Source organism: Petromyzon marinus, chromosome 28 (assembly GCF_048934315.1).
Source record: "Petromyzon marinus isolate PM22_M1 ecotype Great Lakes invasive population chromosome 28, UKy_Petmar_22M1.pri1.0, whole genome shotgun sequence".
Taxonomy (NCBI): domain Eukaryota; kingdom Metazoa; phylum Chordata; class Hyperoartia; order Petromyzontiformes; family Petromyzontidae; genus Petromyzon; species Petromyzon marinus.
In genome coordinates, this window is record NC_133694.1 from 10515723 (window position 1) to 10639557 (window position 123835).

At 41.9% G+C, this 123835-nt stretch overlaps 3 protein-coding genes across 3 annotated transcripts; all 3 read left to right on the forward strand.

The window, feature by feature from the left end:
- Positions 1-9695: 9695 nt before the first annotated feature.
- LOC142929270 (collagen and calcium-binding EGF domain-containing protein 1-like) lies at positions 9696-14946 on the forward strand. Its single transcript, XM_076070177.1, has 4 exons — positions 9696-10747; positions 13021-13143; positions 13799-13918; positions 14822-14946. Exons 1-4 carry the CDS (start codon positions 10720-10722, stop codon positions 14944-14946), a joined length of 396 nt encoding a protein of 131 aa, XP_075926292.1. The 5' UTR covers positions 9696-10719.
- Positions 14947-16759: 1813 nt separating this feature from the next.
- Positions 16760-75387, forward strand: LOC142929276 (uncharacterized). Its single transcript, XM_076070189.1, has 43 exons — positions 16760-17049; positions 20344-20457; positions 21408-21521; positions 21901-22026; positions 24316-24449; positions 26047-26211; positions 26889-27068; positions 27852-27988; positions 28432-28520; positions 28902-29117; positions 29461-29649; positions 31314-31430; positions 36925-37130; positions 40421-40487; positions 40692-40859; positions 41043-41159; positions 42294-42557; positions 43388-43534; positions 46015-46202; positions 47394-47574; positions 48084-48209; positions 49322-49447; positions 50291-50413; positions 50967-51215; positions 52798-52917; positions 55124-55249; positions 56379-56504; positions 57757-57900; positions 58439-58555; positions 59260-59350; positions 59818-60101; positions 61546-61677; positions 62434-62457; positions 64480-65628; positions 66364-66497; positions 67246-67413; positions 68024-68206; positions 68993-69129; positions 70093-70178; positions 71302-71520; positions 72172-72330; positions 73559-73675; positions 73977-75387. The coding sequence occupies exons 1-43, from the start codon at positions 16917-16919 to the stop codon at positions 74210-74212; spliced, it is 7428 nt and encodes a 2475-aa protein (XP_075926304.1). The 5' UTR covers positions 16760-16916; the 3' UTR covers positions 74213-75387.
- Positions 74931-109539, forward strand: LOC116947002 (uncharacterized). The gene is made up of 23 exons (XM_032962338.2): positions 74931-75002; positions 75997-76063; positions 77484-77657; positions 78563-78676; positions 79084-79347; positions 80060-80206; positions 80378-80565; positions 80976-81156; positions 82706-82831; positions 83681-83797; positions 83952-84042; positions 85193-85461; positions 86387-86503; positions 87032-87271; positions 89510-89692; positions 89969-90057; positions 91636-91694; positions 93601-93773; positions 95085-95253; positions 96134-96319; positions 100483-100523; positions 101719-101778; positions 106126-109539. The coding sequence occupies exons 1-22, from the start codon at positions 74931-74933 to the stop codon at positions 101754-101756; spliced, it is 3105 nt and encodes a 1034-aa protein (XP_032818229.2). The 3' UTR covers positions 101757-101778; positions 106126-109539.
- The last annotated feature ends 14296 nt before the right edge of the window (positions 109540-123835 follow it).

Sequence of the window (123835 nt, forward strand, 5' to 3'; positions counted from 1 at the left end):
ATACATTTGACGAAATCAATGTGCAATGTTAAAGAGATCCAGTAAGTATTGCACATATATTGCCATACAACAAAAGTATGAATAATGAGAGGCAAGTATGATACGGATCGTTGTTGTTGCTGTACCTTAGTTTGATAATCATCAGCCATCATCTATGCACTGCTGGATGAGGGCTGCCGTGCCGCCGTGTGTAGAGACAAACTGGCCATCATCGTCTTCAGGTGGCGGTGTTCTGGCCCAACCCTTTTAACTTCCACCACTCCGGAATTTCAAGTCAAAACCGACCAGGAAATGGACAGGTATACCACCCATATATAAGTCATGGTACCCTTCAAGGTGGAAGGTTGTCATCATGTTAATGCGGACGCCTACAGGAGGTTTCCTCTGGATACTGCTGCCGCAGCTGCTTTTGTCAACAAGTACGTTTGTTCATCTAAAGTGTATATTTTTGTTACCTTACCGTAACGTTCATGAACTGTTACTGCAAACCTATGCGCATGTACAATATGAGTATTTATTTATTTATTTTATTAAGCATTTGAAATAGCATCGACAAGACAACGTGGTATAACAGTTGTGCTTTTAGAGACGTTTAAATTCTACAGTACTTCAACGAGCATACAAAGCACAATTATTTATTTTATTAAACGTGCTTGTTATCATTGGCAAAACTTAAAAAATAATTCCATTTCACGGTACAGCATTGTTATACTTGAATAATGTTTCACGGTAGTTAAAAAATGTACTTTGTAAAAGAAAAGTCTTGTCTATCGTCTTTGAATTTCAAATCAAAACCGACCAGGAAATGGACAGGTATACCACCCATATATAAGTCATTGTTCCCTTCAAGGTGGAAGGTTGTCATCATGTGGTCACCCATTACTTTATTTTATCGTTAAAATGTTCTGGTACAGTAATTACTATGTATTTTTAGCTGTCCAATTCTGAAATCGCTAAAACGTGTTAAAACATGATTAACGCAATGTGTTTATCTCTATATTAAAATATTAGTTTATAATGTCCCGGTTGATACTTAAACTAATCGCTAGTCGATGTGTGGTTGCGATCGCTAGTTGATGTGTGGTTGCGATAATTATGCTGCCGCTCATGCTATTGGCACGTAAGAGCTTTACTTGTGGTGTAGAATGGCTATGTTGCATTGTGACGTGTTCTAACTTATGGCTCGTTCATTATACGATTTTTCCACCAACAATTATAAGTGACGTTTGCAAATCTCTGTCATTGGCTCAAAATTGTAAGGGGGTTACACAACTCTTAGATTTCCATGGCTCGCATTGAATTCAACAAATTGTGGAAAATACTGCGGTTAATGGAAAATAAACCATACTAGAGGTTTTTTTTTGGGTTAGATCGCGTAAATATATAAATGTGGCGTTAAAATCCGCCACCACCCGACACAGCCAGAATAATGCCAATTTTTAAACATAATTCATTTGTACATTAAGGCCACAATACATCACAATATTTGTTTACATTTATAAAAAATCATGTTAGTGGATCTGTATTTAACAAGTTGATACCGGTACAATGTGGATTGCTCTCCAACATACCGGTGTGCAGAAGTATTACTAATTTGGCAGCGATTGTACACACGGCACCTCTAGTTATTTATTTATTTGCCTGTGCCAAGTGGAAGAGGGAGTACGAAACACAATTATGAATCACAATATTGGGCGTGGAAGCATGTGCGTTAAATGCAAAACAAGATTCAATTACAATTGTGCTTCGTCTTTTGAATTGTCTTTCTAAAAATGGCATTTTCAATTCATTACAGTCAACAATAGATCCACCTACAGCATAGTGGAACTTCCCTTCTGCTATGTTCTCATTCATACTTCATGGTATCGGAAGCATGAATACGAACAAATCACGGTTGGCTACGTATGGTGTGAAAGAAGTTCAAAATATATTATTCCCAATGCCAGGAAATACTCAAGGGTTAAATGGAATGTTTATATAGTCTGTTTTCAAAGTTAATTGTAACTGGTGTCATGAGCGAAGTGGTCATTGTGCATTGTAATGTGGGCTCCCTTTGCCCACAAATAAAATAATGCATTAACTTCCTTAATACTGCCATTTATAATGTGTCATGGATTAAATAGATTTAGGGATAGAAATAGGCTTTTGATTTCATTAGCTATTAGCTTTCCACACCAACAGACATGGATATGTACGAAATCCATTAGCTTATACGTCTTATAAACTATTGTTACCCATCAGCATTTGTTTAAGCACCAAATATTACAATATCACAGAGATTAAAATGCGTGACTATCCACAGCTACTTGTCTGATCGGTTCCAACTGGTCTCCATGATACCTTTTGAAATCACCCTCATTACTATGGGAGATTCCATAAGCCTCTTTATACGTGCGCTATCCTTTCTGTTATCCCCGTATGTCAACAATCTACGTATTCTCAAACTTCACTCGAGCATGATTCTCTTTGCTGACGACTCGGCCTTGGTGGTCTCTGGGAAGTCGATGGATGATCTACAACTACAGCTACAACAGATCTTTGATAATCTATAACTCCAGTTTAATGTCTTAAAGTTATTCCTCGATGTCAAAAAGACCAAGGTTACTTTGTTCTCTGGCTACTCCAAGCCTAGTTTGCCCTCTCTGCGCATTTAGTTTTGTGGACTCACAGCCCATTGCAATAGGTCGATATCTACAAAAATCTAGGTGTTATCCTTTAAGGACATCATATGACCAATAAAGATAATAAAAAGTGGGTGCCTCTGCATAAATAACCATAATATACCAACTCAGCTCCATCTTGATATAGTCAAAGCCACCATGATCCCCCTCTTTTGACTATTGCAACATCGTCTACTTCCTAGACATCTGAATGCCCTCTCAAACAGCTTGTTACATTCTACCACATTGGGGCTTCTGCTTTTTCCTTGCAACCTCCAATTTATCCCCTCTCTCCCCCCTGGAAAACGAAGAGATCACCACCACGGACTGGGCTAACAGTAATTTGAAACAAATCCACCAACTTATCCAAAGGATCTCCTCATCAGCTTTTTTAACCTGGGTTTTTTGGCGACGTGACGATCTACGTCGCTGCCCCACCTTACAGGAATGCCGTCGCCTCTCAGCTTAGGCTGGGCTCTCTCTCCCCCCTCCTCTTCTACCATTGCAAATCACCGCTGGCTCAGAACGTTCAGGTCCCCCGCTAAACCGGCACCCAACCCATTCGCTGTTTGATTTCTGTGTGTTCTCGTGATGGTGGTTTTACTCGCTCCATCGTGTTGGCTTTGCCTCACACCTCATCTCCTCTTCAACCATTCATTTCCTCGAACCTTGTTTTTGGTTGCAATATGCCTGTTTATTCAGTTAGTATTGTTATTTTTGTTCATGCACTATTTTTTGCCTGCACCTTTGAGGCGTTCTGTTTCCTTGTCGCCTGTTCCTCTATGTGTATCACTTTTATGTTGTTGTTCTCGTTCTGTGTCGATGCACCAAATATCTCCCTTGCAAACTAGCTGGGTAACTGACAAAATAGGAATTTGCATGCAACAAATGTTTTGATATAAACCATGTTATATAATGATACGCATGCTTAACATCTTTTTCATCAACAGGTATGCAAAATGCAACCATCCAAACCACGGAAGAAAACAATTCTACTGCATATACAAACACATACTCACCATGGACAGAATTTAATTCCACACAGCTGCCAACAGAATCCTCAGCATTAACAATTGATCTAAATTCAACACAGCTGGCAACAGCATACTCAACATTGAGAGATGCCCTGAATTCCACAGAACTGCTTACAGCATCCTCACCAGGGACAGATGCCCTAAATTCCACAGAACTGCCAACAGCATCCTCACCATTAACAATTGACCTCAATTCCACACTGCAAGCAACAGCATCCTCACCATTGAGAGATGCCCTGAATTCCACAGAACTGCTTACAGCATCCTCACCAGGGACAGATGCCCTAAATTCCACAGAACTGCCAACAGCATCCTCACCATTAACAATTGACCTCAATTCCACACTGCTAGCAACAGCATCCTCACCATTGAAAGATGCCCTGAATTCCACAGAACTGCCAACAGCATCCTCACCATTAACAATTGACCTCAATTCCACACTGCAAGCAACAGCATCCTCACCATTGAGAGATGCCCTGAATTCCACAGAACTGCTTACAGCATCCTCACCAGGGACAGATGCCCTAAATTCCACAGAACTGCCAACAGCATCCTCACCATTAACAATTGACCTCAATTCCACACTGCTAGCAACAGCATCCTCACCATTGAAAGATGCCCTGAATTCCACAGAACTGCCAACAGCATCCTCACCATTAACAATTGACCTCAATTCCACACTGCAAGCAACAGCATCCTCACCATTGAGAGATGCCCTGAATTCCACAGAACTGCTTACAGCATCCTCACCAGGGACAGATGCCCTAAATTCCACAGAACTGCCAACAGCATCCTCACCATTAACAATTGACCTCAATTCCACACTGCTAGCAACAGCATCCTCACCATTGAAAGATGCCCTGAATTCCACAGAACTGCCAACAGCATCCTCACCAGTGATAGATGACCTAAATTCCACACAGCTGCCAAAAGCATCATCACCATTAACAATTGAACAAAATTCCACACAGCAGGTATCAGTATCCTCACCATTGACAGATGCCCTGAATTCCACAGAACTGCCAACAGCATCCTCACCACTGACAGATGCCCTAAATTTCACACAGCTGCCAACATCATCCACACCAATGACAGATCCCCTAAATGCCACAGAAGTGCCACCAACATCCTCACCATTCATGAGTTCCCTAAATTCCACGCAACTTCCAGCAGCATCCTCAACATTGACAGATGTTCTGAATTCCACAGAGCTGCCAACAGTATCCTCACCATTAACAATTAACCTCAATTCCACACTGCTAGCAATAGCATCCTCACCATTGACAGTTGCCCTAAACTTTACACAGATGCCACCAGCATCCTCACCAATGACAGATGCCATAAATTCCACACAGCTGCCACCAGCATCATCACCAATGCTGGATGCCCTAAATTCTACACAGCTGCCACCAGCATCATCACCATTGACTAGTGCCATACATTCCACACAGCTGCCACCAGCATCCTCACCTTTGGCTGGTACCCTAAATTCCACACAGCTGCCACCAGCATCCTCACCAATGACTGGTGACATGAATTCTACACAGCTGCCACCAGCATCCTCACCAATGACTGGTGCCCTAAATTCCACACAGCTGCCACCAGTATCCTCACCAATGACTGGTGCCATGAATTCCACACAACTGCCACCAGCGTCCTCACCAATGACAGCTACCCTAAATGCTACTCAGCTGCCACCAGCATCCTCACCAATGACAGATGCCCTAAATTCCACACAGCTGCCACCAGCATCATCACCATTGACTAGTGCCATAAATTCCACACAGCTGCCACCAGCATCCTCACCAATGACTGGTGACATGAATTCCACACAACTGCCACCAGCGTCCTCACCAATACAAGCTACCCTAAATGCTACTCAGCTGCCACCAGCATCCTCACCAATGACTGCTGACATGAATTCCACACAGCTTCCACCAGCATCCTCACCTTTGGCTGGTGCTCTAAATGCCACACAGCTGCCACCAGCATTGCCACCAATGATAGATGCCATAAATTCTACACAGCTGCTACCAGCATCATCACCATTGACTATTGCCATAAATTCCACAGAGCTGCCACCAGCATCCTCACCTTTGGCTGGTACCCCAAATGCCACACAGCTGCTACCAACATCCTCACCAATGACTGGTGACCTAAATGCCACACAGCTGCCACCTGCATCCTCGCCAATGACTGATGCCATAAATTCCACACAGCCGCCACCAGCATCCTCACCAATGACTGGTGCCCTCCATGCCACACAGCTGCCACGAGCATCCTCACCAATGACTGGTGACCTAAATGCCACACAGCTGCCACCAGCATCATCACCAATGACTGGTGCTCTAAATTCTACAGAGCTGCCACCAGCATCATCACCATTGACTAGTGCCATAAATTCCACACAGCTGCCACCAGCATCATCACCAATGCTGGATGCCCTAAATTCTACAGAGCTGCCACCAGCATCATCACCATTGACTAGTGCCATAAATTCCACACAGCTGCCACCAGCATCCTCACCTTTGGCTGGTACCCTAAATTCCACACAGCTGCCACCAGCATCCTCACCAATGACTGGTGACATGAATTCCACACAGCTGCCACCAGCATCCTCACCAATGACTGGTGCCCTAAATTCCACACAGCTGCCACCAGCATCCTCACCAATGACTGGTGACATAAATTCCACACAGCTGCCACCAGCATCCTCACCAATGACTGGTGCGATGAATTCCACACAAATGCCACCAGCATCCTCACCAATGACAGATGCCATAAATTCCACACAGCTGCCACCAGCATCATCACCAATGCTGGATGCCCTAAATTCTACACAGCTGCCACCAGCATCATCACCATTGACTAGTGCCATAAATTCCACACAGCTGCCACCAGCATCCTCACCTTTGGCTGGTACCCTAAATTCCACACAGCTGCCACCAACATCCTCACCAATGACTCGTGCGATGAATTCCACACAACTGCCACCAGCGTCCTCACCAATTACAGCTACCCTTAATGCTACTCAGCTGCCACCAGCATCCCCACCAATGACAGATGCCATGAATTCCACACAGCATCCACCAGCATCCTCACCTTTGGCTGGTGCTCTAAATGCCACACAGCTGCCACCAGCATCCTCACCAATGATACATGCCATAAATTCTACACAGCTGCTACCAGCATCATCACCATTGACTACTGCCATACATTCCACACAGCTGCCACCAGCATCCTCACCTTTGGCTGGTACCCTAAATTCCACACAGCTGCTACCAGCATCCTCACCAATGACTGGTGCCCTCAATGCCACACAACTGCCACCAGCATCCTCACCAATGACTGGTGACCTAAATGCCACACAGTTGCCACCAGCATCCTCACCAATGACTGGTGCCATGAATTCTACACAGCTGCCACGAGCATCCTCACCAATGACTGGTGCCATAAATTCCACACAGCTGCCACCAGCATCCTCACCAATGACTGGTGCCCTCAATGCCACACAGCTGCCACCAACATCCTCACCAATGAGTGGTGCCATCAATTCCACACAGCTGCCACCAGCATCCTCACCAATGACTGGTGCCGTAAATTCTACACAGCTGCCACCAGCATCCTCACCAATGACTGCTGCCCTTAATACCACACAGCTGCCACCAGCATCCTCACCAATGACTGGTCCCCTCAATGCCACACAGCTGCCACCAGCATCCTCACCTTTGGCTGGTACCCTAAATTCCACACAGCTGCTACCAGCATCCTCACCAATGACTGGTGCCATGAATTCTACACAGGTGCCACCAGCATCCTCACCAATGACTGGTGCCATAAATTCCACACAGCCGCCACCAGCATCCTCACCAATGACTGGTGCCCTCAATGCCACACAGCTGCCACCAGCATCCTCACCAATGAGTGGTGCCATCAATTCCACACAGCTGCCACCAGCATCCTCACCAGTAACTGATGCCCTCAATGCCACGCAGCTGCCACCAGCATCCTCACCAATGACTGGTGACCTAAATGCCACACAGCTGCCACCTGCATCCTCACCAATGACTGGTGCCATAAATTCCACACAGCTACCACCAGCATCCTCACCAATAACTGGTGCCCTAAATTCCACACAACTGCTACCAGGATCCTCACCAATGACTGGTGCCCTCAATGCCACACAGCTGCCACCAGCATCCTCACCAATGACTGCTGCCCTTAATACCACACAGCTGCCACCAGCATCCTCACCAATGACTGGTGCCCTCAATGCCACACAGCTGCCACCAGAATCCTCACCAATGACTGCTGCCCTTAATACCACACAGCTGCCACCAGCATCCTCACCAATGACTGGTGCCCTCAATGCCACACAGCTGCCACCAGAATCCTCACCAATGACTGGTGCCATAAATTCCACACAGCTGCCACTACCATCCTCACCAATGACTGGTGCCCTCAATGCCACACAGCTGCCACTACCATCCTCACCAATGACTGGTGCCCTCAATGCCACACAGCTGCTACCAGCATCTTCACCAATGACTGGTGCCATAAATTCCACACGGCTGCCACCAGCATCCTCACCAATGACTGGTGCCCTCAATGCTACGCAGCTGCCACCAGCATCCTCGCCAATGACTGGTGCCATAAATTCCACACAGCTGCTACCAGGATCCTCACCAATGACTGGTGCCATGAATTCCACAAAACTGCCACCAGCATCTTCACCAATGACTGGTGCCCTAACTTCCACACAGCTGCCACCAGCATCCTCACCATTGACAACACTTTCCACAATGACACCTTCCACAACAGTGACATCGGCGACAACAACAGTGACATCGGTGACAACAACAGTTGTAACTTCAGCTACGCCGTCTCCCAATAAAACTTCTCCAACAACCACGTCGTCAACTTCAGTGTATAATCTCGTCTCAGGAAACACAACGGGTAAGTTGATCCCCCCCCCATCACCAGATCAAATGTAACTTTTTTTTAAATTAATTAGAATTACTGCATTGCATCATCCCAACATATAATATATGTTGATACTTAAATACAGCACTCGCGCGCACTATTTTTTCATTCACATAATTACCGTTGTATTTTAATATGCTGAGCCACATTCAATTTTTAAAAGTTGAAATTCCTTTCTTTTAAAATATAAACTTTTTTCAGGAAGGCGTAATAATAACACTGTCATCCATGATGTAGTCTAGGCACCTGTATCTGACAAGTGTTTTTATGATGATAAAATAATGGTTATGGCAATGCAGTTAAACTGAATGTTGTGCCTTGTTTTGCATATTCTACCCCCTGTTACAGGTTCAACATCCCCACAGCATCAAACGAACACCACGACATTACCGTCGGCCACTAATCTTTCATTGTCCACAATGAGTACATTATCCGGTGCATGGTTTACAACGCTGTCGTCTACGGCCGTAATTTTAGTCCCCGGCTCGGTAAGAAACCTGACTTTCACGAATCGAGGAGTGACGAACACATCCCTGGAGGTCACCTGGTTGAGTGCTTTGGGAGCTGTGGAGAAATACACGGTGCTCATCGCTCCTATAGATTCTCCTTCCATTTCCATCAACTACAATGGCTCACTCACCGCCAAGTTTGCTGGCTTGAGGCCCAGAGTCCAGTACATCGTCACGGTGAAAACTATCGGCAAGGGAAATGTCTCCGATGAAGGAGTGTCCGTGACGCAAAGTACAGGTCGGTACCCGCATGATTGCGTGATTGTAGAAGATGAAACGTTTAATTCTGATGTACCGATGCCAACGCATGGCGAGTCAACATGAAACCTGATAGCGAAAAGCCCTTTAAAAAGAAAAGCCATACTATATGGCATGCTGTACAATTGTGACATACAGTACTGTATCACATGCAATACAACATTAATCCTCTTGCCTTGGATACTGCAATTCAATGGCATATTTGCTTAAGTGTGTGGTTTTACACATATTTAATGTTAAACTATTCATGGAATGTTAACCTATTCATGGTGAACTGAAAATCATTCTGGGACGCAATGTTTTTATTACATTATACCTATAAATACGAGTATAAACTGGTCAACCAGAGGTTGCCTTTTATAAAAAAAAATATTCCTGCGTGACAGCTAAAACAATGGGCACCTTTCTTAAAATCCACCCAGCCTTTTTGCACCCAGCCTTGTAAGATAGGTACTACAACTACAGATCGCGTGTGGCGGGGCAACGTGGGAGCACCGTACTCACCACCTCTCTCAACACGTCTGGGTCAACTTAAGAGAAGCGGACCAAAATACCTTCTTTTCATTATCTCCCTCTCATGGAGGGTCTCTCGCAAGTAGTGGCGTGAAGCAAAGAATGGCATAGCTGCTGCACAACCATTTGTTTATATTGTCCATCACATCCGTCCGTGTATCTGTCAATCCGACCAACTTTAGCCAACAATTCCACCATCTGATTCTGCTTCAGAAATGTTTTCTTGCTGTGGTTGTCCCACCTGATAACGATTGCTTGTGTTGCGATCGAAACGTCGTGATCTATTATTTTTCTACCTACGTGACTTTACCGAAAGAACCAAAGAGTATGGATTCCTGCAGTCACGAAAGCTTCGAATCAAAATTAGAATATAGTAAGAGCAATACGTATTATTGATTATGCACGTGGTACACATGTGACAGGTTGCTCCAATTGTGATCAGTTGACGTTTATTTCTTGTAGATAGTGTTCATACATTCTCTTCTTGCCTTCAATGGGCGACACTTTTCGATGACATCTGTTGTTTTGCGCAACTATAAAGTCTGTTATTAACTTTAAAAAAAATATCTCGCGTTTACACTGGGGCATACACAATGCAGAGCTAATGTTCGTCGATTGCCGTTAAGCCTGACGACATTGTTTCCCCTCTTAGACTCTGACGAGTGCAGCGACGGGACCAGCAAATGCGCTCAGGTGTGCAATGAGCTGAACCTCTTTGAGAACAGCCAGGGATACAACTGCAGCTGCTTCGGTGGCTTCAAGATGCAGCAAGATGGCATAAGTTGTCAGCGTGAGTGATATGCATACCACCATTGCAGGGGCCTGACTAGATAATTTGGTGATGCTGCTGCTGCATTATCAGCGGTGCACAAGCACACAAAACAGATCAAGATCTCCCGTATAGCCTTCACATACTGTTGGGGCAAGTGCTGTTAGCAAGCACCTATGAAGACCAGAATGGCACACGAGGGGGTGGGTGGCCAGCACAACGCTCGGCCGCCTTTGTCTCTCGCGTGGCAATATTTGTACACACCACACCAGGTACTAATTTTCGGCTGAATCGACCTAGGGAAGGCCCAGGACTGGTTCAGATAAGCGTCACTGATGTTGGCCGTGAGCGAGAATCGAACTGGGATCGCCAGGTTCGTAGCGCAGCATGCTAACCTCTACACTACCGCTCCCGACACACACACACACACAAACAACTCAACAAATATATGAATAACAGTAGCTACGCAATAAAAATACCCCTCTCAAGACAGTGAAATTCGCACGTAGTACTCCCCTCTTTCTGAATTCGTGAGACGTCATGTCCTTGGCACCTCAGAGGTGGCGAGTCTACACATGTCGACCACCAAAATCTTGTGTATTCCCACTGGCCTGCTTTTTGGCGAGTTTACACATGTGGACCACCAAAATCTTGTGTATTCCCACTGGCCTGGTTTTTTTTTTGCATACGAAAACTGTATAAGTTATACGTCCGGGAAATTACGCTTGTCTTATTACATATCCATGATATTGTTTAGTGTTGTGATGGCACTTCATGGGCACTCGGCGTTTGTTGTGTAAATGTTTGGAGTTACATTTTTAAGAGTTGTATTTTGTTTTATTCTAGTGTCGCCTTTGCAAAATGTTGTGCGGCATAAACACGGTTTTAAGTGATGTCTTGATGTTATCTGTTGGAACTGTTTTTGCCGTTAGTTTACTGCCTTTCCAAAGCCTGGTAATTGAAGATGCAATTTAAAGTCACATATAATCTTTGGGTCTTTCGGTAAAGTTACGTAGATAGGTTCAAAGAAAAGAACAAAAAATAACAAAAAACTACGACGACGAACGCTTGTGTTGCAATCTAAACGTCGTAGTTTTTTGTTATTTTATCTTATTTTCGTTGAACCTATCTACGTGACTTTACCGAAAGAACCAAAGAATATGAATTCCTGCAATCACGAAAGCTTTAAATCAAGATTTAAAGTTATAGACTTTATTTATTTAAGGGGCGCCACGGTGGTGAGCTCGTATCTTCCTCGCCTGGTATGCAGGAGGTTGAGGGCTCGATCCCGACCCATACACATGTACCGGTATATTTGGAGTTTCTATGTCTCTACCCGTTGTCGCGTAGAGTTTTTCTCCGGGTCATCTGATTTTTCCTTCCACATTTATAAGCATACGTTTAGACTTGCTGCCATAAATGTCCAAATGAGAAGTCACTTTGTTGAGCTATAATTTGTGGCCAAGTCGCTTTTGAACAATGAGTTAATGCCTCAGTGGGATTTACCTGGTAGGATAGGGATGGTTTAGTTTTATTCGTATGTGTTTGGGTGATTTGTTTACAAATTCTTGTACTTTGCACTCCGATCGAATTGTGTCTTGTTGTAATGTTCTTACCCGCCCATACCGGACATCGGTGAAAAAAGAGCTTTATAGCTCATCGGATTCATCCAGGATAAAAACATCTTTTGAAAAAATTCTGAAAACCATTGCATTCACCCATCGGTCGGTGCTGTGTTCTCGCAAAGTCGATGACAGTGTGATGTTGGTGTGAGAATTCAGTAGAATAATAATGTAAACACAATAATGTAAAAATAAAAATATGCATTGTTTTAAAATATTTTCTCGTAAAATTCAATAAAAATCCACGTCACAGGGCAATTAAATCCATCCACAGATGACCTATCACTCTGGAAATACACGACTGTACTTAATAATTATTCTGTACTTGATTTGATAAAATAATAGATTGCACATAGAGTATATGCATTGTAATTTAAACTAATTTAATGTTAACACAATTTTTACTTATTGTAGATAATCTTTAAATTCCATATTATACATGCAAATGTCCTTTATCCCATGATTTCATGAATTTGTGACTTATTGTGTTCAATGGGAGGTTGTGAAGACAGCCGTTTACTTGTATTGTAACTTCTGTAATTTAATCTTAATAAGAAACTCACATTCGTCAATAACATCCCTTAATATTGTCGTTGAATAAATTCGTTTAATTTCTAACCAGGTTCGTAAATGTAACATGTCGTTTTGTCCATGTATATTCCATTATCACAGCTATTGTCTCCTGTACCCTGGCCTGTACCAATGGAAAGTGCTTCATTGACCAGATAACGAAGAGGCCCACCTGCTCCTGCAACAAGGGCTTTGCCCTTGATCAGACCCAGCAGAACTGCCTAGGTAAGTTGACGATTGTCAACGCCAATCATATTCCGGTATGAACGTCACAGGATTCTTCTGGGGTGATGCAAATTATTCGTTACCCAATGGACTCTAAGACAGTCGCCCAGGTTCGATTCGATCTCCCGGCGCGAGAGTTGTTGCAACATTGGCGTGAATTGTGTAAAGTTAGTCCACCCAGCACACGTATACAAGTGGGTGACACCACAGTTAGTGAACCCGATCAGAGGAGACACGTGTGGTGGGGTATAGTGTAGGTATCCCACCACTTCCAAGACGTCTTGGCGACGAGTTGGACACGTGTACCTCCTCTGCAGAGCTCCCTCTCGCGGGAGCCATTCTGGCAGCAGTGGAGTGAGCGAGCAGTTCCACTGGTCTGCATCTTAACCACCCTTATGAACATCAAGTTATTTTTATTTGCTTAGAGCCATCTGTTAATGTCTGAAAGTGAAAAATAAGTTGATTGATTCAAATATATAGCAAAACCACCAAAGTACCATATTTCACTATTTATGTAAATCAAACGATGCACCTTAAAGATTGAGTATTGTAACAATGCATATACATTTTCAAAGCAATGTCTTAAATTAAATTTTTTCCAGTAAAATCACGCGTGGGTTGTTGTTTTTTTTAATCTTTCATGCACCGTATACAGATATCAATGAATGTGAGGCGAAGCCGTGTGACCAGGAATGCACGAATTTGGTTGGAACGTACCAGTGCTCCTGCTATTCTGGCTACAACGTGGATCCAGATGCCGCCTACAGATGCGCAGGTGTGTGGGGAATACGGAAATTTCGAAAATAGATTTCTATTGTGTGCTATACAGCGTCACAAAGTGTTCATATGAAAGTCATTGTTCTTTGTTGACCTATTTAGTACATCAAAGAAATATGCGGTTGTATCAGTGGTGTATTACTTTGAAATGCCATATGTGAGTTAATCTTACTCGTGTCATGCTTCGTTGTTTTTTTTTGGATTGCTTGCTAGATTTCCATCGTACATAGTTCTGGTCGTTTATTATTTTATTAATAATGATTCGTCGTGTTCATAATATTGCCCCAGCGTTTGTTCTATGTAAACCCTTCCCTCCCCGTGTAGCTTGCTTGCCTCTTTGGCCAGGTCACCATTGAAAAATAGCTTCTCAGCTTCATAGGCCTTACCGAAATAAACTGACTCATATATATGCACACGATGTGGCTCTGTGAATACTGAAAGTTGTGTCGGGAAACATAGTACTTCAGGTTAGCCAGAACTTACATTTAAGAAATCATTCAGCCCTGGTGGCTTTTCCTACAGGGGTTGAGGTTTAAATCTGTCGTCTGACTTGGTGAAGCGTAGGATACTGTGCGAAAGAAGAGAGAGAGCAGAGAGACAAACGCAAGAACAACACAGTGACAGGGAAAACAAAAGACATAGAGGGAATTTAGCCGACGATATAATCTATTATTTTGACGCGAAGCACGTAAGAATAGCGCAATTGAATGCAACGTAAAGCCAAAAAACACACCAGGGAGCGATGAAGTTTAAAATAACAATTACTGTATTACAAGGAATAAAAGTATACCTGAATGTAACGTAAACGTTTAAGACATTTAGAAGCACAACAAAATTGAAAATCACCCTCGTGCATCAATTACCTGTGTCTAACAAATTAAATGTTTTGTGTGTTTTGCAGATGTTAATGAATGCCTGAGCAACCCTTGTCAAAACAACGGAATCTGCCTAAACCGAAACAACAAATTCTTATGCCAGTGTAGCAGTGGCTTTACAGGCACCTTCTGCGAGATCGGTGAGCAATAGCTCACACTTTACATCAGTGTTGGCAAACACACCGAGCACTGCGATCCATTCTAATGTGGATCTCTAACAGGCAATGAGATCCACCACTGCCGAAAATTACCCGGATGCATTAACCCTGTTAATGTACTAATGCCACGGTGGCGAGATGTTAACTTCCTTGCATGGTATGGAGGATGTTGTGGGTTCAATCCCGACCCCGACCCTGACGCCTGCTGCATGTTTAGAGTTTGCATGTTCTCCCCGTGGTTTCGTGGATTTTTCTCCACATCCTCTGGTTTACCTCTGTTATTTACCATGAAAGATGATACATTGGTCAGATTTTTCACAAAGAAGTAAACCACTGCAGTCTGGGTATCTACAGCACACCATCACATCTACCCCTCTATTTAAGGAACGAAACAGGAGGATTTCTCCACAAATCTGGCTGTCGCCTGATGAAGCTAGTTGTAATTACTGGCCAAACGTCGTACTCGGATTGTAAATGTTGTAGCTTGGCTCTCCAACACACCGGTGTGCTGTGCTAGTAACGAATTGGCACGTTTTGTTTACGTGACAAACCTTACTAATTGGCCGTGTCGTGTTGTGGCGGGTTTAACGATACATTTATATTTACGTGATCTAACCCAAAAAAAAACTATATTATGGATACTATTGGTCGCGAAAGCCTACTACGTGTTAAACAAGTCATTGTACGCCTGCCACATTGTTCACATTTCCCAAGTGTGACAATGCACCTGCCAAATGCATCTCCGATTAGCACGGTGGGCTACATATGGCGCGAAATAAGTTCAACACGCATATATACACACACAATTGGGATTACGCATTTTTGCGAAGTGCAGCGCCTCCCTTCACGGTAGCCTTGCGCTATAATAATGGCGCTGTAACAGGATATATTGGATCTGTGTGCAGAATGAATGATAACATTTGTGTTAACGTGGTTTGGGCCACATAAGGAATACTGGATCGGGAATTGAGGTATTTTTCACCATCCGAAGCTCGATTATCCCATTACAGCACACACCAATATACCCACAATTGTATTTGTCTCGAAGCCTCTATTTTCTTACTCCATGTAATTTCACACACTTAACTTCTTATGCCCCCCCCCCCCGCAATCTGTACAGATGTGGACGAATGCAACTCAAGACCCTGCAGGCAGTGGGGGACCTGCGTCAACACTCACGGCTCGTTCTACTGCTCTTGCGTGTTGGGCTTTAATGGGCCCCTCTGCACAAACAGTAGGTCTCAGTCCACATAAGGCAAACACATTCATTGTATCTAGAGAAATAGATATTCCACGTGGGGATACTTAAAGTGAGAACCTTAGCTTCATGTGGACATACTGCACTGTCCCTTATACGTCAATTTGTGAAATAGTTGATTTGTAAATAGGGTTCACTTCTTATTTAGAGCCATTGCGATGCAATTTTATCCACTTCCAGAGGCCTTGGGTTTTTATTTAAACTGCCACTACCTTTGTCAATGCAATAGGTGTATTACACTAATTAGAACTACAGTACCAAATTGATATAATTCCTGTCGTGTGGGTAACTTTGCCTTTCCAAACCCATCTGTCCAGCCTGATAGCGTGGGATAATGATGCTAGTTGTAAAATTTTTGGATAAATTTCCGTTTTGTCATTTTGTAATATGCTGAATTATCAAATCATTCAAATTTGACGGCGCGGTTGGTGCAGTGTTTAGCGTGCATCACTATGAACGTGGCTACTTGAGTTCGATTCCTGATCACAGCTAACATTGATGGCGAGTGATGTCTGAATCACCCCCCCCCCCCCCCCGCTTCACTAACCCGCACTGAGAAGCATGGTGAAGTAAGGTCAAACAACCACCTAAACCTGAAGGAGCAGGAATGCCTTCATACAGAAGTTGATTGGCTAAGGACTAAAATATGACTGTGAATAATGTATCTCATGCATATCTTTCCCCTGTGGGTTTATATCATGCTGCATGCATTTCTTTTTCTCTTTAGATGTGAATGACTGTGCACCAAATCCCTGCATCCATGGCCGCTGTGTGGATCAAGTGAATGCCTTCTTTTGTAGTTGTGAAGAAGGATGGTCAGGTACCACCTGTGATACCAGTGAGTACTGCACCAATACCGCTTTACCATTTGTTTATGTGTAATGCGAGCATACGCTGATGGTCGCCGAACTATGGAACTATGGCTTCGCCGCTTCAGCCTCTAAGCCAATCGGGTGACGGGGAGTATCTGGGCTAGAGTTTAAGGGCGGAGCCCGAGGGTGCTAGTGGGGTACAATCCAGAAGGTTCGTGAGGGGGCATGGCTAGAGGCGGGGCTTGGTGACGTGGAAGGGGGTTATAAGGGGAAGCCAGAAGGGACTCGGGGTCAGTGTGGGAAGTCTGGAAGCGGGACCACGTCTCGCGCCTCCGGGACGCCATCACCCACGTGGTGGTCCGGAGACGGTCTCCCTGCGCGCCGTCTGCCAGCGGTGCGCGGGAGCGGGAGAGTGAGCGAGCGTGCGCGGAGGATACCAACTCACGCCGCGCAACGCGGAGCGACGGAGATAGCGTGGAAGAACGTGGAGCTGTCCAGCGGCGGGAAATAAATAAATAAGGCACAAATTTTTATGTAAAGCTTTCGTGACTGCAGGGATTCATCTCCAAAATCTTGAATAAACACAAGATCCAGTTCCGATTCAACACATTACATAAAATCCGTGATCTGGTTCCGTCTGTAAAAGATGTGATTCCGGACATACAGTACCCTGGCGTCTACAAACTAAGTTGCCTCTGTGGTAGTAGTTACATTGGAGAAACCAAACGACATGTCTCGGACCGCATTCGTGAACACAAAGCAGACCTAAAACACGGTAGGACCAACACCTCGGCCGTGGCAGATCACTGTTATAATTCAGTAGGCTCACATGACATTGACCTCTCCAAGACAGAGGTTATTTGCAAGCCATCTGGCTACCATGAGAGATTCGTTCATGAGGCTATCCACATATACAAACACAGAGACAATTTCAACCGAGAAGATGGATTCTGGCTTAGCAATCATTGGAAGGATTTGATAAACCATTTCTGGTCTTAATTGATTGATCACGCTTAAGGTGGCTTTCAGACCGCATCCATTATTTTTCGTCTCCCCCCTCCTCTTTTCCGAACATAGATGGACTCGTCCATCTGAACAAACTGTCAAATCGCTCTCTGTGGTGCTAACGTTAAAAAAATAAACCGTCACTTTTTTAAAATTTTCTTGCTGTGGTTTTCACACCTGATGATGATTGCTTGTGTTGCAGTCGACACGTCGTGAGAATTTCATTGTTTTATATTTTTATTATTTTATTGTTTCCCTTATACGTGACTTTACCGAAAGAACCAAGAATAAATAAGACAGTCAATTGTCGTTGAAGTGTTGTATTACATATGTAAAAAACTGAGGGGGGCGAGATTCAAATCTTTTCACAAACAACCAAACACACATTTGCCTCGAGCAATTTTGCCAGAACTTGAATGGGACATTTGCCAACACATGAATGGCACCTTATGATAGTGTGATTATGCTACATAGCTTTTATACAGAGTTCTCAGTAGCTCATTCAAGACTAGCAATGTGATTTAAAAAAAAAATGAATACAAAAATATACAACTATTTCAGAGCAAAGCTCGAATAGTATTAGTTACCGCATAACCTTGTCTCTCGTCAAGACCACGGAATAAGTAAAGTTTCATTTAGACAAATAGTATGTTCAAATCACTTGCATATTTAAAAAATATCAAGACAAGTTTTGGGAGGTCTAGTTTTTCCACCAAATATATTATTACCATAGGTGCATTTGATTAAAAAAGCTGCCAATTATAGTTTTTGAACACATAGCCAAAACAAATCCAATTTTGAAACTACATGTTTCACATCAGGATAGCGTCAACTCTAGATTTGGTATTTCACTTTCTTCCATGCACTCGATAAAATAATAATACCTTTAAAAAATGCATGTGAACTTAAGAATAACGCCAAATAGACAATGTGCTAATAGAAAATACAAGATATGAACTACCGCCGTATGTGAGAATTCCCAGGAACTGGACAACCTGATGCCTAAATGAAGGCCAAACATACTCAACTTCTCAGCGTCTCAACTTCACTTCGTGCGAAGTTGAGACGCTGGTACATTATGGCCGAATTGCGCAATGGTAATGTTGCTCGGCTAATGCCCATAGTAAGGTCGTGGGTTTCGAACCCAGCCTGGCGGTCAACTCAGTCTATCATCCCTCCGGAGTGGGACAACCAATGGAAAATCCCATATATATCACGAGGAATGTTCCTGGAGGCAGCATCCTCGCAGTGTTACGCCCTCTGCTGTGCACGGCGAAAGCGCCGCAAATAGCATGCTCCCGAATTTGATTCTGAGCCAAATTTGTCTGCTGTGCACAAGTGTGGCCTTTTAGAAAGGTATGTCAGCGCAGCAACAAGGAGGGTATGCAAGTCGTTTCATCGTTTATTTTTGGGCTAGGCCACGGAATTATCTGGCCAAATTTGAATAAAATATTTGATGACACTGTTTTGGCATTGGAGCACAGGCACAAATAACAAAACACCCAGCACATTTGTCATATCATATAAATAGAGGTGTTACTTGTAGGTCTGCCATTTGTATGCTTTAAAAAGGGCATTCGCCAAAACATTTCCTGTCATATGTTTTCTTGTGAGGCATTGTTTTTGATGAATTTGTTGAGTTCGTTTGGCCGAATGTGTGCCTTTAAGGCCCTACAACTACCCGATATAGCCAAACAAATAAAATTGTCACGCAGTGGCGCACCGACCTATTACAATGGGGGAATTCAAAATACGACTGTGGGCCCCCCTCCTTTATCCCGACTAATTTTTAACTGAAATAGCCGTGGATGTTTTTAACCCGTATACAATAATTTGTATGCTATATCTTTTAATTGTGTTACTTGTTTATTTGTTGATTCCTGCCCCCCCTTGTGGCTGACTGGGCCCTTACGCGTCGCATAACGCTGCCGCATAGCCCACAGTTGTGCCCCTGCGTACCCAGCTCTTCACTGTGCCAATTATGCTTACATTTGGCCAGATAATTCCGCGGCATAACCCACAGAAATAAATTACGAATCATGATATTTGGCGGCGAAAACATACCCGTTACGTGTACGAGTTCATTGCCGGATCGGAAAGAGAGCCGATGTCAGACGGACTAACTTGCCTCAGGCACGTGAATTAGAATTATCATCACTGGCTAAGAAGAGACAAGTGTGAGCACAATACTTGTTCGAAAGGACTTTGTTTTTACTCTGATAGATGACGTAAACCTATTTTGAAATTTCAAAGTGTGTGTGTTTTTGGCGAAAATAAGAGTTATTTTCTGACGTGTTTGTCTGTTTCCCATTTAGACATTGACGACTGCGTAGGCAACCTCTGTCGAAACGGAGCGACGTGCGTTGATCTCGTCAAGGCATTCAACTGCTCTTGTGCGGCGGGATTCACGGGGCAGTACTGCCAAAATAGTGAGCCGCAAGTGTCACACACCACGCTCTTAAAATAAGAAATTACGTCTTGGGCAGTGTAATTCAGGAAAACGATTCAGTCTGCCAAATGAGAATGTAACCGTTTGTGGGATGGAGTCATTCTTGCTGATTCACGCTTAAGTCAGATACGAGTAGCCAATGTCGTTTCACTATTTTTGTTGTTGCATGAATTGGAAAACTCAATTTTCACAGGGTGTGTGTGCAAAAACCCCTGCATGTTGATGCAAATGAATTTCCTCATGAGTGGTAAAAATAATAATGGTATTGATCAAGGCCGTAGCCATGGAGTCAACATTGGGGGGGACCAAAACTTCCAGGGGGTCTGGGGGTCCCAACCCAGAAAAATATCTAAAGTTGAAAATTAATTTCCTGCTATTTCCTGCCTAAAATATAAAACAAAATTCACTAACACGTGGGATGGACTTTTAATTATTTTTTACAATAATGTCTAATAGTGTATTGTATTACATTGTTCTGTTTTTACTTTTTTACCATGTATTGTTTCATTGTATGTAATGTTTGAGATTAGGGATTAATAAAGTGCAACCATAACCACAATCATATAAACAGAAATCTATGCATTGATTTATATGAAGACAAGTCCAGATATTGTGGCCAAGGTTTAGCAAATTATTTTTTTTATTTACATAGCATAGCAGTTATTATTACTTTTTTCATATTTTTATAGCAATATATTGGGAGGGACATTTTGAGCATATTTTAATATTGGGGGGGATGTGTCCCCCCCAATATATATTATAATAACGGCCTTGGTATTGATAAGTGAAGCGTAAGAAGCCAGTATAACCGGGTCTGCTGCCAGCATTGTAGATACAAGGTTAATAAGCAGCCTTTTATACGATCTCTAATCTCTGCACTATCCTACGAGTAACATTTCAATGGCGTTGCCCTGTGATTTCCTCACATAGATATCGACGATTGTATTGGAAACCAATGCACCAACCAGGCCATTTGCATTGATGGCATCAACAGGTACTCGTGCATCTGCCCAGACGGATGGAGTGGTGAATATTGCGCCGTTGGTGAGAAACTTTAAATTGCTCCAACAGATCATTGTTGAGATTACTAATCTCTATTAATATATTCTGCTGTATCTAAAAAATGTTTCGCATTTATAAGAGATGTGTAAATAATTAAGTGAATAAAAATAAATATTAACTGTAAAAAACGAGTGTTCTTCATATACAATATATCTAACAATATACAATGTATGAATATTTGGTACTTTCTTAAAATATCCTATTAAATTTTATTTTTCACTGTGTAAAAAAAACATTGTTAGACTTTTTTGCACGCATATATACATGAGTATTTTCTTGAAAGCAGCCAGTACTGGATATATGTACTTGTGAAAATTATACTGACAATGTATACTGTACTGTGTGTGTTTTGTGAATTCAGATATTGATGAGTGTTCTACAGGGCGCTCTTCCTGCCATACAACGCTAGGAGTGTGTAGCAACAGCCCGGGATCGTACAGCTGTGCTTGCATAGCCGGCTATGAAGGGAATGGTATTGAATGCTTTGGTAAGCTGCCGATGGTCTGTCGAGTTTTATTAAATATACTGCAAAGTATTATTAAATGTAAGCACACCGCCCATGTACCACGACTGGCTGTACATGGGTCTGTGTGCAAAGATAGTCAAAATAGATCCACGTTGCTATTAAAAACACACAAAATGAATGGGCCACCTATGCACAAGGTAGAATATGCTGGCATACATGCCTATTAAATAGCACTTAGATGGCCAGTCAATTACGTTTATTAATTGACAGAAAATTGCAATCGACTGCAGAATACTTTTGTCCATATATCTGATCAGCTCAAACCCTCCCACAAATCACGTGACTTCTGTTTGGCAGTATTGGGGCCCTTGCGTAGTCTTTTCCTCCCTATCCTTATCTTTTCTGAGCCTTTTGCTTCCCTTTTTCATTTTTTTCTATCCCTTTCCTCTTATTTCCCATCATCTCTCCTTCTATTCCCTTTACCATTCTTCTTGACTCTAAACCCCGTTCCCCAGGGTGTGCCACAGGTTAAAAAGTTAACCTTTGTAATACAGTAAATTACTTGGGTCCCTTTAGAAATGGTGACCACCACCGAAATCCCCTCCCAAATGCTGGAAACCCCCCATAAGACACTCCAGTGTGACCTGGACTCCAGCTGAGAGGAATTGCCACAATCGCCAGTGAACTATATTACATACTAACTGTACTACCCCGCTACACCCGGGACTTGGATTCTTGTCTTGGATTAATACACGGCCTACGTGGAGGGTTTGGGGGGGATGCGTGACGTCAGTAGGCACACTGTGTAACGCTTCCGCATGCGGGTGGCATCACAGATGTGACATCACTGCTCACTTGCCGTGCAAAATATATCCATTATTGCACCCCCCCCCCCCCCCCCCGCCAAAAGACAAAAGTCAATTTTTATACTATTTGCATTGTGTACAGTCTGGAAGCTACCCACATTCCAAATTTCAAGTTTGTTGCATGTTGGGAAGTATGCTAAACATTTCTAACAGACACACATATTCACAAATTTCCCTATAATATATAGATATAGGCATTCCCCATGTGTTTCAATGATGATTCCACTAGACTGACCAGGCCACATAGAGCCTTCCTTCTTGCCTGTATACAATGCTGGGCTCCAGGTAGTCTGACACCACAGTGATTAACAATTCATATCTCATCATTAATTGTATTCAAATCTAACAATGGATTTACAATACCAGACTAGGAGTCATGAGAATCGCCCAACTGTAATGATCAGTATCATAAATAATTTGTTTTAATTTCACTTTTATGTAAAGCACGGCTTCCATAAGAGTATAGTGATTATTTAATTGACTTTGTCATATATTTTGACAATGCAATCGCATCGTAAGAAAAATTTGAGGAATCTTGCTTGACACATGATAAAATGCAATGCGCCAATGCTTGCCACCAATTAATTGCAAAAGTGTGAACGCAGCAAGGCAAATACAACACAATGGTTTAAAATGCATACCTGTCAACCCATACAGTTTACCCATACGGCGTACAGCCATTTCAATACGGGCAACATTTTATCTATTTGTTTGTGTTTCTCCTTTGTAAAATGACTTTGTAGGATGCACGTTGAGATTTATAAGGGCATGGGGTGATCAATAAGGTCGGAATTGATCTGTAACAAGTTAAGCACTGATTAGGGGTTGACATGTATGACAATGCTTAATAAGGAATTATAGAACATCTGTACATACTCTTTGGTTCTATTCGGTAAAGTCACGTAGGTAAAAAATTTAAACAACAAAAATCACGACGTTTCGGCCACAACACAAGCGGCTTTCATCAGGTGAAGGGACCAACCTGTCCAGCGGACAGCGTTGGAGTGAAGAAAGCCAAGATGCTGGTCGCCTCCCTTTAAGCTGTGAGGGGGCAAACAGCAAACGCCCTGACAAAGGAAATTAGAATGAAACGCACCACTGACAAAGCTTGGAATTAGCACAAGATGATAATACACCACCCTGGGAGTTTGGAATACCACTACTAGAATAAATATAAAGGGAGGCGACCAGCATCTTGGCTTTCTTCACTCCAACGCTGTCCGCTGGACAGGTTGGTCCCTTCACCTGATGAAGGCCGCTTGTGTTGTGGCCGAAACGTCGTGATTTCTGTTGTTTTAATTTTTTACCTACGTGACTTTACCGAATAGAACCAAAGAGTATGGATCCTTGCAGTCACGAAAGCTTCAAATCTAAACATCTGTACAATTCCATGTTTGTAAAAACGAGTGCTTACTAAGTGTATTCATGTGCATTTGTTTAACAGAGAAGAGACTATTTAGTTATGGGGACAGTGCGCAGGACCAACAGTTATATATCAGAGCCACGGATGCTGTTTCTCCTTTCTTCACACCACCCTATGGATTTCCCCTGGGCTCCAGATTCTACCAACAGTTGTATGTAAGTATGAAAATACAGTACTCTGTTGGCATTAACGATGTTACATAGGCATTATTATTAAGTGTTACCCAAGGGAAGGGGTGGTGCAGTGGTTCCCGCATTGTTCAATGAACCCGGTCACCGAAGGATGATTCCTGGCCGCAACTCACATCAGTGGCGAGCAATATCTCACGTGGTCATGGGTGTCCCCTTCTCCAACCTGCACTGACCAGCGTGGTGAGATATGGTAAAACAACCCCCATAACTGAAACAATATGGAAAGGCCACCATCCAGCGTTGGGTTAGCAAAGGGCTGTAAATTATAAATAGTTTGATGGTTGCTTACATATTATTAAGCAGTATACCTATGCAGGGGAGTTGCATAACTTTGCTTATTAATAAGTAATATCAGTTAACACGGTTGTCCAAAATACACACGTGAAAGCTATTTAATTTTAACATGCAGATATTGTGCTGCTTTTACTTATTTTGTTTATAAACTAATTGACTTACAAATGCCTTCATAATACACCCATTACTGTGCCGAATTGTTTTAAAATTCAACACCTGTCTATTATATTTTATTGCGATGTGTATGCCAATGATGAAATGTGCATTCTGAGTATTTTTTTTTCAATACCTTAAACATTAACAAATGCAATCCGAGTCTAACATTCCTGACACAATGTTTAGTTGCACTCTATGGGTGGCATATGCAAGTGCTAGCATCCGTACGGAAGTTATGCTTGGATCCAGGTGTTTTATATAGAAGACAGTAAATATATTTTGATTTAAAGCTTTCGTGACTACAGGGATTCATATTCTTGGTTCCTTCGATAAAGTCACGTAGAAGGGAAACAATAAAATAATAAAAATATAAAACAATAAAATTCTCACGACGTTTCGACTCCAACACAAGCAATGATCATCAGGTGTGAAAAGCACAGCAAGAAAATTTGAAAAAAGTGGCGGTTATTTTTAACGTTAGCACCACGGAGTGCGATTTGACAGTTTGTTCAGATGGACGAGTCCATCTATTTTTTTATTTAAAGCTTTCGTGACTGTAGTGATTCATATTCTTGGTTCTTTCGGTAAAGTCACGTTGAAGGGGAACAATAAAATAATAAAATATATATAAAACAATAAAAGTATCACGACGTTTCGACTGTAACACAAAGAGTCATCATCAGGTGTGAAAACCAACGGCAGGAAACATTTGAAAGAATATGAGTCCATCTATGTTCAACAATCAATTAAGACCCGGGTCTTAATTTATTGTTCACGCTTACGGTGGCTTTCAGACCGCATACATTATTTTTTCGTCCCCTCCTCTTTTCCGAACATAGATGGACTCGTCCATCTGAACAAACTGTCAAATCGCACTCCGTGGTGCTAACATTAAAAATAACCGCCACTTTTTAAAAAAATTCTTGCTGTGGTTTTCACACCTGATGATGATTGCTTGTGTTGCAGTCGAAACGTCGTGAGAATTTTATTGTTTTATATTTTTATTATTTTATTATTTCCCTTCTACGTGATTTTACCGAAAGAACCAAGAATACAGTAAATATAATCGGACGTCTCAACGATGTTTTTATGCCTGCTTTCAAAAATCCAGTTTACAGACAATGGAGTGATCGTTTTCAAAGAAAATGAAGGTGGATCAAAATATGCCTATCCGAACCCACCGTCCAATTGGTACGATTACTGGTATTACGAACCCATGGTTGCCGTGTTCTGGGACGATGCTGATTTTTCATACGGCGGGAAACTCTACTACAAGGTATACAAAACACATTATGTATCGATCAACATCTCGTGCCTACGTAAATGTCTCAATCGCCCTTCATGGTCCACCGTTTATAAATGTGCATACATAACAGTGGAATGTCAAATGTAATCACAAGTATGGATACGCCTTACTGAAGTTTTATTTAGACCATGGCGTTGGTGAAACTTGCAGGAGTGCTCGCTCAGAAGGCCATGAAATCCGACTGCGGTCAGTGGGCCTCCTAAAATTGGTACCATTTTTTTGTAAAGTCGAAGACAAAACTGGATTAACTAAACCTGTTCACAATGTTACATTTTGACTTAAAACTTTCGTGACTGCAGGAATTCATATTCTTGGTTATTTCAGTAAAGTCACGTAGATAAATAGTTGTAATTTTAATACATATTTATTTTATATTCTACATACGTGACTTTACCAAAAGAACTAGGAAAATGTTGACAATATTACTTAATACTGATGCACTATTTGCATGTCGTTCCGATTAAATTATGTCCTATTTGGTAATCTTGGATTTGTGCTGTCTATTTTTCTCCTCTATAGCACTAAGTTAACTGTATTTGTTTGAAAATCCAGCAATTATACATGAACCAATGCGTGTCGTTTTCTCAAAATGATGTAGCAATGAATCATTGCGGAAAAAAAATAAACCAAATGACTGCATTTTTCAGGAGTATGATTTTAGGAACAACGTCCCACAATCAGCTTTGGAGTTCAAGCAAAAGGTGCAGGAGCAGATCCGAGCCAACTTCAGCTTTGTTGATGAAATACTGAACTATGATCCAACCTGGATACTGAAGATCACTTGGGAAGACGTCCCGGCCATGCCTGCCAGAAGCAACATGGGATATGTAAGCCCTTCCTTTGGTTACACATCGATATACATTTGCACATTTACATTCCATCACTTCATGTGCAGATGCTAGACAGATATGTTGCATCGTAAGTTCATGAGGGGTGGCGCAGCTTGAAGAGGGCTTCATCCAGCAGTGGATTGAACATTCTGGATGAGATCCTCCCAGCTCCGTGCAGCCTCATGGGGGTTATTTGCTTCACTCCACCAGTCATTGCAGGCTGGAAAAGGTGGGGAGATAGATGTGGGAGCATAGAAGTGCAGTACAACAATTAATTTTGCTTCACTGCCCTTGACAGCCCATCACATATCCCCACAGCCTATACTAACCTGTTAACAGACTCATACCTATTATAGACTCATACCTGCTTAGCTTTTGATATCTAATGAGATTGGGTGCATTATGGGGTGACCTGGTAATCTGGGTTCACATTTAGGTTCATGATCATGAAAACATATTTATTCAAAACATCGTTCACATACTTTAGAAATATACTAAATATATGTGTATACATCTTATCATACGGAGGATAACATTTAATTGTGTGGATTGTATTTTGCAAACCATTTTAAATTACAACATCTACTTGTGTCACTGAAGTAAAACACGTGACATGCTAGCAAGTGGGCCCTAATTTCACTTAACATTTTTATTTTGCGCCGAATGGCTCACAGGGCTATACCAAAATAAATGAAAACTGAACTGAGTCAAGTGATTGCGATGACGAGCATTGATTTATTTTTCTATAATCGCTGGGTATGTTTTTTCTTTCTGTTTCAGACAAACACATTCCAGGCTGTGCTGAGCACAGATGGCGTCTTCTCATTCTGCCTGATCATATTTAAGGATGGAGGCATGCACTGGAGGACGGAAGTTAGGGATGCCAACGCAAACAACGCCCTGATCGGATACTACCAGTGGGTGTAGTGGCAGTGTTTGAAATGACTGTTGAAGTAACATGCGGAGTATTTTACCCCCAAATCTGTTGCTGATATTCTCAGTAGCTCCATGCTTTGGCTCTGTTCTCCTTGCCTATGATATAATCACACAGGTCCCCACCAGGCTACAGCTGAGGGAGCAAGTTTATTAGTCTTTATGAAAGGAAAACATATCCATGTCTCCAATTCTTTGCACTGCTTGAGAATGCCTTTCTTGGAGGCTGGTCAGTCAAGTCGTGAGCATGTAAATGTAGCGGTTATATTTAGTTTTTTTTAGAATATATCTCTATGTCTATGTATTATTATACAAATGTATGGTCCTATATTTGTAACTGTGCATTCCTCTGCATACACCATACGTCATGCCTCAAGTGGAAGAGGAACTGAAGTCTTCTCTACCTCTCCCCTATCTTCTCTTCCAGAGATTATCCATTTAAATTTTACAGCCCCACAATATCACGAAACGTTGTGGATCGCTATCGTCCCGACGTGTTTGTTGGAGAAAACACAAGTAAACGACGTTCATTTTCTTGTTGAAACATACTGATTGAAGTGTTTTTTTACGACATGGTGGGGGAAATATTTTTAAATGCACTTTAATGTGTATAAGTTTAACCGTTAAGCATAATCTTGTATAGTTTTTTTTCTATATGGATTTAGAAAATACAACCGAAAGAATAGAAAAGGTAGATATGAAGGCCTAAAGGACAAATATATAAATTATACGTAAAATTTTAGTTTTAAGTGTATGATAATTTTTTTTTAAAGACAGTAAAACATTGCTGCATTTTGGATATGTGAAAAGGTCATATTTGTGAACGTCTATAAAAATTACGGTTTTATGTGATGGTCTCATTATGCAATGTCGTAATGTGTTTTGAATTACTTTCAGGCTTAAAGGGAAGATTGGCATACAAACTGGATTCAAACTCAGCGACCACCAAGAACCCAAAGCGCCAGTGCCTGACCTGGTATCAAAGCGAGCAAATGACATACTTCAGTCCCTTCACTACCTGTCCCTGCTCTCTCTGGCAAGGGATATTTGACAGCAGATACACATACGGATACAACATAGCTTATTATGGATATCAGCTTTCGTATGTCCCAGGTGAGTCGGACTTATCGCGTTCATTTTTTCACAAGCTACAATGCTGATTTGCGATGCAACAAATATTGACAATAATCTATGGAACACGAATGCTTTCACACGTAATAAATGGATAAGAATTGATCGCAATTCGTATGTGTTGTGTGTGATTACTTCGTGGAAACACTGCAGCCACTATGGAATTTCCAAGCATCACAACAGCAACAACATAACATAAATGTACAAATGCAACTCTGACCCCCCCCAAAAAACCTAAAATAAATAAATATTCGTGGAGGAGGTTGATTTGTTACATCGGTAGTTGGAATGTTTTATGCTTATCAAAGGTATTTGTAATTTACAGGCACGTCCTGGAGTCTACAGAGCGTGCAGAAGGATATTTACGGGACAGGAGTCAGGTGCTATTACAGCTGGTGGGGAGCGTTGCTGTATGGGAGGTACGAGAAATATCTGCCAACTCCGTGGTTTCAGTACCAATGGTGGTGGTGGTCATACTACTCTGGGTTTTCGGCCGAACGTAACACCTACACTGGTAAGTTATTGCACGCGAATATGCATACTGTTTATTGGTAAGGAGGTGAGCGTCCAAGAAGAGTTTGGCAAGCCTCATATGAGGATAAACCTTGTTTGACAACACTCGCCCAACTACCGTAATCACCATCGGCTTGGACCTGTGGCTTGGACAGAGCAGTAGCCATAGAGCAGGCCCACAGGTCAAGGTGCAGCCTTAAAATTACTTTTGGCCAGAGAGAGAGGAAGACTTAACAGAGAATAGCTTGACGACATAAGAGATTGTCGACATCAGAGATTGGTGCAGAAAAATATGTGGTTACTACTTGAGCACATTGGCACAAGACAGAGGAAAGTGGAAACAAATGACGAAATGTGCAGTGGACACCTACGGGGCTATCTGCACATGGATCGTGATGATGATGATTATTATTTTAATTTACAGATTCTGCTTTTTATTTGTCTGACCTGTTATTACCATTGGACAATTCAAACAGAAACCAGCGACACGCATCTGATCACCTGTTAATTGTTCCTAGATTTTGCACACAATTTGAAGGAAAAACATTAAATGCAGCTGCCCAAATTTATGGGACAACCTAAGTTACTAGCCTTTTGCCCGTCCAAGGACGGGTGTATTGCAGTAAATCTGAAACTTGCATGCGAAAATCAGACCGCAACGTGATATTCATTGCAACCATTCGCGTGCAATTTGTAAGGGCGCGGTGACATAGACATTTCATTTTAAGGTTATAATCCCTTGTTTATCATGACGTCCTTTTTACTTCGATGTCTCAACAGCGTTACGGAGATCGTGTGACGTGAGGGTTCTGCCTTTGTAGTGAGGGTTGTAAGTTGACGCCGAAGAGGGGGGAGGAGGTGCCTCGGTCCCCCATGTGGAGGGACGTCAGCCGCTAAATATTATGAATGGGGGGGGGGTGTTTATTTGGAGGACGTCACCTGTTAATGATTATTAACGAGGGGGGATGTTCGATATGGAGTTACGTCACGAGCGTTAGGGACAGACATTCCTGGGTGATTATAGTAGGTATGTCTCTTAGCATCCCCATTTTGTCATCTCTGTCTTCATTTAAAACTGACTTCATTAAAATCACAAACGTTTAAGTGTGAATGTAATTTTACTGAAATAATTGCGATTATCATTAAGTTTTTTTCGTGTCATTCTGTAATTGTGGAATGCTTTGATGTTGTCTGCCGGCTGAGTCGCCCTTGAAAAAAGATAGCTTATTAGTTCAATGGCCTTCAGAACTCATTTAGGAAGTAAATGTATAATTCTGACTTTCTCATGCCACGGTTTGGGTAATCTACACCAAGTGCCTTATTGCTGATCTACACACGTGCCTGTCTAATAAAGTTAATCAAGAGTAAAAAAAAAGTTAGATTCTTATATTGTAGATCTGCATATGCTCACTCTCTTTATGGTTCATTTAGCCTGTAATTGTTGTATACTTATATACTGTATATCAATTATAAGTTTATACTATAATACTCCTATAAAACAAAGCTCTGTGGTAATTATGTTTACGAGCTTTGACAGTCTTAAACTACCTCGTTTTAATTTTAGCACCATCACAACTGGAGTGCACTTCCTGAAGGATGAACCGTGTATTTTTTAAATCAACAATAATCATTAAAAGGTTACTTGTGACTGTCTTCTTGTATCAGAAAAAGAAGTGGATCCCTTCAGATACTGCTGCCAGTCCGGGGACAATAGGCTGTGCAGCTTGTACCACCAGAGGCGTCCTATTAACCAATGCACTTACTATAGGCCTCCTTTCTTCGGTGAGCCTATTTTATAACTTCACATTCAAGTTTTATGATCAATTATCCGGCGCGCGATTATCCGGCTTCCAACATTTTCCGGGGGTCCCAGGCCGATCTGCCAAAACCGACAACACCGCTCCAAATGCTGTAACTGTACCAGTACGGCAATCGGCACCACGTGCTTGATTTAAGTGTTATATATTCTATACGGTACGTTATTCACTACATACAACTTAAATAATGAAAATACTGTATTCTATGCATCACCCCATGCAGAGTCTTCGAGATTGGAGTGGTAAGTACGGTACAGTAAATACGTTACATTTTTAAAGTATGATATTTTTTGCCTCTTTGCATGTTTATTTATGCCAATTTCATATCCTAAACAAATGTCAACACAAACAGCATACACAACACCTCCAAAGCCGCCGGATAATCCATAATCTCCTGTGTTTCATAATGGTAGAGCTCCACCATTGAATGGTTGAATCTATTGTTGTCCGATGTGACAGTTGTATTTTTTGCATTTTTATATCTCATGTAGATGATGAATTGATATTCTTAGCTCTTTCGGTAAAGTCACGTCGAAGGGAAACAATAAAATAATAAAATACATATAAAACAATAAAAATCCTCACGACGTTTCGACCATAAAACAAACGGTCGTCATCAAGTGTGTCGGTTTGCTTTAACGTACTTATTTTTAAACGGTGTATTTATTTATTTTAAAACAACGACAGTGCCACACGCAGCGATTTGTCAGTTTATTTAGAAGGACTAGTCCATCTATGTTCTGAAAAGAGGAGGGGGGAGACGAAAAAAATTAATGTATGCTGTTTGAAAGCCACCGTAAGCGTGAACAATCAATTAAGACCTGAAATGGTTTATCAAATCCTTCCAATGATTGCTAAGCCAGAATCCATCTTCTCGGTTGAAATTGTCTCTGTGCTTGTATATGTGGATAGCGTCATGAACGAATCTCTCATGGTAGCCAGATGGCTTACAAAGAACCTCTGTCTTGGAAAAGTCAATGTCATGTGAGCCTACTGAATTATTACAATGATCTGCCACGGCCGAGGTGTTGGTCCTACCATGTTTAAGGTCTGCTTTGTGTTCACGAATGCGGTCCGAGACATGGCGTTTGGTCTCTCCAATGTAACTACTACCACATAGGCAACTTAGTTTGTAGACACCAGGGTACTGTATGTCCGGAATCACATCTTTTACAGACGGAACCAGATCACGGATTTTATGTAATGTGTTGAAACGGACCTGGATCTTGTGTTTATTCTAGATTTTGGAGATCTTTTTTGTGATCCCCGCAATGTAGGGTAAAGTGATGGTTTTGAAAGGCTCCTCAAGAGGGTCCTTCTTCATGGTTTGAGTGATAGCTTTGCAGATTGTATAGTCGGAGTAACCATTAGCCTTAAGAGCTTGGTGTACGTGCTTGAGTTCACTGCCTATGTGTTCCTGGTCAGATATGCATTGGGCTCTATGGTACAGAGTCTTGATGAGAGAATTCTTCTGTGATGGATGGTGGTGGGAATCCGGTTTCAGAGAAGTATCCGTATGGGTAGCTTTCCTGTAGACAGAGTGGCTCATTGAACCATCAGGTCTCTTTTTTATTAGGACATCCAAAAAAGGTAGCTTGCCATCTTTTTCGACTTCCATGGTAAATCTGATAGCTGGGTGTATGGAATTGATGTGGTCGAAGAATTGGTCTAGAGCAAGCCGGCCATGTGGCCAGATGACAAAAGTGTCATCCACGTACCCCTTCCATAAGGTTGGGCGCAGAGTGGCAGTCTGGATGGCGTCAGTCTCAAATTTCTCAATGAAAATGTTAGCTAGAACCGGAGAAAGGGGGGAGCCCATTGGGGTGCCCTCAGTTTGTTTGTAGAAAGTTCCATTCCAAGTGAAGTATGTATTGTTCTTCTTTGGTTCTTTCGGTAAAGTCACGTAGAATGAGAATAAAATAATAAATTGATAAAATAAAATAACACAATAAAATTCTGACGACGTTTCGGCCACAACACAAGCGACCTTCATCAGGTGAAGGGACGAGACTGTCTGGAGGACAGCGCTGGAGCGAAAAAGCCACGCTCAGATCGCAACCTTTAAGCTGTGTGAGATGAAACAAAGCGCCTTGACAAAGGAATTAGCATAGAATTTAGCATTGAAATAGCTGAGTGATTAGCTTGTGACTGATCACAGAAATGGCTATGTTAAAGTTAAAGCATAGACATCCACAGAGGCACCCCTTGACAAAGGAATTAGCATAGAATTTAGCATTGAAATAGCTGAGTGATTAGCTTGTGACTGGTCACAGAAATAGCTATGTTAAAGTCAGAGCATACACATTCACAGAGGCACATAGTACAAATCAAACAGGAGAATTTAGCATTGAAATAACTAGGAGAATTTAGCATTGAAATAACTCGGAACAGAGGAGGGGGAGAGAGACAGCTGCGAGGCGCTGTTATACTCCATGTTGTAAACCATACCATTAACGGTGGTGTGAGAGGTATTAAGAGTCAATGCCAGCGAAAGAGCTGCGGTCTGAAGGTCATCGTAAAATACAATTAATTAAGAACGGAAATGGTTTAAAACATCTTTCCAATGGTTACTAAGCCAGAATCCATCTTCTCGGTTGAAATTGTCTCTGTGCTTGTATATGTGAATGGCCTCATGAACGAATCTCTCATGGTAGCCGGTTGGTTTGCAAAGAACCTCCGTCTTGGAGAAATCAATGTCATGTGAGCCCACTGAATTATAACAGTGATCTGCCACGGCAGAGGAGTTCGTTCTACCGTGTTTCAAGTCTGCTTTATGTTCGCGGATGCAGTCCGAGATATGTCGTTTGAACGAACTCCTCTGCTGTGGCAGATCACTGTTATAATTCAGTGGGCTCACGTGCCATTGATTTCTCCAAGACGGAGGTTCTTTGCAAACCAACCGGCTACCATGAGAGATTCGTTCATGAGGCCATTCACATATACAAGCACAGAGACAATTTCAACCGAGAAGATGGATTCTGGCTTAGTAACCATTGGAAAGATGTTTTAAACCATTTCCGTTCTTAATTAATTGTATTTTACGATGACCTTCACACCGCAGCTCTTTCGCTGGCATTGACTCTTAATACCTCTCACACCATGGTTAATGGTATGGTTTACAACATGGAGTATAACAGCGCCTCGCAGCTGTCTCTGTCCCCCTCCTCTGTTCCAAGTTATTTCAATGCTAAATTCTCCTAGTTATTTCAATGCTAAATTCTCCTGTTTGATTTGTACTATGTGCCTCTGTGAATGTGTATGCTCTCACTTTAACATAGCTATTTCTGTGACCAGTCACAAGCTAATCACTCAGCTATTTCAATGCTAAATTCTATGCTAATTCCTTTGTCAAGGGGTGCCTCTGTGGATGTCTATGCTTTAACTTTAACATAGCCATTTCTGTGACCAGTCACAAGCTAATCACTCAGCTATTTCAATGCTAAATTCTATGCTAATTCCTTTGTCAAGGCGCTTTGTTTCATCTCACACAGCTTAAAGGTCGCGATCTGAGCGTGGCTTTTTCACTCCAGCGCTGTCCTCCAGACAGCCTCGTCCCTTCACCTGATGAAGGCCGCTTGTGTTGTGGCCGAAACGTCGTGATAATTTTATTGTGTTATTTTATTTTATCAATTTATTATTTTATTCTCATTCTACGTGACTTTACCGAAAGAACCAAAGAAGAACAATACATACTTCACTTGGAATGGAACTTTCTACAAACAAACAGAGGGCACCCCAATGGGCTCCCCCCTATCTCCGGTTATAGCTAACATTTTCATGGAGGAATTTGAGACTGACGCCATCCAGACTGCCACTCTGCGCCAAACCTTATGGAAGAGGTACATGGATGACACTTTTGTCATCTGGCCACATGGCCGGCCTGCTCTAGACCAATTCTTCGACCACATCAATTCCATACACCCAGCCATCAGATTTACCATGGAAGTCGAAAAAGATGGCAAGCTACCTTTTTTGGATGTCCTAATAAAAAAGAGACCTGATGGTTCAATGAGCCACTCTGTCTACAGGAAAGCTACCCATACGGATGCTTCTCTGAAACCGGATTCCCACCACCATCCATCACAGAAGAATTCTCTCATCAAGACTCTGTACCATAGAGCCCAATGCATATCCGACCAGGAACACATAGGCAGTGAACTCAAGCAAGTACACCAAGCTCTTAAGGCTAATGGTTACTCCGACTATACAATCCACAAAGCTAACACTCAAACCATGAAGAAGGACCCTCTTGAGGAGCCTTTCAAAACCATCACTTTACCCTACATTGCGGGGATCACAAAAAAGATCTCCAAAATCTTGAATAAACACAAGATCCAGGTCCATTTCAACACATTACATAAAATCCGTGATCTGGTTCCGTCTGTAAAAGATGTGATTCTGGACATACAGTACCCTGGTGTCTACAAACTAAGTTGCCTCTGTGGTAGTAGTTACATTGGAGAAACCAAACGCCATGTCTCGGAACGCATTCGTGAACACAAAGCAGACCTTAAACACGGTAGGACCAACACCTCGGCCATGGCAGATCATTGTTATAATTCAGTAGGTTCACATGACATTGACTTTTCCAAGACAGAGGTTATTTGTAAGCCATCTGGCTACCATGAGAGATTCGTTCATGAGGCTATCCACATATACAAGCACAGAGACAATTTCAACCGAGAAGATGGATTCTGGCTTAGCAATCATTGGAAGGATTTGATAAACCATTTCAGGTCTTAATTGATTGTTCACGCTTACGGTGGCTTTCAGACAGCATACATTAAAATGTTTCGTCTCCCCCCTCCTCTTTCCAGAACATAGATGGACTAGTCCTTCTAAATAAACTGCCAAATCGCTGCGCATGGCGCTGACGTTTTTTTAATAAATAAATAAAACACCGTTTTAAAATAAATACATTAATGCAAACCGACACACCTGATGCTCGGAACGTCGTGAGAATATGTATTGTTTTATATATATTATTATTTTATTGTTTCCCTTCAACGTGACTTTACCGAAAGAGCTAAGAATATGAATTACTGCAGTCACGAAAGCTTTAAATCAAAATGATCAATTGAGTTGGTTCCGAATTGGATCCGAATCAAACGTTAAATTAATCGCAGATTATTCCACTGGATATAACTGCAGGACATAGCAGCATCTCCCCACTACTTGTGAAACTACTGGAGATATTACCCACCTGTGAAATACATTGCCTTCTGGATAGCCTCGTGCTATAATAAATGGGCGAAGATAAAAGGAGTTGTGACTTAGTTGACTTAACGTTGTGCTTTTTTCTTCTTGGTATTTTAGCATTACTCTTTGGCGAACCTCACATCACGAACCTTGACGGTTACTCACAAAAATAATAATTGGGGATGGTGAAATGTTTGGCGCACTGGGACTCTGAACTTCACCATTTGACATTGTGAACTTGGTTACCCTTTTCATTGCAGCGTTTCTCATTGGCGACCCTCATGTCACGACCCTGGACAATGCCGCATACACCTTCAATGGCCTGGGAGAGTACACGGTCTTAGAAGCATTTGGAGAGAATATCACTTTCACCATGCAGGCCCGGACAGCAATTGCAGGTGTCATTGGAGTCTCCAAAGCCACTTCCTTTGTTGCCATCGTAGCCCAAGAAAATGGAGCCGCAAAGGTATGTGGCAGTGACGCGATATAGTATGTTATATATACTTAACTTTACACGTAGATTTTTTTTTACTCATCCATTGCATAAATAATAGCAACACAAACATTCCGAATCACCTGCCTAACAAGAGACTAATCCTGAATTAATATACATGTGTTTTAGGGATGACATTCTGATAAAAAAACATTTAAAGGTCAATCCTATTTATTTATTAATTATTTCAGATTCATAGATCATTTCCATTTTGTACAAATGTAAAATGTCTCTGTGCGAACAATAGTAAAGTGCTCCGATTATCAGGGTTGGCTTTGTGCGGTGCCAAAGAGGTTCAACATAGATACAATAGTTTAACACGTAGGCTTTCGCGACCAATATTATTCATAATAAAGGTTTTTGGGTTAGATCGCGTTATTTATAAATGTGTCGTAATCCTCCACCACCCGACACGGCCAATCAGCAAAAAAAGGTGTCACGTTGACAAAAGACAAATAATTCACTACTTTAGCCCACCGGTGTGTTGAAGAGTGAATCCACAGCATTTACAGTTTGAGTACGACGTTTTGCTAGTAAATACATCCAGCATCATCGGGCAATTCGCCAGAATGGTAAAGCCCTCGCTTGCTCCCGGTTTTATATAGAGCAGCAGGGTGACGTCATCATTCAACTCATATCAGGTGCAGTGATTAGAGGCGGAGGGGGGGGTATTGTAATCATATAATCGATTAGTAATAATCAATGTTCATGATTAGTAATGAGTTGTAGATTAGTAATTAGTTGTAATGTGTGTTAGTGATTATATGCTATGTTAGTATTCCGTTAATTAGTATGTGTTTCCCCTATAAGGAATTGTAATGTGCATTCATATTCTTAGCTCCCTCGGCAAAGCCACGCCGAAGGGAAACAACAAAACAACAAACATATATATTCTATTATTCTATTGCTTCCCCCCAACGCGACTCCACCGAAAGAGCCAAGAACATGAATCACTGCAGTCACGAAAGCCCCAAATCAAAGTGCAATGTGTATTATTTAATAATACGCTTCCAGGCCGCACTAAGCCTGTAGCTGTCAGAGCGATTAAAGTCATTCTTATTCCTCTCAATTTCAATGGATTCTCTAATTAGTCTTTGCCAGTAATAATTAGTTTTACACAACACTGCAACATTGTCAAAATCAATTGAGTGTCCTTGTTAACAAGCATGTTCTGCCACTGCCGACAGTTGTGTTTGAGATAATTTAATATTTCTCTGATGTTCTTTTAGTCTTACGCTGATGTTACGTCCCGTCTGTCCAATATAGCATCTGCCACATAAACAATTAATCCGATATACACCTTCTGTTGATAATTTAGGTAATAAAAGAACATCAGAGAAATATTAAATTATCTCAAACACAACTGTCGGCAGTGGCAGAACATGCTTGTCAACAAGGACACTCAATTGATTTTGACAATGTTTCAGTGTTGTGTAAAACTAATTATTACTGGCAAAGACTAATTAGAGAATCCATTGAAATTGAGAGGAATAAGAATAACTTTAATCGCTCTGACAGCTACAGGCTTAGTGCGGCCTGGAAGCGTATTATTAAATAATACACATTGCACTTTGATTTGGTGCTTTCGTGACTGCAGTGATTCATGTTCTTGGCTCTTTCGGTGGAGTCGCGTTGGGGGGAAGCAATAGAATAATAGAATATATATGTTTGTTGTTTTGTTGTTTCCCTTCGGCGTGGCTTTGCCGAGGGAGCTGAGAATATGAATGCACATTACAATTCCTTATAGGGGAAACACATACTAATTAACGGATTACTAACATAGCATATAATCACTAACACACATTACAACTAATTACTAATCTACAACTCATTACTAATCATAAACATTGCCTGATTACTAATCGATTATATGATTACAATACCCCCCCCTCCGCCTCTAATCACTGCACCTGATATGAGTTGAATGATGACGTCACCCTACTGCTCTATATAAAACCGGGAGCAAGTGAGGGCTTTACCATTCTGGTGAATTGCCTGATGATGCTGGATGTATTTACCAGCGAAACGTCGTACTCAAACTGTAACTGTTGTGGATTCACTCTTCAACACACCGGTGGGCTAAAGTAGTGAATTATTTGTCTTTTGTCAACGTGACACCTTTTTTTGCTGATTGGCCGTCTCGGGTGGTGGAGGGTTACGACACATTTATAAATAACGCGATCTAACCCAAAAACCTTTATTATGAATAGATACAATAGTGATGTCACCTGACACTATGTAAAACTACTTTTGCCTCGGAAAAAGCGTGAAAGGGACGTCACTTACATTGTTCGGATAAATCCGAGACTCAATACAAACTCAATAAGCAATATAATGAAACGCTGTACCTAGGCCAGATTTTCACAATCCGAACTTGGGAACATCCCTTAGGGGCCGTCCATAAATGACGTCATCCACCTGGGGGGGGGTTAGACATTTGTGACGATGTGTGACGATGGGGGGGGGGGGGTTGAGTAATGGGACGTCAAATCAAAATGCGCAACTTTAAATAAATATAGACAACACGTTCTACTTATTTAAATAGACTTTTTAATAAATGTTTTCTCCTACAACATCAGAGTGCAGCGCAAAATTAAATACGCACTACAATGACAATAATTTAAAGCGATTTGAAGCATGTTTTATATATTTTTTGGGGGGGGGGGGGGCAGAGCTTTGTGATGCCGTGTGACGACGGGGGGGAGGGGGTAAAAAATCGTCCAAAATCGCGTGACGTCATTTATGGACGGCCCCTAATGTGTGTTTTACACGCCCTGCCAGGATGGAGTGAGCTCTTTCTTTGGGTTAAGGCTGTCTGTAACATTGGGTTATGGGCCCTGCAAGCCTGTATTTAAAAATAAATAAGGCAGAGGTGAAGCACTGCAATTGCTTGTTCACTCCATTGTTGGCAGAATGCTGTCAATTACAGAAAGCTCTACAGAGCTCCTCTATAGGGCATTTTCTGGCCTACTCTTCCACGCTGGCCAGACCTTTCGGTGGGGGATACCCACACTTTTCCCCAGCACACATGAGTATTGACAATATGGGACTACCGTTTTAACCAGTATAACTCAGTGATGTGCCAGTGTGTTGCAAATCTTAATTAGTGTAAAGGTATCATACATTAAAAAAAAACATGTTAATGGTTATTTTAAGCTTAGTATATATATATTTTAATCAATCATTATTGAAGACTGTGATAGAGTACTTTCAGATCGTGTAATGTAATGTTTTCTTAAACTTGTTTTGTGTATAATTTACAGGTTGAATGGATTCTCAAAAACAATATCACAATAATCCTAGTAGATGGTGACGTTGCAAATATCACAGGTAAATCTCCCTTTTATCTTTGCACACGTTAAACATATTGCAATGGGAACCTAAATAAATATCAACCTGTTTATTAAGCTTACCGTGAATACTATCTTATGCTATTTTCTGCATAAGTGCACAACCACCTTTCCCAAATTTTTATAACAGATTTATGCCCAAAAGTCATTGCCCGTGCATTCTCTTCTCGGCCGTCTTTTGCAGATTCACGCGTTTACTTCAATAAAACCTCCGTTTGGCGATCGGAAAATTCCTCCATCACTGCCTCCTTCCCGTCGGGCATCTCTGTGAACGTGACGGCTTCTTACGGGGCCCTCAACTTCATCACGATGCTGCCCGAGAGCTTCATCAACAAGACGCAGGGTTTGCTGGGTAAGGGACTCAACTGATACCGTGGCTAACAGCGATTCTACCAGCAGCGTGTTGCCCAATTTAATAATAATCTGAAATTCCCCCAAAAAATCAGGTTTCGGAAAACGTGGCGTCACGGAAAGTTACGTCGCTCACATAGCATCGCATCCTTTATTTCTTCCGATCAATTTTTTTTATTTGCAGGTGTTTTCAACAAAGATCCAACAGATGACTTCCGAGCTGCAAATGGCACTGTGCTGCCTTTTAATGGGACAGATGTACCTTCAGAGTCCAGGATTTACTATGAATTTGGGGTTACATGTAAGTACTCATAACTAGTGTGCGTGACACTTGTGTATGTAAGACTTTTATTGTAAAAACTATAACAAATTGTTCATACCTTACATTATGAGACATCCTTTGCCAGTAGTAAGAAGATATAGTAATAGGTTTTACCCATTTAACTAGCACAAAAACTGACACCTTTATTCAAGGCATCATGTTTGCAATAACCACAACACAAGCAAATGGAAGTCTGAAGAGTCGAGCGCCCGGCTGTATGCCAGATGCTCTAGATTAGTGGTTCTTAAACTGAAGTGCATGCACCCCCTGGAGGAGCAAGATGCCCTCTCTGGGGGTGCCAGACATGGCCAGATTTTTTTAGAGTGTAAATCATCGCATTTCAACAACTGATAACTAAATGGGTGCTTGGCTGCAGTAAAGGTTAAGAACCACATCTCGAGATGACTATTCCATCACAGCTTCGAGCAGCTACACTATTGCCTGTGCAATATAAAGCATTATTGTACGAGCTCTATCAACACACCGTGATATTGTGTTTACATGTCAATATTGATCCAAAATCAACCTGTGAACATGATCAATGTTGGCTGGAATTTAAATAAAAACTGGCCTTCCACTTCTATTGGCAAAATGAACATGTTCACATCCTGATTGTAGCCACTCCACCAATTTAAAAAAAATCCTAGATTCGTACAGTTGTCACCGTTTAGTGCAATTATTTTTCGATAAAAAATATGTATGAAGAAAACAATCACTGCTCTTCTAATCTTAATGTGTGGAAGGGTGTCACCATCTTTGATCACGTGGTGCATCTCATGGAGATGATAAAATTGCACATAAGTACCAGGGGTTATACCCAATTCACTCTGCAATTCTGAAACTTAAATCTCACTGGCATAGGTTCTAAATTACCGAAAGATTTGTTTACTTAATGAAATACTCTTGTGTTCCAGCTTGATGCCTAACCATATGACGTGATCAAAATATCGTGCAACATAGCCCAAATGGTTTAATAACATAATTAGAACATGTCACATGGATATTAAACCTGCATATTACTATGCTTTGATTTAGTTCCTAAACGGTGTATTGTAAGCCATCTAAATGCACCCACATTTGTGAAAATAAAGTATTACCTTATTCTTTTCACAGGGCAAATCACTGCAGACACGAGCTTGTTTTCCTACAACACCAGTGCTGGAGAGAGCTGGCACACCTACAACAACAACACCTTCGTGCCATTATTTTACGAAGACCTCATAAACCAGACATCTCCAGAACGACTGGCCTTCGTCAACGCTTCCTGCGGAGGGCAAAAGGACTGCATTTTTGATGTGCTCAGCACTAACGACACCAACTTTGGAATGGCCACAAAGAACAGTGCTGGAGATTTTGGATCCCTGGGCCAAGCACTGCGTGAGATATAGCTACAGTATAGATTTTTTGCGGATTGTACTATGCAGGTTTTAGCGTTCCTGCTGTATAGCTCCCTGATATTTATATGGGATGTACCACCAATGTCTGAAGTCACGCTCCGCTTATTGGAATCTCCTTCAGGAACCGAATGTTTCGGGGCTCCCGCCACGGAACACTTCAGACATCCTGCTGAACGGCAGGGAACTGAATGAACCGAAATTAACTCGTAATTATAGGCTCGGTTATACAGGGTGATCCATTTATAGAGATCCCACTGATTTATAATGACCCTCTTATGGTACTTTATTTCCAACAGGTGGTTGAGTATTGGGAAAGCGAAGGCTCCGTATCTCACAGAGGAACGGAGAACATATTTAATAAGGGTATTCAGTCCCTTTCCTCCCTTCCCCTTGTCCCTTTCTTTCACCAAGTATGTTTATTATTTTCCCCCTTTCTACCCTTTTCCCCTCCCGGTATAAACGTTCATGTCCCCACTCGTGGTCACCACCTGATCTCCCACCCCCCCTTTAAGTTGGCACCTAGCGCGCCGAAATCGGGGCTGATCGGGGAATTTATGCCCCCCCCCCCCCGTCTCCGTTCGGAGGGGGACATTCTAGAGGCTTTCAATGCGATCGTTGTGTTTTTACATCACGTGATCCCGTTATTGGAAGAATACCTATACATGGTTCGACAAAAAATAACTGGAAGACGTCATAGAGCGAACTCTTATTTATAGATAAGTGGTTCGTGTTATATGTGAAGAGGATGACATAGTTCTTACATGACTTTGGCATAGTTCTTACACGACCCTTGTTCAATTTCTGTTGCAGAAAACTTCCCTCCCAACATTACAACGGGCGGTCGACTCTTCACCAGCCTCAATCAAACGGTCTCGGTGCAGATCAATGCAGAGGACCCCAACAACGACACCATCGTATTCTTCATGGCAACCAACTCGTCAGGTCTCACAATCACACGTGAGTAGTTTGTGCATGTCCAGGATTCTAATTTGCGACGTACGTTTTGTAACTTACGATTGTGTACATTGATGACCATTTTATTTGGATTTTAAACATACTCTGTATACTGTACAGTGTAAGAAGATTGTAATTCATCATTGGACCTCCTTTGCCAGTACCAAAATATAATGGGGTTTTTCCCCTTTTTTCTGGCAACAAAACTGAAACCCTTTTTTTAAAGTGTAGAGGTGTTACGGGGAGGGGGACACGCGGTTGTAGGGCGGTGGCTACAACCACGTCTGCTACGGCCACCACCCTGGGGGGCTGTGGGGGATGCTGTGATCCCTCCCAGCCACACCCCTCAGAGAGGGACTGTATAAAAGGTGGGACCCGGAGAGCTGACGGGCAGTTTGACTCAAGCACGATGAAGAGCCAGTGAAGAAAGAAGATCAACTAGCTAGACCCTGGAACTCCTTTGGCCCGCTGTCCTTTTGAGGGCCGGGCAAAGCAAGCCAGGGTGTGACACCAGAGCCGTGAGGCTCGATGTCCTTTTGAGGGTCGGACTCGTGTGGCTGGTGATCGGGACCTGCGCCGAAGCTGGGCCAGGTCAGATAGCCTCCTGAGAGAGGACCAGGATAGAGGGAACCAGGGAGCTAGCATGGGCTAGATCTCGAGGAACGTTCCCTCTATAGAGTACGGGTGAAGAGGCCGTTACCTCTTCAAGTATCAGATTCGTCACTGTAATTGAAGTGTCTGTAATAAATACGTGTTGCCTCCAAAGAACAGTCTCCGACGTCAATAAGGCCACTAAACAAGGATTCATGTCTGCATTAACCACAATACTTGCAGTCAAAATGCAAACAAAAAACACACTGATAATATATGCATTCTCTTTGGTTCTATTCGGTAAAGTCATGTAGGTAAAAATAAAATAACAAAAAATCACGACGTTTCGGCCACAACACAAGTGGCCTTCATCAGGTGAAGGGACTGGACTGTCCAGAGGACAGCGTTGTCCAGAGGACAGCGTTGTCCAGAGGACAGCGTTGTCCTCTGGACAGTCCAGTCCTTTCACCTGATGAAGGCCACTTGTGTTGTGGCCGAAACGTCGTGATTTTTTGTCATTTTATTTTTACCTACGTGACTTTACCGAATAGAACCAAAGAGTATGGATCCTTGCAGTCACAAAAGCTTCAAATCTAGAATATATGCATTGTCCTTGAAACTGATTGATCCACACCAGAGCCTTTTGGCATCATCTGGACTAGCACCAATTGAGACCAGGCTTCATCATTAGACCTCCTTTGCCAGTACCAAAATGTAATAATAAGGTTTTTCCCCTTTTTTCTGGCAACAAAACTGAAACCTTTTTACGAGGATTCATGCCTGCATTAACCACAATACCTGCAGTATTGTGGTTAATGCTCGACCAGATGACGCCAGAAAGCCGTCCCTTGGTGTGGACCAAGCAGTTTCAAGGACAATGCATATATTATCATAGTATGTTTTTTTTGCATTTTGACTGCAGGTTTTGTGGTTAATGCAGGCATGAATCCTTGTAAAAAGGTTTCAGTTTTGTTGCCAGAAAAAAGGGGAAAAACCCTATTATTATGAGACCAGGCTCTAAAGAAAGCTGTCTCTGGTGTGGACCAATCAGTTTCAAGGACAATGCATATATTTTCTTTGGTTCTTTCGGTAAAGTCACGTAGAATGAGAATAAAATAATAAATTGATAAAATAAAATAACACAATAATATTCTCACGACGTTTCGGCCACAACACAAGCGGCCTTCATCAGGTGAAGGGAGCGAGACTGTCTGGTAGGACAGCGCTGGAGTGAGAGAGCCACGTTCAGATCACGGCTTTTTAAGCTGTGTGAGAGGAACAAAGAGCCTTGACGAAGGAATTAGCATAACATTTTGCATTGAAATGGCTGAATGATTAGCTTGTGACTGGTCACAGAAATAGCTATGTTAAAAGTTAAAGCATACACATCCGCAGAGGCACCCATTGTTAAAAGGAATTAGCATAGAATTTAGCATTGAAATAGCTAAATTAAGGCATACACATCCGCAGAGGCACCCCTTGATAATGGGATTAGCATAGAATTTAGCATAGAATTTAGCTTTAAATCGAAATTTAATGCATATATTATCAGTGCGTTGTTTGTTTGCATTTTGACTGCAAGTATTGTGGTTAATGCAGACATGAATCCTTGTAAAAAATGTTTCAGTTTTGTTGCCAGAAAGAAGGGGAAAACCCCTATTATTATAATAAAGATTGTAATTGTATATGATCTGGGATTACTTGGACTTTCCCATTACTAAAATTAATTTTCAATAATATAGCCATCAAATTCTGCGTTGTGTGTAAGAATTGATGATTCAATCCGTGCACGTTGTATATAATGGGTTCACTTGATATCTCCCGTCACGAGAGGCCACTACGTCCCTCAGTGTAACAAAATGACCGTGGTTTTTGGGTGCTGGCTGTTGCAGCCGATGGGAAGTTGACGTGGAGCCCCAGAAGCTCGGAGCCAGCGTTTGGCGTGGTGAGCGCCAGCGACGGCAAAGCCTCCTCTGCGCTGCTGCTCAACCTCACTCTGTGCAACTGCAGCGCCCATTCCACGTGCCTCTACAACCAGACCACCCTGAGCATGAATTCCAGCGACGGATCCTCTTTTCAGGTCAGCTGGGAAGTCCCTCACTTCACGGCTTCAGTCGCAGCCACTACGTGATAGTTGTTTTCAGAAATTACGTTCATGGAAAGTTGTCCAATACATTGTTTTTAATGGCTTATTCTCGTTCCATTTCTTAATTAAACGATGACAGTGTGATACTGCTTTGGCAGTGGGGCACAACAACAAAAACTTTACACATTCGTTAATAACATCGACCCGAAAGAGGAAATAATATATATCTCCCAAATGGTATGTTGGTAAAAAAACACCCTATAATGATTTTAAAAAGTTTATTTTGGCAAGGATGTTCCTACAAAATTGTTGCTTTTCCGAATTAACATTTTTTTTTCACCTGAATACGATTGCTTGTGTTGCGATCGAAACGTCGTGATATACTATTTTTCTACCTACGTGACTTTACCAAAAGAACCAAAGAGTATAAAAATAATTCAACCTAAAAATTGAAGAGAGTAGACAAAGCAGAGACAGATGATGATGTTGGATGTAATCTCCAGCGAAACGTCGGACACATTTGGAACATTTGGCTTGCTTTTCAACATTCTTCCATTTTTGCCACTAAATCAAATCAAGTGGCACATTTGCCCATCTGGAAAAATAATTTGATTGGCTCTGTTGGGTGGTGAAGGGTTCGAGTTGAAAATGGACACTTGCTACAAGATCTTACCCATAATTAACTAATATGAATCATAATTTTGGTCGTCAAAGCCTATATATAAAGTTAGGCAATTTGTGTTGGTGGAACGTATATATTTATAACATGATTCACGGTTATTAAATTAGCAGAAAATGGAAGCTGAGTTTTATTTTTCATCTGCATTTCATTGGCTGGCTATAATGATCAATGTCCCATTCAAAAGGTCAAGATCTCATTTTAAATAGCCCGATATGTACAGACACTGCTGAATTCAAATTCACCCAAACATACACAAAATGTACTCTTTTTCAACTTTGATACGTTTTCATTGAGTCCTAAGGGACAGATTATGTGATTTGGTAAAAACCAATGTCTATTAGTGGTATCAGAAAACAGCATCCTCTTCCCACTTTTGGTGTGCTTGAATATATACCGTTTCATCATAATGCTTGATCAGCCCTTAGCGGGAAGATGGCTTTAGTTTGCGTCCATAACCCGTGCCACGTTCCATTAATTTGCCGTGTTGCTGCAATCGTCTGAAGGTTGCCGGCTGTCTATGTGATACCGGCTACGCGGGAGCATACTGCACGGACGACTACAATGCCTGTGTGGACAGCCCTTGCCATCCTGGAGTGAACTGCACAGATGAACCTGCACCCTCCCTAGGCTTTTCGTGTGGGCCCTGTCCCGTTGGGCTCACAGGCAACGGGAGCAAGTGTTACGGTGTGTACATATTTCACTGTTGATTTTGTTTACTCGTCCGTCATTTGCTACAAACTAATGAGGTGCAGTACAGACACTTTTCAGGAAATCAATGAAGATTTTTTTTCTTTCTGAGTCAAAAAAATACATTAAAAACCCACCATATTAAAATAACTTACTGCAGAGATAAAGGCTTAAGAAACGTACTGATTATTTCAACTGCTGTGGAGGGAGATCGATGCATCAACGACCTTGTGATGAATGGATCAAGAGAATCCACTATGTGCTTACTATGTATGTGCGTGTGTATCAATTGATTCCTTAGATACCCTTGCAAAAGAGATGGTAATTTTTCTCGTTGAAAATATTTCATCAAAGATTAAAATATGCTAAAAGTTTCATTTGCATAGTCACCTTTTCACAATTAAATCCGTGTAATAGGATACGTGCAATAAAAGAGTACACTTAGGTTGCCTTACAGCTCAATTATTGATTTGTATTCATATTGTCTCATGCTTTCTTTCATTCAGATGTGGACGAATGTCTCAATTCGCCCCCACCATGCGAGCAGACCTGCTTGAATACGCTCAAAAGCTTCGAATGCAACTGTACCACTGGTTTCATCATCAACACAGAAAATAGCACACAATGCGACGGTGCGTTAATTGTGCCCTGCACTTTTGCAGTTAAAAATGCCACTCGCAAAATGTAGCCTAAATCGAGGTTGTCAAGTGTAGAGCCTGCAAAACAATGTTACTTCCGAGGATGCTGTGGTTTTCGTATAACCCGTGGGCTTACCATGCCTTACCGAATTGCCCTGGGGCGCAACAATGTCTATCTTAAAATCACGTGACTCAGCAATGACTTGGCCTGACAGCCTCTCATGCTGGGGAAACAAACACATTTTCATACCTGTCATCCCCTTATCAGTGCCTACCTTATTACAGAACAATTCAGACCTTATTGGTCACCCAGTGCCCTTATAAATATCAACGTTTATCTTACAAAGTCCCATCACAATGAAGAAACACAAACAAATAGACAAATAATGTATTGTTGCCCGTATTGAAAGGCTGTACACTGTATGGACCTGAAAACTCTATTTCCCTTTACAAGAATACGGGTAAACTATATGGGTTTACACGTATGCATTGTCATAGATATATTATGCAATGCGATGTTGTAATTATGTAAGGTCATTACCCACCAACTTATAGAGTTGACTAAAGTGTACCCTCCGGAGCTCAAACACTCTATTACACTCCAGCCCTTAACACAAATAAAACACGTAGATTGTTCTCTTTTTTATTCCCATAATTTACTTGCTGGAACATAATGTGCATTTATTTACATCTTAAAATACTGTGTTTGCATATATGTTGCTCATATTAGTCTAAAACACAAACTCGGGGAATAGTTACTCATTACTCATCAACTAATGTTATTATTTTTTGTTTGGAAAGTTTATTGTTTTAACATGTAGTGTTTCACATGTATTGTTTTAAAATGTATTATTCTTAGCTCTTTCGGTAAAGTCACGTTGAAGGGAAACAATAAAATAATAAAATATATATAAAACAATAAAAATTCTCATGACGTTTCGACCATACCATATTTTTATTGTTTTATATATTTTATTATTTTATTGTTTCCCTTCAACGTGACTTTACCGGAAGAGCTAAGAATATGAATTACTGCAGTCACGAAAGCTTTAAATCAAAATTTAAAATGTATTGTTTGAATATGTACAACTTTTCTCTGTGTTTAGACATAGATGAGTGCGCCTTGAACTCTACACTTTGTCATGTAAATGGCCAATGTGTGAACACACCTGGGGGTTACAATTGTACATGCAATCCTGGATTCCAAGGAGACGGAAAATTATATTGCATAGGTAAGAAATCGCGTGCGATGCTCTACATCTTTAGTTGCTTGGATGATTTTTGAATAACCATGCAAATGCCCTTTTGTAGATGTGCACATGCATGGCTTACTTAAAAAACACATGTGATTGCAGGGTTTCGAACCGTTCATTTTATCGATCTATTTGTTTACGTGGGTAAAAAAACATTTAGCCTCAATCCGAGTCACAAGAATGACCCCAACGGTGGACCTTGGTGAAAAAAAGGAGTGACATCAGCGAAGAGATTATAACATTGCTAGACACTGAGTAACAAAGTGGCACTGGAAGGCGGCATGGAAACATGACCTCAAATCGCGTGGGGTTCACTCACCATGTGTGGAAGAAAGGGACATCTTAAATTAAGTAAAGGGCCGAATTATAGTGCAAAGTTTGCCATGGTTTGTGAGCTTGTGACTTCATCGAAGCAATGCGGTATGGATGTACCTGGGGCCCATGTGCTACATGCATGTGTCCAGCCCACGACGACTGGAAATGGTTTTGAATTATTAAGGTGCAATTGTGTAGATATTAGCCCCGCTCGATGTGCTTGCGACCCATGAGTAATGCAATATTAACGTTAGTTGATTGAAACTTGCTCGATCCACTCTTGAATGTCCATTTTGTCCTCAAATGTGTTTAAATAAGTTTATCTCAGCAGTAAATGTATAATCAGATTGTTTGCAGTGAACTGACATCTCCGCATCTCCTCTAACCCATACATAAAGTATGCTTCATACCACTCTTTAACTTTATGTAAGAGGTCAAAGGGAACACTTTGCCATGCATGCACGTGCCCCTTTTGAATGTCAATGCATGTTTGTTTTTCTCCTACAGATATAGATGAGTGTGCATTGGCCACCAATCCTTGCTTTTCCATTAACAATTCAGTCTGCCTGAACAGTGAAGGGTCCTATTCTTGTAACTGCACATCTGGCTACGCTGGACCAAACTGCACAGGTAGTACAATCTTTATACAGTAAAGCTATTAGCATGTGTGTAAAGTCACTTTCTTGTACGATGAAAAAATAAGAATAGGCCTTGCCTTTCTGTAAATAAAACAGGTATTAAGATGTGCAAACATCAAATAGATACCTATTGCTAGGCATCAAGTCTGCATTAACCATACATACTTGTGGAAATACATGCAAACATACATACTCTAATAATTATATATGCATTGTCTTTGAAACTGATTGGCCGACACTGGTCAGACAGGGCCATAAAGAAGACATGTATTGCATAAAGAAGCATGTATTGCAACAAGTATGAGTGGCTAATACAGACTTGATGTTGTGCAAACGGTATCTATTGGGTGTTAGAACACCTTAACACCTATTTTATTGCCAGAAAGGGTAAAGCCTATTCTTATTTTTTCATCGTCTTGATACTGGCAAAAAAGTCCCATTGATATCAATGCATGTAAAAATATATATCCGTGATTGTATTTAGAGACCATAATTGAAACGCTATATTAAATGACTGTGATATGTACGATCATTATTTTTTTCAGATATAAATGAGTGTACAAGTGGCCATGATTCATGTCACTCAAATGCCACATGCTCCAACACGGACGGCTCCTACAGTTGCAGCTGCAACACTGGCTACGTCGGAAATGGCATGAACTGCGCCGACGAAGACGAGTGTTCGAATGGGAAAAGCAACTGTGATAGGAATTATGCAAACTGTGTGAACACCGTTGGATCCTTCACTTGCCTATGTGCCAGCAGATACACTGGCAATGGGACCTACTGCACAGGTATATATTTTTTAAACTTTTTTAACGTGGATGAGATTTCTGAAAATGCGACAGGTGGATTGAACACTGGGTGTTTTTGTGGTGAAATATTTGCGAAAATATCAAAAGTATTTTGTTTCCACAGATTTGCTACGTATCATAAAATATATATTTTAAGTCCATTTGACGTAAGATATATGCAGCCCATCACAAATTTATAAAAGTTTAGCCTTTGACAAGTATTTGTCACATTATGCATGCACACAAGCTGCATATTTCATGATTTGAATGGCCTCTTGGGCTTCAGTTATCTGTTTTGTTGCCTTACTGTGAAATACAAGTTGTGGAAATAAAAACATCTTAATACAATTGTAGTATCTTGTAAAATCACTCAGACTGACACGTTGCAACAGGTCACCTGCTTACACTTTATTTGTCTATTTTTGCACCAGTTGTCGGCACTCCTATCACTGTCTCTACGGTCACTTCTGTTAATCAAGTTCTACTCTTATCTACGTTACACCTTGCTAACCTGCACACAGCAGCTCTCGCTCTCAGTAGCTCCGCACTCAGCAGCGCTCACACAGAGGGTTGCACCCAGCAGCGCTCACACAGAGGCTTGCACACAGCAGCGCTCACCCAGAGGCTTGCACACAGCAGCGCTCACCCAGAGGCTTACACACAGCAGCGCTCACCCAGAGGCTTGCACACAGCAGCGCTCACCCAGAGGCTTGCACACAGCAGTGCTCACACAGAGGGTTGCACACAGCAGCGCTCACACAGAGGCTTGCACACAGCAGCGCTCACCCAGAGGCTTGCACACAGCAGCGCTCACACAGAAGCTTACACACAGCAGCGCTCACACAGAAACTTGCACACTGCAACGCTCACACAGCTTCTTACACAGCGCCGCTGCCCTCGCCTACGTTCCCTCAAACCCACTCACTCGTCCGATCCGGGCGGGGAGATCAACCATCACCCGCCCGGCGACTCGTGAGGCTTGAGGTCCGTCCCCGGCTTGAACGGCCGCGGCGAGACGTCTTCTCTCCCTCTTGTCCCAGCAACACGAACACTCGCTCCACTCTCACATGCATCCTTATATCCCCCTCCCAATTGTCCGGCTCCTCCCTAGTGTCTTTTTAGTGCCCGACAGGCTAGCGCCTGTGAGGCCATCAATCACCCCTTATCGCACGTCTCCCTGGCAACACCTCCGGTGTCAGCGTGCAACCCCGGGCCGACCTGGTTTGCACCGGCTTCCCCCCCTGAGGTGGCGGTTTGCCCGTGCAACCTAATGTTGCACACGTGCACGTGTTTGTCCTCGGTTGCCCTCGGCCAACAGTGTGTGCCACGTATTTTACCACACTACACAATAATTAACTTCACGTTTTCCTGGAAATGTGCTCATAGTGCCTTGGCTTGGTGATTGTAATAATTAATGTTTACCAGAAGGAATATGTGTCATTTATAAATTAGCTGGTTGTTATTTCATCTATTTTAATAGTCTAAAATGCGTTTCAAGGCATTTGTAGAATGACCATTTTGTATCAACTGATTTTGATATTAGAAATTGAAATGCCATCAACATGTACCTCTTCATGTGCAGACATCAATGAATGCGAGAATCAAACCATCTGCCGAGCCAATGAAAATTGCATGAACGTACCCGGCAACTATACCTGTGAGTGCAATCCCGGATACAGATGGAACGCAACCCTTTGTACAGGTGAGGCATGGCATAAAACGAATCCCTTATTCACAATCCTTTTCAGTAACGTTCATTAACAAGTTGAATGGCTGTGAAAGTTCAACAAAAGTAACCGAGAGATGGCAATATTTGGGTTAACAATACATATATATTTTAAATTTCATGGATTGACTTACAAAGACATCACTTAACAATATCTCTCCAGTTACACTAAATGTATCATGCGGCCATGGTGTAATGGTTAGCGCATCGGACTTTGGAATTTAGAGTTCGCCAGTTCAATGTAACAGTGAGGGAAAAAAGTATTTGATCCCCTGCTGATTTTTTACATTTGCTCACTGACAAAGAAATGATCAGTCTATAATTTTAATGGTAGGTTTATGTGAACAGTGAGAGAGAATAGCAACAAAAAATCCAGAAAAACGCATGTCAAAAATTGTATAAATTGATTTGCATTTTAATGAGGGAAGTAAGTATTTGACCCCTCTGCAAAACATGACTTAGTACTTGGTGGCAAAACCCTTGTTGGCAATCACAGAGGTCAGACGTTTCTTGTAGTTGGCCACCAGGTTTGCACACATCTCAGGAGGGATTTTGTCCCACTCCTCTTTGCAGATATTCTCCAAGGCATTAAGGTTTTGAGGCTGACGTTTGGCAACTCGAAACTTCAGCTCCCTCCACAGATTTTCTATGGGATTAAGGTCTGGAGACTGGCTAGGCCACTCCAGGACCTTAATGTGCTTCTTCTTCAGCCACTCCTTTGTTGCCTTGGCCGTGTGTTTTGGGTCATTGTCATGCTGGAATACCCATCCACGACCCATTTTCAATGCCCTGGCTGAGGGAAGGAGGTTCTCACCCAAGATTTGACGGTACATGGCCCCGTCCATCGTCCCTTTGATGCGGTGAAGTTGTCCTGTCCCCTTAGCAAAAAAACACCCTCAAAGCATAATGTTTCCACCTCCATGTTTGACGGTGGGGATGGTGTTCTTGGGGTAATAGGCAGCATTCCTCCTCCAAACATGGCGAGTTGAGTTGATGCCAATGAGCTCCATTTTGGTCTCATCTGACCACAACACTTTCACCCAGTTGTCCTCTGAATCATTCAGATGTTCATTGGCAAACTTCAGACGGGCATGTATATGTGCTTTCTTGAGCAGGGGGACCTTGCGGGCGCTGCAGGATTGCAGTCCTTCACAGCGTAGTGTGTTACCAATTGTTTTCGTGGTGACTATGGTCCCAGCTGCCTTGAGATCATTGACAAGATCCTCCCGTGTAGTTTTGAGCTGATTCCTCACCGTTCTCATGATCATTGCAACTCCACGAGGTGAGATCTTGCATGAAGCCCCAGGCCAAGGGAGATTGACAGTTCTTTTGTGTTTCTTCCATTTGCGAATAATCGCACCAACTGTTGTCACCTTCTCACCAAGCTGCTTGGCAATGGTCTTGTAGCCCATTCCAGCTTTGTGTAGGTCTACAATCTTGTCCCTGACATCCTTGGAGAGCTCTTTGGTCTTGCGCATGGTGGAGAGTTTGGAATCTGAGTGATTGATTGCTTCTGTGGACAGGTGTCTTTTATACAGGTAACAAGCTGAGATTAGGAGCACTCCCTTTAAGAGTGTGCGTTTTTCTGGATTTTCTTGTTGTTATTCTGTCTCTCACTGTTCAAATAAACCTACCATTAAAATTATAGACTGGTCATTTCTTTGTCAGTGGGCAAACGTACAAAATCAGCAGGGGATCAAATACGTTTTTCCCTCACTGTATCCCCTGGTGTGACAGTTGGCAGAAGAAGGAAAAGCGAGCGTGGAAGAAGAGGCCAAAAAGCCTCTAGAGGGGCTATCCAGAGCTCACTCTTCAGGGGAGTGGTAGTGCATCGTTTCGGGCAAATCATTATGAATGTGGTGACCCGAGTTTGATTGCCAGCCGTGGCTCAAATGGGTGGTGAGCGACATCTGAAAATTTTCACTGAATCCGTATTGCCCAGCGTGGTGAAGTATGGTAGAATAACCCCCATAACTGACACAGGGGAGACCATCCCGTCAGTTGATTGACATAGGACTGCAAACAAATAATAGTGCCCTGTTTTAAACCGCTCCGTTCATCGTCCATGCAGAGACAGAATATTACAAAAAATGCCAAGAATTGAAGCCTAAAATAATAGTGTATGGTTGAACTAATTGTCACAATGTTGCATTGTTACAATGTAATTATTTGTTTTGAACAGACATCGATGAATGTGTGGAATCACAGCCGTGCGACAAGAAAACCAAGATATGCAGAAACAACAATGGCTCGTACACATGCGTCTGCAATGCAGGATACCAGCTGGACGCGGACGGCAACTGTACAGGTATACAAGCGGACGCATCTCAACCCGCGCAGCAGGCGTGTGGCACTCGATGTTGTAAGAGTGAGGGAAGGAATGTCTTCTGCACGTGATAGCTGTTTTTTTTGGGACAGTTTGTCGTTTAGTGTTTTGTTTAAATAAAAAAAAACAACACTTAACCCAGGTGATCACTCGATGTTTTTACTTATTTAATTATCCTGCAACGTGCAAATATTGCTGTATTACGTAAAGATGGTACAATATTCTTATATCACCCGCCCACCCCCCGCCTCTGCACACCCAGAAGTATAAATGGACACACTGCCGGTTGTGGTGAATTACGGTGGGGTAGAAAATGTGGTTACTCCCACCTCTGTCAAGGCGTCCGGCCATCGTTGACGAGTAGGCCGGGAAATGCCCCCTAGATGCCTGAGGTTTTTATCCAGGAGCTTCCTCGAGTGATAGTGTGAGAAAGGCACTTCATGGCTGCACCTTTGCTTTCACCCTGTACGACATTCATCTCAAGCCAAGTGCTGTTCGCAGTCAAACGAGTCATATAAAAAATATAAACTTTAAATTTTTACCAGGTAAGGCTCACTGAGCTGTATAGCTCTTTTTTTTTTAGAAGCGACCTGGCCATCACAAATCATAGCTCAACGCAGTGGTTTATTGTGTGGAAATGTATAGCAGCCACATATTCTAAACACATGATGGTGATTATAAATGTGGAGGGAAAAACCGGAGGACCCGGAGAAAAATATACGCGACCACGGGGAGAGAGACATGCAAACTCCAAATATACAGCTGGCGTCAGGGTCGGGATCAAACCCACAACCTCCTGTATACCAGGCGAGGTAGCTCACATCTCGCTACCGGAGGCATCGCTCACCTTCAATTGATGGCCATGAGTCCGAAGTAGAAATCGTGTATTCCCATGGCGTTGACCACAAGGCAACAGCAAGCTGCCGACCCTTCACTTATTCTTGTCTTTGTCCATCAACACTTGAGGAATGAAGGGTTGAGTTGATACCCCACTCTGCTCATCACTGCCTCCAAAGTAAATAATGATGTAAAAAAAACCGGGAGCAAATGAACGAATGAAGGTGAACTTGCTGTGCTCTTTTTTAACGATTTGTCTCCTGTTGTTTTCAAGATATCAACGAGTGTGCCATCGCATCCCTGAACAAATGCACAGCGGAAAGTGTCTGCCAGAACTTTGATGGCAGCTACTCCTGTCAGTGCAAGGCTGGATACAGGGATACTGGAGGCAACTGCACTGGTACAAAACATTTCAAACAACAAAAATCATTTGTTGTAACCTCACACACAGCACACATCTACCCAGAAGTTATGATTTAACTCACAATTTAGGAACAATTAGGTGCCCTCTTCAGACACTAAATGTATTTTTTCCTATGGTTGTTTCTGCTGCTTGGCTGTGGTTTATAAAGCCTGTGCAGTCTTTATTGGAGGTTCTTAGATTCCTGCCCAATGCACTCACAGCTATTTTAGAGGTATTGGTAGCCAGATAGAGGGAGGTATAGGATTTATTCAACGAAACACTCCTTCGTCATGTAACTGTGGAAGTCCATCAGATAGAGCCAATGATATATCAGAATCTAAACATGTATTCATACTGGAAGAATCCGATGAGCTGTAAAGCTCTTTTCACAGATGTCCAGTCGCGGCGGGTAAGAATGTTACAACAACAAACAGTACAAAAACACGATAGGAGTGCAAAGCATAAGAAAGGTAAACAAATCACCCGAACACAAACAAATAACACTAAACAATCCCCATCCTACCAGGCAAAGTCCACTGAGGTATGAACTTATTTTTCAGAAGCAACCTGGCCACAAATGATAGCTCATCAAAGTCGGCCATCATTTGGACATTTATAACGTTGCCAGTTCAGCTTAATATAAAATAAAAATTGGGGTATATCCACAAAGAAAACAATTGAGCATCTATACTCTTTGGTTCTTTCGGTAAAGTCACGTAGGTATAAAATAAAATAAATCACGACGTTTCGGGTGCAACACAAGCGTCCATCATCAGGTGGGAAAGCATGGTCTGCTGCTGAGGCAGACTGTTTTAAAAAGTACCGAAAGAACCAAAGAGTATGGATTCCTGCAGTCACGAAAGCTTCAAATCAAGATTGAATTGAGCATCTCTTGTGAGTCCAATCAAAATGAACATAGATCAAACACAAAATTATAGCTCACTGATGCTTTTTCGGCTTGCACCATGTGTTGTCCTGCGTCATGTCCGATGTCAAGTGCTTCCGCAGGAGGCTCAGACACTGACGGAGCTGCTGACACCTAGAGTGGAAACACATCGAATAACTATAGAGCACAGATGCAAACATACTCAATTATCGAATTATTTTAGAAGTGCTAACATTAAAACAACCGTAATCAATCGATTCGGTCTTATTCTCTACGTTTATGCAGACAATAATGATTGAGCGTTGCAAACAACTATCATATGATGCGGTCAGTGATTTAATGATAATACTGTTTGCTTTTCAGACATTGATGAGTGTCAACCACCAATGAACACATCTCAGCCTTGCAAAGGCCCAGTTGGTGTCAACTGCACCAACACCCCTGGCCTTTTCAAGTGCACTTGTCCACCTGGATATTACCTGGAAAATGATGGAACAACCTGCCTAGGTCTGGAAATAATGAAAGATGTTTAGGTGTATTTGAAAATGAAAGACATAAGCATTGTTTATGTATGTGGTTGGAAGCATAGATTGTGAATTTAACATGGTTCCGTTCACTCTGCTGGTTGGCATTCCAACAGGTTTGGCTAGAAAATGATACCCCGTAGAATTTTTTTGTAAAATACCTACAGCAGACAATTGCAATTGCATTATAAAATAAGTATAATAGTAAACGAGTGGCAGGCGAGGAATGGAATGTGTGTGATGGATCGGTGAATTCAGGCTGTGTGCAGATGCTAGGTGCATTTTACAGTGTAGAACCATCAAAGATGGTGACTGCTTGGGGAGGCCTTCATCCAGCAGTGGATTGATCATGGCTGATGGTGCTCATGATGAACCGTTCTCGACAATTGTATGCATTTCAAATGGCAATGAAATTACAAGTATATCTTTAGCAATAATAATACATAGAGGACCTACTATTCGCTCGTGACGGATTGAACATTTACTGATTGCTGCAAATGCCCTCGTCACCTTTTATTTAGATGTTGATGAATGTGTGAAAAGTCTTCACAACTGCTCTCAGAACTGCACGAACACTGAAGGAGGCTATGAGTGCAGCTGCTTCGATCTCTTCAGCAACGTGAATGGCACTTGTCAACGTATGTAGAAGACCAAATACTGTTTTTTTACTGTCACGTTTGATTTTTTATACAATTATATTTTATTTTAAACGGTGGATACATTTAATTGCAAATGGCTTGAAAATGCTATCAACGATGTTTGCGATATGGATGTTTCAAGGATACGTACTGATTGGAATTGGCACAGAAGTGTTAATTTGTCGTTGTACTGTACTTCTGTGCTCCATACCTTCAACCTGCACTGACCAGTATAGTCTTGTATGGCCAAACAACTCCCCATGACCCACATAGCATGAGTAGTCCATCATCCAGCAGTGAATTAACAAAGGGCATTAGATATACAATACAATACATTTCATGCCTAACAAACCGCATGCAGCACTTTTGATAGATTATTACTGAAATTACCAAGTTCTTACTTGGACCACTGGCCAATTAACCCAGCCCTGGCCAATTAACATGGCCCTGAGTCTCATTAACAGGGCTTTGTCCCTGAAACAATAGCTCGTAGGTTGCCTGGTGTCACAGGCAAGAGCCATCCACAAATAACGCAATGCCTTGCTTACAACAAATGTGCTGGAAAACAATTGCTCAGTCAGACATTTGGTTGATGGACTTAAATGTCATATTAGACACCCATTAATGTAAAACTAATAAAGTGATAAAAAAAAATCAATGTGAGAAATAATAATCATGAATTTTGTTTTACTTTTTCCTTGCAGCCAATATTTCTTGTCAGGCAGATGTATGCAATGCAACTGGCACCTGTTACATAGACAGCACGAATTCCAAAGCCTGTGCCTGTAATAATGGGTATGTATCATTCATTGTGCCTGGACAATTAGCAGACCTCACAGATCACCGTGACATTGTTTGAGCCTTACTGTTTTTATTTTGATGATCTATTAAACATTTCCTACTTCGAACTGTGCTTTAGGATGCACAGGCCTTTGAAGCATTATCCCTAATGTACTCTATTTTTAATCATTTATGTCAACGTGCTCTGTATTTTATCAGCTAATTTATTTTTTAAGCTCATTCATTTAAATTGTGCTTCTATTTTTGACTAACTTGAAAGAGTATCACGTTTTTTTTTACTTTTTCCACTTTTATTAGTTATTTTACTTCATCATTGCATTGCTTTTCTATTTTTGAACTTGTATTATGTTCGTGATGTTGTACATTGTATTGTCCACTTCTCCCTCTTTTAAATGACGGCACGGTAGTGTTTAAATAATGAGAAATAGCTGTTTTGAACACGATATTTATTTTCATTCCAGATATATTCTAAACGGCACGAGCATAACGGATTGCATCAATGTTAACGAGTGCAGCATATCCGTGGCCAACAGACAGACGCCTTGCGACTCCAATTACGGGACGTGCAGTGACACAATCGGCAGCTTCACGTGTGGCTGTGTGTCTGGGTACACGATCGGTAGCGACGACCGGACCTGCAATGATGTGAACGAGTGTGAGATCGGAATCTACAACTGCACTGAACATTCTACGTGTTATAACTCTAAAGGAAGTTATTACTGCATCTGCAATAGTGGATATAACAGTAAGTTTGCACAATAGGGGGGCACAGGTGGTGCATCTGCCAGTCATCTCAGTCATTCAACCCATGGCACCTGGATCTGTCCGGTGACCTCCTGTACTTAGCCTGGCACAGAAAACAACCCATGGCACCTGGGTCTGTCCCGTGACCTGTCAACAAGCCTTCCGACACTTCATGTGGCCTCAAAGTGCATCTGGCCTGGCACAGGCACCGTGGTGACGTCACAGTCACTTAGTGGCCAATGGCGGGTCTGTAAATGTTTGGTGGAAAGTCCTATAGTACCTGCATAAATGAAAACCTTTGCGATAGTCATATGTTGTTTGAATTATACGGTGGTGTACATGTCAATTTACATTAAGCTTTAATTGTAAATTGTCTTCTGAAAAAAAGTACTTTATTGGATCTCTGGTAATAGTGTGTGCTATGCAATCGAGAGATGAATTCGAATATAAGCTGTGATGTCCACTTTTTCGCAGCGTTGTCGTATGCTATGACAAAGAGTGTGTTTGGAAGGGGGAAAGGGAAATGATAAACATGAGTTGGTAAAATTTTCACGGCCAACGCTTTTTTTCAGTGAGTCAATGCACAGGTATGAACGAGTGCAAATTGGCCGGTGGTGCTGCATGTGCGGCAGGGTCTGCGTGCCGTAACCCGTCCGGCTCATTCAATTGCCCGTTGTCTTGCGGGATATATGCTCGTGGAAAACATTTTCCAGGATGTGGATGAGTGCTTGAGCCTGCAGCACAACTGCAGTGCCAATTCAAATTGTATAAACATCCAAGGATCCTACCGACGCCAATGCGATGATGGATTTCAAACGATGTCCAACTGTGTTGCTCACCCTCCTGTGTCTGTTATAAAATTGATATTCAAGTTTATGCAGACAATAAACCAGGATATTCTCATTTGCAAGCGTGAACTAGGGCATTAGTCCGCCAGTAGGGGGGCAATGACTGCGAATCCCAGTTAAGTAATTTTTCGTGGATTTTTGGTATTTTTGGCAAATTTGCACCCTGATGCTGACGCACAATGTCCCACCCTCACGAACGATGTCAGGCGAATCTTTATGTTTACCGTGAAGCAGACGGCGCCTAGCACAATCATGTAATGGCACAGCAGCAACGATATTTGGAGCAGCCGCTGGATTCAAACCGCGAGTCTGTAGCAAACGGAAGGATCCGTTAATGCCAGGTCACGTTTCACTCTGGTGCATCTGTGCATAACATTTACGATGCAGAATTCGCACTCGAATCCTCTTTAATTTGTGGCACGTGCAATGGTTTGCGGAATTACAAGTGTGAGAACAATAATTTCAGATTGTAAGAAGCTGGTTCAAACGTCATAGACTGCACTCGAGTTATTTCCACGTTATCGGCCGTCATACTTGTGTTTTAGACTGGTGCTGACCGAGCATCGCGTGAGTAATGAAATGTGTCTGTGTCAACAGGTAATGGGGCACTATGCGTGGACATTGATGAATGTGGGACAAATACAGCCGACTGTGGATCTGGAACCAGTTGTGAAAACACAGTCGGGTCATACAACTGCTCATGCATTCAAGGATATCAGCGCACCACAAGTAAACGTCTCATTTAATATTCCACCTATTAAAACTTGAATGTGCAATTCTGTGCATTTGTGTCATTATTTTAATAAGGAACCAAGTGTATGCATGTTCATTATTTATATACAGAGATTTAAAAAATTGCGTCTTAATTACCTCTTTTAGGAAGGTCTTGTATTAATACGTTTGGCCACTTTAATTTAAGTAACTATTTTGTGGGGTCCTCTGGTGGCTGATGCAAAAATATGGTTCCTGTTGTTGACTCTGACCTGTCTCCTATCTCCAAGACGTGCACCTTTCTGGATACAACCTCCCAGCTCTTCATCCGTTTCCTCATTCCCGCTTCTGCCCCTTTTCGCTAAGACACTTCTGCAGCTCCCCTTTCGTTTTCCCCGATATCGCGGCCGGGGATTACAGCAAAATGTCCCGCTTGTACTTGTAAACCTCGATATTGCTGAACTTCCACGAATATTTATCATATTTGTTATTGAAAAAAAACCTCAATAAAAAGGGGGGGGGCTATTTGAATTGAATAGCTGGAGTAAATCCAAGCATTGGGAGGCTGGTTGTGACGGGCCACTTCACCACTCAGAGGATTTGGGAATCTCATAGCACATGATGAAATTAGCGCGATTCACCAACTCGACCTACAAAATGGCCTGACATAACCCACCATACAAGGCTTTAAATAAATTCCATATAGATAAAACAATCTTTATCATGAGTGTTTATAAAACTCTAATGTCATGTTTTTGTCCCCTCCTATGACAGATGATACACATGCAAGTTGTACAAGTAAGTCCACACATTATTTACATACCTTTTGTCCATCCACTGCAATATGCAGACTCCTACCCACTACTACCATACCCTTGTTGGGCATGGCTGTTGTTAACCATGCTTAACCATGCTTGTCCGAGCGGGCGGGTAATGGGGGTCACCCAGAACCTGTGTTGCGTATATCACTCTCCGCTAATCATCGCCGTGGACAATGCAGTACGTTTTGAGTTTATTTGATTTGTTACACGGATGATGATCCCAGTTATCTGCCTATTTTTTTATTGTAGTACAGCTATCCTTGATCAAAAGCGTTGTCTGAATATAAAATAAGATAAGACTTTACGGGATATCCGTAGTGCCGTGAGTACAACAACAACAAAATAAAAAGGCATCAACATTGCAGAGAATTAGTACAGGGTCCTTAACCACTACACCACCACTCCACCCCCAGTCCGTATTTACACGAATTGTTAACACAGTTCATTTAACCGTGCACATTTTGATATAATATACTGATATTTATGTTTGTGTTCTAAGGTTTTGGGGAGAATAATGATAGTTATCTATAATCAGTCGTATGAAAAACTGGGAACCCATATTTGAAAGTTTAGTAACAACATTAAATTTTAGTGGCAAAATTGGAAGGTGTCTTGCTTTAGTAAATGCATTTGTGGATGTTTTTGGATATCAGCTTTCAGGCTGTCAAGATTAATAAAAGGGCACCACAGGGAGACATGTTAACGACCTCGTCTGGTATATGGGAGGTCGTGGGTTCGATCCTGACCCTGGCACTGCATATTTGGAGTTTGCATGTTCTCCCCGTGATCGCGTGGATTTTTCTCTGGGTCCACTGGGTTTTCCCTCCACATTTAGAAACATGCTATAAATGTCCACATGATATGCTACGTCATTGAGCTATCATTTGTGGCCAGGTTGCTTCTGAAAAAGAGCTACGTAGCTCAGTGGGCCTTACCTGGTATTTTTTTTTGTAAAATTAAATGTAGAATCTATATGTCCAATACAAGTAATGTAATACTCCCAGTGACTTTGTTTATGAGGTATGAAATATCATGTAATCTAAGAGGCATTTTTGCCAACATTTGCACGGCAATGCCTAAAAGCTAACTGGTCTTTGGATGAAACAATTACATTTTAAAATGTAAAACAAACACGTTTTAATTAGTGTACGTGCATAATATACAGTATTTCTATTACGTGATTAATTTAATGCATTAGAGGATATTTATAAAAAAAATGTATGTTCGTGAAATTTGGTTGAATATGTCGCCAGTTCCTTTGATTTGTTTTTGTTTTCTTTTTTTTTCTTTTCATATCTTTTCTATTGTTGTATTATACGATGAAATACGAACTGATGTACAACACATTTTGTGCTAGCAATTGTATAGCATTTTTTCTAAACAACTGCACCTTAATATTCCAGAAAAAAAGGACACTATTCAATGGAGTATAATTCGCATTCTTCAAATTGAGATGCAATAACAATTTTACTTATATATTATTGTGTATGTTTATTGAAGACAAATAGCTTTTCCCAAATGAGTTTTGCAGAGTAAAAAATATATATAACAAGATGCCGAATAAAAAAACTAAAGAATAAAAGATTATAATCTTGTGTCGCATAAAGCAATGCCATCACATGTAGGTTCTCTCAGTAATTCATACATCCAATTTGTATTGCATCCTGTTATGCTTATTTGAAAAAGGCCATGTGCCTCAGTCGTAGAACAAGCAGCTCAACAATCGGAAGGTTGCGAGGTAAAATCCTGAATGTGGTTGTCTCAACCCGTCATTCCTCTGGGGTGGGTAAAACGAGTACCAATTTTTTGGGGGAAATCAACAATAGGTGTCCTATTAAGAAAGTTTACACGACTGGCTCAGAACTGCAGAACTGTAAAGCAATGAGCACTACCTCACTAAGAATTTGAGCGAGAAGTCACTTTGACTTTGACCTTTAACAAAAGTTGGCAAATTGAATTATGTGTTGAATAATCATTTTTGGTAATATTAATCCAACAGTCCAAACGACTACACCGCCTCAAACAACAGGAATTACCAATACAACACAAGCCTCACCCTCTGCAGGAGTTTATTTTACAACCAATACGTCAAGCTCAACAAGAGCACCATTAACAGAAATTTCTCCAGACGGAGTTAATTCTACGATTGTCTCAAGCCCAGCAACAGCATCACCAATCACAGCTCCTACAGACAAAGTTAATTCTACGATTCTCTCAAGCCCAGCAACAGCATCACAAATCGCAGTTTCGACGGACAGAGTTAATTCTACGATTGTCTCAAGCCCAGCAACAGCATCACCAACAGCAACTTCTACAATCGGTGCTAATTCTACGATTGTCTCAAGCCCAGCATCAGCAACAGCCACTTCTATGGTCGGAGCTAATTCTACGATTGTCTCAAGCCCAACAACAGCCTCACCAACAGCAACTTCTACAATCGGTGCTAATTCTACGATTGTCTCAAGCCCAGCATCAGTAACAGCAACTTCTATGGTCGGAGCTAATTCTACGATTGTCTCAAGCCCAGCAACAGCCTCACCAACAGCAACTTCTACGGTCAGAGCTAATTCTACGATTGTCTCAAGCCCAGCAACAGCATCAGCAACAGCAACTTCTACGGTCGGTGCTAATTCTACGATTGTCTCAAGCCCAGCATCAGCAACAGCAACTTCTATGGTCGGAGTTAATTCTACGATTGTCTCAAGCCCAACAACAGCCTCGCCAACAGCAACTTCTACGGTCAGAGTTAATTCTACAACAAATGCTTCGACCACAGCAACATCTCCAGTTTCCCCCATTATAGGGCAAACTTCAACAACCGTTTCCTCTACAACAGGAAATTCCTCTAGTCCAATAACTGCAACATCGACAAGCAGGACAAATGCGACAGCTAATACTCTCAGTTCCATGTCAGCCACAACCGTAGTGCCAACTTCAACTGAAAACCTGACTTCGACTGTTCCACCTACTTCACAGTCAACCGTGACGGTGACTCAGAACACAACGGGCACTTCAGCTACATCAAGTGCAACCGCGTCTTCGACTGTTATAGTTCCGCCATCCACATCTTCAACCGCGACATCGACGTCAGTCGGGACGACGACCACGTCGCAGCCATCCACAACCACCCCGTCTGCCACGCTTATAGGTGAGGTCACGTCGTGGTAAGCTAGGTACATTGTGACGCGTTGTAAGCGAGCAAGATGCGTTTGCTGGCTGAATGTATGGCTATGGTGTAAGTGCGGTTTTGCGATGTCTTATTTTGGTTTAACACGTCGGCTTTCATGATAAATGTGTTGGTTTATTTGGGTTAAATTGTGTAAATATAAATGTTTTGTTAAGCCTGCCACCACCCGACACAGCCAATTAGTGAGGTTTGTCACGTGATTGGCACATAATTGGCATTTGTTTTACGTGACAAACCTTATTAATTGGCTGTGTTGGGTGATGGCGGATATAACGACATATTTATATTTCTGCGATCTAACCCAAAAAGACATGTGTTATCGAAGTCTTATTTTAATAATGCCATTCACTTCCTACAAATTAAATTAATGGGAATGCTGAAATGTATTCACAAAATACATCTCTGGTGGGAAAGGTAACCCCAGGCAGCATGTTCACATTGATTCAACACTGAAAACGTGTGAACAATGTCATTCAGTAAGCTTCTTGGTTGTTGATTAAGATGTTTAATCAAAGTTGAGCAGCCTCTCATACAATTAACCTTGCATCAAACTTTTTTTTGCCAACTGCATAACTCAAGATTACAATTTTTAAAAAAACATTATTTAGCATATTACGTTTAGATATATTGTTAGAGTATAATAGACGCGTGTATATTGGTTGATTAATGTTTGGATGTGTGTGTCTTCTTTCATAGATTACAGACTTTTTGCATATGGCACAAATGTAAACGATATCATTCTGCAGTTCCAAATTAGAGACTTTGTGTCTCCGTACTTCATGCCACCCTATGATTTTCCTTTTGGTTCCAAGTTCTTCCAGAAACTATATGTAAGTACCGGAGTGGCTGTGCTCAGTGTAAAATATATCGTGCAAGAAAATATATTTTTAAAATTCTCATTGAAGTTAGATGGTTAATCTACTATACTATGTGTGAAAGTCATATTTCAATAGATTTCATATAGATTATAATTGTTTTTAGTGAGATTGTAACAATTACATTTTTATTGTACCGTTGTGTACATTTAATATTTGGTAAATGGTGCTCCTGACACAGTCATGGATATATCATATTTATATTGTGAGAATAAGTGTCTATATAACAATATCTGCCGATGCTGCACTAAGTAATGCCCTGGAGATGGCACTCCTTCATATAGCCTCGAAGGAAGGATACGCCGAAGGAAACCTGACTACATTTTGAACTCACATTCCCTTGCAAATACAGTTGTGTTAAAATTAGAATCTCTGCGAGAATACGTACGTATAAGCTGACTTACACCAATGTCATCACATGCTTCATATGCATACCTGTCAAGCCCTTATCAGTGCCTACCTTATTACAGACCAATTCAGACCTTATTGGACACCCCCATGCCCTTATAAATTTCAACGTTCATCCTACAAAGTCCCATCACAAAGGAGAAACACAAATTTATTTGTTTTCCCCGTAATGAAACGGCTGTACGCTGTATGGACCTGAAAACTCAATTTCCCTGTACAAGAACACAGGGTAATCCTATGGGTTGACAGGTATGCATATGTTGCTTTGTAATAATCTGCTATTCCTTTGTTCCAGTTTTCAGACAATGGGGTGATCGTATTCCAGCAAAGTGAAGAGACGAATAAGTTTCCCTATCCAAACCCCTTCTCCGGTGGATTTCCAAGTTCATTCTCAGTCGCAATGATTGCTGTCTTCTGGGATGATTCTGACTTCTCGTCGAATGTCGGCAAGATCTATTATCAGGTTTGCCATGACGACTGCACTCCGCTTAATTCACGAATTACACATTTTCAATACAGATTGCATTGGTCGTGTGATGTGTTTTTTTGATCGTGTCCCTTGTTTCTAGCAGTTGCATACATAGGTTATCATGCAGCATCATCATGGGAATTTTATCTGCAGTATCGATCTAACGATATATTGCTTTTATATTTCTAAGCACACATTAATGCAGGGAAAAATGTTTTTGTTCTTTGAGACAATGAGTAATTTCCTTTTTATTGTAGTAAAAAAAAAGTTACAGTTATTCCCTGCGCAGATGAGCATTGAGGCAGTGCTCATCTCCCGTTTACGGCCCTGAGCCGGTGGAGGAAAGTTCCACATTTCTATGGTAGTGCGAGTCTATCCAAAGGATAATTGCTGCTGACTTCGCCACAAAGTGGTAACTCATTTTGTTGGCTCCAGAGGCTTTGGTGGGCGGAGTCAACGCACCAACCAGGATTTGAACTTGTAACCTTTCGATTGAGAGCTGGCCCACCTGGCTGGATTATCTCTATTGGAAAAAAAATATATAATTCAAAGTCTAATACAGTCATACAAGTTAACTCAACCCCGCTCTTTTTGTTGAATGCAGGAGTATGATTTTACAGGCGGCAAAGTCCAAACTTCGCACGCATTGGAACTTCGGCAGATAGTGCAGGCGCAGATCAGAGCCAACTTCACGCAAACGGAAGTGCAGACCTACACGCCCGTATGGATGCTGAAGATCACGTGGGAAAACGCCCCAGCCGTGCCAGCCAACAGCAACTTGAAATACGTAAGGATGTGATTTATAGCATTCATCAGATGTAAATGCACATTTAGATTAACCCACCCCTGGCCGTCAAGTCCGAACGCTCACTATTGCCGTCATATAGCCCTAATGCTCACCATTGGCATCATCTAGGCCAAGCGCTCACTATTGGCATCAAATAGCCCTCTTTGTAAAGGTAATCTCGGGCGTACCTTAAAGAATTGCACTTACATTACAGTGCACGTACGAGAAACGACTTACTCTTTTTGAATGGCAAGGGCCGTTCCCTCTTTGCGTTTGACCAGCCGTCACAGAGCAGGGGCCCTTGATACGCTGCACGTGAGCCGGCTCCCTACGATTGACTGCCCTGCCACTCATTGCTCGATTGGTGTGAGACGTTTGTGTTCCATTTATCGATGGAGTTGAACTGGTGAAAACCCGGGAAAAAGTTGGACTGGGTAAAACGCAAGGAAATTGAACCGGTAAAACAGAGTCGGTTAGAGATCCGTTGGGGGTTACTTATTTGGAATTGATTTGAAGGAGGGGGGCCCTGTTTAGAATTTCTCGAAAAGAGCAGTAAAAAGTATAAAATGGGGCATGAAGAGAACTCTGATCGCCTTTCAGATAGAGCTTCCTTTGAGTGAGCGTCATTGTGCGGCTGACTTACTAAAGAGCCCTACCTAAAGCGCAACTAGTTGTGGACTGCTTCTCATATTGATGGTAACATTTAGTGTGATGGTGGTGATGATGATGCGTATTTACGCTTCTTTGCTTTAACCACTGGGTGTGTGTCTTTCTTTTTTGTTTCAGACAAACACATTCCAGGCTGTGATTAGCACCGATGGCGTCTACTCATTCTGCCTGATCATGTTTAAGGATGGGGGCATGCAATGGAGGACGGAGGCTAGGGACAAGCTGGCAAACAACGCTTTGATAGGATTCAACAGGTGGGTGATCGAAGTCAACTTCGGGCCTCCTTTGATTAAACATTCCGCTAAGATTTTATCGAAAAGAAGCATATCAATTCGAGCACAACCTAAAATTTTATTCGTCAAACATTCTAAAGCAGTGCTTCTCAACCTTTACTACAGCCTTACATCCCTTTTATTATCAAGCGTAAACAAAATGATAGTGAGTAAATACACGGGGGGTTTGATGAAACAAAATAGTTGCACTTACATGCCCGTGCTTAATTTGTGTTTCGATTATTTACTTTCTAAAAAAATCTGGCCATGTCTCGCACCCCCAGAAGGGGCACCTCGCACCCCCAGCAGGCATGTGTGCACTCCAGGTTAAGAACCACTGCTCTAAAGTAAATACATAAAAAAAACATTCTCTAAAGTCGGCAAGGCAGCGTCGTCACCATCATTAGTCACATTTAATCCCCGGGGTAGCAGAGGTGTTCTTAATAAACAATGGTTTAACTTACTTCACTAATTTCTGTGAAGTGGAACACAACAGCCATGGAGTGGCCTAGCGGTAGCCAATGCAGTACAGCATTTAAGTTTTATCCTAGGAGTATTTAAAGCGCAATAAGGCTACACACTATAACATTTACCATTTAAATTTCGATTTAAAGCTTTCGTGACTGCAATGATTCATCTTCTTTGGTTCTTTCGGTAAAGTCACGTAGAATGAGAATAAAATAATAAATTGATAAAATAAAATAACACAATAATATTCTCACGACGTTTCGGCCACAACACAAGCGGCCTTGTGTTGTGGCCGAAACGTCGTGAGAATATTATTGTGTTATTTTATTTTATCAATTTATTATTTTATTCTCATTCTACGTGACTTTACCGAAAGAACCAAAGAAGATTTACCATCTACTTTGGTTTTCCACTTGTGGAAATAGAATGTGCTTGTATTTGATTCTAAAATGCCACGTTTTTATCATCTTTGTCAAGTGGAACATCTGCCGCATACATCGACCCAGTGTCATTGAATGCAACAACCAAGTACCGTCCCGACCAGGTCAAAGGATTGCATACTGGTAATCATGCATAATGTGGTGTATATATGTCTACATATTGTTTATTATCAGCCTACTACTGGATGTCCTCACAAAGCTGTTGCCCACTGATATAGCAACCCACCTCAGCGCCTAGCAAGCCAACTGCATTCATCGCTCCATCTCGCCGGTGGACGTCCTCTCGGGAACATTCCCTCCCCCTGGCTGCCACTTTTATTTTTATTACCCTTCAGGCAAATCACTTGTATGGACACTGGAGTAAAATTTGATCGCCTTCAACTTGTATATGTTTTCGAATCCAAGTGCTCTTCTACGTCTCTCTATGCAATTCCGAGCATGCACCACCACCTCTACACACTTCCTTTGTAAACTTTTCAGTTTTTAATATAGTTTTCATTTGTACACGTCCACGTGTCTGATCCCTACACCGTAGCAATGCTTACAAAAACATACTTCCGAGAGCAAACGTTCATGCGGAAAGCATTACGGAATCCACGGTGATGAATTAATTTTCCCACTTGGCTCACTTTTAAACCTAACATGTTCACACTTTAATCATTGTAGGGAGCATAATAATTTGGTGGGAGGGTCGGTAGGTGGGCGGGGAGGGTAGGTAAGTGGGGGTGTAGGTGGAAGGGGGGTAGGTGGGTAGGTAGGTGGGTGGGGGGTGAGTAGGTGGGGGGGGTAAGTGGGTTGGTGAGGGAGCTGAGTAGGGGGGTAGGTGGGTGGGTGGGGAGTAGGTTGGTGGGGGGCCTGGGTGGGGGGAGGTGGATGGAGGGTGGGTAGGTAGGTGGGTGGGGGGGTAAGTGGGTGAGGGGGCTGAGTGGGGGGGTAGGTGGGAGGCAGGTGGGTGGTGGGGGTGTGTAGGTGGGTGGGTGGAGAGGTGGGTGGGCTGAACCTTCAGCAGAGGAGCTCAGCCGCCTCTAAATCCCTCCTGCCCCACCGGCTCTCACGACGCTTCAGGTTTGATGCAGAGAATACGACTTCTAAATAAAACATTTGTACACATATGGTCGTTATTTTGTATAATAATGATGATGATATCTTAATACCGTATATCTTTTTAACCCTTTTATGGAAATGAAGAGTTAAACAATATCACATTCACACAATGCTAACAGAGTAATGATTTTGTTTTGTTCAGGCCTAAATGGAAGATTCGCCTACATGCTGACAGACAACGTGCCAAATAGAAAAAATACAAAGCGTCAGTGTCTGAATTGGTATTCGAACGATACAGCTCATCCGTCCATCAACCCCATCAAGAGCTGTCCCTGTTCCTTTTGGCAAGGAATGTTTGACATGTCCTACGTGGATGGAAACCTCATCACTACTTACGGCTACCAGCTTCCATATGTCCCAGGTAAATGTTTATCGAATATTTACTTGCATTGCATTGGTCGAAATGGAATATGGAAAATCCTGGTATGAAAACATATTCCTCCTGTAGCCCATGTCATCAGTTGTGAGCTCTCAAAAAGAAAGAAGACGAGTGAGTGTTTGCTTTAGGTTTAAAAAAAAAAGTTCGAAACAGTGCCTGGTGTGCACCCCTGTTTTGTTCTGAGAAGTGTCGGTGTGGCATATCGCCGTATACTGGCCAGTTTCCATCACTGCGATCATGTGTTGTGATGTAACATTGTATTGTAAAGCAATGTAACTATCGCTCACGTCATGCTGGAAGACAAATTTACATATTTATTCCCGCTCACAAAATGTCCCCCAAAATGCAACCACTGTTTGTTTTATTGAATACATTTAGCAGGACAAAATATGAGAACTACAAATTGCGTTCATATTTAAAGGCTTTTATTTATGTATATAAAATTCTGATAACTATTTGCCTTTCTCCTTTACTCCTTCAACACGTGCTATCGTTCCTTCTTGGGGCAAAATAAAACCCCGCTCTCCATTGTATATGTGTTTAAGGCACATTGTGTGTCATCCGTAAATGTTTTTTTTTCCTTTACCCTCTTGTGCTAAGACCAAAGTTGATCATTTAGTTTTTTTTTCCCAGGTGCATTTTGGAGTCTTCAAAACTTCTGGACAGATGCCAGTGGTGGAGGGGTGAGATGCCACTACAACCGGTGGGGCGCCCTGGTGTCCGGGTGGTATGAGCGCTACCTCCCCACCCCCTGGACGAATCCGTCAAGAGTAACGAATCAGCAGTACCTGAGTAAGCCCCTAAGTTTAAATAGTTTAACCTGGCCAACTCAAGAGGTCAAAGGTGCAGCCGGGGCAATTCGCTTGCTCACGCCACTGCTGGCAGAAGGGCCTCCCACAAGAGGGAGTTCTGGAGAGTCCCTCTGAGAGGGTAATTGGCCTATTCTTCCATGCTGGTTTTGGAAGAGGTGGGATTACCCACACGTTATCCCACCACACATGACCTGAGAGGTTAGCTACGTCGCCTGGTATACAGAAGGTCGTGGGTTTGATCCCGACTCCGACGCCTGTATATTTGGAATTTGCATGTTATTTCCCCATGGTCGCGTGGATTTTCTCTGGTCTTTCGGTTTTTCCCTCGACATTTAGAAATATGCGTTTAGAGTATATGGCTGCTATACATTTCCATGTGATAAGCCACTTCGTTGCGCTATCATTTGTGGCCAGGTCACTTCTGAAAAATAGCTATATAGCTCAGTGCACCTTACCTGGTAAAATAGAAAAAATATTTTAGTGGTGTACTCATTTACAAGGCAGTAACGTGGCTCAGTAATAGCACATGCACCATCTTGTTTTAGAGGTTTGCGGTTTGAATCTAGCGGCTGCTCTGATTATTACTGCAGGTGGATTAACTATGAAAATACTATGCACTGACTCATTCAGTGGACTTTAAAGACCCCGTGACGTCATCTGCAGAAGTAGGCCATTGTATGCCGGCTTCATGGTCAATATATGCCAAATTTGAAGAGATAACTCGCTTGGATGTACATAGCAATCATTGCCCCCTCCAGTGAAAACTTGGCAGGACCCTCCTGAAAAAGAGACTCAGTGAGACTCTCCTGGGTAAACAAGCTAAATAACAGTAAATAGTAATACTGTTAGGTGAACCGAGGTTGGAGGAAATGTATCAACTGATATGTCGAAAGATGTATTTGAACCGGCGACGTCTGGATTGCCAACCATTAAACCATGGCAGCATAGCCTTCTTTTATGTAAATTATAATATATTTAAATTGAGTAAAATATACCTTTTACAGATGCGGAATTGTTCATTAATGTTACGTATGCGCAGTATGTTTGTTTTCGCAAAAGTTACAATTCAGCATGAGTATAGAACTTGAACGCATATGCACCAATGACTTGTGGACTTGTTGTGGATTTGTTGTGGACTTGTTGTGGACTTGTTGTGGACTTGTTGCCATAGTCATTCATTCTTTACATTACTTTTTATATGTTTTCAGCAAATGAAGTGGACCCGTACAACGCTTGCTGCAGATCTGGAGACAAGGCATTGTGCAATATGTACCAGCAGAGGCGTCCCTCTGACCGTTGTTCATACTACAGACCACCTTTCTACGGTGATTCTTCTCTGAATTTGTGTTTACTGTCGCCTATATTGTCAACAGATATCAGTATGTAGGACTTATCGATTTGATCTTCATTGTTACTCTTGACTTTTATATGGAATTCATGAAGAAGCGGTCCTGATGATGACCGCTTGCGTTGTGATCGAAAGGTCGTAGTTTTTTGTTATTTTCTTTGAACCTATCTACGTGACTTTACCGAAAGACCCAAAGAATACTATTCTTAGTTTTCATTATTTCGATACTGGCAAAAAGGTCCCATAGATATTAAACATTTTCTTTTGATTTCTTTCAGCAATTCTCATTGGCGACCCTCACATCACTACACTGGACAACGTCTCTTACACGTTTAACGGCCTTGGAGAGTACACGATCCTGGAAGTGTTTACAAACAATGTCACGAGCTTCACCATGCAGGGTCGAACTGGAATTGCAAGCGCCAATGCGAGTGCCAATGTGACCACTAAAGCCACTTCATTCATAGCCATCGTAGCACAGCAGATCGGTGATTACAAGGTACGTACCAGGTGATTGTTAAACGGTCTCGGGTGTAAATGGATGGCAGATTAATGTAGGGATTTGACTGCACGGAACACGCACTGTGCGAAGGATATGATCATATGGAAGCCAAGTTGCTATCGGTATTTTATTTTGTTATGTCACAGTTCCGTGAGCAGTGCTTAAATTCAGCCGGGACCGTAGATTGCTGTTTCGGGATTTAACTCGGCATGCCACATCCAGTGGTGTGTCTAGGATTATTACGGACAGGAGTACCTTGTACTGGTCGTGCCCCATGATGATAATCCCGACTGCACACCAGCCTTAAAGTGTTACGGAAATATGTAGTGAGGAATTAAGCCCCTGATCGCCAATGGTTTTGGGAGGTTACATTTTGATTTTTGGGAGGCTTTCATCCAGCAGTGGATTGATCATAGCTGACGGTAATTAATTAACATTGCAAGTTAAACATCACATGTCAATGTGATGTTTTGAATAATTTAGATTTGAAGCTTTCACGACTGCAGGAATCCATACTCTTTGGTTCTTTCGGTAAAGTCACGTAGGTAGAGAAAATATTCAATTAAAATAATGAATCACGACGTTTCGACCACAACACAAGCAGTCGTCATCAGGAAATATAGTGAGAGATCTGCCGCAGCAAGAGGATATATAGGTTTGAGCTGTGTGCAACCCAAGGGTAAGTGGGCGGGGCTAGAGATGGATTTGCAAGTAAATGTAGAAGATTAGCATGTCAATATCAGAGAACCGGGCACAAAAGCACCTCGAGGGCCACAGGATCTGCGGCGTTGGCAGCTGCACTGTGAGAGGAAAACGTGTTAAGGGTTATGGTCGCCGAGCCAGTGAGACATACAGCCCATGAAACAGCAAGAGCCATCGATACATCTAGGCTAAGGGAGCAAAAGGCGGCCATGTTAGTGATACCCTCGCCCGTTAATGCAAAGGCATCCAACAGGGCAATACAACTCAGAGAGTCGGAGGGTAACAGCCAAACGACAGGCAGGATGGAAACATCACAGCACACACTAACCAGGTTAGTTATGCTAATCTTCTACATTTACTTGCAATTCCATCTCTAGCCCCACCCACTTATCCTTGGGTTGCACACAGCTCAAACCTATATAACCTCTTGCTGCGGCAGATTTCTCACTATATTTCCTGATGACGACTGCTTGTGTTGCGGTCGAAACGTTGTGATTTATTATTTTGTATTTAACATTTTCTCTACCTACGTGACTTTACCGAAAGAACTGAAGAGTTTGAATAATTTTCTTAACTCTTAATTGGCCACGAATCTACGATGTTAAAGAAATATTTAGTCATGGGAACATTTTCAGAATCATTATTGAGAATTTAAATTAAACCGACAACTTATATTGCTGTATTTACATTAGGTAGATAATTTATGTACATTATCTGGGTTGCATAAATACAACATAACATAAATTGTTTGACATTGGTAGATTTGTTTTACTATAGCATTTTAAATATGTTAGGATGTGTGTAAAGCGAATTATGTGGGCTCACATTATGGTCTGGATTCTATGTTAAAATTGTGCCCACATACAGCAGATGTAAAAATATAACCTTACAAATAAATATCGTTTGGTAAATTAAGCAACTGAAATACTTTGATTGAATAATGTGCAAAATTAATTATAAAAGTGTAATTTTCCTAAAATTAAATTTTCAGAGGGATATGTTTGAGAAATCTGTATTTTTTGCAATGCTTTTCTTACCCTATAGTCCCGTGAGATTGTTAAACGTTTAAAAAAAATATATGATTTGTTCGATAGGTTGAATGGATCCTGAAGAACACCAGCATTGTAATATTAGTCAACGGTTCAGTTGTGGCTGTAAACGGTAAGACTAATTTTAATATAATGCACTTACAGTTTAGCATCTCTTTTGACAATACATTTCGATGCATGATCATAGCCAGTGATGTCTGAATATTCCCTATAAGACAAAGGATATATTGTGTCCTAAACGATTTTTATTCATGAGCACCACTGACATTTTTTTTCAACTAGGTGAAACTGAGTGGCTCAGGGTTCAGTGTAGAATGTTTTTGGTGACTCAGCCAGGTCAACAGTAACTACACAAAAACAAATCCCACCACCGCATAAACATTTTCTTTCCACTTAATCTGATCGAAGTTCAAGCTCTGGGAGTTAAAGCATAAAAAATGCATCAACTATCATTCTGCATGGGGAAAGTATCGCGCCTTCCAGTTCGTGTGGATAAAAGTAGTAACTGAAGAAAATCTCACGTGTGGATCTGTGGTGTAAACTTCCACTGGTTGTTCTCTAACCATGGGGTGATGGGACACATGACAACAGTTCTGAATGGATCACTTAACTCGTAGCACAATTGCACTGTTGGAATAATGTGAGTGGGTGGGGAGCGGGACGTGGGGGGGAGGTAGAAGTTAAAAACAAATCGAACAAACTGGCTGACGAAATATATTATTTTTAACTACAATAGTGACTGAGATGTGCAGTAGCTGTAAGTGTTTATTTTTTAAACACCTGTAAACAAATCCACAAATTAAGAAGTTAGCAAAATGTTAATGCACCATTTAGGGTGTGCCATATTACACAGAATGTAAATTAGAAGTTGAACAATAACTGAAATACTCTTTGGTTCTATTGGGTAAAGTCACGTAGGTGAAAATAAAATAACAAAAAATCACGACGTTTCGGCCACAACACAAGCGGCCTTCATCAGGTGAAGGGACGAGACTGTCTGGAGGACAGCGCTGTCACCTACGTGACTTTACCCAATAGAACCAAAGAGTATGGATCCTAGCAGTCACGAAAGCTTTAAATCTAGAATAACTGAAATAGTTAATCGGATGTGTACTGGATTCGGAATGAGATTGATAGGATGAGAAGGAAGGATGATGACTATTTTCTGCTGTAGACTTTGGTGTAGGATCAGCGCTAAACATGCATAATGATGAGGTTAATCAATGTAAGTTATCTTTACATTCTAACTATATTAGGTATGATATGTTGTTAATCAAAATTGGTAAGTTCTCAGAATGAAATCGAGCCTATTCTGCAATTAACCGTCAATGACAAAATGACCCAACAATGGACCAAATCTCATCAGATCTCAGAACCTAACAGACTTGAGCCTGGACAGTGCTTCTTGGATGGGTCACCACTGGCCTGCACAGCGTGGGAAGGCCATAATCCAGCAGTACATGTGAAGTAATTTACACTGGTAGTGAACTGACATAACTAATCTCGGATGTTTTTAAATTTGTGTTTCTCAGGTTCGTCAGGTTTGTACAGCAATGGAAACATAGTGATTAAGACGGGCCTAGCGAATGTGGCGGCCGTGTTCTCCTCGGGCATCTCTGTGAACGTGTCGGGGACTTCAGGAGCCCTCAACTTCATCACGCTACTGCCCGAGCGCTTTGCATCTGCTAACACGCAGGGCCTGCTGGGTGAGTTTGGCGGCTCGTTCACAATTAAGTAAATTTGGGCCAAGCGCAAACAAATTTAAATTTAAACGTTCAGCTCTTCCGTTGCATTTTCCGATCATGTCACGTGTTGCCCGGCATGTTGTTCAACGATTCAATACCCATGCTGGGAGCTTCTTCAGTTTCTAGGCTCTGCTTTCGAGAAGTGGGTGGAGCGAAAAATTCAGACATCACCGAACAACACGCACCACATTCCAAAAAATACATCGCAGAGCTGTACAGCACAACTCTAAAAACCCGCGCAGTATAAATGTACACTTTATCACGTAACGTCATTCCAAACTGGCTGTGGAATTTTACTGGGCAATATATTCTCCTTCTGATGTTCAAAGCTGTCTGCAGAATGGGAATCCCAGGAAGCCACTCGCATAGGATTCACAAAGATGGGATTTCTCTTCAGGAGAGACTTTGCCTATATTTATGGCATATGCGTGATATAAGTGCCAATTTTGTTTTTATAGTGGCCAAGGGGTCAATAAAAACCAAGTATCAATTTGTAAGAAGTTAATAGTTCATCTTTGGATAAACTGGCCTCTACCTTCGCAACATTGTTGTGTTTAGTTTGTTGTCCTTCCCCCGCACCTCCGATTATCACGGTTGGCTATGTACAGTGCAAAATAAATTCAACATACGTACATTCAATATCGAATTTATGAAAACATTTCGCACAGAAACTAAAATGAAGAGCAGTTACTGTAAGGTTTATTATTGGTGTTATTTGGGTTGGGTCAGAGTGACCTCCCCAGTGACATTCTGTAATTGGGGGAAAGTGGGAGATAACATGGTAATATTATCGATATTATATATATTTTACTGTATATGCTTTTAACGTTTTTGTTCATTATGCGAACATAAACAAATATTTACAGGTGTTTTCAACAATAATCCAAAAGATGATTTCACATTCAAGAATGGAACTGTGCTGTCATTTAATGGAGCAGATGTGCCTGCGGAGGCTAAATTGTATGATTTTGCAACTACATGTAAGTGGTGTGAAGATCACTATAAACATTTGCTTGAAGGTTTTAACATACACACTTTTGCTTTTGCATGCATTAATACATTAAATAGACGTCATCAACTGCAGTTTTAGTCATTATATAATTTCAGCCCTAGTACAGTCATCGTTATTTGTTAAATGTAATTACTGTTTTTTATAATTTAAATGTTTAAAATGTTTTCACTACAGTTAAGCCTCGAGTGTCATAATACTAGGACACCACATAATGTGTTTTAATATTTTGAACTTTTACATGACTAAAATTAAAACGTTTAGCAATTAAATATGGCAATACATTGTTCCTAAAAATGTAAGAAAGTTTTTTGGTATTAGACACGTTAAATATGGTACAAAAAATGGATATTTTTGCTGTGAAATATATTTTTACAGGGAAAACTGCAGCTAATGAAAGTCTGTTCACCTATAACACCAGTGCTGGGGAAAGCTGGGACACTTTTAACAACAACAGCTTCATGCCGGTGTTTTATGAAGACCTCATTAATCAGACATCTCCAGAACAACTGGCCAGTGTTAATGTTTCCTGCGGAGGCCAGAAGGACTGCATATTTGACGTTCTGAGTACGGGGAACACCAACTTTGGACTGGCCACACAGGACAGCTCTGGAGTCTACAGATCCTTGGGCAAAGTGCTACGTACGTTACCCGTCCCCCTACTGGACATCTGTGAAAAAGAGCTGTGTAGTTCATCGGATTCCTCCAGTATAAATACATATTCTGATTCTGATATAGACAATATACGTAACAAACGAGAATACATAGATTTGAAAATCTGAACTGTGTATCGGGTTTAATTTTCGTGGATTTTTGTAGATCAATATTGTGGCACAATGAAGGCAATATAACGCTTATGCCAATATCCATAAAACATATGCCAATATATACATATATATCGAAATATAAATAAATATATGCGTTATATTAATATATGATTTTAAAGTCGACACTGCTACAAGTAGCCTTTATTAAATAGGCCAAAAATACATTAACATGTGTATTTTTTGTGAGACTTTTTCAAAATTCCTTTTATTATCAGAAGGGGAAAAATTATTTACGAAGTACAAATTCAAGTGGGAAAAAGCCAACGGCATGAACAATTTTTAGAAATAAATTTAAACAAACGTGAACGAAAATATGTAAAAATGTTTACTTACCTCGTAGGGGTATGTGTGAATCATTAGCACCATGGAAAAACGATTGGCTTATACATTCATAGTTATCACCAAAGCCAAAACAACTAAAACGGGCAAAGACAAGTGCAATAGCTTGCTTCAAGCTTCATAAACAATCACACCAAACGACAGTGTTGCAGCATCTCAATCTTCGCCTGTGACTTTTTTTCCTGCAGAAAATTTCCCTCCAAATATAACGAGCAGTGGCCAAATTAGTGGCAGTGTTGGTGAAACAGTGTGGGTAAATATCAACGCGGTGGACGTCAACAATGACATAATTGAGTTCTCACTTGTAACCAATTCTTCGAACATCAACATTTCAGGTGAGTTCACGGTGTAAGAAACCCCACTTCCTTTTTTTCCTACCACCGGACAGGTGTGTAGTGCATTGGCTATGTCACTGAAATTAAAATATACAACGCTATAAAATTCCGTCTACAAAGTCCCTTGATTAGTGCTCATTGATAACTGCTGCTGTTGGCGGGTTGCTGCAGCCGATGGGAATTTGACGTGGAGCCCCAGAAGCTCGGAGCCAGTGTTTGGCGTGGTGAGCGCCAGCGACGGCAAGGCCTCCTCTGTGCTGCTGCTCACCCTCACTCTCTGCAACTGCAGTGCAAACTCCACGTGCGTCTACAACCAGACGACCCTGAGCCTCAACGGCAGTGACGGATCCACTTTCCAGGTCAGCTAGGCAGTTCATCATGTTGTTATGATTTTGGATTTCTATTTGATTTGATATTGTTATTATATTGTAGAACATTGTGCTGTATTATAGCTAGCACCTACAGTGACCACAGGGATCACCTAATTACATACAAAGTTTACAAATGGAAAATAATTAATAGATACCCACCCGCATGGTTCTGTGCATGTACTGTTAGTGTGATAGTCGATTTTGATCACTGAATCGACAAACTGTTACACTGATGCATCATTGCACCCTAATGTGCATGCACTCATAATGAGCTTATTTTTACATTGAAAGTCCTCATACTCAAAGATTCATTATGCTTGCAAGAGACAGAGATAATCTGAGGGAGGAATCCTGCATTTGACAATTAATCCATATTTTTGTGAAATGTGTGTATGAAGGTTGCTGGCTGCAGGTGTAACCCGGGGTACACAGGGATGCAATGCACGGACAACTTCGATGCTTGTGCAGACAACCCATGTCATCCTGGTGTAACATGCTTAGACCAGCTTCCGCCCTCCATGGATTTTAACTGTGGACCTTGCCCTAGAGGACTCACGGGAAATGGATCCAAGTGTTATGGTGCGAACATTTGTTCACTACCTGCAGCTGGGGGGTCTTGTTCAAAGCAGAGCTGTCGCTGATCCCGACTTCTCGTTCTTCTTCCCGTGCATCTTAGCGCTGCAGAGCCGCATGCCTCCACCTGTGCAACGACTGCCGAATTCACCAATTCCTTTCCCGCAGCTGCAGCTGAGACCCCCCCCTGCTCCACTACTTAATTACGCCTCGACTCAACCACTGCAACGTTCTCCTCCATGGCCCCCCCTAAATCCCATTAGCAGACTTCTCGACCACACCCATTAAAGGGACCACATGCCCACAACGCTTAATTCCTTGCAATGGCTCTCAGTCCAATCACGGGATTACTTTCAAAATCTCACTCAACCTCTTCAAGTTCCTTCTTGGACTCGCCCCCGTCTGCCTCTGACCTCTCATTTTACTCCACTCCCCGCCACACACTCTTATTTACCAGCCACCAATGTTTAGATGTGATGCCTCTGGTCAAACTTCTATCAGTGGGAAGGTCGTTCATTCTCCTCTGCTTGTCCCCATAGTCTTGAATTTCCTTCCTATATTCACCCATACTATTGAATATCTGTCCCTTTCGTTTTTATACAATTACTGAACGCCCGATAATACCCATAATTAGTGTATGGCATCTTGAGGTCCAGTTGCATTTATATGCGTTATAAATTCCCATTGTATTGCATGGTATGGTGTTGACTTAGATCATTATTTTTTAAAGCTATGTCTTATTGGTGGTGTCACACACCTGCAATCCACCATGGAGAAGGGAAGTTTGGCGGATCACACAAATGTTGCTAAACTCCCTTCCCTTTGGGGTGCACGTCGAGGTGCTATGCCCTGACTCACCAGGAGGTGGTAGAGCAAGTGTGGACCAATATCATCTGCCTCATCTGTTGGGAGATAGTGTTGCCTCCTCGCATGCGCGGGTTTTCTCCGAGCGCTCCGGTTTCCTCCTACGTGCATAAAAAATGCGTTAATTGACTGAAAATATCTGAATATATTTTTTAACACCAATTTAAAATGCAGATCTCTGCTAAAAAGAGTCGTTGGACTGTGTGTGGCTTCCTGGGTAAATAATAATATCAATTATAATTATTATGGATCATACTAACAATTTTAATTAATATGAACATTCATAACGATTGTTATAATTATTATTCTTTGGGTCTTTCGGTAAAGTAACGTAGATAGGATCAAGTAGTTTTTTGTTATTTTCTTTGAACCTATCTACGTGACTTTACCGAAAGACCAAAAGAATATGAATTCCTGCAGTCACGAAAGCTTGTATTATTTATCCCTTGAGCAAAGGTGACTGCTGAGCTTAGAATTCCTTTGTTTTGAATATTTTCCAGGTCACCAACCTGGACAGACCCAGATTGAATTACACCCAGATTGAATTATATAGTCCACGAAAATGAGCTCACGACATAACATCAATTCATAATAACTATTTGGATAATGTTTACTTGATCTTGATTTTAAACACGAGAGCACTAAGCTGCTGAATAGCCCGTTGATCTGCTCTCATGTGTTGTATTTCCAGACGTGGATGAGTGTTTGACCGTGCCACCTGTCTGCAATCAAACATGTACAAATGTGCTCGGCAACTATACATGCAGCTGCAACAGTGGCTACATCAATACCTCTGCAGACAGCTCCCAGTGCCAAGGTATCACATGTTGTGTTATGATACGCGGAGGGACACAACATAAAATGCTGATTTAATAAAGTATGAAATTTAGTAAATGTATATATCTTTTTTTTAATGGTGTGTCTCATTTGTGGGGTGATGGTGTTTCCATCCCAAGTGTTGCTGCCTGTGACAGAGCACCACACTCATAATTGTGATGTGATATTTACAATTGGCATCTTATGCCTTCATATGCTCATCTCCGGAATGATAAAATGGGTAGCGCTTTTTTGTAAAGTTAACGGTGACTGTTCTGAGAGAGATCAGTAATTTCTGGTATTGACTTGAAGGCTGAAAAAGAGATAAACAATCTTGCATATTTATTAGATTCACAGATTGGTGATTTATGTGACTTTCTAAATATGATAGCAGGTACAAGTAGAAAATGTCAAGTATAATTAGAGAAAGGAAAGTTCGATTTTTTGCAAATTTAATGAGAAAACAAAAGAATGAATATAATGGTTTGAATGTAAAAATTATAGGTACAAGAAGGCAGGGTAGACAAGGAATTAAGTAAATTAGAAAATTGAACAATAGAATGCAATTGTGCGTATATAATGCAAAGTTCTTTAGTAAATATCATGAACATGAGAGAGAGAGAAATATACTACACATTCAATTAATTATGTTCATATTGCAAACATCAGGTTTCAATTTTGAGACGTGGATGGGAGCAAGCACCAATTTATAATAATAAGAGTGTTTCCATGAATACATTTCAATTTGTATATATGTCTGACTTTTGAAAATGCAGAAGAGGATCCCAGCTCAGCGCAGAAGAAGTAAATACATTCTTTACAATGTTTACTTGAATGTGTATTTTCACAGATGTTGACGAATGCATGAAGTTGATTTCCAACTGCAGCCAAAACTGTATCAACACCCCAGGGGGTTTTCAGTGTAGCTGTTACAGTGGATTTCACAGCGTGAATGGCGTGTGTAATCGTAAGTACACACTTTTTTAAATTTCCTAATGAAGTGTAAGAAAAACTATTCTCTGTCTGAACATATCATCTATGAACATAACAACTTTGTCTGAATACAAACTTTATTGTAATAATTCATTTTATATTAAACATGTGTAATATTTTCCTTCCAGCGGATACTCCATGTCAGATGAACATCTGTAGCGGAAATGGAACCTGTTACATCGACAACTTAAATGCATCAGCCTGTCAATGCGACAACGGGTAGGTTTCTCCATTGTATGGTAGCCAAGGGTTTTCCTATTTGGCGCCGCGGTGGCGAGATGTTAACTCCCTCGCCTGCTATACAAAGAGGTCGTGGGTTCGATCCCGACCCTGATGCCTGCTGTCTATTTGGAATTTGCTAGTTCTTCCTGTGGTCGCGTGGATTTTTCTGCGGGTCCTGTTTTTCCCTCCACATTTAGAATCAACATCACGCGTTTACAGTATTTTGCTGCTATAAATATCCACGTGATAAGTCACTTCAATGAGCTATCATTTGTGACCAGGTCGCTTCTGAAAAACAGCTATATTGCTCAGTGGGTCTTACCTGGTAAAATAAAAAGTTTAGTTTAATTAGTTTAGTGTATTTAAAAATATCAGTGGAAAGTACTGCATATGACAAAATCACCTGGATTGCACCGAAGCTCAGAAGCTACGTCTGGAATAAGCCTGGATTGTACTTGGATGGATGACTATGTTGCAGGCAGCAGAAGGCATGCCGCCCTCTCTATTGCTGCACTGTGCTTCTACGTTCCTGCATCTGTGCACGATGCTCTAATCCAATGCATAGAAATGCAATCGATTATTAATATATGATTGGATGAAGCAGTTTAATCTCTGCACAGCGTTTTAGCTGAGTTGTCACCTCTGCTTGTACAGCTGCCAATTATTGGTACAGGAATAATATAAACATACTAGCTTTTTGTTTTTATATATATTTAGAATGTTGAGGATGTGTATATAAAATTGTGTTTGAAAACTCAATATCACATCTTCATATTATCTGATCAGGTCTTTTGTCATGTTTAGGTATAATTCACACTCATGAAACATTGAATAACATCTGAACAGTCTACTCCAGTTGGGAAAAAATACATAAGTTGTGGAACATTTATTTTGCATTTTTACATTCCTGTTGTCTTAGTCATGCATCTACTATTCACGTTGGTATTTTCTTAAAGCTTAGCATGAAGGTAGTCAGATTTTTTTTTTTAAGGTGAGAGGTCCTTCGCAAAGGAGATGTAATGTAAAAAAATATAAACACTCTTGTTACCTGGATACTCAAATCATGGGTGCAAATACACTGCATTGCGATTGTGGTCCTATCAGTTGGTGCAGAGATTTCATCATAGTGCATTGATTGACGTTTCAGCTACATCCTGAACGGCACGAGCAGAACGGAGTGCATCAACAAGAACGAGTGCATCTCATCCTCACTTTGCGACCCCACACATGGGACGTGCAACGACACAGTGGGCAGCTTTGTGTGTGGCTGCGTGGCTGGGTACATGGTCGGCAGCGACGGTCGCACCTGCCAGGATATCAACGAGTGTCAGAATGGAAACGCCAACTGCAAGACTTATTCGTCGTGTCAGAACACCCAAGGGTCCTTCAAATGCGCATGCGATAATGGATTCCAAAGTGAGTGGGGGTTGTGTGCCTAGTGGCTCCTGCCTATCCTCCAACGCGTGCGCGTTTTTGTGGTTGCACCGCGTGTTTTGTTCGGCGTTGGTGTCCCGACGTTTCGCTCCGTGCGCCGGGAGCTTCTTTGGGAACGGAAGAAGCTCCCAGCATGCGCAGCGAAACATCGCCGAGTGTCAGGTTGGAAACAACAGCTGCAGGTACATTTTCAGCAAAGGCTCTTACGACTGTCCTTTTAGCAGTGGATATCAATGTTTAACACGTATGCTTTCGCGACCAATATCCATAATATAGGAATTTTTTTGGGTTGGATCGCGTAAATATGCATGTGTCGTAAAACCCACCACCACCCAGCACAGCCAATTAGTACGGTTTGTCACGTAAATAGAACATGCCATGTTGTGGATTTGCTCTCCAACACACCGGTGTGCTGTACGAGTAAGGAATTGGCATGTTCTGTTTACGTGACAAACCTTAATAATTGGCTGTGTCGGGCAGTGGCAGGTTTAACGACATTTATATTTCCGCGATCTAACCCAAAAAAAACCTATATTATGGAGGATATCAATGTGCGTACTGGATGAGTAACAATGTAGCCAGTTGAATCAAAGCTTCACAAACGACCAGAATGCTTTAGAGGTTTAATTAATCGTATCTCTTATACATTTAAAATGAAATAAACTCTACGGGATAGTGTAATTTTACGGTATATTCGCTTTCTTTCCTCATGATTACAATTATGTTCAGCACTTAATAATTCTGTATATAGATTGTAAGAATAATGTCCACTTTAGCTTTTGCATTGATGTCGAATAGCATTAGAGATTTGTGCGGCACATTGCTGGTCCATTGTTCCCCAAATATATTCTGAATGGCACTTGCGAACCAATGTTTATGTTTATTTATTTTTGTCTTTTTGTTTTAGTGAACGGAACAGAATGTGTGGACATAGATGAGTGCAAAACCACAAACAACTGCACTGGAAACGCTGTGTGTGAGAACACTGTGGGCTACTACCTCTGCTGCTACCCTGGTTATAAAAGTAAATTGCATAGATCTCGTGGCATTCCATACATACCCGCTATTATGGTTCTTCCCATTTAGGAGCTAGTTCCTAAAAGAAAAGATGTTGTCTATCATACCCAGCCTCAGCCTTTTTTCAGTATTTTACGAGACAATAATTGAGCACATTTAGTAGTTGCGACATTCTTATAACACAAGTGAATCACGTAGGCGCTCTGTTTTACAGAAACAGACTGCAGTAGTTTCACAGTAAGCGGCTATTTTGCTATTCATAATTACAATTTAATCAATTTGCAGATACTTTTTTTTTATTTGGACCACGATGCCAATACACCAGGGACTTTTCCTTTAGAATTACATTACAGGATATATTATTGTCCACTCTGAAGTGGACAGTGTTTAGTGTACTGTTACTGCACCTGCAGTATTAACCAGGGTGGCGTGCGGGAAATAAACCGCTACCTTTGGGCCATGTCGCTGGCCCAGATGATTTTTTCTTAAAAGTGTACATGTGCGCAGTGTGTAATATACCTGCTTAACTTTACAGGCAATGGAACTTCTTGTGAGGACGAGAATGAATGTTCCATGGGCAAGCATAATTGTACTGTGCAGCAGACCTGCATCAATACCGCTGGATCATACAATTGCCAGTGCAATCAGGGATACCAGCAAACTGGATCAACTTGTGTTGACATCAATGAGTGCGATACGACCAAGTGCCCTCCGCTCGCCAAATGCACAAACAATCCTGGCTCATACACATGTCTTTGCCCAAGCAACTACTGGAGTAAGTTCATTCATGTCCATTCCACGGACACTCACACGAAGCAAAACATATGAAAGCGTACACATTTATTCATATACAGGGTGCTTAAAAAATATGATCACTTATATGGGACTATCGTTTTTAATGGGAAAGAACGAATAATACACTGTGACATGATAACAAATGTAATGTTAATAGCTTCAAAAAGTCAAAGAGTCTTCACTTGTTCGCCATCATTGTCAACACGTGGCCTGGAATCTCCTCCAGGTGTTCTCCAGAGCCCGGAGGCAGCAGCACATTTCTTGTGGTATTGTTGCAAAGTCTCCAAAGTGTTAACATTTTTTTAAAGCACCCTGTACAACAAGTCTACATCATCGTAATTAAAATATGTGCGCGCCTAAAAGAGACTAACGAATATATAATAGAAACTCAAATAGATGTGTGTTAATCATTTTGCTTTAGTTATATTTACGTTTTATATATGTGCACAGGATTGACAACAGTATATATAATAATAGGATTTTTCCCCTTTTTTTTCTGGCAACAAAACTGAAACCTTTTTTTACAAGGATTCATGTCTGCATCAACCACAATACCTGCAGTCAAAATGCAAACAAAAAACATAGTATGATAATATATGCATTGTCCTTGAAACTGATTGGTCCACACCAAGGGACGGTTTTCTTTTGAGCCTCGACCCAATTGGTGCTCGACCAGATGACGCCTTTTGGCAGACATGAATCCTTGTACAAAAGGTTTCAGTCTTGCTGCCAGAAAAAAAGGGGAAAAACAATATTACATTTTGGTACTGGCAAAGGAGGTCTAATGAAACAGTATATATTTAACATAGAAATGAAAACGAGTAGAAAGCTATCCATTTCGCTCTAAAAATTACATAAATATTTGCTGAAAATGGAGTTCTTAACTGTATAATTGTATTTAAATATGCATTATCTGAGTTATAAGAACTCCATCATTAAGGTTATAAAGCAGTGGTCATTAACATCATGGTAAAGTTGAGAGTTAAACTGTTTTCCCATACAACACATCATCAGGTGGCATTCACCTCCACTGGCCACACCTGGTGAGTATAGTTAAAATCGTAATCTAACAGCCCTAATACATTAGGTGGTCTTGCAATTGGAGAGGTAAACAGATATATTACAACCGGGTAACCAATATGTTACTCGTGGTATAATTGCTGTATGACAAAATTGATTTGAAGAATTACAGACCCAATTGTCTTCTGTTACGTGTATTTTTATTGTTCGTGAAGTTCATACATTGCTATCCAAGTAATGAACGACTTAGATGCCGACAAAAAAACATGTGAGTAGGCTGGATTTAGAAAATGTACAACTTAACATGGAGGTCGTTCTCTGACACAGGAAGATGGACTGCTAGCTTCAGTGTTCCAAATAGGTCTCATGACATAACACTGAGAGCACAGTTAGAATATAATTGGTAAAAAAGTAAAACGATATCTTCCTCTGCCACTTTAAATGGAGCTTGAAGTATCATATTATTTTTGCACCAATGCCAGTTTTTTCGGTAAAGTTACGTAGGTGAAAAAATAAGAATAAAAAATAAATCACGACGTTTCGGAAGCAAGTCGTGATTTATTTTCTATTTTTATTTTTTTCACCTACGTGACTCTACCGAAAGAACCAAAGAGTATGGATCCTTGCAGTCACGAATACTTCAAATCTAGAATGCCAGTTTTGTTGCGTTTTAATAGCTTGCTTGGTCTCCCTAAACCACAGCACTTACTCTACCACGGATGCATTGTGCTTATTGGACGATTAGGTGGAACACGTGGGTATGCCAGGGTGATTACCGTAGCAATTTTGGGAGACCTATAGATGTGTGCTCTAACTAGCACTTGCCAGGCTATTCCACTCATAGCGTGGCACGTGAGGGCAGGCGAAGCCTTTAAGTTTTAATTAACAATGTTTTTAACCTAATTTTATTAAAATTCCTCTCCTCTTGATTTTGCATTGCCAGCTGTACCAATAGTTTGTGTGGTTATATATATATAATCTTGCTGTTATTTGGGCTGTGGAAAATAGATAAATATAAAATGTGTTCATATTCCGTCATCGATTCACCAATGTAGAACATAGTGCAGAAATGTATAGCAGCGACAGGTTTCGCTCTGATGTAAAAGTATGATTTTGGCAGTCAAAAATGTGGCTTTCAAACCAGTGAACATTCAAACAATATAACGAGATAGAATGTATATTTTGTTCTATTAAACAGATAATGGCAAGCAGTGTGTGGCAACAAGTTGCGCGCAGACCACATGCACAACTGAGTACTGCAGTAATGGAGGAACTTGCTTGAATAATGTGAATTGCACTGCCACATGCGCTTGCTTGCCTGGCTACACGGGTGACAAATGCCAGTATGGTCTTGACATTGTCAGTTCATACATCAACACAGGTAATTACATGTATTAAACTATTACCACGAAACAAATTCTTAAACATTTATTTTAATAAAATAAGTACATTTCACGTTTTATCTGTTTGCATGTTATGAGAGCAAACGTTTAAAGCACAGCATCGTTACCCAGTTGTTTAGCACCAAAAGTATACGTATCAAGAAATGTTCCTTCGTGTATTACCCAGGCAATTTTGATCTTTATATAGTAAAATGTGTTGCTCCTCTTATCCGAAAATGACAAATGTCTTTCGTGTTGCACATTGTATTCAACAGACTTGCACGTGACATACTCGCTGTTCATATATGTATCATTTGGCACTGAGACTAGTCCTATAATTATAAGTGACAACACTTCATCAGCGGTACGTTTTTATATATATACATTTTTATAGTATATAATGTATATTTAAATTATTATTCTGGTATAAAAAAAACTGTATAATGAATGATGTTCTGTGGCTTATTTAGGAAAGGTGGTGTAGCGGGAATCAAGCTGGATATCTGTGGAAACGAGTTTTATGGCTCATCGTATTCAACCAGTATAAATAAAGATTCAGATTCTGATGCTGCACTATGAATCCAGTGACCCGAGTTCGATTCCCACTCACGACCAACACCAGTGACAACTATCTGAACTAGTCTTGGGCCTTCCCTATCTTGACTTAGCCTCAAACGAGTATCTGGTGCGATGTCTAAACATCTCCAATTGGGACAGAAAGGCAGCCGGGCATGATGCTGGCCACCCACCCTGTCGTGTGCTGTGCCAGCCTTCATAGGTACTCGCTAGCAGAACTGGCCCCAACAGTCTTTTTAAGGCTATACACGGGGGATCTCTGTCTTTGTGGATTATTTAGTATAATGTGACCATACGTGGTAAACCTTATACCCAATTTTTTATTCTCACAATTGTATTTCATATGTTAAGACATGGTTACGTTTCCATTTGGAATTCTTGTGGATATCAGTACACTACATTGTGTCAAACAAAGGCCCTGGAATATTATTTCACGAAACTACACCTGGAGTCGCGTTGTAGTTTATATGCCAAGTAAAGAGTTCCTCACATGTCCAACAAGTCTGTTTTGGGTGTTCAAGAGCTGAATAGGAACACATTTTCAGTGAGGAAATTAATGTAACGTGAAAATTTTCGTGCAGTCATTATTGGTGACGCGACTGAGGTCATAAAACTCATTACACTTGAACGAGTTTAATTTTGGTTTGCTACATGGATTCAAACCCAGGGCTTTAGCAGCATCAGCTTACTGCTCTAACACAGTATCATCCTCCTGGCCTTGCATAACTAGTTGCCTCAATTGATATCATGCTTATTTACAGAAGATAATATAACTTGGCATTTCCCCACAGAGATTACCAACCGTGAAAGCTTAACATATATCCGTAACACCTGTGGCACTGCATATTCTGACGTTAGAATACATGCAAATATACAGGGCGATCCATTTGTAGATACCCCGCCGATTTCTTCATGACCAATTGTGTCATGCGGTACGTAATTGGTTACAGGAGATGTTCGTGAGTTGTATTGATGGTCATGGAACGGATGCATTGGCCCCGCATTCACCTGACCGTAGCCCCCCTCCTCCCCCCCGCTTGGGTTTAACGCCCGTGGGGATCACGTCAAAGACCGGCGTGTGTAGGGCACTGAAGCAGCGAACTATTGAACACCTGAGCTCACGCGTGGGGTATCGTTGAATGCCGTAAGCAAATCAGACCGGCTATGTTGGACAAAGCATATCAGGAGAGTGTTAAATTATTGAATAGGTACACCATTTGAGATTGATGGGAGACGTGTAGAGGAGACTTTGAAATGAAGGCAAAATTATCTATAATTTTCCCTATCAGTGGGGGTATCTGTGCATCGATAACCCCGTATTGTTGTTACATTGAATGTTAACGTGATGTTGTTTTGTTTCAAACAGGTTATAACGAAGTTGATGGTATCTAAAATCTACTACGACTTCAAAGTGAACACTATCAGGTTGGTTAGCCAACCACCGCCGACTAAGTGGCCCACCAATAGACATGAGCACAGACAGTACAGAACATCACTTAGCTCTTCACACAATCTTCGTCATTTGATAGTGCCTTATAACGGAAGAATAATTACATAGTACAAATTGGAATAATAGTAATAACACAGAACTCCCTTTATCCGTTGTGATATAGAGCACCATTATCGTAGATTCTATTATCTGCAGGGTTGTTCGCGATTTTACTGTGGGGTAAAAATCACAGATAACCTGTGGATAATAGGTATAATTTACCATGCGATGAACGTTAGTCGCGAAAAGAATTGTAACATGAGTCATTAACACGCAGCGGAGTGCCTTTGATGCACGTCTGTCTCCACGTGAGCAACACGGACTGAGATACAGAGAAACACAATTAGATGCGTACAGAGACAGAGACCCACGAAGGTGTGTTACACTTTAAGAGTCTCTTAACTCGTGTGCTGTAGGTGCCAAAGGTTAGCGATGTGTCCTGCCCAAAGCTCTCTTTCACTCTCTCTGTGCGTCTGTCTTTGTCTCTTTATCTTTGTTCGGCATGTATCCATTTATCTTTGTGTGTGCGTCTTCGTGTTTGTCTCTGTGCATCTGTGTATCTTTGTGTGTGTCCCGATCTATTTTATGCGTCTCCGTGTTTGTTTGCGTTACCTGGTGTCTCCATGTGTCTCTGTGTGTATCTCTCCGTGGGCTGTGTTTATCCTGGTCTTTGTTTCTGTGTGTATTTCTTTGTCTGTCTCCATGTCTGTGTCTCCAGGTCTCTGTGTCTGAAAATATGTCCCCATGTCTCACTGTCTCTGTATATGTCTCCACACTTATGTGTGTGGCTCTGTCTCTCTGTCTCCGTTTTTATGCGTGCGTCTCCTTGTCTGTTTCTGTGTCTCTCTGTGTCTCAGTGTCTGTGTGTGTCTCCCTGTCTTTGTGTGTGTCTCTGTGTGGGAAGCGGTGGTGCAGTGGTGAGCACACCGAAGCTACAAACCTAGGGATCCGAGTTCGATTCCCAATCATGGCCAACACCAGTAACGATTATCTGAACCGGTCTCGGGTCTTCCCGAGTTCGACTCAGTCTCAAATGAGTACCTGGTGCAGTGTGTAAACATCGTTACTGGGGAAACAAAGGCGCTCGGACTTGGTGCTGGTCACCCACCCCCTCGTGTATCGTCCTGGTCTTCATAGGTGCTCGCTAACAGCACTTGTCCCAACAGTCTGTTTAAGTCTATACGGGGTATCTTTGTCGTATGTGTCTCCTTGTCTGTGCGTGTCTGTGCGTGTCTCTATGTGTCTGTTTTCTCGTCTGCCTCTGTGTCTCCGTGTCTCTTTGTGTCTATTTGTGTGTCTCCTTGTCTGTGTCTATATTTGCGTCTCTGTGTTTCCCTTTCAATGTCTCTGGCTGTGTGTGTCTCCCTTGTCTCTGAGAGGCTAATCGTGTCTTTGTTGTCTCTTGATCAAAGCGAGTGCCGCCCACAGATAACCGACGGATAACATGAGTAATTTATTGGGCGACCGCTATCCACAAGGCGTGGATAAATGGATGCTGTTCCACAAAGATATATGGAAAATGTCAGATTATCATGGATAATAGGAAGCATAGGGTCTGCAGGAGTCGCTGATAATAGGCCCACGAATCAGAGGAGTTATTCTGTAAGAGAAAAAAAATAGGTTGATATGCAAATGAAAATAAATACTTTAGAAATGTATACAGAAAGCAATATGAGGACATTTAAAAGGGATTGTTGTGTCTTTGTCAGGTGGATAAGTCTAATAGTGTCATACGAATTTGTAAATTTGCTGTAGGAATAATACTAGTTTATTTGAAGTGTTTTTTTTACTTTGTTTATGAGTAAAATGATCTCTTTAACATGTTATTTGTGTTCCTTTCAGTGCCGCAATACCATTTATCCTGAACTGCACTGCTCGTTTTAACTACACAACAAACCAGGATGTGAATTCCATATACGATGGGACTCTAAATTCAACGATTAATAACATCAACTATATCACGCGTGCTGCACAACAAAACCTGACACTGCTAAATTCAACAATGTCTAATCCACGTATGTGCACACATCATGAAGTGCTTTGTCCATAGACAGGTCCAAGGCACACTGCTCTCTTTCACGTGTCCGTCTTCCGCTGCTCTCTGCATCTGTCCCCATTCGTCTTTGCTGAACATTGTCTGTCTTGGCCGTTATTTTTCTCCTTTCTTTTGGTCTTGTCCTAAATAATATTTCCCTCGTCTTATCCTAAAGGAATCCATATAGCGCCTTAACCTAGGCGAATTTACAAAGAATTAACAATGGTATATGTTAATGTAATAGTGGTGAGGTCAACGCAGTAGGTGAGAGGAAGCAACGGGTGCAAATCTGTGACGTGTGAATTCGGTGAAAGCGAAATTGATAACGGCAAATTATGATGAATGGATTGAATGAATGGGGAATGAGTGAAAGCCATATAATGAGAATATGAAGAGGGAAAAGTAACGGTGGCGTTTATGAGGGGGAGATTAAGGGGCCGTGTGGTGACCAAGGGAAAATAAGTGAGTTTTCAGTGCGGAGCGGAAACTAGTGAGCGAAGGTGATTGCTTAATGTGGAGGGGAAGTTGTTCCAGTGAAGGGGGTGGGGGGAGAAGAGAGAGAGCGAAAGCGTAATTGAGCACAGGGAGAAGGAGGGACATAGAGAGACAGCAAATAATGAGAACGTAGAGGGCGAGAAGGCACGTAGAAAGATACAAGCGTGGAAAGATACGGTGGGGCGAGGTCACGAAGGGATTTGTAGACCAGGGTGAGGACTTTGAACAGGCATCTCCTCCTTCAGCTCATTCTCTCTCACTATTGCACCCCACTCCCCAATGACCTTCTGCCATCAAGCTTTTCTCCTGACCATCACCTGCGCAATCCGGGTTGTCCTCCTTCTTTCCCGAATCGATTGAATGAGTTCACATTCTTCCCCACCTGACGAAGCACCTCTTTGTTCCTTGTTTTCATTTCCGTCCTACTTAACTCACCTCCGATGAGCACGGTCGGCTACGTACGGTGCGAAAGAAGTTCACCTCGCGTACAATTTCATAATTCTCCAAATCCACATATGCATGCGCATGGCTGTAATAAATCTCGGCTTTGCAAACCTAAAGTAACCGAAATATTTGAATGTTGATCTATAAGCGTGATATGTCTTTTTTTAAATATACGTTTCTTTTAAACTGAAAATGCGTTTAACAGTCTTTGTTAAAATTTCGCCGTATTATTAGTGTAAAAGGATCAACATTATATGTGATATTCACATACATTAATCAATTATACATAAAGTTACAATATAATATGCACTATATATTTAAACTTTAATGCTCAATTTTTATTTGTATTCAGTTTCCAAGGATGACCTCCTTAACTACACAGTATGCAGTACAAATATGCCTGGATACAAAGCTGAGTGGAATGGCACATACAACATCGTATGCAGGTCTCCCTGTGTGAACTCAAATTTGTGTAACAATGGAGGAACATGTTTGCCCTCGAACACTGGGCCTGTGTGCATGTAAGTTCATATCACTTACACTTACGTAAAATTTAAGTCTTTTTTCCCGCATTTATTTTCACGTATTTTATTGTTAATCCTCATATAGCGAGTCAGGCTCAGGATAATTATTGAAGCCTTGCTATGTGTTTCCACTGCATAACAGCCTCATGTATTTTTATTATAAGCACGGGGAAAAAAATACCCTGCCATCTAACCCAGATGCACCACAGTCTCACCGGACATCAACTAATACATGTATACCAGTGCTAATAAATGGCAAGTCCTGTTGAATATTTCACATTATCCACCTGTTTATTTAAATGGTTTATCAACACCATATGAACGTAATCTTGCAAAACACTTGTAAGACATTTTAAAAAAATAAATTGGAGAACAGTGATAGCTGGTTATCCAAAACTTTAAGGTCTTAATTTCACTGTGGCACTATTTTTTCTATATTTTTATATTTTGATTTTACTCCTATGTTTATGGATATTGATGTAGGATTTTTTTAATGAGTAAGCAGATTACATTTTTGGCTCATATAGTTCATGTGGCTTTAATTATACTGAGGCATTGGTTGTGTGTCTATCTGACATTGTTTAATGCTCAGGTTCAATGTGTACCAGATATAAATTACCCAGTTTTCATTGACTTTACAAAGTAATCAATCCAACAACTGCACAAGATACCCTGAAACAATAAAGCACAGTGTTTTGAAACTATCAAGGTTTGTAATATAATAGTAAATACCATGTATTTTCAACAGTGTCAAATTCCCTGATTAGTTTTTGTGGCAAATTAATCAGAATTTATAGTTTGAAATGTATTCGCATATAATGAGGATCTTAGAAATGTGGAACTATGGTAGTAATCAGTGGACACGTTTTTATTCTAGCTGCCAACAAGAAGGACTGTACCATTCTGATGGACCCACGTGTGAAAACATCACTATCAAAACATCAGCCTTCTTCGCAATATTATTCGCAAGTCTTGGAAGTTTGGCTTTGCTTGGAATAGGCACCTACATATGCTGGCGATACAAAACAGGAAGAAGCTACAATGTATTTGGGAATAAACAGAGGTATGTAATAATCCCTGGAGTCAATGTCATTTAAAAAAAAAGAGTTGCATTGTGCTTGCTGAACAAAGGCCCACAAACCACTAATTGGGCAGAAACAAACGGCACTATTTAAGGTGTCGTAGGTAAAAGTTCATACATTTCTTGAATCAAGCTTTGTTAGAACTAGGAAAAATAGATGATGGGAGGGAATTATCTTGTCAGTCATTCGGGTTGTTTAATTAAGCTTCACCGCGATGGACATTGTTGCTTGGTGAAGGGGATACCCGTGACCTTTTCAGATGTCACTTGCCAATAATATTAGCCATGGTCAGGAATCAATCTTAGGTCGCTGGGTTTATAGCGCCACGTGCTAAATGCTATGCCACCACTACTGTGCGCCTACACACACACACGTCTTTAATGTTTAAACAGGCACTGGTCCAATGAGATGTAAAGTCACTTTTCAAAACGAGTTTACAACTACAGGTTAAAACAAAAAAACAGTATAAAATCAGAAATAAAGTTCAATTATAATTTAAGCATGTTTTAAAAACTAGTTTACATTAGAAATGTTGAATTAGCGTAGCGACAGGGTATTCAAATAATTTGATTTTGCAATCATCTCGATAAATATGTTGAAAAGCAGCTACATTTTTGCGTTTTTAAATTATCATGGAAAAATTGCTTTTAAAACGTAATTGGCAATTTGATTGATAGAGAAGAACTCCAAGGGGACAATGGTTTGTGCATCTTATGTTGGCACTATGACTGCTAACATCAGTGGTATGAGTGTACGAACCAGATTTGGGCACCCCGTTCACCAACCAAAACAAAATTGGCATTACACCGATACAATCTAACCCAAAATAAATTAATTATGAATCATAACGTTGGTTGTAAAAGCGTACGTATGAAATCGACATTGACCATCTTAGTAAATTATGGTCAAACAACTGACTTCTCTACTTGGTGTTTGAGAGCCATCCAGCAGTGGATTGACTTAGCAATGTACATTACTTAAACAAATGTAAAATCTGTTTTTGTTGTACCTGCAAATGTGTGGTGGAAAAATCCACGCTCTAAATGACGTGACCGGAGCTGCCCTGTTGCTCATTTGAATAAGCAACACTTTGATGTGCTACGACACTGAATCATTATGATGCGTAACATTTGCAAAGTGCCTTCACACGAGGCATAGTGCTGTACATAAAATAAATTAATGCTTCCTTGGCCAAGGGAAGGACACACAAAGAAACGTAGGAGCTAGTGAGGCACCCGAAAGAGAAATAAATGCGTTTTGAAGCGTGTTTCATAAATCTTCTTTGGTTCTTTCGGTAAAGTCACGTAGAATGAGAATAAAATAATAAAATAACACAATAAAATTCTCACGACGTTTCGGCCACAACGCAAGAGGCCGTCTTCAGGTGAAAAGTACAGAACTGTCAGGACAACAGAGCTTCAATGAACGATGTTAAGATTCATAGCGACTTTTAAGCTGGTTGGGAGAAGTGAGGCACCTTGACAAAGGGGTTTACATATCAATAGCTGAGGGATTAGCTTGTGACTGGTCACGGAAATGCCTATGTTAAAGTCAACCTACACATCCACAGAGGCAACTAGTAATTTAGCATTGAAATAGCTAAGGGATTAGCTTGTGACTGGTTACAGGAATGGCTATGTTAAAGTCAAAACCTACACATCCACAGAGGCAACTAGTAATTTAGCCATAAAATAGCTAAGGGATTAGCTTGTGCAAATAGCTGAGGGATTAGCTTGTGAATGGTCATGGAAATGGCTATGTTAAAGTCAAAACCTACACATCCACAGAGGCAACTAGTAATTTAGCATTGAAATAGCTAAGGGATTAGCTTGTGACTGGTCACAGGAATGGCTATGTTAAAGTCAAAACCTACACATCAACAGAGGCAACTAATTTAGCATTGAAATAGCTAAGGGATTATCTTGTGCAAATAGCTGAGGGATTAGCTTGTGCAAATAGCTGAGGGATTAGCTTGTGACTGGTCACGGAAATGGCTATGTTAAAGTCAAAACCTACACATCCACAGAGGCAACTAGTAATTTAGCATTTAAATAGCTAAGGGATTAGCTTGTGACTGGTCACAGAAATAGATGTTAAAGTAAAGGCCTACACATCCACAGAGCTTCAATGAACGCTGTTAAGATTCGTAGCAACTTTTAAGCTGGTTGGGAGAAGTGAGGCACCTTGACAAAGGGGTTTACATATCAAATAGCTGAGGGATTAGCTTGTGACTGGTCACGGAAATGGTTATGTTAAAGTCAAAACCTACACATCCACAGAGGCAACTAGTAATTTAGCATCGAAATAGCTAAGGGATTAGCTTGTGACTGGTCACAGAAATAGATGTTAAAGTCAAAGCCTACACATCCACAGAGGCACCTCGTACATGGACGCCAAAAAAGTGTTTCATAAACTTGTTTATGTAACATTACGAGTGATACTCTTTGGGTCTTTCGGTAAAGTCACGTAGATAGAAAAAATAAATATTTAAAACTCACGACGTTTCAATCGCAACACAAGCAACCGTCTTCAGGTGAAAAAATACAGCAGGCGGACTGCTGACGCAGGAAGAAATATAGCCAGAGAGCTACTTGGATTGTACCCATCTAGGTTTGAGATGGGTACAACCCAAGGGTAAGTGGGCGGGGCTAGAGATGGAATTTGCAAGTAAATGTAAGATCGCAGAGCTAGGTATACCTCAGCTATTGTGTTGCTCGAGATTAATTTAACCCTACGGCTACGGTGCTGAAGAAGCCATTGTATTGCTCGAGATTAGAGATTAGCATGTCAATGTGAGATTGCTCCCGCAGTAGCAGCTGTGTTAATGGGAGACATTCAGCCTATTATCCAACGAGCACCACCGCCGCATCGAGGAAAGGGGAGCAGCAGCTTTGTTAGTGAGACATTTAGCCTGTTAATGTAAAGACATTTAACAAGGTAATGTAACTCAGAGAGTCGGAAATAACTGCTAACATAGGCAGGTAGGATGGAAGCATCGCAGCCAGTTATGACTAATCTCGAGCAATACAATGACTTCTTCATCACCGTAGCCGTGTGGTTACATTAACAGATTGACATGCTAATCTCTAGCAACACAATAGCCGAGGTATACCTAGCTCTGCGATCTTACATTTACTTGCAAATTCCATCTCTAGCCCTGCCCACTTACCCTTGGGTTGTACCCATCTCAAACCTATATTACCTTTGGCTGCAGTAGCTCTCTCGCAATATATCTTCCTGCCGCAGCAGTCCGCTTGCTGTATTTTTTCACCTGAACACGAAACGTCGTGATTTATTATTTTTCTATCTACGTGACTTTACCGAAAGACCAAAACAGTACGAATTCCTGCAGTCACGAAAGCTTTAAGTCAAGATTACGAGTGATATTTGTTGCCTGTCGTTTTGGGTCTTGAACCTTTTTGGGCCTGTGCTAGGTTACTGTACTAAAAGAAAGAACGTTAAATATGTAGTGGTTCACACGAGGGAGGCAGAGACTTCTTGGAGGCAACACGTTTATTTCACAATAAGCCCTAAAACACGAAGGGGTATCACTGCCCCTTCACCAGCTACCCTAGGGAGGTATCTCCTCCTGGCTCGCTAACCCTAGCTCACCCTAGCTAACCCTAGCTCACACGGGCTAGCTAACCCTAGCTCACATGGGGTAGCTATCCCGGATCGAACTCTGGCTCGGGCCCGGGTCCTTTAGTCGGGCAGGTCTTCTCCGGGTGATGGCTTCTGTCTTCCGTCTTGCAACAGCAGCCCCTCGACCTGTTCAGGGGTCCGGCTTAGATTGCCAGTCCCGGGCCTTCCTCTGCCCCTAGCCACGCCTTCGAGAGGGACCTGGTCCTGGTCCCGTGGTCCGCCCAGCCCCCTCCTTGGGGCCCCTTGGCCGGTACCTCCGGTCACTAGGCCTCCGGGTTCACCTGGAGTGCCATGGCCCCCGGTGAACCCCTGCGCCGTCCCTGGCGCTCTCGCCCCCTAACGGCCAGAAGCTGGCACTGCACGTGGCTGGTGTGAGCGGCGCGTATCGTGCCTCACGCAGGCCGGCTTATACCTCATGCAGTGGCCTCCACCGATGCCACTACATATATAAGGAATGAGAGTACGCATTATGCTAACTGACTGTCATGTGATCATGTTGCAGTTCACGAATTCGTGACGAAGGATTATACCAATATATACCACGTAAGTATCTCAAATGTTTATATCCTTTTTAAAAGAGTAACAGAGATTATTGCTGAAGATGAGTGGTATAAAATAATATAGTCATTAAATTTTCAGTGTTTCTGATTTTACAAAGTTCTGATAAAAACAGATCTTGCATGTATATGGGAATAAATACAAAATACATAATCACTTTGGGTAAAAAGAGAGTATTTTAATTCCTGAGACAATATTTTGCTATGCAAAAATAAGAGATCAACATGTACGTAACAATTTTTTTAAAATAAAAAATTATTGTAAAATTCACCTCACCTTTCATTGGTCATATTCTGAGCTTCAATTACAGCATGTACCATTCCTAAATATTAATTTACTCTGAAAACTATGCAATATACTGATATTTCGATTTGTTAGAGTGTACAGTGGACTGATGTGGGTGTTTTGGCATCGATAAAGATGTTCAGTTTCTAAGCACATGGAGTGAAATGTTCGTTCATATATTTTTTAAAGTCTATGGATGAAGACCTTGCCATGCGATGTTAGCCATGGTGAAGGGGGGGGGGGGGGTGTTTTTAGTGTTTAAACATATTGAATCACTTTTGGACAATGCAGGGCACCACGGTGGCAATGTTAACTACCTCGCCAGATATACAAGGGGGTCATGGTTTGGATCCCGACCCTGACATCTGTTAAATATTTGGAGTTTGTAAGTTCTCCCCGTGGTTGGATGGATTTTTCTCAGGGTCCTCCCCCCGCCCCCCACATTTAGAAACATGCATTTAGAGTATTTGGCTGCTATAAATTTGCACGTGATAAGCCACTTCGTTGAGCTATCATTAGTGGCCAAGTCACTTCTGAAAAAGAGCTACGTAGCTCAGTGGGCCTTACCTGGTAAAATAAAAGAAGTTTAGTTTCAGGCTCAAGGCTAAGCCCACAGAAAGGCGAGATATATATTACCAGACTGACCTATTGGAGTTCCATGTGCCAAAATAACCCAAACGTATATTTTGATAAGTGTTATTGTTGTTAAAAGTACAACGTGTAATGTAGATTGAATGGTGACTTGCTTCGTAGGTACTGGTCCAGGTATTCCAAGGTGAACGCATATGAATCAATGATACGTTGCAAATGATTGCGTGTTTTATTGCACATTGTATATCATTTCATCCACGTTTCCTCAGTTGTGCAATTGTTTTTTTTTTCCGGACGATAACAGATAACCTTCCAGCGTCGTTCACCAGCAAGGCAACGTAATTGATCTCCATCATGAACCTCGGTAATATTAATTTGCTCACAATGCATATACAATGAGGGAAAAAAGTATTTGATCCACTGCTGGTTTTGTACGTTTGCCCACTGACAAAGAAATGATCAGTCTATAATTTTAATGGTAGGTTTATTTGAACAGTGAGAGACAGAATAACAACAAAAAAATCCAGAAAAACGCATGTCGAAAATGTTATAAATTGATTTGCATTTTAATGAGGGAAGTAAGTATTTGACCCCTCTGCAAAACATGACTTAGTACTTGGTGGCAAAAACCCTTGTTGGCAATCACAGAGGTCAGACGTTTCTTGTAGTTGGCCACCAGGTTTGCACACATCTCAGGAGGGATTGTGTCCCACTCCTCTTTGCAGATCTTCTCCAAGTCATTAAGGTTTCGAGGCTGACGTTTGGCAACTCGAACCTTCAGCTCCCTCCACAGATTTTCTATGGGATTAAGGTCTGGAGACTTGGCTAGGCCACTCCAGGACCTTAATGTGCGTCTTCGTGAGCCACTCCTTTGTTGCCTTGGCCGTGTGTTTTGGGTCATTGTCATGCTGGAATACCCATCCACGACCCATTTTCAATGCCCTGGCTGAGGGAAGGAGGTTCTCACCCAAGATTTGACGGTACATGGCCCCGTCCATCGTCCCTTTGATGCGGTGAAGTTGTCCTGTCCCCTTAGCAGAAAAACACCCCCAAAGCATAATGTTTCCACCTCCATGTTTGACGGTGGGGATGGTGTTCTTGGGGTCATAGGCAGCCTTCCTCCTCCTCCAAAAACGGCGAGTTGAGTTGATGCCAAAGAGCTCCATTTTGGTCTCATCTGACCACAACACTTTCACCCAGTTGTCCTCTGAATCATTCAGATGTTCATTGGCAAACTTCAGACGGACATGTATACGTGCTTTCTTGAGCAGGGGGACCTTGCGGGCGCTGCAGGATTTCAGTCCTTCACGGCGTAGTGTGTTACCAATTGTTTTCTTGGTGACTATGGTCCCAGCAGCCTTGAGATCATTGACAAGATCCGTGTAGTTCTGGGCTGATTCCTCACCGTTCTCATGATCATTGCAACTTCACGAGGTGAGATCTTGCATGGAGCCCCAGGCCGAGGGAGATTGACAGTTATTTTATATTCTTAGTTTTTTCGGTAAAGTCACGTTGAAGAGAAACAACAAAATAACAAAATATATATAAAACAATAAAAAATTCTCACGACGTTTCGACCATAACTCAAACGGTCATCATCAACAGTTGGTGCGAATAATCGCACCAACTGTTGTCACCTTCTCACCAAGCTACTTGGCAATGGTCTTGTAGCCCATTCCAGTCTTGTGTAGGTCTACAATCTTGTCCCTGACATCCTTGGAGAGCTCTTTGGTCTTGGCCATGGTGGAGAGTTTGGAATCTGATTGATTGCTTCTGTGGACAGGTGTCTTTATACAGGTAACAAGCTGAGAATAGGAGCACTCCCTTTAAGAGTGTGCTCCTAATCTCAGCTCGTTACCTGTATAAAAGACACCTGGGAGCCAGAAATCTTTCTGATTGAGAGGGGGTCACATACTTATTTCCCTCATTAAAATGCAAATAAATTTATAACATTTTTGACATGCGTTTTTCTGGATTTTGTTGTTGTTATTCTGTCTCTCACTGTTCAAATAAACCTACCATTAAAATTATAGACTGATCATTTCTTTGTTAGTGGGCAAACGTACAAAATCAGCAGGGGATCAAATACTTTTTTCCCTCAATGTACATATATACAATTATTGTATTTGTGTGCAGATGTTTAATAAATTTGTTGCCAGCAGGCTTCCTATTTCAGAAAATCATAAAAAGGGCTTCAAAGTTCACGTCCATACAAAAATAAACAGAACTAGCAACATAAACGAACTACATTTCACTTCGTAAAGCTGGGTCCACACCTGAGAAATTGCACTTGAAATAACGTTCCTTGATCCATCGCCTGCTTTACATGTGGACGTCTTTGGTTGCAGAGACAACCCGATATGAAGAGATTCAGTTGCATTCAACAAAGTTGCACAACTGATTGCTCTGGTGTGGACCTGCTATTTACAATGGAAAATTTACCCTCCATAATATGGTTTTATAATAATAATAATAGTATTTTATATCCCTTTAATTTATCAACTACTGGCTGAAAGACTCTCCACACTGTCTTGTAATTTTGGTTGATAGCGCTTCCATACGCTGTGGCTGGTCGATTGAAAATAATTTGATTATTCATATCGAGGTTAGGTGGCCACGGTAGTGAGATTTTAACTACCTCACTTGGTATACAGAAAGTTGTGGGTTCGATCCCGACCCTGACCCCAGTAAATTTGGAGTTTGCATGTTCTCCCCGTGGTCACGTAGATATTTCTCCAGGTCTTCCCGTTTTTTCCTCCACATGTAGAAATATGCATTAGGTATTTGCCTGCTATACATTTGCACGTGATAAGCCACTTCGTTGAGCAATCATTTTTGGCCAGGTCACTTCTGAAAAAGAGCTATATAGCTCAGTGGGCCTTACCTGATAAAATGTTTTTGTTAAAGAGTTTATTCAATAGATTATCTTAAAGCACGCGATATAGCAAAGTCATTTTATTACACAAACTTATTTTGTACCATTTCTCAGTAATATTTAAATGACCAATTATTTAACAATTAAACTTTACACATCGGAATTAATGCGGAAACAGTTTTGCGAATCTGTGCACTAATTATCTAAAATCAATGTTATAATTTTGACAAATGTATCACTCGTGAGGTTGTAACACATGTTAAAAGTAAATGTAATTTTCGTCATGTTTTAATTCGAACATATTCTATGTTTTTTCGGTAAAGTCACGCAGATAGAAAAAATAATAACAATAAAATAATAAAAATAAAGTGAATAATTATATTCTTGGTTCTTTCGGTAAAGTCACGTAACACAAGCAATCATCATCAGGTGTGAAAACCACAGCGAGAAAAATTTGAAAAAAGTGTCGTTTTTTAACGTTAGCACCACGGAGAGTGATTTGGCAGTTATTCAGATGGACGAGTCCATCTATGTTCGGAAAAGAGGAGGGGGGAGACGAAAATAATGGATGCGGTCTGAAATCCACCATAAGCGTGAAGAATCAATTAAGACCCGAAATGGTTTATCAAATCATTCCAATGATTGCTAAGCCAGAATCCATCTTCTCAGTTGAAATTGTCTCTGTTTGTATATGTGAATAGCCTCATGAACGAATGTCTCACGGTAGCCAGATAGCTTGCAAATAGCATCTGTCTTGAAGAAGTCAATGTCATGTGAGCCTACTGAATTATAACAGTGATCTTCCACGGCCGAGGTGTTGGTCCTACCGTGTTTTAGGTCTGCTTTGTGTTCACGAATGCGGTCCGAGACATGTCGCTTGGTTTCTCCAATGTAACTACTACCACAGAGGCAACTTAGTTTGTAGACGCCAGGGTACTGTATGTCCGGAATCACATCTTTTACAGACGGAACCAGATCACGGATTTTATGTAATGTGTTGAATCGGACCTGGATCTTGTGTTTATTCAACTCAAGCAAGTACACCAAGCTCTTAAGGCTAATGGTTACTCCGACTGCACAATCCGCAAAGCTATCACTCCAACCATGAAGAAGGACCCTCTTGAGGAGCCTTTCAAAACCACCACTTTACCCTACATTGCGGGGATCACAAAAAAGATCTCCAAAATATTGAATAAACACAAGATCCAGGTCCGATTCAACACATTACATAAAATCCGTGATCTGGTTCCGTCTGTAAAAGATGTGATTCCGGACAGAGAGTACCCTGGCGTCTACAAACTAAGTTGCCTCTGTGGTAGTAGTTACATTGGAAAAACCAAACGACATGTCTCAGACCACATTCGTGAACACAAAGCAGACCTAAAACACGGTAGGACCAACACCTCGGCCGTGGCAGATCACTGTCCATCTGAATAACTGCCAAATCGCTCTCCGTGGTGCTAACGTTAAAAAAACGCCACTTTTTTCAAATTTTCTTGCTGTAGCTTTTACACCTGATGATGATTGCTTGTGTTGCAATCGAAACGTCGTGAGAATTGTATTATTTTATATTATTATTTTATTGTTTCCCTTCTACGTGACTTTACCGAAAGAACCAAGAATATGAATCCCTGCAGTCACGAAAGCTTTAAATCAAAATTTGAATAATTATAATTTTTAAATTATTTTTTATTAACTTTATTTTCATTTTTATTATTTTATAAAAAAAATTCCTATCTACGTGACTTTACCGAAAGAACCATAGAATATGAATTCCTGCAGTCACGAAAGTTTTATGTCAAAATTTAATTCGAACACTTTTTATTATAATTTCAGAAGCACTTTGGAACTCAAGCATGAAAAACAACTCCGTATATAAAACCCACTAAATTTATTGTCTATATGCTGTACTTTTGTAAAAGCAATTTTAAATTGGATACATTCCTACACTCGGTCTACTATTGGCCAAGTAATAATAAAAATGCAGAATATTACGAGACCCTTTTAATAATGCTGTAAAATAACATGCAGCATGTGCAATGGGAATGTGTTGGCGACATTTATTCTTCGGTCATTTTAAGTAATTCTAACCAGTTTTGAGCTATCGACATATATATACCAAGAAAACATGCTCATTACCATTATGCATTGTTTTAATTGGTTTGCAATGGATTTTAATCATTCGTAATCATTCATTTTCAATCCACTGCTGGACGAAAGCTTCACCGTCGCCATCCTCACACAGTCCTGCGATGCTACAACTTATCCCAATCATGCGCATGCGCCGATCTCATTCTTCCATCTCACCTGGTTGGTCATCCTCTTGAGAGTGTTCCCTCCTTCAATAGCCATTCCATCACTGGTCTTGGCCATCAACCCTGTGAAGGAAAATAAGTGGCCTATGCTCACTTACGTTCGTCAAGAGTAAATCTGATTTACATTTGTTCCCCAGTTCATGTGTCACTCTTCTGTGGCTCATTGTATGCCCCAACATTCCCAATTTTCCAAATATTTTAAATGGCAATACTTTTTAATGCAATTTCATCCAAGGTATGATGAGTGGTAAACGATGTTTTGGTATTGAATGGAACTGGAAAAAGGTTTCTTATTTGTGTGTTGTTAATTATTAATCATACAGAATGAGTCATATGCAGGTGCCTGTGATTAACTATTACTACTGGTATTTGTTCACTATAATGTTACAAAGGTAATCCCGTTGATATTGAACAGTAATAAATATATTCAGGGATTTTGAATGGGATGAATTTGGGAAATTATAATTGCACAATAAAACTGTCATTATTGTGCGACAACAACGCAATAACACGATATTTAGTACAATGTTTAAAGGTAGGCTTGTGAGCCAAGTGTGACGGATGCTAAATTGGGGGTGGTTTTTGACAGGTTATGATGTGAAAGGCAGTTTTTTAATCACCGTGTGCACACAGACATTCATTTATGATTTGAAACAGTGGGTCATGCTGGGCTTAGATCAACAAGCCAAATTATTGGGTCAGAGTTCACATTCATTTGTAACTTCGACCACCTTCACATCATCTGCTTATCATAGGTTTTGAAATGACTCCTCATTCATAGACATTTGTAGAGTGCTCAGGGAGGAGTTATCTGAGCAAACGTACACATACTGCACGTACGTTAATTGCAAATGAAGATAGGTGTTACATATATTATATATTAATTGTATACATTATTACATAGCTTGGGTGAATGCAACAGTTGTTTACGTGGTTACAATACAGTAGTTGTGGCAAATAGTTTGGAAATACGGTCTACATTGTGAATTTTACTGGTTTTGCCTTAGAAAACTAAAAATGGTGACATGCCATTGTGATAAGCCATCAGTAAAAATGTTGCTATGAAGGCATGCATTTAATCTCCATGGTTATGGTTTTATAACACATGAATATGCAAGTGGATGAAAGTCAATGACAATTACAATCAAGTCACTTTGTAAAATAATACTTACAACACACACACTATCAGATAAAGTCCTCCCAATGCTGTGCCAAGTCGAGGGGGTTGTTTGACCCTACGTCACCACACTGATCCGTGGAGTTGTGAATATGCTTTGCTGGAGCAGATTTATTGTCGCCATAGAGAGGAAACCGAGTAAGAAGCAGGTTCTTTTGCCACCGTTTCCTGATCGAAATGTTGCCGTTATGGCCACCAAAACCAGTGTAAAATGTAATGTGATCACGTAACGTCAATAATAAAATCATTGCAATATTCCAATAAACATGTAAACTTTGCTGGATGTGGTTTTGTCTGAGTGTTAAATGTGTAGTGGTGTACATAGTGTGTATATAGCGTTGTACCGGCGGAAAGGATGTACTGCAGGTGTGGGACCTCTCCCTAGCACATAAATGAGGGGTTGGGCCCCCTAGGGGGCATGGTCCGGGTGCCAGTGAGTAGAGGCCGTGTGAGGACATGGTACTCCAGATGAACCCGGGCAGTGCACGTGACCGAACGAGGGGATAACGGCGGCCAGGGGGCACGTGACGGGCCACGTGACCGGAGCCCCGACTCTACCAGAAAGATCTCCCGTCAAGTGGCTATGAATAGCCGTGGTGGTTCCCGCCGAATATAGATATCCCGTCAATGTTCACGAAGTTACCCGTGGAGGTTACCGCCATATATAGTCTCGCTATTGAGTGGTTATGTGTTAGCCCGTGGTGGTCAACATCTTAAGTAGTTATCCAGTGGAAGTTATGTTGTTCAAGGAATAAACGTGTTGCCTCCAAGTCTTGGCGTGTGTCTGAATATAACCCACTACAACTGGTGTTGGAAGTGGTCGAAAATATTATTAAGTTATAGCCAAGAGTAGGTGTCATGTTCACACGGAGGCAACGACTTACAACGACGAATTCGGACGTGGACGAAGCAATAATTCCCCAGACAGCCCCAGGGCCCGCTGTCTCGGAAAAAGGTTACGAGATAAAGTTGCAGCCGGAGCAGTGCGTCAAACGTCACGTCACCGTGCCACCGCCGCCATCTGAACAGAGCAACGGGCGAGCCGTTCTCTTCTTGCCAAGCTTCTTCAAACTGCGCGGGAAAGTTCTGGCGCGCCGCCCGTGGTTGAGCGGGTCGTTGACTCTGCAAAGGCGAGCTCTCTGCAGAAAATGACACGTGAAGTGTCTTCACTAGAGCGACGACTCCCCTTCGTGAAAGAATTCTCCACTAGGGGAGGTTATTGGAAAGCTTTTCCTCGCCGTTTCTCAGCTAATTGTGAACTGGCCCAATAGACTGAGGTGGAAGCGCTACGTGCGCTCCCCACCACTCTTGATGATGATGCCCTGGCGGCGTTTGACACCATCCCGCCAACTGAGAGGGCCACGCTACAAAAAGTTTTTAACCAAATGGCAGCCATCTACGACCCACCGTTGAATATAACATAACATAAGTTTGCCGCACGGTGGCAGGGGGAGGCCGAGACACCTCTTGCCTTCTGCAGTGCACTTTTGGCATTGGGTTGGGCGGCCTTCCCGAAGATGGAATGAGAGGGGATGGACTCGATGGTGCTTGAGTGCATGCTGGCATTGGCTGAAGAGCTGGGAGTAGTTTTCCCGGCTACGGAGGATGATGACTTCACTTCCCTCAAAATTGCACGAATCATCCAAGCCCATCTTCATCTCAAACAACGTGCCGGGGGGTGGCGGCATGCACCGCACCTCCCGAGGTGTTGGCTGTACCCGAAAAGACAGAAGAACTTCCCTTGTGCGCCTCCATCGACAGCGGTGGCTGGAGAAAAGGCGACACAGCACAGCGAGGATGGCGAGGCCTGCAGCGGGGGAACCTTCCTCGTCTGGCAAATAACCTCATCGTCTGCTACAACTGCGGTCTGCCGGGCCACGTCTCAAGGGGATGCCGTGCTGGGCGAGGAAGGCCTGCGGGGCCACCGTCTTCCTCCAACTCCGCTGAGTCCTCAGGCGAGTCGCGACACACCACACACTCGGCCCATACAAACATCTCATTCATCGTGTGCGTGTGTCGGTTTGCGTTCACATGTTGAACATTGTTGTCAGGACGCCGTGTATGACAGTCGAGTTCCATCGGGGGATAGTTGGCCACATCACTCGAGCCAGTGGTCCACGTTAGCGCATCGTGTGATCGCCACAGCTGCGGGATCATCAGCGGTTGTTGGTACTGTGGAAGGAGTGGAGGTGCGGGTGCTGAATGACACCGGAGCATCTGCTACCATAATTTCTGAGTTATTTTTTTATGTTTTGCCACAGAAATCGCGTAGTCTTCACGCTGTGGTAATCCGTGTTTTGCTGTGAATGGGGGGTCGCTAGGTAAACTCGGTCAAATTATGGCTACGATACAGATTGGTGACATCGAGTTGACAGGACCGGTACTGGTATCGACTGCTTTGGCTGTACCCTGTCTGCTGGGAACAGACTTTTTGGGGATGATGCCCTTGAAAATTTAGATTGATGAGGGTTGTACTGAGTTGCCATAAGGCCGCCATATGGCTTTCCTTTCTTCTCCAACTCGGTTGCATACAGCTCATGCTACGGTCGAAGCGATGGCGAGTGCTACTGTTAGAATACCCCCGGGCGCGTAAATGCTTGTGCCCTTAGGATTGCGGAAGCAGCATCACCGTGATTCAACCGCGAGTGGTATCCTTTTGAGTCCTTCAAAAAAAGCCGACTGGGGTTTGCCATTAGTGGGGGCTCAGACCTTGGTATCCGTTGACCAGGAACCTTTCATTCAGGTCCTTAATGCAGGGGTGGACACGTCTGTCATACAGGCGGGTAGTGTTTTAGCCCATGCATTGCTTGCCGGTTGCGATGTAGATGTTACGCGCGATGCTGGGGCCATGTTGGTTATGAAACAGGCACAGAGGGGCAATGAGGGGTGGATTGACACGCTTTGTTCCGAAAACCGTGATTTGTCAGCTACCCAGAGTGCCCAGTTGCGTACGCTTTTTCGGGAGTTTTCGGACGTTTTTAGTCAAGGCAAATACGACATTGGTCACACAGATCTATTGCATCACCACATTGATATGGGTGACGCAGCCCCCATTCGCCAGAACCCGTATAGATTGAGCCCCACAGAAAAGGACCATGTGCGTCAGGCTGTTGATGAGATGTTGGCCGCCGACGTCATTTCACCATCTAACAGTCCGTGGGGAGCTCCTATTGTCCTTTTTAAAAAAATAGGACGGCAGTTTGAGATTTTGTGTCGACTTCCGCAAGTTGAATAAGATCTCCGTAGCTGACGCATACCCACTTCCGCGAATGGATGATTAGTTGGACGTTCTGTCGGGAGCGCGTAATTTTTTTACTCTTGACTTACCATCGGGATTCTGGCAGCTGCCTCTTGATGAGTGCTCCAAACCCAAAACGGCTTCCTATTGGTCTTCCCTCCGCTCCAGCCACATTCCAATGGTTCATAGAGCTAGTGTTCGCAGGACTCAAGTGGGACTCCAGTTTGATTTACCTGGATGGCGTTATTGTTTTTTCATGCACATTTGAGGAGCATTTACAATGACTGCGAGCAGTCTTTCTCAAAATGCGAGCGGCTAACCTAAAGTTTAAACCGCAGAAATGCCACTTATTGCAAAGATCTGTTTGGTACTTGGGGCACAATGTCAACGAGGCGGGACCCAGCTAAAACTACGTGCATGCGCACGTGGCCAACGCCCAAGTCGGTGAGTGAGGTGTGCAGTTTTATCAGGTTCGCCTCTTACTACCGCCGGTTTGTGCCGGGTTTGCTACTGTTGCGAAACCTCTTCACACTCTCACAGTGAAGGGTCAGAGATTTCAGTGGGGGGAGGAGGAAGAGGCTGCTTTTGTTGTGCTTCGGGACGGACTGGTCAATGCGCTTCCCCTCTGATATCCCAATTTTTCTTTACCCTTCATCCTTGATACGGATGCTAGTAACACTGTTAATAGTGCCATTCTGTCCCAGGTTGTTAACGGGGTAGAGCACGTAGTCGCATACGGCAGTAGGGTTCTGTCTCCAGTCGAGCAGTGCTACTGCGTGACAAGACGGGAATTTCTGGCAATCGTGGTGTTTGTACAACAGTACCACCCGTATCTCTATGGTAGGAGCTTTGTAGTACGCTCAGATCATGCGGCTCTCCAATACGCAATGTGTATCGAACAGCCATCTGGCCAGCTCTGACGCTGGCTGGAAGTCCTGTAGGACTATCCTCTTAAGGTTTCCTCTCGGAGGGGCACTCGTCACATCAACGCAGATGCACTGTCTCGGTTGCCGCCAGGTAATGATTGCGCTTATCTCACGGGATCGGGACACTGTAAAACAATTGGGATGGAGATGCCTCCCTCTGTAATTGCAGCAGCAGATGTCACTATCCCTGATGACACCACAGATCCCATAGCCTGTGATAGTACCATCGGTTTGTCTCATACGGAGTGGGGACCACTCCAGGCTGAGGATGCCTCGCTGCTAAAATTCAGACGCCGGGTTAAAGACCCGAAAGGAAACGAGGATCGATAGAGCTTGGCTCCCTTCATCCTCAAAAGGGGTCTGCTGATGTGTTGGGATGGCGGATTGCGGCGTTATGGTGTGGTGGGAAAAAATATTTGGGCGGTGCACGAAAGACTCATGCACTTGGGTGTGCAGAAAACCATTGCAACCTTGAAACTCGATTCATTTTGGCCCGGGATGGCAGATGATGTCTATGTTCTAAAGGCTGTCTGCACTTTGCTTGTAGGAAACCACCACCGAAGATGTGCAATTCGCTATTGCAATCGATTGTGGTGTCGTGTATCAACGAACTGGTCGCGCTCGATGTTCTCGGCCCTTTTCCCGCCACGCCGCGAGGAAATAAGTATGTATTGGTGGGAGTAGAATACTTCTCACGTTGGCTCATGGCCTGGCCTCTTCAGAACCAGTTGGCCGTTTTCCTTCATGGCTATGTGTTGGATAAGGGGGTTCCGGAGCGCCTCCTTACCGATCAACGGAAACAATTTTCATCTAAATTGTTGAAGGAAGTGTGTGATTTGTTGGGTACAAAGAAGGTGTGTCTGTCACCAAATCACCCCCAAACGGATGGTATGGTCGAACGCCTACACAGGACTCTGACTTCCATGTTGAGTCAGCAAGTTAACGAAGCTCAGTCAGATGGGACTTACACATACCGGGGGTTCTTGCAGCTTACAGGATGGCCCCTCATGCTTTCACTGTCTTTTCACCATTTTTTCTAATGTACGGCAGGGAACATGATCCCCTGATTGATGTCCAATTGAATCCGGACCCCGCAAGGAAAAAGGTTGACATATTGGGGCCCATGCGGTTTACCCTACAGCAAATGTCGGAGGAACGAGAAGCTTCGAAGCAGAATTTGCCTGCGCGGCAGTTGGCCAACGAAAGGCTTCGGGTATCGGGGAAGAAATGGGTGCCAGGCGACAGAGCTTGGCTGCATTGCCCACAGTTTCCAGTTGGCACGTCCCCAAAATTGCACAAGCCGTGGTGAGGTCCGGTCAAAGTGGTACAAGCTAATAGACCACAGTGTGTGCAAATTCAGTTTGATCGCCGGCGTTGGTTCATGCATCGATCGCGTCTTAAACCGTGTGTATTGCCTCGCGATGTTCCTTCATCTCCACCACCTAAGGGCCGAGTGTCAGGTGTGCCCAGCGAGCTGGGGCATACGTCTGATGACATCATGCCTCAGGGAAGTTCTGTCGTGCCATCCACAGGACCGGAGCACCTGACATCACCAGCGTCACCAGCTGCGCCGACTCCAGGCGGATCGTGGGGTGTGAGGCATCCATCGCTTGCCCGCCCTGTGCCAGATGCCGCCGTTCCTCGAGAGGGGCCGCGCCTGTTAGGCAATTTTCTAATTCCCCCTGGTTGTTCCACGAAGTCAAAGCCCAAAGCTCTGGAAGAGCCGGCAAACAAGAACTCGTTCGAAGACTTTGACATTCTCCTAGCCCCCATCCGGCTTCCTTTTCCTGCTCCGTCTGTGAGTGCTCACACGCACGGGTCAGTTGGGCTTTTGGCTGAATCTAGCCCATCTTGTGCTCGTGCGTGTTGACACACAGCATGGGAATTTCAGGGTGCTGATGGAGGGGAAAGTGGGAGCCGGCCATTGTATATTGCTCACAGTTCTTGTCCTCTTCTTTTCCCAATCCCCTTCCCTTTGATTAAATCTGCAGTTTATCAAAATTGTGTATTTATTGTGCCGTCTTGCTCTTGCACTCTCTTTTCTCTTGTTTTTATTCCTGTTGAGGCACACGCACGTTGGTTTTCTTGTGTTTGTTGTCAGCCGGGATGGCTGAGTTTTACAAAGGGGGGGGGGGGTGATGTAGTGGAGTACATAGTGTGTATATAGTGTTGTACCGGCAGAAAGGAGGTACTGCAGGCGTGGGGTTGGGCCCCTAGGGGGCATGGTCCGGGTGCCAGTGAGTCGAGGCTGTGTGGGGACATGGTACTCCAGATGAACCAGGGCAGGCCACGTGACCGGACGAGGGGATAACGGGGGCCAGGTGGTACGTGACGGGGCGCGTGACCAGAGCCCCGACTCTACCAGAAAGATCTGGAAAGAGGGCATGGCCAAGGGCGGAACCTGGCCACGCCATGGCGGATAAAAGGCGAGTCACGCGGATGCTCGGGGCTCGTCTCTGGGAATGGATTCAGCGGGCTACGTCTACGATCTCCGGGGCCTCAGCGTGGACCTGACAGCACGTGGCTGTCTGGATCAGAGTGGGTAGACTCACCGTTAAGTAGCTGTGAATAGCCGTGGTGGTTCCCACTGAATATAGTTATCCCGTCAGTGGTTACGAAATTACCTGTGGTGGTTACCACCGTATATAGTCTCGCTATTCAGTGGTTATGTGTTAGCCCGTGGTGGTCAACACCCTAAGTGGTTATCCAGTGGAAGTTGTGTTGTTCAAGGAATAAACGTGTTGCCTCCAAGTCTTGGCGTGTGTCTGAATAGAACTCACTGCAAATGTATACAACTGTGGGAGAAAAAAACATCTTAAATGTTGAACATACAGCATTTTTCGCCATGCTTAGGTGTTCTACATCAAGCTGATTAAAAAAATATGAAATAAGCCTTATTAAGTTTAACGCGTAGGCTTTCGCAACCAATATTATTCATAATAAAAAAAAAATTGGGTTAGATCGCGTAAGTATAAATGTGTCGTAACCTTCCACCACCCGACACATTTATACTTATGCGATCAACCCCAAAAATCTTTAATATGAAACCTTATTAAACTACATAATTGTAAAAATATCAGTCTTTTATTCCTTTCTTACAGGGCATGCACAGTTTCTGCATCGATAATCAATGCCCAGCATTATTTTTTTTATTAAAACAAGGAGTGTTTATTTCTGCAAGAGAAAACAATTATTTCAGAGAACTATGTATTATTTAGCTTATCATTTTATTTGTATTATATTTTTTAATTGAATACGGAAGAAAATCTGGTTACATTTTTTGCATGTGTGCTCAGAAGAGCTTGCATGTTGTGACATTTTCACTAAAAGTTTGGACACTACATTTAATGTAATTGATTCTTATTACGTGAACCAGCTATGTGAATTGTTTGGTTTTCTTTTTTAAAATTAGACAAAAAATACTTTGACTCGTCATGTCAAACGCAAAATGATGCAAAGTCAAGTTCAGTTCCCAAAAAGTGTCTCGTATACATATTATGCCAAGTTATATACTCACAATTTGACAAAAATATTTAACAATTCTATTTTTTATTCAACGTTTACGTTGATTAAAGGATGCTAAAAGTCACTGACACTGCTTATAAGAACTTACACAATACATCAAATTTGAACCATATTTGTTTTTTTGGTTTGGTCATTAACCCTTGCAACCTAACAAGATTGCCATGTTTACAAATATATTTTATCCACGTGTCAATCTATTTATAAAATTATGACCAATAAAGCTCCTCACCGGTGGATTAAGCCTCTTCATCACTGAATTTAACATCAGCATACAATGTTTCTCTCACACTCCTTTGAGCTTCATAAGGAAATATACTTGGATCACATGTTCTACTTGTTTTGCACTGTATGTAGCCAACCGTACTAATCGGACGTGTGGGGGAAGGACAAACTAAACACAAAAAGCAGTTCTAAAGAAGTGAGTTTCAATCTACATTTTCAAATGCATAGCTTCCAGTGGCTTCCTAATATCGGAAGGAAGAGCGTTCCAGACGGCCACAGATGTGCATCTGAAAGTGTGCGATGCGGCGACCGTCTTTGTTCGAGGATGACCGGAGTGTGCGTGATGGTTTATGCTCCTTGTTGAGACCAGCAAGGTATTGTGGTTCATTTGTGGCAAGCACTTTTTGTGTAATGAGTGCGAACTTACGTATTCATTCGGCAACCGGAAGCCATTGCAGCTCGGCGAGCACATGTTCAGATCTTGCAGTACCCGTCATGACACGTGCCAAAGAATTTTGTACACACCGGAGCTTGATACATTTCCTCTTTAGACTTATTAAACATGGACATTTGTAGATTACATCTACAGTAAAATTAGACTTGTAAAATGGGGTATCTTTTTTTCTAAACTGTAAATGGATTGCTGTAAAAGTTCTGATTCGGGAAAATGGGGTAACTTTTGCCTTTGTATAAAAAATGCAACAGTAAAAATGGCCCAAAACGTGGGACATTACAGAAGGAAGCATCTACATAACATGTTTAGTGACTTGATCTGATCTGGGATCTTTCATCATTTTCAAATTGCAAAGGGGGGTATCGGGAAGTTTGTGGCAAAATAGCATCGCTAATATTCATTGCCACCATCTCCGTCGTGAATTTAATTCTCCATCCTCATCCATTTCTTCATCAGTTTCATATCTATAAGTGTCATCATGACATTTTCCTTCCGATTGGGAAACTGGTTTGACAAAGATGCCACAGTAGTATACACTGCACAGTAAGCACATCGTCACCAGAAACCAACACTTACTAATGCTTACTTCAGGTAAACAATGGCAGTGACCTACTCCCATGGATGAGGACATGACGATGATTAATCACGACAAAAATGTCGATCATGCTGCCTTGCTTCCGTCGCAGCTGATATTTTCATAATGTTCATGTGTTCATGGGCGGAGTTTAAAGGGGGGGGGGGGCAATTTAAAGTAGTTTACAATTAAGATTATAAATCAATTATACGCACCCTGATTCCTAATGCGAGGAACAAAGCGAACAGCTGCCCCCCCCCAAATACTTCATAGGGGTCAAACTCCGCCTATGCCCTTGTTCCAGTTTCTGCTGCCGCCGCTGCTGCTGGTTGATGACCATGTGATTGATCTTGCTATTACTGCTGCTTATGTCGATGTTAAATTGGAATGACAATGCTACTGTTATCGCCATTGAGGCTTCTGGTGTTGCTACTCAGATTGCTCTGGCTGCTGCTGCTGCAGATGATATAATATATTTATCCATGTTCGACTATGCAATTGGTTTTCGTGTGGGAGGGAATCTCAGAAGAAAGCCCGTTGTATACAAATGCCCAGTTGGTTTTGGAGTTCACACATGTGCATTATCCACAAACCCTTGCACAAATGCTCTCCCGTAAGCATGTCCCCTTGGTGCAGCATGTGTGCACCCTCGCTCGCTCTCCCGTCCAAACATTCAACTTGATTTCTCGTATGCACGCTCCCACGGCGCTCTCTCGCTTTCTCTCCCATACAGCACTTAAATAAAGGTGGACTTGCTACTTGCTTAGCAGAAGGGATAAACATTTCGGGACGATTCTGGTGAGAGAACGCCCATGACGGGACAAACCACCATGGAGATGGGGCATCGCGTGGGCGATTGTGAAATTATGTGACCGTTTCTTTCATTTAGATAAAGTACAGGTAGTCCCCGACTTACGATGGAGATGCGTTACGACGACCCCATCGCAAGTCGAAAATATCGTAAGTCGAAAATGGCCTAGCCTACCAAGGAGTCTTAAAGAATGGTGATAATTTAGCAAAACAGAGCAATTTACAGTACCGTACTGTATAAACTATATACTGTGTGTATTTATTAATTACAATACTGTATTGCACAGTAAAATTTAAAGTAAAAAACAAGGTAAATTCTTAGCCTACCTATACGAACTGCAATTTCATAAAGTTTTTTTCAGGAAACAATCCTATCTGCTATATATTTTTTTTTACATGCATTGAACGTATGTATCGTAGCTTGGTAACCCTAAAGTGAAATCGCTAAAGCTATGTATCATACATGCATTGAACGTATCGTAACGTATCCTATTCTACTGTACTCAACAAGATTCTGTCCGTCGTCTGCATCCTTGAACGATGTTAGGTTGTTGATGGCTACATTAACTTAGTTGTCGGAAGAGGAGGATGGCGATGATAAAGTTACAGTATCGTAAATCGTACGCTGTTCTGTTTGCCTAACGCGCGAAATTAAAAATATTTTAAAATTTTCTCATCGCTATCGCCATCGTAAGATCGAAATATCGTAAGTCGGAACATCATAAGTCGGGGACTCTGTATATAGCCCCTTTCATGACACTGCCAATGAGTAAGGTTTGCAACGTGGTCAAACGCGTGCCAATTTGTTACTACAAATTTAAAACACCGATGCGTTTGAGGGAAAAGCCACACAACGTGACACATTGCCCCCGTTGCAAGGGTCACCCTGAGTAAACACATTGAAATTGACGCTTTCTGATGATGCACTTGCTGTGCAGGACAGCAGATCATCAACTATTCGGGGGGAAGGGGGCGCCGGATTTAAAATTGTTTACTATATGAAATTGGCATAAATAAGGCATACAAATAGACAAAAATAAAATACCGTAAAAAGTTACTGTATTTACTGTACCGTACTTACCACTCGAATCTCGAAGACTCAGCATGGGGTGATGTACCTAGCACTAAAACGCTCTTGTTTCAAACACAACTTGTGTTGTATTCTTGGTTTTTTTCGGTAAAGTCACGTAGAAGGGAAACAATAAAATAATAAACAAATAAAACAATAAAATTCTCACGACGTTTCGACTGCAACACAAGCAATCATCATCAGGTGTGAAAACCAAAAGAAAGAACCAAGAATATGAATCCCTGCAGTCACGAAAGCTTTAAATCCAAATTTAACTTGTGTTTGACTGATGTTGAACGCCGAATTACGCGCACTTCTCATCGGATCGCACTGTGTATGTTTGTTTTTATGACCGTAGTTATTAGTCATGAAAAATGTACGTACGCGCAGCATTTTCACCGTTTGAATTGCGCCATGTATTGTACAATGTGCTGTATTTAATATTTGACAGTGAAATCAAGCATAACGACTTTTTTTGTCACGCACGTGGTGCCGATCGCTGGTCTGGGTCACACAGTTTTGCCAGATCGGCTCGGGACCGCCGGATAACGTTAAAAGCAAATAATCGATGATCAACTGTTTATCGTATTGTGGCACCTTTGTCAAACCAGTTTATAAATTGGAAGTGGGGGGGGAGACAATGTCACGATGACACTTATAGACATAAAACTGGTGAAGAAATCAAGATGCGGATGATGGTGGATGAAAGTCACGATGAAGATGGTGGCAATGAATATTCGGGATGTACTTTTGCAGACCCACTTACTGCTGCCACACCTCTGACCCTTTGCAATTTGAAAATAGAGGAATGAACCCAGATCAGATGGTATAGCGGTGGACATCGTCAAAGAATTGGGCCATACGTTGGAACAAAATTGGCGAATCTCTTCGCTAAATATTTGGTCGTGAAATTAAACACGGTACCGTTAAGAACCGTTAAGAACACGGTTGCAGGGCTATCTTGTGTGCAGTAGAGGGCATTGCAGCACAGTTCGTATTTCTATACTTTTTTTACTTTATTTTTTTTAGAAACGTGACTTCACCGAAAGAAGCAAAGAATATACTCCCACGTTACGCTCCCTTGGCCAATCCGCACTGACCGGCGGCGGCGTGGTGAACAAAGGCTACGTCAACGTCACGACCCGTCGTGGTTCAGGGTAGAGGACCCCCCAATCGGTTTTGTGTGCATAGGAAGAGCGGATAATAGGAGGGCAAATAAAAAGTGCGTCACTCTACTCACATGGGTGACAAGACAAATGGAAGGTCGCTATGGGGCAGCGTGGCGTGCAGTAGTCACACTTGTGCCTAACATGAAGGGCTTGGGTTCAATTTCCTACTCGGGCGCCTTTCTCCGTGGAGTAGTTTGTATGTTCTGCATGGGTTTCCGCAGGGTTTTCCGGTTTGCCTATTCTAGCTAAAGAATAATACATTGCAACTGATATTGGCCAAACATTCGAATGCTCTCAATTACTCATGTGGGTGTACAAGTAGCAAAATAACTCACTTCTGCGAAAACGTTGTAGGTTTATCCTTTAAAAAAAACAGTCTTGAGACTCGGTGAGGCTTTCCTGGACTAAACAAGTCTAATAAATAAAATATTATACTCTTTGGGTCTTTCGGTAAAGTCACGTAGATAGATAAATAAATAAATCACGATGTTTCGATCGCAACACAAGCAATCGTCTTCAGTTGAAATATAATAAAATTGCTCTGATTTGAACTTGCAATCACACTTAGCAATGTCTATATCTGATTGGGACCATGTATTTACAGTGAGGGAAAAAAGTATTTGATCCCCTGCTGATTTTGTACGTTTGCCCACTGACAAAGAAATGATCAGTCTATAATTTTAATGGTAGGTTTATTTGAACAGTGAGAGACAGGATAACAACAACAAAATCATGAAAAACGCATGTCAAAAATGTTATAAATTGATTTGCATTTTAATGAGGGAAATAAGTATTTGACCCCTCTGCAAAACATGACTTAGTACTTGGTGGCAAAACCCTTGTTGGCAATCACAGAGGTCAGACGTTTCTTGTAGTTGGCCACCAGGTTTGCACACATCTCAGGAGGGATTTTGTCCCACTCCTCTTTGCAGATCTTCTCCAAGTCATTAAGGTTTTGAGGCTGACGTTTGGCAACTCGAACCTTCAGCTCCCTCCACAGATTTTCTATGGGATTAAGGTCTGGAGACTGGCTAGGCCACTCCAGGACCTTAATGTGCTTCTTCTTGAGCCACTCCTTTGTTGCCTTGGCCGTGTGTTTTTGGTCATTGTCATGCTGGAATTCCCATCCACGACCCATTTTCAATGCCCTGGCTGAAGGAAGGATGTTCTCACCCAAGATTTGACGGTACATGGCCCCGTCCATCGTCCCTTTGATGCGGTGAAGTTGTCCTGTCCCCTTAGCAGAAAAACACCCCCAAAGCATAATGTTTCCACCTCCATGTTTGACGGTGGGGATGGTGTTCTTGGGGTCATAGGCAGCATTCCTCCTCCTCCAAACACGGCGAGTTGAGTTGATGCCAAAGAGCTCCATTTTGGTCTCATCTGACCACAACACTTTCACCCAGTTGTCCTCTGAATCATTCAGATGTTCATTGGCAAACTTCAGACGGGCATGTATATGTGCTTTCTTGAGCAGGGGGACCTTCCGCTGCAGGATTTCAGTCCTTCACAGCGTAGTGTGTTACCAATTGTTTTCTTGGTGACTATGGTCCCAGCTGCCTTGAGATCATTGACAAGATCCTCCCGTGTAGTTCTGGGCTGATTCCTCACCGTTCTCATGATCATTGCAACTCCACGAGGTGAGATCTTGCATGGAGCCCCAGGCCGAGGGAGATTGACAGTTATTTTGTGTTTCTTCCATTTGCGAATAATCGCACCAACTGTTGTCACCTTCTCACCAAGCTTCTTGGCAATGGTCTTGTAGCCCATTCCAGCCTTGTGTAGGTCTACAATCTTGTCCCTCACATCCTTGGAGAGCTCTTTGGTCTTGGCCATGTTGGAGAGTTTTGAATATGATTGATTGATTGCTTCTGTGGACAGGTGCCTTTTATACAGGTAACAAGCTGAGATTAGGAGCACTCCCTTTAAGAGTGTGCTCCTAATCTCAGCTCGTTACCTGTATAAAAGACACCTGGGAGCCAGAAATCTTTCTGATTGAGAGGGGGTCAAATACGTATTTCCCTCATTAAAATGCAAATCAATTTATAACATTTTTGACATGCGTTTTTCTGGATTTTTTTGTTGTTATTCTGTCTCTCACTGTTCAAATAAACCTACCATTAAAATTATAGACTGATAATTTCCTTGTCAGTGGGCAAACGTAAAAAATCAGCAGGGGATCAAATACGTTTTTTTCCCTCACTGTAAAATGGCCGCCTCTTCAGCCGCCTCAGTGTCAGCTAAATGCAAAGAGAACCTGATTTCCAAGTTCAGCCTCCTGTCTAAGAAGAAGCGAGAGCCACACGTTAAAAAGTTAGACGTTGACAAGATTGTTATCAATCAGAGTAACAGCCCAATTTCCGACAGCCTAAAATCGGTACTGGCTAAAGGGCAATGGTGTCATCCTAGTTGATGATATCATTGCCTAGGTCGATGTAGCCCTTAAAGGTTTGGGACACATTCCTGCAGACGTGGCGAGATCGGAAATCGCTGTAATCCTAAAAAGCGCTAAGAAACCTATTAGCAACATCAACAAGGATGAGCGCTTTGAGCTTGCTCAATTGAAAAAGAGAGATGATATAAAATTTCGATTTAAAGCTTTCGTGACTGCAATGATTCATCTTCTTTGGTTCTTTCGGTAAAGTCACGTAGAATGAGAATAAAATAATAAATTGATAAAATAAAATAACACAATAATATTCTCACGACGTTTCGGCCACAACACAAGCGGCCTTCATCAGGTGAAGGGAGCGAGACTGTCTGGTAGGACAGCGCTGGAGTGAGAGAGCCACGTTCAGATCACGGCTTTTAAGCTGTGTGAGAGGAACAAAGAGCCTTGACGAAGGAATTAGCATAAAATTTAGCATTGAAAAGGCTGAATGATTAGCTTGTGACTGGTCACAGAAATAGCTATGTTAAAAGTTAAAGCATACACCTCCGCAGAGGCACCCATTGTTAAAAGGAATTAGCATAGAATTTAGCATTGAAATAGCTAAATTAAGGCATTCGCTTGTAACTGCTACAGAAATAGTTACGTTGAAGTCAGAGCATACACATTCACCGAGGCACTTAGTACAAATCAAAACAGGAGAATTTAGCATTGAAATAACTAGGCGAATTTAGCATTGAGCTATTCACAGTACTATATAGTGAACCAATAAAAACTAAAATATAAATTACCTTCATGTTATATTCTTAGTTTTTTCGGTAAAGTCACGTTGAAGAGAAACAACAAAATAACAAAATATATATAAAACAATAAAAAATTCTCACGACGTTTCGACCATAACTCAAACGGTCATCATCAGGTGTGTCGGTTTGCATAAATTTATTTTGAAAACGGCATATTTATTTATTTATATAAAAATAACGTTTGCGTCACGCGCAACGATTGGCTGTTTGCCAGGACTAGTCCATCTATTTTTTGAAAAGAGGAGGGGGGAGACGAAATTTGTTTTTATGTATGCTGTCTGAAAGCCACTGTAAGCGTGAACAATCAATCAAGAACTGAAATGATTTATCAAATCTTTCCAATGATTGCTAAGATAGAATCCATCTTCTCGGTTGAAATTGTCTCTGTGTTTGTATATGTGGATAGCCTCATGAACGAATCTCTCATGGAAGCCAGATGGCTTACAAAGAACCTCCGTCTTGGAAAAGTCAATGGCATGTGAGCCTACTGAATTAGAACAATGATCTGCTACGGCCGAGGTGTTGGTCCTACCGTGTTTAAGGTCTGCTTTATGTTCACGAATGCGGTCCGAGATATGGCGTTTGGTTTCTCCAATGTAACTACTACCACAGAGGCAACTTAGTTTGTAGACACCAGGGTATTGTATGTCCAGAATCACATCTTTTACAGACGGAACCAGATCACGGATTTTATGTAATGTGTTGAAACGGACCTGGATCTTGTGTTTATTCAAGATTTTGGAGATCTTTTTTGTGATCCCAGCAATGTAGGGTAAAGTGATGGTTTTGAAAGGCTCCTCAAGAGGGTTCTTCTTCATGGTTTGAGTGATAGCTTTGCGGATTGTATAGTCGGAGTAACCATTAGCCCTAAGAGC

Excerpts from the sequence above, each read along its gene's own strand:
- LOC116947002 (XM_032962338.2), top strand. The coding sequence starts at position 74,931 with ATGTCAATATCAGAGAACCGGGCACAAAAGCACCTCGAGGGCCACAGG. Across the intron at positions 77,658-78,562 it reads TAACACGCAGGGCCTGCTGG|GTGTTTTCAACAATAATCCA; the intron begins GTGAGTTTGGCG and ends AAATATTTACAG. Across the intron at positions 79,348-80,059 it reads ATCCTTGGGCAAAGTGCTAC|AAAATTTCCCTCCAAATATA; the intron begins GTACGTTACCCG and ends TTTTTCCTGCAG.
- LOC142929270 (XM_076070177.1), top strand. The coding sequence starts at position 10,720 with ATGCAGCAAGATGGCATAAGTTGTCAGC. Across the intron at positions 10,748-13,020 it reads AGATGGCATAAGTTGTCAGC|CTATTGTCTCCTGTACCCTG; the intron begins GTGAGTGATATG and ends CCATTATCACAG. Across the intron at positions 13,919-14,821 it reads TGCCGCCTACAGATGCGCAG|ATGTTAATGAATGCCTGAGC; the intron begins GTGTGTGGGGAA and ends TGTGTTTTGCAG.
- LOC142929276 (XM_076070189.1), top strand. The coding sequence starts at position 16,917 with ATGCATTTCTTTTTCTCTTTAGATGTGAATGACTGTGCACCAAATCCC. Across the intron at positions 61,678-62,433 it reads AGGATATCAGCGCACCACAA|ATGATACACATGCAAGTTGT; the intron begins GTAAACGTCTCA and ends CTCCTATGACAG. Across the intron at positions 72,331-73,558 it reads AACGAATCAGCAGTACCTGA|CAAATGAAGTGGACCCGTAC; the intron begins GTAAGCCCCTAA and ends ATATGTTTTCAG.